The sequence below is a fragment of the Canis aureus genome, chromosome 19, assembly GCF_053574225.1.
Source record: "Canis aureus isolate CA01 chromosome 19, VMU_Caureus_v.1.0, whole genome shotgun sequence".
Lineage (NCBI taxonomy): Eukaryota > Metazoa > Chordata > Mammalia > Carnivora > Canidae > Canis > Canis aureus.
In genome coordinates, this window is record NC_135629.1 from 4872402 (window position 1) to 5013284 (window position 140883).

General features: G+C 53.7%; 2 protein-coding genes and 1 long non-coding RNA gene across 6 annotated transcripts; 2 read left to right on the forward strand and 1 right to left on the reverse strand.

Moving 5' to 3' along the window:
* The first annotated feature begins 1308 nt into the window (after positions 1 to 1308).
* On the forward strand, positions 1309 to 96122 carry FBLN2 (fibulin 2). Of its 3 annotated transcripts, XM_077857683.1 has the most exons (19): positions 1309 to 1560; positions 10739 to 10845; positions 35698 to 37053; positions 65754 to 65865; positions 67310 to 67439; positions 69751 to 69931; positions 72902 to 73111; positions 73729 to 73842; positions 74437 to 74538; positions 76508 to 76648; positions 80747 to 80881; positions 82985 to 83122; positions 85266 to 85409; positions 85537 to 85665; positions 86135 to 86260; positions 88097 to 88213; positions 88707 to 88835; positions 93485 to 93608; positions 95319 to 96122. In XM_077857683.1, the coding sequence occupies exons 3-19, from the start codon at positions 35757 to 35759 to the stop codon at positions 95674 to 95676; spliced, it is 3687 nt and encodes a 1228-aa protein (XP_077713809.1). In that variant the 5' UTR covers positions 1309 to 1560; positions 10739 to 10845; positions 35698 to 35756; the 3' UTR covers positions 95677 to 96122. The 3 variants fall into 3 exon arrangements, with proteins under 3 accessions (XP_077713809.1, XP_077713808.1, XP_077713810.1); XM_077857682.1 differs by lacking the exons at positions 1309 to 1560; positions 10739 to 10845 and adding an exon at positions 12823 to 12925; XM_077857684.1 differs by lacking the exons at positions 1309 to 1560; positions 10739 to 10845; positions 76508 to 76648 and adding an exon at positions 12823 to 12925.
* Positions 96123 to 112831: 16709 nt separating this feature from the next.
* LOC144289495 (uncharacterized) lies at positions 112832 to 119026 on the forward strand. 2 transcript variants are annotated; one of them, XR_013357364.1, is made up of 4 exons: positions 112832 to 113122; positions 115212 to 115345; positions 115773 to 115842; positions 116975 to 119026. It is a non-coding gene; the product is annotated as an uncharacterized LOC144289495 (long non-coding RNA). The 2 variants fall into 2 exon arrangements; XR_013357363.1 differs by having other exon boundaries at positions 115773 to 119026.
* Positions 119027 to 134129: 15103 nt separating this feature from the next.
* On the reverse strand, positions 134130 to 134661 carry LOC144291156 (protein BEX4-like). The gene has a single exon (XM_077860867.1). The coding sequence runs from the start codon at positions 134611 to 134613 to the stop codon at positions 134257 to 134259; it is 357 nt and encodes a 118-aa protein (XP_077716993.1). The 5' UTR covers positions 134614 to 134661; the 3' UTR covers positions 134130 to 134256.
* Positions 134662 to 140883: the final 6222 nt, after the last annotated feature.

A 140883-nucleotide genomic window follows, 5' to 3' on the forward strand; every position in this document is an offset into this window, starting at 1 on the left:
CTGTGGGGAGAGGAGTTTTCTGGCAGTGCCCCAGCATAGCAGGAGCTGGGAGGTGCAGAGGCTGGGCTGGGGCAAGCAAGTGGAAGAGGGGAGGGGGAGAACATGAGAAGAGAGTGTCAGGAAACAGCTCCTATCAAGAATGGAGACGCAGATGGGAGCCAAACCACTGTAGGGCCTCGCCGGCCAGGCTGCTGGGCGTGAGCTTTACTCTGAGGCCCCCGGGAGTCACAGGAGGGCTTAAAGGCGGGGAGTCACATGGTCGGACCGTGCTTTAGAAATCAGTATTTCCAAGAAGAAAACAGTGTTTTCGGGACAAAAGGAAGATGCAGAGATTTCGTAAAACGGGAGAGGCGGGTGGCTGACAGGCAGACGTCAAGATGCTCATCCCTGTTAGCGGCAAGGGGCCTGTGCATTCAACCCTCCCCGAGATGCCATTTCACACCCACTGCCCCGGCAGTTAACAAATGCTCTCGAGGAGGTGCAGCCCTCAGCAGCCGCTGGCAGCCTTGGTACAAGCCTCGCAGCCACAGCCTGGCCTGAGCTGGGGAGCTTGAACGCGTGCACACCCAGTGACTCAGCACTCCCCCTCCTAGACGAAAACAAATGTCATGGGAAGCCGGGTACGGAGAGACAGAGACGTACAGCGACACCCTTTGTAACAGGAAAGAAAACCCAGGAAGCAGCCAAAAGGGCCCGAGACCAGCCGGTCAGCGCGCGCTCGCCGACGGGGTACCACGCGGCCCTGCCCAGAGGTGGAGGCGGCGGCAGGCTCCCCCGCAGACAGGGTGTTGCAGCGCGTCTGCCTACGACAGGTTCAAAAACAGCCCGAACTCAGTAATGATTGGGGATGCGTCAACCGGGGAGGCCTTGCAGCTGGGGAGGGGCGCAGGAGAGCATGTCTAGGTCTGGTAGTCTGTCTTTCAGAGTCCCCGGTTCCGGGGTTTTCACATGAAGCAGAGTCAGACTCTGGGCTCGTATCGCATTCTCTCAGGCTGGTTAGCATTTTTGCAACGGGCGTAACCTGCTTGTTTGATTATTAGTCACCAACCGCAGGCGACGACTTTCCTATCGGACCCACGTTGCTTCCACGGTGGCGCAGTCCCTGGCCTTGGGGACCCAGCCAGGTGTGAGCCCATGACGTGTGTGATTCAGGAATCTCTGGGTTTTCATTGGCTGGATGGCCGGGGGCTCCCTTGGCTGAGAGCCAAACACTGATGAGCTTGACCAAGTCCCCTCGTGACTGTTGGGGATTTTACAGGGAACATGTTTCTAAAATATGTGCTATTATCTGACAGTGTCTGAATCGAATACAGACAAAATCAACTCTAAGTCCAAGGCTGGAAAATCACCCACCCTGTCGGGGCCATTCACAGATTCCTCTCCAGCTTCTGGCAGCAGCCCCGGGTTTCCATGTAGAAGTTCATCCTACCCCTCAGACTTTTAGGAGAGAGCAGGGAACGCGGGCTGACCCAATCGGCACAGCCCATTCCTCTCAGCTGCAGTGACTGGCTTAGGCCTGGGCACCTGACTTAAGCTCCTCCAATCTGAGAGAACTTTAAGGTGAGTGGACTAGCGCTTCATTTTGTCTGGACTTAAAGAATTGTACGCTGGGGGCAGCCGGGTGGCTCAGTGGTTGAACGTCTGGCTTCAGCTCAGGTCGTGATCCTGGGGTCCTGGGATCGAGTTTTGCATTGGGCTCCCTGTAGGGAGTCTGCCTTTCCCTCTGTCTGTGTCTCTGCCTCTCTGTGTGTGTGTCTCATGAATAAATAAACAAAATCTTAAAAAAGAAAAAAGAGTTGTAGGCTGGAGCTCCTGGGAGGTTGGCTCACTAGAAGAGAGTTTTTGGCAGAAAATGGAGGGAGAGGTAGATCCCTACCTCTCGTAGGGAGATCTGAGGGACAAGGGGAAAGAAACCTGGAGACATCTGAGCACCTGGATCCAGCTATGCCTGAAGTCCATCCCTCTACTCTTTTATGGAATTCAGTATCTCTGTTTTTGGGCTTTAGTCTGTTTGAGTCAAGGGTACTGTGACTTGCAGCATAGAGTCCAGACCAGCATCCTCCTCCAGCTAATCAGTGGCACCTCCTGAGCCAGTAGCTTGTGGTGGGAGGTCATCCCTGCCCCTCCCTGTCCTGGCCCCCAACACCACGTCCTTTTCAGGCCCTCCCCAGTTGCAAGGCCTTGTCAAGATTATAAACCTCAGATTGTTATTTGGTCCGGGCTGTTTTTGAACCCGGTGCAAACAAACATACTGTAAATGTTCCTTTTGGCATTGGGGAGACACCCGTGGGAGCACACAGTCTCTCCCCTTGGTATCTCTCCAATCCTACTGCTTCCCTGTGCCTCTACACCCATCTGAACCCCATCATCTCCAACCCAGGTTCTACCACCCGTGTCCTCCGGGTGGGGGGCTCCCTTAAAACCCTCCAGTGGGGGCAGCCTGGGTGGCTCAGTGGTTGAGCATCTGCCTTTGGCTCAGGGTGTGATCCCTGGTCCTGGGATCGAGTCCTGCATTGGGCTCCCTGCAGGCAGCCTGCTTCTCCCTCTGCCTGTGTCTCTGCCTCTCTCTGTGTCTGTCATGAATAAATAAAATTTTAAAAAGAAAAACAACCCTCCAGTGGCTCCCCTTGCTCTCAGAATACACACCAAACTCATCCCGCAGCCCACGGCCTGCCACATCCTGCCCCACAGCCCTTCTTTCGGAGGGCTCCTCAGCTTCCACTCCCCGCCCAGGAGCGTGGTCCTTGAGCACTTACTGTGTGCCTGGCCCTGCAGAAGTCCTGCCCACCTACCTCTGAACTCACGGGACCCCTCGTGGAACCTGATGAGTTAGGCACCATGTCCCCATTTGTAGAGAAGGAAACGAGGCTGAGAGAGGCTGGAGCCTCCCCCAGGCATCGTGCAACTAGGAGCCAGCCCTTGGGGGCCAGGTTCTGTGAACTGACCACCACCCCACACACCCTGCCCTGCACGGCCTCCTCAGGGTGCTTCTTGCTGTTTGTTGGTGAGGACGTTGAACTCCTGTCTCCTGCAAGAGTGCCACTCCTTGAGGGCAAGGGGCTATCTGCCCTCCAGCTGGACCCCCATGCCTGGCACCAAGTGGGTGTGCAGGGAAGATTTGCTGACTGAATAATAATATTAGCCCGTGCTCACTGAGCACTCACCACGTGTAAGCCACTTCTGAAGCACTTTCCATATATTAGCGGACTTAGTCCCCACGATAGCTCGATAGCTCGCGGTGGTTGGAGGTTATTTTATAGCTGGGAACACCTAGACAGGGAGGGAAGGTTCCCAGATCCCACAGCTAGTAAGTGACGGAACTGGGATTCAAACCCAGGGATCATGGCCCCAGAATATGTACTTGTAACCACACTATCCCTGCATGGGGTGGGGATAGGGGGTCAAAGGGTAGACAGAGGACAGAGCCTGATGGGCGGGAGTGGGGGTCAGGCTGAGCAGAGATCAAGGACTTAGAGCCAAGACTGGGCTCATACCCCAAGTGTCACAGGAGGCCAGGCCTGGACAGATGGAGATGCAGGATTAAGACACACCTCACCGGGGACCTTCTCTGCTTCCTGGGGTTGGAGCCAGCTGGCTGGTGTGCTGCGGAGTGTGAGTCCCCTGCCAGCTGCCTTATCTGGGCCTCAGTAAGGAGGATGGAAGGAAGAAGAGGCCTGGTGGGTTCCAGAGAGAACTGCATAGGCTGGAAAGAGACAAGAGGGTGGCTCAGTGTAGATCCCCAGGACAGATGGGCTGGCTTCCTCACAGGTTCCTGAGCCCAGTGGGGTTAGCACGAAGGCCAGGAGCTCTGCATGTTCAGCTGGGAAGTGGACAGACCCTGGAGTCAGTGCATGTTGCCACTTTAATAAGTCACCCCTACCTTGGGTCAAGTCTAAATGTTGGAACGTGGAAGGTGAACCATCTCTCTGAGCTGTGCAGACCACCCCCAGGTCCTGTGCTCAGCTGCTGGCCCAGCTCTAGGAGAGGGGGACAGGCTGAGTTGGCCACAGTATAGCAGAGGAGCTGGGGCAGCTCAGCATGGAGAGTAGCAGCCTTGGGGGGGCTCTGACTGAGGAAAAGCAGACAAGTCTGGAGCTCCAGAGGGCACACCTGGAAGGGAAGAAGGGAGTCATCTCTTGGTGTGCTGGAGACTTTTATGTCAACACCTAAAGTTGCCTGCCCTCCTATCCCATAGCTGAGTTTCCAGCTCCTTCCTCTGGGTTCAGCTGGGGCGAGGTGACCTGGGCTCCTTCCACCTGGGGAAGGGAATTCTGGGTCCTGTCCCCCTGACATTTCTCTGTCCTAGAGGGGCGTGTGGGTCTCAGAGTTGGAGGAGAAAACACAGAGCCTCCCAAGCTGTGGCTCCCAGGGAAATGCTATGGACTGGGATTCCCAGACTGAAGAGCTTGGTACTTCTGGGGGCCACAGGGCTCTCCCCAGCTTCCTGACAGGAAGGAGAGAGCCTGGATTTGGACTGAAGCTCAGCTGTCTTTGAGCCTCACCTTTCTCCTCTGTAAAATGGGAACCGACAGTGTTTAACTCCAGTGTGATGCAAAGGAATGCAAGAGAGATGGGTGTAGGTGAGCTTCATAAATGTGTAGCGTGGTGGTGACTTCCGTTACCACCTTTATCATTGCATGAGTTTAGGTCTGTCAAGAAGCCCACAGGAATTTTGCCAAGACAGGATAGATGTGCAAGGACATTACTGTGAGAGGAAACAGGGGAAGGCAGGAGAAACTCAGGCCAGTATAGCTCAGCCACTTGCTACGAGAAATGGGAAAGTAAGGAGGATGGGGATGAAGAATGTCACAATGTGACACAGCTCCTGAAAGCTTCAGGCAGGATGAGGGGCAGCCCTCACCCAGCTTTCTGCTGCGGGGAGGCCCGAGTCTTGCTGGAATGATCCTGCAAGCCACTGTGGAGGGCAGATCATGGTGGCCTCAGCAGAAACGGAATGGTACATCCAGAAGGACGGGCAGGCACCTGTGCTGCCTGAGGCAGGAGATCTGAGTGGTGCCTCTTCCTGGCAGTGCTAATCACCATTATTCTAAACTTTCTGATACCTGAGCACTGGTTGGGCAAGCCCTGGCAGGTAACCAGAGATTATTCGGAGCCTCAGAGGCCCAGATTTGTTATTTAAGCAGAGATGTTTTCCCTCTGCACATTCCTAGAAGGGGAGGCTTCCAGGAATTACTGGAGATCTCTGCCCCACCACAAGGCCGTGTGCTGGAGGAGCCAGCCACCAGCTGTGTGGATGGGGTGGCCAGGAGTCTTGGGGTTAGAAGCAAGGGCAGTGATGAACCAAAGATGGATGGACAACTGTGAAAAGGAGCTGGAAGAGAATATAGGCAGCCTACTACGTTTACCTTAGAATGGGGAAGCCTCTCGAAGCACAAAGGAAACTACTGGTAGGTCTTGCTACATCATATTTCACAAGTTCCGTATGGAAGAAAACACAGCACCAAAGTTAAAACAGGGGTGTCTGCTGCACGTACTCAAAAGACAAAGGGCCAACACTCCTACTACATGAAGAATTATTAAAAGAGTTGTTGAGGGCAGCCCGGGTGGCTCAGCAGTTTAGCGCCTGCCTTCAGTCCAGGGTGTGATCCTGGAGACCTGGGATCGAGTCCCATGTCAGGCTCTCTGCAGGGAGCCTGATTCTCCCTCTGCCTGTGTCTCTGCCTCTCTCCCTGTATCTCTCATTAATAAATAAATAAAAATCTAAAAAAAAAAAAAAAAAGTCGTTGAGCTAAAGGGGTGCCTGGGTGGCTCAGTCGGTTGAGTGGCCGACTCTTGGTTGCGGCTCTGGTTGCAACCTCAGGGTGGTGAGAGGGAGCCCCTTGTAGGTTAGGGCTCAACACAACTCTGCTTGAGAATTTTTCCCTCCTCCCTTTCCCTCCCCCATCTGCTCCTCCCCCCTTCCCCTGAAATAAATGAATGAATGAATAAATAAATAAAAGTCTTTAAAAAAATTCTGGAGCTTAAGATGAATGCTTCAAGAATCAAAATGAATGAAGAGTACGTACAAGAGTTCTCAGAAGAGACACAAGCAGTTAGTAACCATTTGAAAAGATGGTCTACCTCAAGTAACAGAATACTCTCTTCACCCAACAGACCAAGTAAACATCCCTAAGACTGAGACCCCCCGGTGGTGGTGAGTGTGTGAACAAACCCTCTGACATATTGGGAGGAAACTCTCAAAAAAAAAAAAGAAAAAAAAAGAAAAAAGAAACTCTCTCAGAGTCCTTGAGCGGTTATATATCAAAAGTACTTATTTTTTAAAGGACTTTATTTATTCATGAGAGACACAGAAAGAGGAAAAGACACAGACAGAGGGAGAAGCAGGTACCCTGCAGGGAGCCTGATGCGGGACTCGATCCCAGTACTCTGGGATCACGACCTGGGCCGAAGGCAGAGGCTCAACCGCTGAACCACCCAGGAGCCCCTATTTAAAAATGTACATGCCCTTGGTCCTCACAACTTCTTGGAGGTGGACAAGTGTCCGAATATATAGATTCGGGGATGTTTTTCAAATTCGTGTTTATGATAAAGGAAACTAGGAACGATCAGGTAAATACAGCACAGTGATAGCAGACAGTGGAATACCCTGTGCCTGCTGACAGGGACTGTGTGGATAAGCTACTGATGTAGAAAAATGGCTACAACAGATCACATTAAAATGGAGCAGAATAAAATGCTCCTTAGGATTTGTGTACAGGGATCCCTGGGTGGTGCAGCGGTTTAGCGCCTGCCTTTGGCCCAGGGCGCGATCCTGGAGGCCCAGGATCAAGTCCCACATCGGGCTCCCGGTGCATGGAGCCAGCTTCTCCCTCTGCCTGTGTCTCTGCCTCTCTCTCTCTCTCTATTTATGATAGTGTGTGACTATCATAAATAAAAAAAAAAAAAAGGATTTGTGTACATTTGCACATGCATACGACCACACATGCATCTAATTCACGTATATATACATAAGTATGTAGAGAACAAAAGTGGTTGGAAGAGGCCCTCTTGTGAAGGTAGATTTGCTGGTGTTAAATGTTCTATTGTCTGTTTTCCCTAATTTATGTATTAAGATCAGAGTCAGCCTCTTCCATCTCACAAATGGGAAGACTGAGGCTCAGAGTTGGCGAGAGGCTTGATGGGACCAGGCCTCACATCTCTGGGCTGCTGTTGCTGTCCTAGGCGCCCCTTTCAGCTCCTTAGGGCTTCACTGTGTGGCCTTAGACAAATCCCTTCCCTCTCTGGGCTGCACCAGTAGGGAAGGAGCTTTGAGACCCCCTCGGCCTAGATTTCCAGCCCACGGGGGAGATCCCAGCCGCTGAGCTCAGTGGCCCTGGCCCCTTCGCCCTTGCCCTTTGCCAAGAGAGCTGGCTTGAACGGCAAGGCTGAGCCAAGTCTTGTCTAGGGTGACCAGAACTTTTCAGAAGTGCCAGAGATTTCCTCACACCAGGCAGAGAGATGGGCGGGGGTGAGTCACGAATGAGCAGAGTGAGCAGGGCCTCGGGAGGTAGGGGCTGACCATTCCCAGATGGGAAGCGTCAGGCTGGGCAGCTTTCCTGCAATCAGCAGACAGCTTGGGAAAATGTGGAGAAGCCCCAGAGTGGAAGAAAAATTGTAATGGGTTTCCCACCTCTTTTCTCCACACACCCCATTGCATGTTTCATTCAGCTCCTCCAACTGCTCTGCCCAGGGGTCACTGGGTCCTGGCTCACATACCCAAGGAAGGGGAACCCATGGCCCCATGCAATGTGCTCCACACCTTCCCTTGCAAGGGCGGGGAGGAGCGTACAGACTCTGGAGCCAGACAGCTCTGGGCAGGGGCCCTGGCTATGCCGCTGAGCCTGTGTCTTTGTAAAATGGGGGTAATGATATCCAGCATCTCTAGGCTTGTTTCAAGGATTAAATGAATGAATCAATATGAGGTGCCTATTCAGATGCTTGGTGCACAGTGGACAGTTAACAGATATGACTTTATTTTTCATTCCAATCATTGTCCCCTTTATTTAAGACAAAGTGCCTTTGGGGAGAGTCCAGACATCATAAAATCTGATCCTCAGTGGAGAACTAACCCTAGGATCTGAAGCAAGCCTCGGAAGTGCAGGCGCCAGACTCGGTAGGTAACATTGCCTCAGTGAGACAAATTCTACTGGCCAAGAGTTTTGGGTGCAAGTAACAGAACCCCAATCTAAATCAGCTGAAGCCCCAATGGGAATGTATGGGCCTTTGTAGCTGAAAACTCCAGAGGTGGGTTGGGCAGGCCAAGCGATAATCAGGTGCTTAAACGTTATGTCATCAGAAAGCTGTCTCTCTCAGATCCTCTCTCCCTGCTCTCTGAGCTGGTTTCCTTCTCAGCAGGTTTTCCTAAGAGGTGGTTTCCATGCCACAGGCTTGAACGCACAGCTGAGCGATGCAGCAGGAAGAGCACCTCTGTCCCAGGCTCCGATGCAGACAGCCTGCCTTAAATAGAGAGGCTCCCTCCCTTCAGTTCCTTCCCTGGGTGGGTTACTTTAGAGGAGCTCACCTGGGCCAGTGACCCTCCCTCCCCCCAGGAAGGGAGGATCAACTCCATCCCAACAAAGCACATGGACTCAGAATCAAGAGAGGAGGGTTGCGTGGTACAGGACGCTCAGGAGGCTGGTAGCTGGTAGCTGCCAGATGTAGTTAGCACAGGTGTTCACGGAGGGCTCTGGACCATGAGCTCCCATGGAAGACTGGTGCATACAACGTTGTCTACGACTTGTTCACAGAGCACTGCTAGTTACTAGCTGAGTATAGGTTAGACTGCTATAACCAAGAGATCCTAGAAGACTATGGCTTATGCCTTTGAAAGCTTATTTCTCTTTCATGGGAGGATCCAGGCTGGTATGGTGGCTGCCTTGCACCTGAGCACGGCTTCCTCCTGGTATGCAAGGTGGCTGCTCCAACTCTGTATCCGCCAGTCACCGGCAGGTAGGGGGAAGGGAAGGGGAGGCCACACTGCTTCTGCTCCCGTTCAATGGCCTCGCACTTCCTGCTTGGCTGCCAGGGAGGCTGGGGATGTGCCCTTAGCCAGGCAGCCGTGGGGTCTGTGTAAAACATCTACAGTTATGTTTCCCACACGAAGAGTGGGGCATGGCTATAGTTTGTGCCCCAGATGGAGTAGTTTTCATTGTGGACAGAAAGGCAGGGAGGCGGGGAAGTTCCTGGTATATAATCGACTTTTTGCTGGGTTGAAGAGTAAAGACAGGAGTGTGCGTGGGTCATGCAGCTGGAGAACTAGGTGGGGTCCAGACCAGAGAGGGCCTGCCCTGGGTTCCAAGGACTGATTGTGCACTCCATTCACATCACCTGCCAGCAGCTACCCTTAGGCCACCCCTTGGGCCTGGAATATGTCTGCTGATGATATGGTTGGCCCACTCCTGTGGGGAGAGATGTGTAGAAGGAGCCAGCAGAAACACTGGGGCTTCGGGCCACTGGAGTAGGGAATTCCAAGGACTGGTGTGAAGCATTATGGGCTCCAGAAGGGCACATCTCCTTGGTCTGTCCTTGAGGAAAGGCCCAGCTGGAAGGAGAAAGCCAGAGGGAAGTCCTTGAAGCAGTAGTTTTCAAACTTGGTAGTACCTTACAATTGACTTGGGTTTGAAAATATAGTGATTCCTGGCTGCACCCTCTGTAGACTCAGATTTAATCGTTCTGGAGTAGAATGTAGACACTGGTATTTTGAGAGAGAGAGAGACCGAGAGAGAGAGAGAGAGAGAGAGAGAGAGAATGAGAGCACAAGGAGGGGCAGGCAGAGAGAGAAGCAGGTTCTCCAATGAGCATGAAGCCCGATGCAGGGCTTGATCCCAGAACCCCGAGATTATGACCTGAGCTGAAGGCAGACGCTTCACTGACTGAGCCATCCAGGTGCCCTTATTTTTTGTTTTTAATTTAAGTAATCTCTACCCCCAAAGTGGGGCTCGAACTCATGACCCCAAGATCAATAGTTGCACGTTCCTCCAACTGAGCCAGCCAGGCGCCCCAAGGACTGCCATGTTCTAAAGCTCGGGTGTGGGTGCTGCTGCCCTGGGTCTTCATTGGGCAGCAGGATGGCAGGTAGTGCCTCCTCCAGGTGAGGAGAGCCTCTGTCTGAAAATCACTGCCTCATCATTTTTTAACATCTTTTCTGTAATTGTGCAATTCTCTCTTTTGGCGGTCTGGCTGGGCCCAGACAACCACTTTCCTAGCTTCCTCTGCGGCCAGGGACAGACAGCTGCCTCGCACTGCCCAGTCATTGTGGCTGTAAAGGATGCTGCAGGGGAGGCGCAAGCGATGAGTAAGTGGGCCTGCTGCAGAGGAAGGGGTGTCACATCCACCCTCAGGAGCAGCAGCAGGAGAAGTTCTGGTGGGGAGTCCTGGCCTATCATTCAAGGAGTGGACAGCCCTGTGCTGTCTGCATCCAGGTGAGTGGGAAGATTTGGGGCACCTTGCTGGCTCACGTTGGTTTAGGCTGTGCGTAATTAACAACAACAAACATTTAATTGAGGCCATATCACGTGCCAAACTCTGCCCTAAGAATCTTAATGTCAAAACAATCCTATGAGGCAGGAAAATGTTTTATAGACCAGCCACTGAGGCCAGGGGACTGAAGCCACCTGCTGCACATCACACAGGGGAATGTGGCTTTAAATCAAGGCCATTTGGCTCCAGAGCCACTGCTCCTAGACCATACACTATTGTTGAATGGGGTGTTATCGTTATTGTTATTCCCATTTTTCAGATGCTGGGAGAGGTGCAGTGACCTCCTGGAGGCCACGGAGTGAGGACACAGACTCAGGAAGCCCAGTGAGCCATCTCCTCCAGAGCCTGACCTGCCAGGTGGTACAGGTGTGTTCTGTACCCGTCAGCCCTGGCGCCCTGGTGCCCGGGGAGGGGGGCTGCTGATGAGATTGACACTGATGTGAATAACTGTACTGCCCACTCTGAGCACTGTCTGTGCCTTATCGGCCTGGAACTTCCTCTAGCCATGTCTTGGCCAGGCCCCAGACCCCAAATTCCTGGTGGGTGATGTGCGCTCCATCTGAGATAACAGCCATGGCAGGACTCCGAGGAGTCAGCTGCCTTGGCCATTTCTGCAGCTCAGATAACAGCTGATGGGCGAAGTGTCTCCACTTTATCTTGTGAAAGCTGGCTAGGCCTTGGGTTCCCCCAGGCTGCAAGGTGAGGCCAAATCTTGGCTCACTGCCTCTCCTCCTGGCTGGAGACTTGTGGGGGATGGGGGTGGGCGTAAGCCTCCTGGGGTGGGGGGGGGGGCAGTGAGTTACCTAGATGCAAGGGAGCCAAGGTCCAGTGCCTTCTATGCCCCAGGCCTCCTCCCTTGCTGACAGAAGGAAGGATTCAATCTGTCACCCACTCCTCAGACATTTACTGAGCACTCCCCTCTGCTAAGCTCTGTTCAAAGTACTTTTATTTATTATTATTATTTTTAAAGATCTTATTTATTTATTCATGAGAGACACACAGAGAGAGACCGAGGAAGGTAGAATAATACAGAGAGACAGATGGGCCTCAAAACAGAATTAGGGACACAGAAAGGAGAGACAAAGTGGGAAAAGGGTGAGACGCCCTGAGAGACAGAGACCAGGCCATCTGAATGGGGTACCCAGTAGTACAGATGGAGGTGGGTTCACAGCAACACGGAGAGACAGAGAGACACACAGACACATCCAGACAAAGATGGCACAGCCAAGAGAGCACAGGAGAGAAAGCTGTGAATGTTCTAAATGCCACTGAATTGGACACTTTAGAATGGCGAAAATGGTGAATTTTATGCTATTGTGACTTTTGCCAGAATAAAAAGAGAAGTAGAAGATGGCAAAGAGAGAGGGACAGACAGACAGAAGGACAGAATTCCTGGATTGTGACTCTCTTAGGGGCTGATGGCCTTTAGAACCCTAAGACAGGGGTGGGGAGAGGACTGGGGGCTTGGGGTCCCTGTGCCTGCAGGGCCCCTGCATTTAGGGCCAGTCCCCCTTTCACCTGGGCTTCTCTGGGGCTAAAGGTTTCACTTGTGTGTATTGGGGATGGGGTTTTGAGCCCTTGTCCAGTTGGAAGGCCCAGGGAGGTAGCCTCCTGCCAACAGCCTGCTCCCCACAGGGCCTCTTTCCAGTCTGGCTCCTAGTCAGACTGTGGGATGCCCCACTCTGCCTCAACTGCGGGGATGACACGGTCCTTAACGTTTTAGCTTACATTTGGCAGAGTTCCCCCTCCCTACCCGGCCTGCGCTGTGGGGATGACACGGAGTTCTCCCCGGCTCCCCATCACAGGTCGGACCAGAGTGAACCCATTCAAGAGACAGGAGGCTCAAGGGTCTTGGCTGAGGTCATACAGGGGTCACAGGCAGCTAGCCTGTGCGCTCGCTGAGGAAGAGGATGAACCTAGATGGGCCCAAAGCGGGGAGGCGGGGCTGGGGACCCTCTGCCCAAGGGCCTGGGCGGCAGTCGGGGTGCCAGGGGGCCGGGGTGTGCGTGGGCGCTCCCAGGGTAGGAAGCCCGCGGGATGGAGAGGCCTGACCTCCGGTCCCGTCACACCGCCCGCCCCGGGCACGCTGAGGGCCAGGCTGGCCGAGGCGGCGGGGATGTGGAAGGGAGTTTCGCGTCGGGGCGGGGCACGAGGGGTGCCGGGCGGACAGACGGACGCGGCGCTCGGCTCGCCCGAGGCGGGGGGCGCGGGCGGGCGGCGGTCCCAGGGCGGCGGGGCTCGGCCCCTCCCGGCGGCGCAGACCCCGCCCCGGAGGCGGAGGCAGGGGAGGGGCGCGGGCGGGCTGGGGCCGCCTCCGCCCTCCGCGCCCCGCCCCGCCCCGCCCCGCGCCGCGCACAGCGGGGCTCGCGGCTCTCGACGCGCGACGGCCGGGCGGACGGACGGACGGACGGACGGGCGGACAGCGGCCGGACCCCCGAGCGCCCCGGTGAGTGCGCGCCCACCCTCGCCGCGCGGGCCCCCTCCCCTCCGCTCCCCCCCGGGCCGCCGGCCCCGCGCTCGGCTCGGGGGCCCCGGACGCCCCGACGGTGCGGCGGCCCCGCGATGCGCGCCCCGGGCCGCGAGGTGCCCACACCCGCCCCTCCGCGGGCGCGCCCGGCCGGCCCTGGCCCCATTGCACGGATGTGCGCACTGAGGCGGGCCTGGGGGCGGGGGGCCTCGGGGTCCGCGGGCAGCCCCCCGCCCCCGCCCCGCCCCCGCCCCCCGCAGCCTTGCCGCTCGCCTGCCCCGCGCCCCCCCCGCCCGCCCCCGTCCGGCTGCCCTGGGCTCCTTCGGTCGGTCAGCACCCCCACGTCCAGCTCGCACCCTCAGTTCCCCGCTCCCGTCACACTGCCCCCCCCCAAGCCAAGAAAAGTGCCTGCACCCGCGGCCTGGGCGCACCCACCGTCCTGTCACCACGTCCCCCCAGTCGCAGAGTCCTATGCTCACACCCCCGCCCCCGCCCCCGCTCTCGTACACATGCTGGGGCTTCTCACACTCGTCTCCCACACGCGTCCCTTTGCACACACGTGCCTCACACGGGCGCCTCCTAGACAGGCACGCCTCTCACTCAAGCAGTTATGTCTCACTTACACCCGTGTGTGTCTCTGACACGCGTGCCTGTGCCACACATGTGTCTATCGCACATGCATATCTATCTCACATGTGTCACACACGTGTCTCTTGCATAGCTGGAGTAACAAACAGTGCCTCACACACTGAATCTTGCACATGGAGTCCCATAGACCAGCTTGGTAGTCGCGGGCGGCTGCCCTGACACTCCACCTCTGTGGGCATAGCCGTCCCCGCTAGCCTGAGTGTGCGGGAGCCCCAGTAGGCCTGGGGGGATCTCACTTGGCTTAGGCTCTCTTGCCGCGGGAACTGGGAGGCTGTGGGAGCACGGGGAGGGGCCAGCAGCCTCCCCACTCCTCATCACCCCTGCGTGCCCTCCCCTTCCCCCACCCTGCTATCCCAAGCAGCTCTTTCTTTACTGTTAGGAGATGACTGCACTTGGACTCAGCCAAAGCTGGTATGAGCCAGCAGGTGTCACTATGAGAGGCCAGAAAAAGAAAAAAAAGATCTGGGTGCTGGTCATCAGCAGAGCCCCTTGAATGAGGGGGCTGGTTAGGCCCCTCCCAGAGCCAGCCCCACTGCAAGTATTTGTAGCTGAATGATGGGACTCTGAGCCTCACCTTCCTCACATGCAAATGAGGGTGAAGATTCCCACCAGGAGGAGGGAGGGACCTGTAATTGTTGCTTCCTCAGCTTCCACCCTTCCCTCCTGCACCCAGAGCTGTGAGAAGGAGGATGGGTGAAATCAAAGAATCTTACTCTGTGCAAACCTGCCAGCCCTGGTTTTGACTGGCTCTGTATGTTTTGTTTGGCTCTTACCGTGTTGTTATTATCTTTAAATGTTTAATTAACTGCCAGCATTTACAAATTGTCCGGTTTCACCTAAGAGTTCGGATTTCCATCTTTACCTGCAAAATCACAAGGTCTGGCAGCTTCAGGGTCCCCTGTCCCCCTGTGCTGCCCCTGGGGGTTGGGATGGGAGCATCCTGTGGCCAAAGTCCCCAGCAGGCTTGCTTGTACATTCTCAGCTCCTACCTGGCCTACACAGGCCTCTGTGTTGGCCATGCCTGCTGTATAAACTGGGCTATTTTTACTGCATTGCCCACCCCAAAGGGGCCTATGCTAGTCCCCTCAGCCATGGCTGGGAAAGCCTTGAGTGAGCCTCATACCTCTTTGGAGCACTGAGGGGCACGCCAGGGGCCTGGGCCACAGTGCATCTTTGTGATGATGGTAGGCACTTTCTGCTGGGCTGTGGGGGACAGTGGTCTGGGATCCACCATGAGAAGAAGGCAGTGATTGAAGAGCCAGACCTTGACCATTACATTTCTTCCCAGATCCTGTCGATGATTCTGCAAGGTCACATTCTTACCTTATTTGATGGATGGGGAAACTGAGGCTCAGAAAGAGTTTTCTAGCAAGGGAATGGTAGAGCTAGAATTTCAACCTCGATTTTTCTGACCCTAAAGCCAAGCTCTTTGCCCTTCTCTCAATGAATCCATGGGAAGAGGGACTTGGTCTCATTGATCCTGGGCAAATTCCCTGAGCCAGGTCCCCCACGTGACACAGTAGGTGCTTAATAAATGCTTGTGGAATGACCAGGGAAGCAAAACTGCAGTCTCTGCAGGGGTTAGGGTAGAGCTAGGATTCAGGACCTAAAGGGAAGAAGATTTCTTGCAGCCTAAATGACCACTCAGATTCCAGATTCCTTTTTTTGTTTTTAAAGATTTTAATTTATTTTTAAGTAATCTCAACACTCAATATGAAGCTCAAACTCACAACCCTGAGTTTAAGCGTTGCATGCTCCACCAGCTGAGCCAGCCATTAAAAGGTACCCCCTAGATTCCTTTTCATGAGCCTGAAAGCTCAACACAGTTTTCTGCCGTAGTCTTGACAGTCATATTCACTGTGAGCCTGTGACCACGGGGGGAAAGACCGCTGAGTCTCAAGTCTACATGATCTCAGGTGCATCACAGCACGGCCTATTGGACACCAGATTTCACGTTGGCCTTGCATTTGTGGGCCCTGAGTGTAAGCATTTTCCCCATAAGCCCCTGGTCCACATTGGTGGACAAGATGCCTACCGGGGAGAGACTCAGGTGGAGGACAGGCTCCCAGCTCCCATTCCCTTGGGTGGCCTCTTGATGGATAGCACAGGGTGGGGCTGTTGCTGCGTTATTTTAAGTTCCAGCTTCCATGACCCTGTGCTCTTTCTTGTGAGCACACATATGTGGCTGATATAAGTGGTGAAGTGCCCTCCCACCCCTGTGATGTGCAGCCTCCTGGATGTTTGTTGACTGACTGAATGAGGACCAGGGCTTCCAGAGTGACTGGGGATGGTGGGCAGCAGCCCTGATTGCTTCCTCGTACTTCCTGGAGGTTTTTGTTTCTGTTGGGGAAGAAGGTACAGGGCTGTGCAAGGTGATGCAGAGGGCCGGTCCCTCCCTTCCCTGGGCTTCACTCTTCCCTTCTGTAGAGTGGCTATTGTGATCTTGAGCTTTCCAGCGCTCATGGTCCTGAAGTGGGGAGGAGAGGATGGACTCATGCGGTGTCCAGGAGGCAGTTGAGTAGCCCCGCTCCCAGGCTGCCTGAACTCTGAGGGGCCTCCCCCAGCCAAAGGCCTTGGCCTGGGATGCAGTTCCAGCTTGTGACAGGACTCTGGGTGCTGGGAAACTTTGCTCCCATGTACTTTCTATTCTAGTTAGAGGGGTGAGGTGGGGTGGGGTGATTCGGGTGGTAAAGAGATGAACTGAATTGATTTCAGATGCTATGAAGGCGTTTAAATCAGCAAGGTAACCAAATCCAGGGAGGCAAGGAGGGCCCTCGGCGGGAGAGGATTTCTGAGCTGAGACCAGAGTGCCAAGGGAGAATGCCAAGCAGGAGGCACAGCTAGTGCAAAGGGCCTGAGGTGGGACCCTGCTAGGTGTGCATGCGGGATGGAAAAGGAGGAGGCTGGGTGAGTCACGGAGGGGAGGTAGCAAAGGAGGAGGTACGCAGGGAGTCTGAAAGCTACTGAAAAGTTTTGACGGAATGAGCAATGAGATTGGATTTCTGTTTTAAGACACCCTCTGGAGTAAGATCAGATCAGGAGGCTGTGCTAGGGCACAGTCCTCACCCTTGAGAAGCTACAGGCAGATGGAAGAAGAAGGTCTATGGGCAGACGTTTGAAACTCAGGGTGACAGACGCCGGCACAGCCTCACCATGGAATATTATGCAGCTGTAAAAAACGGAGGCTGCTCTCCGTGGAAAGGTCTTTCAGGATCTGTTAAGAGAAGAAAACAAGGTGCCAGATGCCTTGTAAAACTTATGCCGCCTCTTGGGTCAAGTAAGAAACACAGCTTCACGTTGGCTTGTGCGTGCAGAAAGAAACAAAGCCTGGGAAGAAGCAGGAGGAACAGGGGCCAGTGGTTACCTGTGGTCACCTGGGGGTGGCTTGGGGTGGCAGACAGGGGTCAAGGGTGTAAGGCTGAGATGACATTTCCCACTTTGTGTCTTTTAAAATATTTTCTGCTGCTTGATCCGTGCGACGGTATTGCCTGTTCAAAACATTACATTACCAAGCGTTTGGGCAGTTGGTGGGGGACTGTTCGTTTGTGAGTTTTAAGTGGAAGTGTTTAAGGATAGTTTTTAAATCCCCTGCCGTACTGATCTGGTGGTTGAACAGACGTCTTCCTGGCGTGGGACACAAAAGTTTCCACTGTGATTAAATTAGATGGTAACAAAGTCACTTTTTGCAAAGTCTTGGCAAATGGACAAAAGAAAAGAAAAAACCCACCCTTTCTTTCTCTCCCCATTTCTTACCCCCTTTTCCTGTGGGTGTGTTTCCTTCTGGTGATTTGACTGCTGGCGCTTCCTGGCGTGGGCACCGTAGCACTTACCATCCCATTCCGGGACCATTTCCCCAGTCAGCCCTGCTGGCTGGTGGGGAGACTGGTGACAGGTCCAGAGCCGGGGGCAGCCGGGGCAGCCAAGTCCCCACCTTGGCATCCTACAGGATTCAGATTCCCAGCTCTGCCACTCCCAGGCTGTGCTCCCATCAGGCCAGTAACTTACCCCACTGAGCCTCAGTTTCTTTGTCCGTAAAATGGGTGTCCCAGCTCTGTTAGGGTTAATGGAAGGAGGAAATGAGATCGCTCATTCTTTCATTCAACAGGTATTTATTGAGCATCCGCTGGGTAGTGGACACTGTTCTGAGTGCTGGGCATAAGACAATGACCAAGACAACATCCTCTGCCCCCCACAGAGCCTGCTTTTTGGCGGGAAGCACAGATAGGAAACCTGTGGGTGCTCGCTGCGGTGTCCTGTGCTGGCTGTGTGTGCAGAGAAGAGATGGCAACGCTGGCCTGGGACTGGGAGTTAGGTGGGGATGTTTTAGGTAGAGCATCAGAGGTGTCAGTGGAGCAGACACCCGGGTGGAGTAGGCATGTCCAGCCAGAGATCACAGCACATACAAATGACCTCGAGGAGCTGGAAGTCAGGACCCCTGCGAGCAAGGAGGTCCACTGGAGGGTGAGCCAAGGCCAGGGGCCACGGGAGGGCTTTCATTTTTATTCTGGGTGTGATACAGATTCCATTCAGGGAGGGACCAGCTCTGATTGAGATTTTAAAGTCCCCCCACCCATGAGCTGCTGGGGCCTAGCACTTGGCCTTATGGGGCAGTGGGGAGTAGTGGAGTTGTGGCCTTTCTCTGGGAGGGTTAGGAACCATGGCTAAGCATTGCTGGGAACAGCCAGGGAGAGGCTCGTGGGGTCACAGTTCCTGGCCAGTGGCTCCCTGGACATCCATGCCAGGGATGTGTGCCCATGGTTTTGGGGTGCTCACAGTAGCCTCTGGTGTGGGAATGGCCTGTTGTCCCTCCCGTGCCAACTTGCGGGCCCCAGAGATGCACACAGGCAGTTCTGACATGCTTCAGCCAGGGCTGTCCTGAAGGAGAGCGCAGAGGTCCTGACAGCCAGGTAAGCATCTAGCTGAGTCTGGCGGTGGTCAGGGAGGGCTTCCTGGAGAAGATGATACAGGCACTGTGATGTGAAGGTAAAAAGTGAGGTAGACACCAGAACAGGAGAAAACCCAGTTTCTCTTGGAGAGGTGGGTTGGAGGAGAGGCAGGAAGTAAGGGTTGTGCTGGCAGACTGAACCCTAACAACGGAGCACCTCAAATCCTGGTCCGTGAACTGGAGATGGGCAGTCTTGGGGCATTTCTTAGAAGAGGAGGGACATGACCAGATGCTTAGAGGGTCCCTTGGGCAGTCCAGCCGTGAAGGTGGGACTGGAGGGGACAGGATGGTAGGTGGGAGGCCTGAGAGGGTGACACAGGTCAGGATACTGAGGCCCAGAGAGAGGCGTGCCTGCCTGCAGTCTCATGGCAAGTGAGGAAGAAGAACTGGAACGGGAGCCAGGTCTGTCCACGTCCAGGTCCTGCTCCGGATGGGCTGCCCCTTGATCACGGGCACCACTGGCACACACGCACACACTGCTAATTCACCTCCCCCGGTCTGGTCCCTTCCCGGGGCCCCTCTCAGGTCAAGCCATGCGTCATTTTACACCATTGTCCTCACAGTTATTGGAATTTGGAAGCATTGCAAAAATGCCTCGGTCTTCTCATATATGGAGATTGTTGCAGAGAAAGTACTGGTTTGGGGGAAGGTTATTTCCTTCCTTGAGGGTGGGGAGCCCAGCTTTTCTGGGGGTGGGGGATGCTGTATTGTAGGCCACCCGGGTCACAGCACTGGTGAGGAAGCCGTGCTGCCTGCCCGTCCGGGGCTGGGAGACAGCCTGGCCCAGAATGTGGGGGGCAGGGAGCACCCATGTCCTGGGGAGTGGGATGGCCACCTCTGGCCCCTGGAGGCCTTTTTGCCTTCAGGAGACCCTGACCTGCTAGGGCTTCAATCTTTCAATTTCCTCATTGCAAAGTGGGGACAGCCCTTCTGGCTGTGCTGTTGTTTGATGGCCAGGAGTGGCCTGAAATGTGGGAAGAGGGCCTGACCTGTGGAGTGCCAGTAGGGTGAGGAGCCACCCAGGCCGGGAAGGCATGGGGGTGCTGGCATGCTTGCCTGGCCCGAGCTCGAGTCCTGTGTCCCAGCCTCAGCTTTACTAAGGATGTAAAATGGGCCTGCTGGTAGTGGCCTGCCCGGAAGGGTTGGTGTGCAGACTTGAGGAAAAAGCCCCAACACAGCTTTTGGCAGGTACTTCACTAATACATGCTAGCTAGGTTCTTTGAGCATCAGGACCCCACACTCCTGTCCTCCTTCTCTGTTCTCCTCATCATTGAGAAGATGGCCTTGTGGTCAGGACACACCAGTTTGGGTTTTTTTTTAATTTTATTTTAAAGATTATATTTATTTATTCGTGAGAGATACAGAGAGAGAGGCAGAGACACAGGCAGAGGGAGACACAGGCTCCGTGTGGGGAGCCCAATGTGGGACTCGATCCCAGGACCCTGGGATCACAGCCTGAGCCAAAGGCAGACACTGGACCACTGAGCCACCCAGGTGCCCTGGGTTCTTGATAAGCCTCCCAGGGTTCCTTCCTCAGCCTGGGTCTCCCATCCCAGTCTTGAATTCCCAGCTGTGTCTTTGATCACCAAGTGAGTGTTAGGTGATTCAGAAAATTCTGTTCTTCTCAATGACTCCTCACAATGAAAGCACCACATTAAAAACATTGTGGTAGAGAACTCTCAGGACCCCGGGAGAACACCTCCCCAGCCCCCAATGAGTCTGGGGCCTGTAGGCCGAGTCACAGGGAGCCAGGGAAGGGTTCTGAGCAGGAGAGTGCAGCCTGCTGGGGAATGCGTGGGACAGGCTGACTGGGACAGGACCTCTGGGGGTCAGGGCCAGCTCGGGATCAGAGTATGGGTGGTCTCGACATGCCAATCCCTTGAAGGCACAACCACACTGTACCCTCCTTGCCCCCCCAACACCCACAGGCATGTGTGCACACACAAGCGCACCCTTCCCCCCCAGGGCCACAGCTCTTCCCTGTGGTTTCTGTGTCAGCCCCCTGGGCCTCGGGAGCTGAGAGATTAGCTGTCCTCGTGGTGGTTTGGTGCTGGTTGGGCATCTCAGCGTCCTTTATCTATTCCCCTGGCATGTCCTCAGAGCAGAATAGTTCAAGTGTTGTCCAGCCATGGGCACCTCAGAGTCTCTGACTGCTGTTCTCAGATCATGGGGCTGAGGAAGGCAGGCCCCTTAGGGGCCTCCTGTCCTTTCTTTGGGGAAAAAAGCCAGTGGTATTGGCTTCCTCTCCTGATACATGATGATCAGTGCAACACTATCACATTTTCTGCTGTATCTTCCGACCTCTGGTGGCTTTACATTATACACAGTATATATATATTTTTTAAATCCCTTCCCTGTTTTACTTATATTTATTTCAAAGGAGACCTCTCGTCACAGCTGTAGGCAAAAATCAGACTTGCCCCAAATCAGCAATAGCCAGGAAAATAAAGATTAACAGCAGCCACGCAGGGCTTTGAACCCTTGTACTTCTGTTCCCTGCCTCAGCCTCGAGCCGTGGGACCTGCCCTTTCTTTGTTACAAAAAAAGGGTGGCAAGTGGCAGGCAGATGTGCAGGGCACGCCAGCGGTCCACAGAGAGTTCTCTGTGATCCTGATTGGTGGAAAGAGATTAGGTGGGGGATAATTACTCTCCATGGCCTCTGTCATATACGCTTTGTTCCTGAGATCTGAGCTCGTCCTGCATGGTCCTCTCTAGCCCTTGGACAGACGCCTCTGGCAGGCCATCCCACACCTCCCATCTCCTGGGGACCCCACTGGCATGTTTCCTGCTGGGCAGGGCTGTGATGGGAGGCTGCTGCCCCTCCAGCAGGGATGTCTTCTTGGAGACCCAAGTCCCTGGTTCTCAGGCCAGGGGTTGGGGGCATTCTCTGAGGTGTCCAGTGGCCTGGGGTCCATGCCAAGGGGTTGTGGGTGGGGGGTGTAGGGCCAGGGCTCCAGTGCTGAGGGAAGAGGTTGATGGTAGCTTGCGAGGTGAGGCTGGGCCCAGTCTTTGAATGACGTGGGCAATCTAGGCCTGGCTCGGTGGGCTAGATTCCATCTGTAAGCTATGAAGTGCAGTGAGCAGAGGTCATTAATGATAGGTCTCATGGGTGATACTGATAACACTCATGCTCATGGCTGGTCAGGCCCTTAATTAGCCGCATGCCCCAGCGAGAGGAACAGTTTGCCCTAGTGCTCCTCTGCCCTCACCCCCCGTAACTTGTTTTCTTGAACCGAGTGGCTGACCTTACACCCTGACGAGTGAGAGAGACTCATTTAAGGGAGTGCTGGCCATGGGAAGGAAATGGTGACGTCAGTTGCCTGTCCCTGCAATGCCCCACTGTGATCCCAAGGCAGGATGTGCCTGAGCCAGGTATGCTCCTGAGGCATGGCAGTGGCTTCCTGTGCAGAGGGTAGGAGCATGACCCCTCCTTGGCTCCAGACCTCAGGGGTCTCACTGGGATGGTAGGGCCTCAGCATGCGGCATGGTAGCCCAGACATGCCCTGGACTGTGTCTCACACCATGGTTCCCCCCCGCCCCCCGCACCCTGCTCCTCACTTCAGATGGGGCCTGTGTACCGTGCAGTGGGAGGTTTCACCTTCACGTGGGCTTCACTTGAGGCTGCTCAGGAGAAGCAGAGGCTCCAGTGCATCATCAGGGAAGACCTGGACCCGCTGGCCCCAGAGAAAGCTACAGCTAGGGTCTCTGATGCCGCCAAGCCTGCCTTACACCCCATCTTCTTCTTTTTTTTTTTTTAATGATAGTCACACACACAGAGAGAGAGAGAGAGAGGCAGAGACACAGGCAGAGGGAGAAGCAGGCTCCATGCAGGGAGCCCAACACGGTACTGGATCCCGGGACTCCAGGACCATGCCCTGGGCCCAAGGCAGTGCTAAACTGCTGAGCCACCCAGGGATACCCGAGCATGGTGCTTCTCATTTAACAGATGGGGAAAATGAGGCTCAGAAGGCCAGTCTCTGGCCTGTGGTCAAACAGTGGGAGTCAGCTCAGCTGGGCTGAGAATGTAGGCCACTGTGACTCTAGGGCCATACTTCCAAGCTATTCAACATGGCCAAGAATTGTCTGAGATGCTGGCCTATAGGAGAGCCTTTGGCTTATTCTAGAGTTTTTCACGGGGTCTGGGAAGAGTGCTGATTGAGCATCAGGAGAACTTTCCTAGCTCTATCTGCCCATCTGCTGCTCACCTACCTATGTACCTGCCTACCATTCATGCATCCACTTGTCCACTGATCCATTGCCTGCATAGTCATTGAGCTGCCTCTCAGCCATTCATTCCTACACTGATACACCCACCCATTAACCCACCGTCCCATCCATCCTCCATCTCCTCACCCATCTATCCACCCGTCTGCCCATCCATAAGACATTTATTTATCCACATGCTGGGTTACTCATTCATCCATAGACCCATTTTCCCATCCATCTGCCATCTGCTCATCCACCCATTTATCTATGTTCACCATCTGTCTATTCCCCCATCCATCTCTTCATCAGCTATCCATCTACATACTGGTTTACTTATCCATCCACTGACCCACCTCTTCCTCCATCCATCTGCTTCCTCCTACCTGCTCATCAATCATCCATCCATCCATCCATCCATCCATCCACTTGTCCATCTACCTACCCTTGGGGCTTAGCCTTAGAGCAGGAGCTAGGATTTGGGTCTTCGGAAATTCAGAAGGGAGAACACCATGGTTTGGGATAGCAGTATGAGCAAAGAAGAGGGGTTCAGATCTTCCAGTTTATCAGGAGTTGGGTGGATGGAAGGCAGCAGAGGGAGATGGGTCTGGGAAGATAGATGGGGGCTAGATGGTGATGGACTTCGAATGCCACTCTTAGGAGTTTTCACTATGTCCCTGGGCCAGGGGTCTTCAACTAGGGGTCTGTGAATGAGCTCCAGGGAGTCCATGGGACCCTTAAAATGATCTACAACAGCTTTTGGAGTATGCTCATGTATCTGTAAGACTCTCAGTTGCAAGTGACAGAAAAGCTGGTCCAGGTTAGCTTAACACACTGGGTTCATATCACTGTAAAATTCAGTTTTTCAATTAGGCGCAGCTGGATCCAGGTGCTCAGCAGCTATCACTGTTTCTGTTTTTCCACCTCTTGGGCTTTTCTTGTTTTTGAGTTGGCTCTAGCCTCAGACAGTCTCCACCTGAGAACAGGATGGCTCGAGGGATCCTTGACATGATATCATTTCATGTCTAACATACTGGGAGAGAGAGAGGCCGTTTGCCCAAAACCTTACTTGAATTGGGTTTCTTGAGCTCACATTAGCCTGCTGTCCAAGTCTGAATTTGGCATTGTTGTGACAGGAATAGGAAACAGTGATAGTGAGAGGCAGTGGGGTGGTGTGGACCCCAGAATGAAGCCCGCGTGCTGCTCTTAGAAGGCGGGTAAATATACAATGGAATGGTTTCTGCTACCAGATTTTGCTTGCATTTTCCCTTTTTTTGGTGTGTGTGTGGGTGGGTGGGTGGTTGTTGCCCATAGCTTTTCCTGGATTCTCGAAGGGCCCAGAGGTGACAGGGAACCATTCAGGGTTTTGAGCGGGGGTGAGAGGAGATGAGCCAAAAAGCCTCCTGCGGGTGGGCCCAGGGCAGGCTGGCTGGAAGATGCCTGGATCTGTCACAGAGGGAGGGAGAGGTCAGGGGTATGACGCGGCCGGTCTGTCTGGGGCCGGGCGTGGTAGAGGGCGCTGGACACCAGGTGGGGAGAGCAGTGAGCTCAGCGTGGCCATGGGCAGGCCCGTGTCTCATTGCTCCTCCCTGGGAGCGTTTCTTCCTTCCAGAGTTGTGACTTGTGGGGAAGGAATATAGCAGCTCCCTCCTGGTGCCAAAAGCAATATTTTCTTTTCTTGAAGGTTGATTGTAAGTCATGGACATTCATCTTTGTGATTTTTCACCTGCTTATGCTGGTAATGAGATTAATGATTATGTATACAGGGTCAGCTCTCACCCAGGCTTTGAGGAGCTTTTTATTCATTTCTTTTTTTTTTTCCTTTCTTTTTAGGGAGGAGAGAGCAGGGAGGGGAATATACCCTGGCTGCTCTACTTGAAGGATGATTTTTCAGTGTTTTCATGAGCTCACCCCTTTGGCGATCCCCAGGGGCCAGTGAGCCTTTGAGGACACAAGGCTCTCAGCCCCTCTCTGTGTCCCACCTGGGGTCCCGATGTTCGTCAGTACTTTGCACCAGGGGTTGGCTGAAAGACCCTGTGTCCCCCAGCCCCTCCCCTCTCCTCAGGGGTCTCAGGCCACCCACCTATGCCTTCAGCCCTGCCCCCCCCCCAGCACGAGGACCCACACCCCACCTCTCCAACACGCCCCTGGCCCTGTAACCTGTCTCCTCACGGCCAGCCTTGTCTCCTTGCAAACGATGCCAGCGATTATGAAGACTTTTGCCCACGAGGAAATGAAGGAAAATAAGACTTTAAAGACGGAAGCCAAACATGATTACTTACTTTCGGTGATTTGTGACTATTGTTCACATCCTTCCTGTCCTTCTCATTTCTTCTGCCAACACCCTCTCTAGTTCTTGTTTTCTTTCCTTGGACTACTAAAATTGGCTCTTTTTTTTTTTTTCTGTTCTTTAAAAAATCTCTTTTATTGTATAAAAGCATACATATGGGATCCCTGGGTGGCGCAGCGGTTTAGCGCCTGCCTTTGGCCCAGGGCGCGATCCTGGAGACCCGAGATCGAATCCCACGTCAGGCTCCCAGTGCATGGAGCCTGCTTCTCCCACTGCCTGTGTCTCTGCCTCTCTCTCTCATTCTGTGATGACTCTCATAAATAAATTAAAAAAAATAAAAATAAAAAAATAAAAGCATACATATAAAAAAACTACATGAAAGTCAGCATACCCTCAAGTGACCACTGCCTGGGTACATCAGGAGGACAGCCCCCACACCCAGGAGTTCCCATGGTCCCTCCCTGTCTTCCTCTGCCCACCAGGTGCCCATCACCAGACTTCTGGGGTGGACAGTCCAGCTTGGCTTTTAGTTTGGTCTCCTATGTTTGTATTCCCCATATGATGTTTCAGTTTTCGGACTTTATGAAAACTTCCTTGGACTCCTTGAAAGGATGTCTATAGTTCCTTCTTTTTCTCTTTCTTTTTCTTTTTAGAGAGAGAGAAAGAGAGAGAGAGAGAGAGAGAGCGTGTGCATGGCGGGGGAGGAGCAGACATAGAGGAAGAGAGAGAGTCTCAAGCAGGCAACGCAAGGCCTGAGCCCAGGACCCTGTGATTGTGACCTGGACCGAAATCAAGAAATCAAGAATTGGATGCTTAACTGACTGAGCCACCCAGGCACCCCTGTAGTTGTTTCTTGAATTCCCAGTGTGCTGGACCTGGTGTGGGCCCCCACCCCACTGTTGGAACGGTGTCTGCTAAATGTTCTGGATGCTTTCTCTTGTTCTCTAGGGGCACTGACCATGGGGAACTGATGGAACTCCTCTTTGGAGCTTCTCTCTTTCCTTGATTTTCATACCCCTTCCTCCATCTTTTCTCCTCTTGCTGCTCACTTCACCACATCCTGCTCTCTTCTTTGTTCCCTGCATACCAGCCACAATGTGTCAAGCTGGTTCCTACCCCTGGGCCTTTGCACATGCTTTTACTGCTGCCTGAGATATCAATCCCCAGATCTTTGCATAGCCACTACATTTTTTGCCAGGCAAGTCTCAGCTGAAATGTCATCTCTTGCATGTGGTTGCTGTCCTGACCACTTTTTTTTTTTTAAGATTTATTTATCTGAGGGGAGAGAGAGAGAGAGAGAGAGAGCGCGCACATGCATAGGTGGGAGGGGCAGAGGGAGAAGGAAGAGAGAATCTCAAGCAGACTCTCACTGAGCATGAAGCCTGACGTGGAACTTGATCCCAGGACCCCAAGATCTCATCCTGAGCTGAAACCAAAAGTTGGATGCTTAACCAACTGTGCTACCCAGGCACCCCTGCTGTGACCACTCATGATGCCTATAGTATCTTCTTATTCATTTGTTCCTTGTCTCTTCCCTCCACTAATGTTGGCCCCATTTGGGAGCTTTGTTGGTTTTGCTCAACTGTCACATCCCAGTCCCTGTAATAGGAGGTGGCGGGTAGCAGCCGTGTGATGAATATCTACGAGGTAAAGGACTCTGGCTATATTCCCTTAGCAAGACAGACCTGGGTTCAAATCCCCATGCCACTTTTTACTGGTGATATGACTGTGGGCAGATCATTTACCCTTCCTAGGCCTGAGTTTCCCTACCTGTAGAGTGTGCTAACCCTGAGTTCAGTGTTTGGCACTGAGGAAGTGATAGTTGAGTATGGATAGTATGAACCTAACCAACAGCTAAAACCCCTGCTGACATTCTGTGCCAAGTACAAGTTTATTTTTCCCGATGAACTAGATGACTTCCTCTGATCCGACAAGGAGCACTGGGTCATCCTCTAATTTCCCTTCTGGCTTTGGCTGCCAGGAAGCTTACTAGCAGGGGGAGTGTCTGGAGCAGCCCTGGTTTCCTGTGGGGCCTTCAGTGTGCTTCCTTCTTTCCTCTCCTCTCTGAGCTCTTTCATTATTCACTTTTGGCTCCACAGTGCATGTGTTTCTACTTTTTATTGTAGCAAAATACACATAACAGAAAGTGGACTGGGCAGCCCCGATGGCTCAGCAGTTTAGCGCCGCCTTCAGCCCAGGGCATGATCCCGGAGACCCGGGATCAAGTCCCACGTCAGTCTCCCTGCATAGAGCCTGCTTCTCCCTCTGCCTGTGTCTCTGCCTTTCTCTCTCTCTAATAAATAAATAAAATCTTTAAAAAAATCAGAAAGTGGACCATCTTAGCCATTTTGAAGCATTGTAGTTTGGTGGCATCAAGTCCATTCACACTGTTGTGCCACCACCCCCACCGTCCATCTCTGGGACATTTTCATCTTCTCAAATGGAAACTCTGTCCCCATGAAACACTAACTCCCCATCACCCCAACCCTAGCCCTTGGCCCCCACCGTCCTACATTCTGTCTCGATGAACTTGATGACTCCAGGGACCTCATAAAGGTGGGATCTACAGTATTGGTCCTATGGTGCCTGCCTTATTTCACTTAATACAATGTCTGCAGTGTTCGTCCGTGTTGTAGCCAGTGTCAGAACCTCCTTCCTTCTTAAGGCTGAATAATATTACATTCTAGGTATAGACCATGTTTTATTTAAATACTCATCTGTTGATGGACCCTTGGGTTGCCTCTGCCTTTTGGTTATCGTGAATAGTGCTGCAATGAGCATGGGTATGCAAATACTATTTTTAGTACATACTTTCTTACTTTCTGAGCCTGTGGTGATCTCAGACTAAATTATAAATTAAAGGTAGATAGGGCGGCTGGGTGACTCAGTGGGTTAGACATCTGCCTTCAGCTCAGGTCATGGTCCTGGGGTCCTGGGATCGAGCCCTGCATTGGGCTCCCTGCTCAGCAGGGAGTCTGCTTCTCCCTCTGCCTCTTCCCCCTGGCTTGTGCACTCTCTCTCAAATAAATAAAATATAAAAAAATAAGTTAAAGATATATTTGGGGACACTTACTAGGACTACACTGTTTTATCTGCTCCTGCCCTGTGTGGGGGGGATGTGCACGTGTGTGAGAGACACTGTAGCCACCTGGTCCCCCTCACCTGGAGGTGCACTCATCCCCTGTGCTCCAGGTGTCAGCTGCTAATGGGTCCCACCTGTATCCTTCTGCAGGTGCTTACCCATGGCCAGCAGGCATTGCCTCCCACTACGTGCCTGGGAAGTGATCCTTCCCTCTTCACCCCACTGTGTCCTTCGCCAGTGACTGACTCAGATCCGTGAGTGGGACAAGCCCTGGGGTGCCAGTCACACTGCAGTGCTCCCCAGGAATCAGACTAGTGCCAGACTCTAACCAACACCACATCTTTGCCCAGTTTTGTCTCCTGTGCCCCTTTCCCTTCTTCCAGGAGTTGTCGGCCAATAAGTCATGTGTATGAGAACCCATGCCAGATTCCTCCTCTGGGGTCTAAGACAGCATGTAGCTCCTGCATTCCCTCCTGCACTGTGTATGTTGTATGACTGTGGGATGTGGTTGGAATCTGATAGGATTGACATACTGTGGCCTACTAGGGCCACCTGGGTAGTAGCGGGTACCTTGCAAAGGGGGCAAAATCCCCCTGTCTGCCACTTAGAGAAGAGGTGGGTCCAACCCCAGGAGACCAGGATATTCAGGAGGCGATCCTAGGCAGGATGGAGCAGGAACTCCTCTGGGCCTCCCTCCTTTGGGTATAGATAAGAGAAGCCCAAGGCCCAAGGGAGTCCAGGGGGATAGTGAACTGGGAACCCACTGATGCCAATGGGGAGTGAGTGTGGACTTGCCATGGACCAGAGAAGCCCTGCCAGCAGGTCCTACCTTCTAGTTTTCCTGGAGAAGTTGGGGGGGGGGCATCTAACTTCGGTGCAAAGTATTCAGATTTTAAATGTTATAACACTAAATTAATTATAAATTAATGACATTGAAATGTTATAATATTTGCAACTATTTTCAAATGTGGACCGTGAGGCTGGCTTGTGACCACCCTCTGGTTGGACTTGGGGGGCAGCAGGGAGCTGTTTGGGGCAGGCATCTGAGAGGAGCAGGGCCAGGTGGTCCTGATGACTCACATGGTTGTAACTAGTGTGTCTGCAAGTGTCCTGTATGTTTATTTCTCTTCTGTCATCCCCCGCTGCTTGGAAGTCCCAGTGTTTTGATATAGCTGTCTCTTGTTTAAAAGAGAGATCCCCTGCAAATATTTAGAAAGTGTTGAAGCCATGCCAGCACCAACCTGAGCTTTTCTTCTTGTCTGGGGTTGTCAGGTGAAAATGCAGGATGCCCAGTTAAATTGGGATCTCAGATAAGCAATGAATAAGCACACCCCCAGTATTATACAGGACATACTTAAGCTAAACATTTGCGCATTGCTTATCTGAAGCTCCCCGATAACTGCATGTCTTGTGTTTTTATTTGCTAGCTTTGGCAAGCCTGTTCATGTCAGGATCAGAAGGATCAGAGGCCCAGGGAAGGGAAGCATTTCCTTATCTTGTGATTTGACGCTATGTGAGACCAGACCCCACTTTCGATAACAGCACCTCGATGAATCGGTATCTCCCAGGGCCATGGGGGAGGGGGGCGCCAGCATGGCCTTGGCAGCCCAGAGAGTTCTCATCTGGGCCCGCTGTAGATGGGAGCTGTGCGAGGTGGTGCCAGCTTACTGCAGAGATTTGTGTTTGAGTTTTGGGGCAGCAGTCGCGAGGGTAGCAGAGAGGGGAGCTTGCAGCCAGAGTGAGGGAGGGTGGATGAGGGTGGAGCAGCACCCCAAGGTACCTCTGACTCTGCTATGCCAGAGACCTCCCTCCCCCCATGCCCTGGGGTGGGGGACAGAGGGAGAGTAGGCGTGTCTCCACGCTGTGCTCAGACACCTGTCTCAGGGGATGCTCCCTGGGAAGAGACCCTTTCTAAGTATGCACCCACCCCTACTCGTGAGAACCTGACCCTGGGCTACAGCAGAGTCCTTGCTGCCCCCTCTCCCCGCCCAGCAGGTGTCTAATCCACAGAGACCAAAGCTGTGGCAGCCTGGACCATGACCTCCACCCACCGCTGGTCCTGCCTGGAGCCCTCTCCGGGACCTCCAGCTCTGGGAGTCAAAGACCCACCCCACCGAGCTGGGTGCACTTCCACATGTGAGTGTCGGTGGCTTCCTGGCCTTCAGCCCCACCTACACACTGACCGTAGCCCTTCATTGTGGAGAGTGGCAGACTGAAACCGAGACGACCAGAAGGGACACCAGACACCCATCACCTAGATTTTGCAGTTGTGAACATTTGGCCATTTTGCTTTTGACTGCTCTCCACACTGACATATGTTAGGGCATATTATAGGCATGATGGCTCAAGAAAAGATTAGTAAAGAAGGAGAAAGTATTAATTTTGAAAGCATACCAGCTTTGGCAGCCGTCACACCTCACAGAAAGATCGGCTGGTCCCTGGTCCGTCCTTGGAACCCCACAGATAGCCGAGATGGCTTTCTCATCTGGTTAGTTCACACCCAGGGCTGATCAGGATTCCCACACGAATTGGGCTGTTCTGTCTCAGGTCTGTTTGGATCTAGAGCAGCCTTGTCCTTTGCCTGCTCTTCTCATGTGCTGAAGGGGCAGGGGACATTTGTCCTGCGGAATCTCCCATCTCCAGATCATCTGTGTTTAATTGCTTAGATCCCAGTGGTTCTGGTTACCTGTTGCCTCATGACCAACTACCCTGATCCTTGGCAGCTGAGAGCAACAGCATTCATATAACTTGCTCAGACATTTAGGCAGGTCTTGGCTCCTCCTTTTGGCATCAGCTGGGGATGTCTGTGGTGTTCACCTGGCATCTGGGCTGATGGGGGCCTTCAGAATGGACCCATATACCCAGTGCTGTATGCAGGAGGCATGGATGTTGGGCTCATGTGGTCTCACCAGCAGGGTGGTCACACGTCTTCCCTGGTGGCTCTGTGCTCTCAGAGACCCGGGTGAAAGCCACCCGGCCTCATCCAGGCGCCTCAGTATCCCCACTGCCACTCCCCTATGGGGGCAGTTGAAGTTCTGAGTCTCACTGGTTACCCGTGTCCCCAGGCCCATCCCTCAGCCAATTGCAGTGAAGGAGGGGATGAGCTTTGTGGGTTGGCTAGGTGTGGTCATGTGGCCATGCCCCAGCGTGGAGCTGGGTGCACGGCCCCCCTACCTGAACCCTCCCCGAGGCTGGTGGGGTTCCTGCTTGTAGAGGGGCCCACTTAGGACGTGGGATTCTTCTTGGTTTTCTAGCTAGACCTCAGGCGCTAATAGTTGAGTTAATTACAGTTCTCAACTAATAACACACCATTATCTTGGTCTCTGCAGGGTCCTGCTTTTATTTTATTGGTCGGTTTATTCCCATTATCTTTGCTCCCCACACCATTCCATTTTCCCACTATGGCTACATCCAGTTCTGCTCAGTGCATATCTGTTTGCCTGTGTTTTGCAACTGGTGTATTTTACCTTGGATGTGTGTATTTTTACTCCACATGAACGACCTTGGGCTAGCTTGTTCTGTTTCTTACCTGTTCCACTTGGTGCTCTATTTTTAAGGTCCAACCTTGTTGCTCTCTGCACAGCAAATCACCGACATAGTGTTCGGTGGGGTCCTTACAGGAAAGTGTCTGTCAGGGTCCCAGCAGGAAATGGAGTGTGTATGTGTGGGGGGGGGGCTTCCAGGGTTTCCCAGAGGAGTGGTTAATGGAGAGACCTAGAACAGAGGTGTGGGCAGGGTTGGGGGAACTCTAGTGGGTGGGGAGTCCTTAGTGCCCTGGGCCTGCAGGGGCAGGGGAAAAGGCAGCTCTCCGAACCCAGCAGGGTCACCCAACTGGAGTTGTGGCCTTGGGCAGAGCAGTGGGCAGCCACCACCAGACCCCTGCCCTGAGGGAAGGCGGGGAGGGAGATGGGGAATAGGTACCCCAGCCTCTCTTGCCCACCCTCTGTGCTGTCAGTGGCTGCCATGGAGGAGTGCAGGAGCCTCCTGGACACGGGCTGGAGAGCTCAGCCTCCCAGGTGGAGGCAGGGTGAAGGAGGGAGGGGAGTGACTCCAGGGACAGGTAACAGCACAGTGGTCTGCGCCCTGCTGTGTGTCCCCCACCTACCAGCCGACGAATACCGGGTGTCTACTGTGGGCATGTGGACCTGCTGCAGATTTCTTTGGAGAGCTCACTGGACATACTTGTGGACCTAACTGCATATCCAGGCCTCTCCAGGGTGTCCATCCCACTGGTCACTTAGGCCAGCTGGCCTTGTAATAGTCACAGTCTTGTTATTCTGAATATGCATCCATTAGCTCGGTCTGCCAGGGTGGTGGGTATAGGGCAGGACCTGTGCGGGTTTGACCTTGCATTTCCCCTGTCCCTGAGGAGTTCCCACCTTGGGAGTGCATGGCCCAGTCTGCAGGCATTGGGCAGCCTGGCTGGAGGCCCTTTGTTTGTGACCATGGTCTGGCTGCTGGGGCTCCCCCCTGCAGGGAGGTCAGGCTCCCTTGCTCTGCCCCTCCCCTTGTGGCTCCTCTTTTTAGATTGGAAAGGGGGGTTGTCTGCAGAAGCCAGACATTAAGGGGGCCACTTGCTGTGGGGGCCGTGGGAAACAGCAGCTGGAGTCTCCAGGAGGGATGTGTTTGCATCTGAGAACCAGTGCTGTAGAGATTGTGCCCTCCTGTGTTTCACCTGTGTGTCTCCAGCCCTGCTTGCTTATCTCCAAGGACAGGGAGCTCATCCCTTCCCCCTAGCAGCCTGGTCTAATGCTTGACCTGGAGAAAGCTTTTCCCATGCGGAACTGGGATCCACCCCCATGCCCCCCACCCTTCATACACACCTGAGGGTCCTGACCTTCCCAGAGCAGCTTGTGGAGATGTACCAGGGCTCTCTGAGGCTTCTCTTCTCTAGTTGAGGCACCCTAAGGGGCCCAGGACCCTCCCCATTGGGCCACCTCCTCTGAACACATCTCCGTGGGTCTTAGCTGTCTCGCAGGGGGTCACACAACCTTCAGACAGCGCAGGAGGCTCTGAGCAGCATGCCACAAGCCCCATGCTTCCATTCTTCTAGCTGGAGACCGTAGTGGGAATGAGCATGAGGTCCCCAGTTTTGGGGTGAGCCTGGGGGGGGACCCTGAATTCAAGCACACCCAACATGTGTCAGTCAGTGATGAGGCCACACAGGCTTTGTGGGGAACAGGAACCCATCCCCTGTGTGACATCTCAAAGTGGCTAGGGCTCGGTGGTTTTCAAGAGGAGTCAGAAATTTGAATTTTCTTTTTCAGAAACCTACTGCCAGTTCCTGATTCCTCGTTGTGCTTATAGAGCCCCCCTTCCTGAGGTGGCTTCTCGGCTGGGGGAAAGGGGATGTCCCTTCCTGGCTTTACCAGATTCATCCGGACTTTCCTTGGGCTTCTCAAACTTGGCGTGGCCCCAGCTGGGCTGCACGTCCCCCTGCAGGCCCTCCTTCGGCAGCCTTCCCTGCCTCGGGAAGCCAGAGCTCCATCCTCCCAGGTCCTTGGGCCAAACCTCGGTGGCTCCTCCCAGACTCCTCTCCTGTCACACCCCATCCAGCCTGTCAGCGAATCCTGTCAGTTCTGCCTTTGAAATAACTCCCCTTCCCCTCATCCTCTCCTGCCTCCTATCCTTTGCCACCCTGGCCATCTCGTGCCCTCTCCCTGGTCTCCCTGCCCCTGCTTAGCTCCCTTGTTCTCAACATAGCAGCTGGGTGAATCCCTGTGAGTAGAGAGTCCCGTCTGGTGGTCCCAGACTCCACAGCTCCCAGCAGCCCCTGCCGGAGCCAGAAGCCCTGCTTGATCTGACTGTTGTTACTTCACTCATCCTTGCTCATGTGCTCAGCGATGGTGGCCCTCTGCTGGTCCTGCCTCAGGCCCTTTGCACTTGCTGTTGGGTAGGCTGACATGCAGATATGCCTTAACCTTCAGATATTCACATGGCTGTCTCCTGTGATTCACTCAGGTCTCAGATGAAATGGCACTTCCTTAGAGAAGCCTTGCTTGACCACCCTGGCTAAAATAGGCTTTCCCACAGTCCCAGTCATTTCCTGCTCCACTTCCTTGCTTTCTGTCATTTATTTCTCCATTGTGCTTATTACTGCCGGGCATTCAGTGGGTCTATTACCTGCCTCCCCACATCAGAGCCTCTCTGCTGGCACAATGGCCACAGAGCTGATTCCTTTGCTGAGAACCCCCAGTTCTAGAGGTGCCCAGCACTTAGGGCCTGTTCAGTCGGTGTTGGGTGACTGGCTGGCAGAGGCAAACTTGCAGGTCCCGCTGAACTGAGTGCAGAAGAGTCGGAGGAGTTGCTGTCATTGTCCCCTGGACTCAGGCCCTTACCCTCCAGGGGGAGGGGGGAGGGGGCAGCAGCATGAGGCCGCTTCCTCTAGAAACAGTGGTGGCTCTGCACTCTGTTCCCTCCCTCCTCTTGTCAGAAACTTTTAAGAAGTCATTATCATATTCTTTTTTGTTTGAATGTGTAAAGGTTTGAAATTTTTATAGTTACAGGTTTGAAATGACAAACACTTAAAATATTAGAGATGTCACTTTATTCCCCCCCCCCCCCCCCCCATTTTTTAGGAAGTCAGACAGTTTTAGCAAAGTGACTGCAAACAAACAATAGCTCAGCCTCGCTGCGGTAGGTGGAGAAGGAGCCCTGTCTGGGAGTGAGGGCAGGCTCAGGGCGGTACCCACTGGGATCACAGACTTTTCCCTGCTGCAGGGAAGGCTCCACAGGGCTCGGGGCCACAGCGGCGGTGTGTTGGGGTCAGCTGCTCTCAGGTCACTAGGGGTCTGCTGAGTGGGGTTGCAGAGGGCATGGAGGGCATATCCCAGGGCAGATGGGAGGTGAGGCTGGGGCTGGGGTGGGGGCCAGAGGGTGGAGAGCTGTTCCTGGGGGGAGTGGACAGGACTGACAGGGGGTGTTAAGGACAGAAGGTATCTAGAATAACTCTGGGAAGGGCAGTAGCATTTGCTGAGGCAGCTGAGGACATTGGCAGGAGCCTCCCCTGTGGCTAAACTTGTTGTCCAAGGGCAGGGGCTCTGCTGGGGGCTATTCCTGGGCCCGGCGGTCTGAGGGCTCTGGTGGGAGGCTTGGCTGGCTGTGCCCGGGACGGGGCTTGTTCCTGCGCAGCATCCACCTGACCATATCCTCTGGCTGGCAGCCAGGCTTCTCAGTGGATGGCCGGCTATCAAGTTGGACTTTGACGGGGACAGATGTTACTTGGATGGTCGTGTGTGTGTGTGTGTATGTGCATGCGTGTGTGTGTGTCCACCAGTGGTGTCCTGGCCCATGGAGGAGGCTGTGGGCAGGAGGCTCCTACTCAGAGGGCATGCGTCAGAAGGCAGGCAAGGGTTGGGGGGTGTCAGTGGCCCCGAGCTGGCGACTCTGTGGATGCCCCCGTCTGTGCATCTGAGCAGACGTGCCCGGAAGCATGTGCGTGTGCAGTATTACAGGGGTGCACGCATGCAGGTGAAGCTGGCCAGGGCTCCGTCCTGCCGCGTGCAGGTACTGGCATGTGTGCACCTGCGGGCCCCCCCACCCCGCCCTGCAGTGCTGACAGGTGTTCTTTCCGGTTCCCCCAGGCCCTTGCAGGAGAAGAGGCAGTTCGTCTCGAGGTGGCACCCAGACTGGCCGCGGGACCATGGCATTGCTCCAGGCGCCTGCGGGAGCCTGGCTGGCCTTGACCCTGGCCCTGGCCCTGGGCCCGAGCTCCGGCGGGGCCGCCCCCAGGCAGGACTGCACAGGTGTGGAGTGCCCACCGCTGGAGAACTGCATCGAGGAGGCGCTGGAGCCGGGCGCCTGCTGCGCCACGTGCGTGCAGCAGGGCTGTGCCTGCGAGGGCTACCAGTACTACGACTGCCTGCAGGGCGGCTTTGTGCGTGGCCGCGTGCCCGCCGGCCAGTCCTACTTTGTGGACTTCGGCAGCACCGAGTGCTCCTGCCCCCCCGGCGGCGGCAAGATCAGCTGCCAGTTCATGCTGTGCCCGGAGCTGCCCCCCAACTGCATTGAGGCAGTGGTGGTGGCCGACAGCTGCCCGCAGTGCGGCCAGGTGGGCTGTGTCCACGCCGGGCGCAAGTACGCTGCCGGCCACACCGCGCACCTGCCACCCTGCCGGGCCTGCCACTGTCCTGACGCTGGCGGTGAGCTCATCTGCTACCGGCTACCTGGTTGCCGCGGAGATGCCGAGGCTGTGCCCTCCGCCACTGCTGGGAACTTCTCAGATGCTGAGGAGGGTGACCCTGAGCGACACTACGAAGATCCCTACAGCTATGACCAGGAGGTGGCTGAGGCGGAGGCTGCGGCGGCCCTGGCGGGCGAGCTCCAGGCAGGCGCAGGGGGCCCGGCCGCGCTGGGAGGCGGTGGTCAGCCGTCCTCCGCCATCCAGGACACCCCCTGGCCGGCCGCCCTCCCCAGGCCCACGGCGGCTGCTGCCCTGGGTCCCCCGGCCCCCGTGCAAACCAAAGCCAGGAGAGTGACAGAGGACAGCCAGGGCGAGGGGCAGGCCGGGGCAGAAGAGCTGGCCGTCAGGGAGCAGCCCGCCGCAGGTGGCCCCCGGGGACTGGATGGACTGCCCACTGTGGACCCAGCTGGGCCTCATCTCCCCGCCCAAGAGGGCACGGCAGCGGCGGGAGTGGGGCCTGAAGAGAACTTAATCCCAGACGCCCAGGCCACCCTTCGCAGTGCAGGGCAGGAGGGAGCCGGGCCCATCCCGGAGTCCAGCACGGCCGGCGTCCCCCCATCACAGGCCACACCGCACTCTCCCGGGGGCACGACGAAGCCCAGCACCCACACTGTCCTGACCACATCTCCCGAGGAGGCACCCTGGGTCCCACCCACCCAAGAAGTGCCCAAGCAGCCACCGGTTCTGCCCCGTGTTCAGCCAGCGGAGGACACAGACCCTAACTCTGTTCATTCTGTCCCCAGAGGTGACCCTGAAGGTAAGAGCCTATTCTGGTTTCTCCAGGGATGCTCAGCCCAGGGAAGGGCAGCCTCAGGGCCCCCGTCAGTGCCCCCCAGGTCTCTGCACTGTTGCCTGGGGCAGGGGGAGCTGGGTCTATGGAGCCAGATTGGGGACAGTCAGCCCGGCCCCCACGCTCCAGGCCCGGAGGCTCTGAGATGGTGCTTTCTCCCTGGCTGCACTCCTAGGGGTGGAGTGGGCGGGGAGGGGTGAGGTCCCTGTTGGTGAAGGTGCGGGGCTACCTGGGGGCCTGGTAGATGCACCTGATCAGGGCTGGAGTTCCCGCAGGAGGGCTCAGCTCAGGTGCAGGCTGGGCCCAGTGGGATCTGCAGGTGCCCTGGCAGGAAGCAGGGAGTCTTGCACATGTGGTGCAGCTGCTTGCTCACATCCCGTCTGACAGTAGCACCTGGGCATGGCTGTGTTCTTGGTCTCTGAGGGGACAGCGGAAGAGATGTGGTCTCCCGTGGAGGCTCCTCACGAGAGCCTAGTAGCAGGGCTGCCGCCCCTTGCGGCCAGGGGTCCTGTCAACACACACGTCATTCTCGTCCCTGCTCTGTTCAGCACCCTGCCGTGGCTCCCACCTACTTGAAGTAGAGGCCAAGGCTCTCTTCAAGGCTGCAGGCTCTGCCGCAGTCAGCCCCGTGACCTCCCAGACCACTCTCCGTCACCCTTGTCCTACTCTGTTCTGGCTGATGTCACAACAATGCCATGGACTTAGCAGGCATTTCTCATGGTTCTGGAAGCTGAGAAGTCCAAGATGAGGGTGACGGCAGATGTGGTGTCTGGTGAGGGCCCTCTGCTCCTTGAGTGGCAGGCGAAGGTGCAGCTCATCTGAGACACATAGAGAAGGAGCAGGTTTTTCTTATCTTAAAGATTTTATTTATTCATGAGAGACACACAGAGAGAGAGAGAGAGAGAGAGAGAGGCAAAGACGCAGGCAGAGGGAGAAGCAGGCTCCATGCAGGGAGCCCGACATGGGACTCGATCCCGGGTCTCCAGGATCATGCACTGGGCTGAAGGCGGACGCTCAACCACTGAGCCACCCAGAGATCCCAAGAAGGAGCTGGTTTTCTTGCCTCTTTTCTTAGAAGGGCACTGATCCCATCATGAGGGCTCCACCCCCATGGCCTAATTACATCCCCAAAGGTTCATCTCCACATACCATCCCTGTTAGGGTTTTGTTGTTTTTAAAGATTTTATTTATTTATTTGAGAGAGAGAGAGAGAGAGAGAGAGAGAACACAAGCGAAGGGAGGGCAGGAGGAGAGGGAGAAGCAGATTCCCCACTGAGCAGAGAACTGGACGTGGGGCTCGAACCCAGGACCCTGGGATCATGACCCAAGCCGAAGGCCAATGCTTAACCAATTGACCCATCCAGGCCCCCCACCCCCCAATTAGGCTTTTGACATATGACATTGGGGGTGGAGCATAAACACTCAGCTCTTATTGAGCTTCTCCCTTACCCACTCTGGTTAGCACTGGCCTCCTAGCCCCTTTCAGGTACCTTCCAGCCCTAGGGCCTTTGCACTTGCCGCTTGCTCTTGAAATGCTCTCCCAGGTGTCCATGTGACTCATTCCTTCCTTCAATTAAGCTCTCTTTTCGAGCTTACCTACCCAGGGAGGCCTTCTCTGATCATCTAGTTAAAAGAGCATTCCACCGTCCTCTTACCCTGCTTAATTTTTCCTAGCAATACCTGACATTATAGCACTTAGTTAAGTTGTTTAACATTGTTACCCCCACTGGAATGTTAGTGCCATGAGTGGAGGGACCATACCCGTCATCTTCTCTGCTTATGCCTAACGGCCTCCAGCAGGGCCTGGCAACACAGTTGGCTCTCTGTAAATAACGGAGTAAATAAATGAGCGAATCGCTGGGGGCTTTCTGGCCATCCCCTCTACCATCCTTTCTCATCCTAGCTTCCCTGCCATCCCATAAACACCTTATACTGACATATCCCCTCTCTTCCACCCATTTGCTCACACTGTTCCCTGCCCTCCTCCAGGAAGCCTTCCTTGAATCTTTATGCCTTGTCTGATCCTGTCACCACTCCCACTCCCCGGTTCCCTGCCTCACCTCTTAGGGTACCTTAGGCAGTTGTCTGCTCGTCTAGAGATCCCTCCTTATAGCTGAGAATCTATGTCTTGTTCAATCTCGTATGTAAACCTTCTCTATAAACCTTCATTAGGCATTAACTGTGACCAGGCCCTGGTGGGCCCTGGGGAGGCAGAAATGAACCACTACGGCCCATGTCCACAGGCCTGGGGCAGCGAGAGTGGGATGCCTGGGTGGTATCTGGGAAGGCTTCCTGGAGGAGGGGGCATGAGGGGGCTCTGGAATTTCTGCAGCCCACCCTTCTGCCCACGGCTGTGTGGCCTTGGGCAGGTCTTTTACCTGGCTGGGGCCCCGTTTTCCCGACTGTCAAGTACTATAGCCCTTGCTGGGCATAGACTCTGCATAAAGCCTGTACCTACACAGTGAGGGGGTGAAATTGCAGGCTCCTCCTGACCTAGTGGGAGGATCAGCCCCCCACGACCGCCAGCCAAGATGGCTCTCCTTCCAGCCCAATTATGGTGAGTAGGGCATGGAGCTCGCCCTTGCTCAGCACCTCCTAGGTGCCAGGCCCCATTTCTGTGATTTGATCCTTTCCGCAAGCTGGGGAGGTGGGCTCCTTCTTTAAAACTGAGCTCGTCAAGGTCAGAGAGGTGTGGCTAGTGGCTCCAGGTTGCAGAGTGGGAGTTGGTGGGCTGGAACTAGGGGGCTCCTCTTTACCCAGCCCTGAGCCTGCAGGATGTGGGGAGCATGCGTGGGGTGAGCTGGGGGCTGTAATGAAGTACATGTGTGCCCGGGGAGAGCTTGCGGGCCTGGCTCTGGAGCATGGTGCATGCAGCGAGTTTGGGTTGCAGCCTCCCAGGGTTTCAAAATAGACACAGCCCCCACCCCTCACCCCCGCCTCTAGCTCCAGAGGCCTCTCTGTGGTTCTGGGCCTTTGGAATCTTGGAGACTGATTTTGTTCTCAGGAGCCCTAGTTATTTTTTCCTCTGCCCTGTGCTTTCTCAAATGGATTTTGAGGTGTGGCTTTTGATGAGGGCTGCTTGGGGCAGAGGCCCCCTGATTTGGTGTCCCCCACTCCATTTGAGGGCTGTCCTGGTGGAGGGCCTAGCACATGCAAAGCCCAGAGCTAATTAACAGGGCATGGACAGGCAGCTGTGTTTTTTTGGTGTGCAAGGAAAGGAAGGTGTGGGAAGTTGTGAGCCAGGGGAGCTTGGCTCTGGCCAGATCAACAAGGGCTAGCCTGCCATTGACCACCCCCACCCACCTTTCCTCCTCTCCATACCACGTGTCCAACTGTCACCCACCGGCTCCCATGCTCTGCTCCACTACTGCTCAGCTTGGGCAAGTGGCTTACAGTTCTGTGCCTCCTTTTCTCCATTAGTAAGCCGCAGGTGAGTCCCTGCCTCGTGGGGGCGTCTTGATTAAATGAGCTGATTCATGTCCAGTGCTTGGCACAGAGCATAGCTCTTGCTGAGTAATTAAAAATGTTAGCTACTGGTTGTCACCCTCCACTCTTCATTCTACCTGTTTACTTCTTCTTCTTCTTTTTTTTAAAGATGTTATTTATTTATTCACGAAAGACACACAGAGGCAGAGGCACAGGCAGAGGGAGAAGCAGGCCCCATGCAGGGAGCCCAGTGGGGGACTCGATCCTGGGTCCCCAGGATCACATCCTGGGCCGAAGGCAGAGCTCAACCGCTGAGCCACCCAGGCTGCCCCTTTACCTGTTTGCTTCTTCAAGAGATGTTTGTGGGCCCCTGTCTGTGCTTGGGGCTGCGCCTGTGAGTGGGGCAGCACAGCCTCTCCCCTCCGAGGGTGTTCAGTGGACAAGCACACACAGAGATTTATTCATGGCCATAACTGAGGACGCACAGCTCAGGAAGGGTGGGTGGTGGAAAGCCTGATGGGTGGGGGTCAGGGGCCCGATGGAGCATCCTCCAGGATGTGGGGACCTGTGGGGGGAGGGCTGGGCATCCCTAGTGACCGAGGGGCTCTTAGTGGGGAGTAGCCGGGGAGGTAGCTTTGCCCTGCCCGCCAGGGGAGCTAGCTGAGAGGCGGGCCATGGAGCCGGAAATGACCCTCGCCATGTTGCCATGGCAGCCCTGGGGCCTGGAGAAGGAGGTTTCCAGCCATTGCCCCAGGCCCGGCTGGGGTGGGGGTCCTGTCTTTGAGCCGGAGCTGTGCCAGGGATCCTGGCTGCCTCTGAGCATGTCCAGATGTGGCCTAATGGAAGCCACATGCCCGGCTCCCTGGGCCGGGGAGAGGGGGTCCGATGTCTGTTGTCACTCAGGGGACTTTGTGGGAGGGCCCTCCCTGCCTACTGCTGGGGTGGCGGGACGGAGGCGGGAGCCAGGGACTTCTTCCCGCTGCCCTTCTGGGCCCTAGGGGAGGGCGCCCTGGGGCAGGTGGTCCTCAGGAAGTCCAAGTTTCTCCCTCCTGGGAAGGTCTCCAGCAAAACCTCAGTGGGCCCCCAGACCGCTTGGCAGGAAAGGGGCCCCTTCCTCGGGACCCTCAAGTAACCAGCTTCTGCAGGGCAGGGGTCTTTGGATGCTTTGACATTCTGGTTAACAGAGAAACTTTAAAACTCAAATAACTCTGTTAATTGCAGATGCTTTGTAGTTCTTGTGACTTGAGCCAGCACCGTTATAGGCGCTGTGATAATTAACCCCTTTAATCCTCACTGCCGCCCCATCCCTCGTTGACAGCAGAGGAATCGGGCCCCTTGTCGGAGAACATATGCACAGGGAGTGGAGGTAGATCCAGATTTCCCACATGTTTCTTCATGTCTTCATCCCTGTTGTCTCTGTGTGCCCGGTGTGGGCACGGGCCGTGACAGATGCTGAACGTACAGTGTAGAACAAAACCCCGCACAGTCCCTGCCCTTGGGGAGCTCGCGGTTTAGAGGGAGAGGTAGCCCAATAGTCACATGAGTGTGACGTTCTGAGCCATGACCAGGGGTGAGGACAGAGGTGGATGTGCTCTCTAAGCCTGGCTTGGGGGATCTGACTTCTTCTGGGGATCAGGGAAGGCTTCCTGGGGGAAGTAATGTTTGAGCACTAGGGCTTGTTGACTGAGTGATAGGTGGCAAGCAGAGAGAGGAGGGTGCTCCAGGCAGAGGACACAGCACATGCAAAGGCTCTGTAGTCGGAGGGAGTACATGAGATTGAAAGGAGGCTATGTGAGTGGTATGAACCTGGGGAGGGGTGGGGACCATGATGGTATTGATCCTCAAGGTGAATATTTGAGTCTGTCCAAAAGCAGTGGAGAGCCATTGAAGGTGCAAGGCAGGAGGTGATCTTATTTGGGTAGTGCAGTGCTCCCTCTGGGTGCTAGGACGAGAACACAGGACTGGCAATGGGCCTTCCCAATGTCTGTGGGTTTCCAGCACCCCCTCCCCCCTGCCCAGCACCCCCCAGCCTCGCCCATAACCACCAGGCTGTGACTCCAGGGGCACAGGAGAGAGGGACCTTCCCAGACTCTCCTGTCCCTGGAGGATCCTTGCAGACCCTGCCTTCTCTTCTCTAGTCTTGGCCTGTGGGAGATTTGTGTGGGGCCTGAGGGAAGCAGGCTGCAACCTCGGACACCTGAGCTCATATCCCGTGCAACATAATCACCTCCTGCTAGAGCTCCAGGCCCCCAGAGCAGGCAGAGGATGGAGTTGCCCCGTGAAGGCTGAGGCCCTGCTCCGCAGCAGAGCCCCCGCCAGGAGAGCCAATAGGAGGGCCCAGCCAGCCCTTCCTCTCATCACCCCAAACCACGGGGCCTTGAAATTGGGTATCTGACTATGCTTAGGGCTGTATGGGGCCTGCTGAGAGCAATAGGACAGGCAACCCGGGGGCCTGGGCTCCCCACATCCACAGTTAGGCCTGGTCGGAAGCCCACCACTCACTGTATGATCTGGGGCCTGAGACATCACCCCTCTGAGCCCAGTCTCTTTGTTGACAAAATGGCATGTTTACAAGTGCCTGAGGCTGTCGGGAGGACGAACATGTCAGGAGCCAGGCCTGCGTGGAGCAAGAACACAGGCCAGCGTTGCCTGCACCTCTGCCCACTGTCCTGTTAATGTGGCGCACGGTCCTCTCCTCAGTCCACTGTTAGCTTCTTTCTGCAAAGCATCTTTATAAGCAGTAGAATTTTGTTGTGAATAATTTGAAATCAGAAGATTTCACATATATCTCAGTTCTCTAGCTTTCCCAGAACATTGGCAGTTGCGGGCACACCAGGCCCATGTGCCACAGGCGGGCCATTGGGGTTGCTGAGTGAAGGCTCCCCACCCTTCAGACTGGGTGGGTGCTCTGCAGTTTGCTGGGCAAGCTGTCCTTGGTTTCATCACCAGCCTGGCTCCGGTTGGCAGCTGGGTCGGGTCCTGTACCGGGGGTACCTGTCAGGGCATAGAGTTTCACCTTATGGTCTGTGTGGTTCTCTTTTATGGATTCATTCTCTTTTATGGATGAGAAACTGGGATCCTGAGAGGGGAGGGGGCTTTTCTGGAGGTCACAAGAGAGCTGGACAGGGGCTGCGGGCTCCTAGTGGAGGGATGGGCTCATGGCTCCCATGGGGGACCTGGAGGCACAAGTGGGTCTGCATGGCCTTGGCTGGGCCCTCCTGGTGTCTGTTGGCCCCAGAGCACAGAGCACTGGAAGGAAATGGGGCAGGGGCAGGGCTAGGCCTATGGTGGGTTTCTGTATTTTATTTTTAAAACTGTCCTCTATCTTTCAGAACAGCTTTATTGAGATACATTCACGCACCATCAAGTCTCCCCTTAAAGTGTATAGTCCAGTAGTTTTTATCAGAGTTGTGCAGAGATCACTGGACTCCAGTTTTAGAACATTTTCATCACTCCCAGAAGAAACCCTACACCCAGTAGCAGCCACTTGCCATTTCCTCCTCCCAGCCCCCTGCCCCCAGCAACCAAGCTACAGCTACTTGCTGTCTCCGTGGATTTGCATATTCTGGACATTCCTGGATGTGGAGTCATCCAATATGTGGTCTTCGGGGACTGGCTTCTGTCACTTAGCATAATGCTTTCAGGGTTCATCCATGTTGCGACATGCGTCAGTACTTTGTTCCTTTCTATGGCTGAATAACATTCCATGGTGTGGATGTCCTGTGTTTTCTATCCATGCATCCATCGACAGAATTGTTTCCACCTTCTGGATGTGACTGATACTCCATATGTACTCCGGTCTAGGCAGATGTGTCTGTCTCTCCTGGTCATAAACCCAGTGCGAGGACTGCTTGGTCATATGGTGACTGTACGTTCAGTTGGCAGTTGAGCTACCTGCTGTTTGCCCCAGCAGCCATACCATTTTGCATTCCCACCAGCGGGGCACGAGGGTTCTGACTTTCCACATCCTCGTCAACACTTCTTACTGTCTTTCTTTTCTCTTTTTGGGGGCGTTGGGGGGTGGGGAGACAGAGAATTGTAAGCAGCCTCTCTGCCCAGTGAGGAACCTGTCTTGGGGCTCGGATCTCATAACCCTGAGATCACAACCTGGGCCGTGAAATCCAGAGTCAGGCACTTAACAGACTGAGCCACCCGGGTGCCCCTTACTGCCGTGTCCTTTTGAGTAGAGCCATCCTCGTGGCCGGGAAGTGATACCTGATTGAGGTTTCGATTTGCATTTTTTCTGATGACTCATCAACTTAACTTTAGAAAATTCTAGAAAACACAGAACACATAAGCACATGTCCCATTAGCGATTAAAGTGATGACACCATCCCAATGTCATGTTGTCTCTGGAAGACTCTGCCATATACTCATGGGAGAAAAAGTGTGAAGAAGGCAACTCATGTTGCAGTGTTGTTAGGAAAATAACACTGATCTCATGGATGCCTGGAAAAGCCTCAGAGACCTAAGGGCCTAGGACCCTGCTTGAGAACCACTGGTCAGTCCACAAATACGAGCATATTATGCACACTGTTCTGTCTTGTGCTTTTTTCCTTTGACAGCGTGTCTTGGGATTTTTCCTTGTTTGTATGCGGAGAGTTCCCTGACCAGCCAGCGTGCCACTGTATGCTTGTTTCAGCTTTACTTTCCAGTCCCTACTGATGGATGTTTAAGTTCTTTCTAGCTTTCTACCATTAAAAAGCAGTGCTCTAGTGAATATCTTTTGCTGTGCCCTGGTGTGGAGCACTGTATCCATGTACATGTGCATTTCTTTATATATGTATTTATATTTATATTTATATTTTTTGTGAACTTATTAAAGTATAATCAATAACCTAACAGAAGCATACAGCTCAATAATACGTTTTCACAAATGAACATACCCATGTGACAGGGGCTCAGATCGTGAAACATCACAAGACAAGCCAGGGCGCCCCTGAGTGCCTGTCCTGGGGAACCACTGCCCCGACTTCTCACAGCAGATGTTAGTTCTCTGCTCTCTGACTTCTCTAAAGAGAACCAGAGTCTGTTCTCTTTCATGTCTGGCTTTTATTGCTCAGCACAGCGTTTCTGAGGTTACATGTGTTGTCGTTGGTCCCTTTGGTTGCTGAGAGGTTCTCCATCATATGGATGGACTCCAGTTTGGTTGTTCATTCTCCTGTCAAGAGGTGTTGGGGTTGTGTCAAGTCTGGGACGATTAGGAAGTGTATTTCTGTGCATCTGCTTGAACCAGTCTTCTGTTGATCACTGGCACACCTTTCTTTTGGGAGGCACTGGCTCCTGTGTGCTCAGCGTTAGAAGACAGAGCATGTGTATCTGTCACCTCAGTAGATGTTAATTTGTCCTTCTTTGAAAGGTGTGCCAGATTTTGCTCACACCTGTGATATATGAGAATGCATTTTCCCTGTTATTTATTCGGCAGATATTTATTGAGTACCTATGGCATTGCTCCAGGGGCTGGGGACATAGCACCATAATTAAAATGGGTGGAATTCCCATCTCTCATGGAGCTTCCACTCTAGTAGGCTTGAGGGGTATATGGTATATGGTGCTAGGCACTAAGGGGAAAATGAAGCAAGGTGCTATAGAATGGTCTCCACAGGCCAGCCCGGGAGGAGGGAGGTGGTATCCTGGGGTGGTTTTAGTTAACACATGAGTTTTGCTCTCCCCCACCCACCTTGGCCAAGGAGTCCTCAGCAAGTCTGGCCACACTCCCACCAATGCTATGTGGGGCTGCCGCCTGGCCTTTCTGGCGCTCTTGCCAAACCCGTGCCAGTTCTTCTGCTGCAGACACGCCTTGTTCATGATATGAATGATCTATTGCCATAGTAATGTGAGCAGCAAGTAACCACACAGTAGACATTCATTTTTGCTCCCATCCCATCCATTATTGCTGTTGGGATAGCTGGGCTCCACAGCCCTGGGCCGGGAGCGGCAGATGGTAGCTGGGCTCATGCTCGTCAGCGTCTGTGGTCGGCTGGCAGCTCTGCTGGGGCCGGCAGGTGTGGGACAGCCTCTGCCAGGATGGCTTGTCTCTACTCTGTGTCCTCTGTCCCCTTCAAGTTGGTTAGCCCTGGCTCATTCTTGCCCCAGAAATGAGGCTCCAGATGAAAAAAGAGAAGAAGCACACAGAGTGCCTGGGCCTAGGTTCAGAACTAGTAGAACCATATCTATTGCCACATTCTGTTGCCGGCCAGTTAGGGGCTGGCCCAAGTTCAAAGGCTTCTCTTGCTGGGAACTGCTGTGGAGTCCCGTTGCGAAGGGTGCGCGTAGAGGAGGGGAGGAGAATTGGGGCTGTCCGTGCACTGATGAGCACTGGGTGCTGGGTGCTCCATGGACCTCATTTCAGTTGGTCCCCAAATGACTTCACAATGAGTCCCTTCTCCCCTTCCCAGGAGGGAAACGTTTGTTTGGCCCATGGTCCAGCAGCAAATAAGTGATGAGGCCAGGTCTGACCCAGGTCGGCTGAGCTCAAGGCCTGTCTGGATTTCCTGCTTGCCTCCTTTGGTAGACTTGGTATGGAGCTTCCCAGGCTTGAACAGGCTTTTCCCCTCGCTAGCTATGTAACCTTAGGCAGATCATGTTATTGTCTGGGCCTCAGTTTTCTCATCTGTAAAATGGGCTTTCAGACGCTCCCTCCTATAGCTGTGTTCTCAGTTGGAAGAAGGCTGATGTTGGGCACCAGGTGCTGGGGTCTGTCTCCTAGCAGGGCTCTACTCACAGCTGGTGTCCTGGGTGCTGATTCCAGCCTTGGGGTCTCTGTCGGGAGGGCAGCAGCCCTTGCGCTCGGGGCTCCTTCCCCATCATACACTGAGCCTGCGACAGGAGATGTGGCTGTCCTGAGGCTTAACCAGGTCCTTTGGCCTCCTGTACCCTGAACCTTCCAGAATCCTGGGTGCCTCAGTGAACTAGAGCTGAGAGGTCTGTGCTCAGGGCTCCCCTGAGGGCAGTGTCAGCATCGTCTGCCTGCCAGCAGCTCTTCCAAGCCCAGCCAGGAGTTCGTGTGGCCTCTGCGTCCTTTGTCCTACAGCATCTGTGGCCTTGAGGGGGGTGGTCCTGTAGACTGAGGTCAACATTGTGTGGGCTGGAGTTCTCCTGGGCCCTCCTTGTTCACTCCAGGGTCTCCATGCTGGGAAAATGGGCTTGGGGCCAGTTGCACTGGGGATGAGCCAGCTTGGTCCTCAGAGGATGAATCCTTGGGGATGAATCCTGCCCCTGCCACTGTGGCTATGTGCCCTCCGGCTGAGCCTTAGTTTCTGCATCTGTAAGATGGGAGAGTGGTCTTACCACCCCAGGATTGTTGAGAGGACTAGGAGAAGGAATGTCAGCCCGCACAGAGCAGCTGCTTGGGACTGAGTTCCTGTCTTTCCCGTGTCAGAGGGCCACTGCACTCTAGGGCCTGGGCTATGGACTTGTGTGTTTGCCTAAGTGAACAGATGTGCATCTTTTCTGGTGGCCAGGAGTTTTCCCCGCTGGTGAGAAAGCAGAGGGGCCAGGCCTAGTGGGGTTGGGTGGGGGGTATTCACTTCCTGTTCCCCTCCCCTGTGCTGTCACTCTGGCTGCCTGCAGATGTGCAGTGCAGTGTCCCTCCCTGGCTGTTCCCTCCCCGCTCTATACTTCTGTTCCAGCACCTGCCAGCTGAGTCAGCAAACCCCTGGGCCTGACGTCTTGTCTTCAGGGTCATGGCCTGACTGTGAGGCTGACATCCTAGGAATGGGGAGGGAACACACTTCCTGCTCTGTAAGTGGTCTCCGCCTTTACCATCACAGGACTGGCTTGCATAGGGGAGCGTTCATTACATGCCAGGTGCTGTGCTGGTCACTGGATGTGCATCAGTGTGTTAAACCTTGTGACACCCCTGTCACTAGAGGTAGGGTAACTGAGACATAGGGGAGTTAAGTAAATTGTCCAGGGCCACTGAGGGAGATGAAGCAAGCAGACTTTTGCCAACCACTGATTCTATCCCTTTGCCCTGACTGCCTCCATGGTTTGCCCGATTGCCTGGCAATGGTATATAGTTCCCACTGCCAGTAGACCAGGGCTCTGGGACTGCCCCATGTCACAGAACCACAAGGCACACGTAACATCCAGGGGGAGGTCAGCAGACCCCAAGCTCTGCATGTGCCCTCAGTCTCAGGAACCCTCCCTAGCACAGAGTTTGGAATTCTGGGATTCTCTGGGATCCATGTGGTGGGTGGAGGAGGCTCAAGAGCACAGTCTGGCTGCACGGAGCTGCCTGCCTGGGCACAGAGGGCTCCCAGCCCCTGAGAGAGGGCAGAGGTTGGGCGGGGGAGAGTGAGAGAAGCTGTCTTGTTTCACCTGCAGCCCCCACCCTCTCATCTGCCCCGCTCACTCACGACATGCTTACAGGTCATGTGCTCTGAACCAGGGCGCCAGGGGGAACCAGAAAGGAGACTACCACTCCCCCTCCCCCCCAGCCTGGGGTAGATGTACCTGCTGTAATGAGCAGAACTTTGGAACATACAGGATGGGGAGGCAAAGCCAGATGCCTGAGGTGGGGCAGCTGGAGGATGAGAGCTGCTGGCCAATGGGGAGCCACGAAGGCTATGGGGACCATGGGACCAGGAAGACGCCTGGAATGGAGGGGCAGCTGCTCCCCAGCTCCAATTGTTACCCTGGGGCAGGGGAGGCCAGCGTGGCCTATAACTTTGGGTTTTCCAAAAGAAGCCAGGAATCTGGAATTTTATATGAAAGCTCCCAATTTGTAAATGTTGGCAATTCATTCAGATTATATTAAAGCACTGGTAAAGTATGCAGTGAGTACCAGGTTGCTGCTATGGTTTAGTCTCACAGACCAACAACTTACCCGCCCCTTCCCACCCCTAATGATGCAGCTAGGACACAGAGGCCCAGAGGTGGGTGAGGGTCTGGCCAAAGACTCCGTGAGCTCAGAGGGTGGGCCCCAGAGTCCTGACTCCCAGCCCAGCATGCTTTCCCTGCAGACCTTCTGCCCAGTGGAGTCAGAGCACAGGAAACAGAAGTGGCACATGCGACGGGCAACTGAAGAGAGTTTCATGAAGAGGCCACATGTACAGGTGAGGGTGGGGTTGGGGACCAGCGGGCCATGGTACAGCGCCTGGGCTGGCAGCCATGGAAGCTGTCACTGTCAGGTCTGAAGGGGAACCTGGCAAGAGCTGAGGTTCTGAAGGAGCTGTGGTCTTCAGTAGAGGTGGCTATGCCTGCTCGGGGTACGTGTCAGTAGAGGAACAGGGTGGCAGGCGGATCTGGGACAGATGGGGACAGGCAGCAGGTGCAATGGGTGATGGCCATAGGGATGTGGCTGGGGAGAGAGCAGGATCTCTCCAGGGTGCCACACCTCCCAGGCTTGGCTTGGGGGAGATACACTTCCTCAGATGGGTGATCCCAGGTCTGTGGGCAACAGCTACTCCCAAGTCTCTTTCTGGAGGTGTTGGGGCCAGTTGCTGACACTCAGGTAGAGACACAGCCTTGACAGTGGGAATGCAAGTCTGGAGTGCCGGGCAGAGGTCTGGGCCAGAGGTAGAGACCTGACCAGAGGATGACTGGCTTTCTGTTTATTCTTTATCAAGCTTGCCCCACTTGACAGCTGGGGCAGCAGCTGGTTGGGTAGGCTCTCCTTTTATTTTATTTTTGTAATTTAAGTTCAGTTTGCCAATGTATGGTACATCATTAGTTCCGGATGTAGTTTTCAGTAATTCATCAGTTGCCTCTAACACCCAGTGCTCATCACATCACGTGCCCTCCTTAATGCCCATCACCTAGTTACCCCATACCCCCCACCTCCCCTCCAGCAACCCTCAGTTTGTTTCCTAGAGTTAAGAGTCTCTCATGGTTTGTCTCCCTCTCTGATTTCTTCCCCACTCAGTTTCCCCTGCTTCCCTAATGGCCCCTTGCACTCTTATATTCCGCATAGGAAACAGCTCTCCTTTAGATGAAGGCCTCGGTGAGGGACCATAATGGGCCTCCGCCCTTGGTCACACGCACTGTTTTAGAAAGCTGTTTGCCATCATCTAATTCAGGAGCGCTCTTCCAGTGACTGGTTCATTCTGAGAATGTGAGCCGCCCACTCTTGTGTCCCAGTGTTTGGATCTTTGTCCTGCCCTTATTCTGGGAAGATTATTTTCTCTGGAGATGGGGCTGGTCCCAAGCAGCTTTTCAGGGTTTGCCTCCAGGGTCTCTATGTCTGGCGACTCTTTCTAGCGTGGTTTCCTCTGAAAATAATGCCAGTTCCACATACTCCCTTTGAACAGAATTGAGCTTATTAAGAGTTTTTGCACCGTTCTTGATCAGGGCAGCCAGTTTTGTGCAAACTACTCCTCTCTCTCTCTCTCTCTCTCTCTTTTTTTTTTAAAGATTTCATTTATTTATGCATTAGAGACACACACAGAGAGAGAAAGGCAGAGACACAGGCAGAGGGAGAAGCAGGCCCCATGCAGGGAGCCTGATGTGGGACTCGATCCTGGGTCTCCAGGATCACGCCCTGGGCCGAAGGTGGCGCTAAACCGCTGAGCCACGGGGCTGCCCACTACTCCTCTCTTTCTGCATGAAATCGACTTCTCATCCAATGGAAAATTCTGAACAGAAATGGCCAGTTAAAATGCAGATGAGAGACACACACCCTATCCACCTGCTCCCTGGAAAGCTGTGGAGGGCCCTCCTACTGCACGGATCGTCCTACTACTCACCTCCCACCTCCCAAAGCTTTCCAAAGACCATGCTGCAGCCACATGCCCTGGGACCTCACAGCCCCTCCACGTTGACAAAGCCCACCAAAGAGCCCCCTTCATATCTGTGGCTCCACCAGCCGCAACACCCTGATTCCCAGGATTCTCCTGAGAACCCAGCCCACACCAGGCAGCTGAGGTGGATGCTCAGTGGGGCTGCTGTCAGGGGAGGAGGCCCAGGGAAGAAGTCTTGGCCGGATAGTTGTTCAGGTCTTGCTGTTTCTCATTTGAGATGGAGTGTGTGTGCGCACCACACATGTGTGAATGTGTGATGGAAACATTTCAGTCTTGACACTATGTGATGCGACTGTAAAAAAACTAGACATTCTCTCATGTTACTTTACACCATGATCCTACACTCAACACATTTACTAATTCCCTCAAGCCATCTGATTCTCAGACCATATTCTTATTTCTCCACTTGTCCCCGAAGAACATTGCAGAGCTCGTTTTGTAAAGTCCTATCTAATCAAGGCCGATTAGACATTATTTGGTTTATATGTAGTTGCTATTATCTTCTGAGTTTCTTTCTATAAGTTTGTACTAAAGTATGCCGTAGATACCCTTGAGTATTTTTAAATCTTGATTAATATAACAGCACTCCTTTGACAGCTTTTTACCTTATATTTTTATTTATTGTACTCTTTATAAAGTGTGATTTATGTGAAGCACATGGATCTTAATAGAACAGCTCAGTGGATTTTCACATAGGAATACACCTAGGCAGCTCCACCCAGATCAAGATATAAAACACTTCAAGCATTCCAGAGTTTTCCTGGTGCCCCTTCTCAGCCATTTCTACACTCTCCCCCATGGAAACTATGATGCTGATTTTTATCACCATCTTGCCTATCCTTGAATTTATTTTGTATAATGGAAACCATATGATATTTTGCATTTAACTTCTTTAGCTCAAGGTAATGTGTTTTGAGATGCACCCATGTTGTTGCAGGAGTTCATTTAAAAAGATTGCTCTTTATCTATTCCACTGTGGAGTGATTTATTTATCTATTCTAGTGTAGGTGGACATTTGGGCTGTTTTCAGTTTTTGGCTATGATAAATACAGTTGCCGTGAACGTTCTTGTTGAGGTCTTTTGGATGATGTAGGCATTCATGTTGGATATATACCTAGGAGTGGACTAGCTGACTTCTTTTTCCAAAGTTTATTACCAGTTTGCATCCTCACTAGCAGTGAGAGAGTTCCAGTCACTTCATATCTTTGCCAACACTGGACGTCTTCATTCCTTTTCATTTTAGCCGACCTGGTGGATGTGTAGTTGCATCTTGTTCTGGCTTGAATTTGCAGTTTCTCATAACTTATGATGTTGTGCATGTTTTCGTATTACTGTTGGGCCATTTTGTTGTCATTTGCTCATTTTAAAATTGGCTTTCTTTGTCTAACTGATTTGTAGGAGTTCTTTATGTATTCTGTGTGTCTTTTGTTGGATCACATATTACCTTATTTTATTGCATGATTTTTCTTTCCACTTTCTCTTTTTTTTTTTTAATTTTTTTGTTTATTTATTTTGGAGAGAGGGCACGTGGCAGTGGGGGAAGGAGCAGGGGCATAGGTAGAAGGAGGGGAAAATAATCTTAAGCAGACTCTGTGCTGAGCATGGAGCCCAATGTGGGGCTTGATCCCACTTGCCCTGAGATCGTGACCTGAGATGAAAGCAAGAGTCAGATGCTTAACCAACTGAGCCACCCAGGCGCCCCATCTTTCCACTTTCTTAATGATGGTATGTGATGAGTACATTGCAAATGCTGTCTTCTGAGGAACACAGATGCCCAATTCTAATGAAATGCAGTTTATTGATCTTTATTTTTTTGTTAGTGTATTTTGTGTTCTTTTACAGAAATCTTTGTCTACCCCAAAGTCACGAAGTTATTTTCTTATGTGATGTTCTAGACATTTTAACTTGTTTCACCTTTCACATTTGATTCTATTTAGATTTGTTTCTTTAGGTAGTGCAAGTAGGAATAAAAATTCATTCTTTTTTTCCAATGCATATTCAGCTCACCCAGCACCAGGTGTTGGAAAGGCCATCTTTCCCCCACTGCCTTGTTGACTTTGTCAGTAATCAAGGGACAGTATATAAGTAGGTCTCTTCTGCCCATGTTGAGATTGGGCAAGGAGCCTGAGGAGTGGGGGCTCCTGCTTCCCTTGGAGTAGCTGCTGCAGAGGAATTTTAATTTCCCCCACCTGCCTCCTTCCTCACCCTTTCCTCTGCCTGCTTCCATGCTCTGCTCAGGAGCCTGCTGTCTGGAGCATGCAGCTGCCACAGGATCCTGCGGCTGCCCCTGGCTGGGCATGTGGTCTGGGGCAAGTGGTGCCTCCTCTCGGGGCTGCTGCCTGCCCATCTGTAGAATGGGGGTGTGCATAGGAGCCTCTTCCTGGAGCTGGAGGGGAGATGCAGTGGGTGCAAGCTGGGAACCCATAGACGGCTCTCCAGCCTGTCAGCAAGAGCGATCCAGCACCTCTGGCAGGGCTGGGCAGGCAGTAAGCACCCCACACAAGGAAGTCGGGTGATGGGACGTGCTGGACAGGGCAACGGAGGCTGGGGGCCGCCCTTCCCAGGTGGTGGAGGAAGGCATCTCTAAGGGGCTGAATTGAGTGGGCCCTGGTGGGTTGGCTCAGCCCAGCAGCTCCTGTTGTTACCATTGTGTCTGTGATCCTAGCACAGTAAGATAAAGTTCAGGAGGCCTTGTTTATCTACTTTACAGTCACTGTAGGAGGACTCCAGGCACTCCCAGGGTCTGCAGGTACCCACTCCCCCCACCCCTGAGAATACCAGGCTGCCTGGAGCATAAAGCCCCGGTGCTGGGCTGTTTGCTGAGGCCCCTTCAACATCCTGTCCAAACAGCGCTGGCGGAGATGGCCCGCTCATCACCCTCCTGCCAGGTGCACTGTTTTTCTGCAGCATTAAAGTCCTAAAGAATTGTGGTCAGAGGGGTCGTGACCTCTGGGCCGGATTGTTCATTGTTCTGTGATCAAAGGAGGTTACAATCTCCAGAATCTCAGAATCCTTTTATAACAGAATGTCTCTTGAATGGGCAATACCTGCACAAGATAAGAAACACAGAAAAAAATACAAAAGGGGACATAGTGAAATGTCAGGGTGCTTCCTCCCTCCCACAGTCTGGTCCTTCCCTGAACCAACCAACCACTGTTACCAGTGTCTTGACTGTCCTTCCAGAAGTAATCGCGTATGTCCGTGTAGCCCACTAAAATGATAAGGGGTGGTTTGTTGTACATACTTTTCACCACTGCCTCTTTTGTTCTTAATTCTTTTTTTTTTTTTATTTAAGTAGGCTCCATGCCCAGTGTGGGGCATGAACTCACAACCCTGAGATCCAGAGTTGCGTGCTCTACCGACTGAGCCGGCCAGGTGCCTCTGTTCTTAATCCTTTATAGTAATCCAGATTTCATATGGTAGAAGTGTGGGAAGATCTACCTAATTCTTTTTAACATCTGCATAAGAGTGGGCAGTTATTTAATCACTGCCCTCTTGATGAGATTTTGGTAGTCTCTGAGCTTGCTCTCACAAATTCAGCTGTAGCAAGCATCCAGGGCATGCATGTTTGTGCCCACGGGGAAAGGAATCTGTCAGCAGGTTAGATTTTTGGTTGGGGAAGTGCTGGGTCACATTATTTTTTTATATTGCAATGCATTGTTTTCTTTTTATTGCAGTAAGATGCTCATAACATAACATCGGCCGCTTCGACTAGTTTGGGGTGTACACATCAATAACATGTAGTACATTCACATGGTACATCATCCATCTTCCAGAACTTTTCCGTCTTCCTAAACTGAAATCTTGTGCCTGTCCAACACTGACCCCCCATCACCTCTCCCCCAGCCTCTGGTACCCTAGATAAGGTACCTATTCTAGGTACCCTAGATAAGGAGAGTCCTGTAATATTTGTCCATTTGTGTCTGGCATAAGTCACTCTTTGGGTCACAATGTAAAATACTCGTAGTCTTCAGTCTGAGTCTTAGAATTTCCTAATCACAGTACGTTTTGCGGTAATGTTATTGTGAAGAGAAGCACCGATGGGGCTTATGCGACAAAGGAATGTTTAAAGCGGATGGACACCCGTCGGACACACCCATGGGTGGGGATGGAAGCCGTGGCCCACCGGCCCTGACCCCCACCCACTCCACATTTCCCACCAGCCCGACTTCTGTGAGCATGTGTTCCTTCCCCCTTTGGAGCTGCACAGCTTTTCTCCCTGGCTTTGAACTCCTTGTACGAGGCCGTCTGTAGTATTCTTCGGTGACTTGCCTCTTCCCCCCACAAGACCCCATCTGTGATTCATACATATTGTTGTGTGTGGTTGTAACAAATTTGTTCTTATCGTGTAGTCTCGTCTCGGCTATGTGGGGTGCTAGTGTTGTTTGCAGTTGGGGGAGCTTCTGTTTGTGGGTGTCCAGGTGGAGACCACGGGCACCTGGGTGTGTACCTGAAAAGGAGGTCGCTGTATCATTGGCTCTGGGCATCTTCTGATCTTCTGCTTTATTAGACAAAGGTGATCATTCCCCAGAGTGGGTTCGTTCTCCCTCTGCTGCTCAGGGATGCCGGAGGCAGGCTTCCTGCCGGAGCCTATGAGGCAGATGGTTGGCAGAGTGTTCGGAAGCCAGGATGGTGTGATGCTGGCCCGTGGCCCTGGAGGCCAGAAAGAGGGCCGAGGCTGCAGCTGTCACAGCAGGAGATGCCCTTTCCCTTCTGTCCACTGTGCTTGCAAATAGCCAGCAGGAAAGGGACGCCGCACACCCTCTCGGCCAGAGCTCAGGCAAGGTGGCAAAGTGACCAGAAATGGAGGAGTTCGCCAAAGTCCAGAGGAAAGCAGAAAAGGCAGAGGAGGGATTTCTGAAAGCCCCTCCAGCTTCCTCTGCTAAAGGGGCTATTGTCCTACCCATCCATTTATTGATCTGTTCCTTTGTTTCTTAATTAATTATTTGGAGAGTAGTTCCAACACCTTCTGTGTGCCAAGACCGGGGAGATACTGGTTACTGAGCGCCTGTTGTTTGCCAGTCACTGAATCTTCTCACACACACTCCCCTCTTTGTGGAGTGTGGCAGGGAGAGGTTATTTGCCCGTTTTACAGGCAAGGAGATGGAGGTTCACAGCATGAGTGACTTGCCCGTGTCCCCTAGCCCACGCTCACAGCGATCGTACAGATGTGCCTGTGCTCACCTCTGACCCCCAGCTGGAAACCACAGCATGGAGGTGGTACTGGTGAGGTGGACAGGCCCTGGCTTGCGTTCTTCTCCCTTATTTTCCTAAGCCTGTGCTCTGGCCTGTGCATCTTAAACTCTATTTACACATCTGGAAAATCCAGAGAATCATCCAACTTCTTGTTGATGTAACCTTTCCTGAGATGGTATACACCAAGGGCCAGGGACACTTCGTCCCACCCCAGGCCCTGGGAGCCCTGAGAAGACTCAGACCTATTCTTGGCTCCTGAGACCCTCTCAGTCTGGTGGTTGAGACAAGCTTGTCACCTGACAGTGACATCACAGTGAAAGTATGCACCACGTGCTAATGTGAATGAAGTCAGAGGAGGGGGCCATTGGTTCCCCCCCGGGGTTGGAGGTGGGTGCCAGTGGGAGCTCAGGAGATGGAGGGGCCAGGAGTTACATGTGGATTGGCTGGTCAGGGATGGTTAGGTGGACCATGCAGGGAAGGACATTCCCAACATGGACCAGCGTGTGCAAAGACAGAATGGCACGGAGAGGCGTGCATGGCTAGGGCAGAAGGTGAGAGCTGGATGCGACTCTGGGCTGTGATTCCCACACCAGGGAGGGGTGCTTCATTGTCTAGGAGAGTGACCTTCCATTAGAGTCTGTGGACCATGGGTTCCCTGAGCTGACTTGGGACTGGGGAAGGCCAGGGCGTTATGAGCAAGACTAAGGAGGGTGGTGTGACAAGGGTTGGCATAGAGCTTAGTTTAGATATAGAAGTCAGGGAGCCCCTCTCCAAGGAGGTAAGAGCCCTGAAGGGAAAGGGACAACGCTGCAGAGTTTAGGGGCAGGGCAGGGCATAGGAAAGGGGCAGAGGATTCCAGGTGGGAAGTAGAGTACACGCAAAGGGCCTAGGGCAGAAATGAGCCCAAGGAGTTGAAGGAGTGGAGAGAATGAGTGAGAAAGACAGTCAAAGAAAGGAGGTGAGGTGAGGCAGTCAGCAGGTCTTTGTAAAGAAAGGAGGACTACTGGGGGCCCATAGGCCGAGGAGAGACACAGTCTGATTTGTATCTATGAACTCATTCTGACATCCTCTGGAGGATGGCCTGGAGGAGGACATCCGGAAGAACAGGGACTGTGTTGGACCAAGAGGCGGTGGCAGAGTGAGGGGCCAGGTCAGTGGACTGAGATGCACTTTGGAGGCACCCCCTGAGTGATGGAGGGAGGTGAGGGATGAGGAGATGGTGCAGGAGGGTCCTGAGGTTGCCGGGGGCCCTTCACTGGCCCGGGGGAGACCTGAGGAGAGGTGGTTTGGGGGCAACCAGCTGCTGAGCAGGTTCTGGCGGTGGGAGCACCAGGGAGCACCTGGTGGTGGTTCCTTAGCCAGCTGAGTGTGTGCACACGAAACTACGGCTGGAGACAGATGTGTGGGAGGGGTTGAGGTGGACAAGGCACTTGAAGCTCGGGGGCTGGATGAGATCAGCCAGGGCCAGGCTGGAGACAGAGAAGGGAGGAAGCCCTAGGACTGGAACTCTGAATGGTTGGGGCCTGGGAACCTAAAAAGAACCAGAGAGAAAGACAGAAGCTGGGGACCTCAGTTGGGGTGGTTGAGGAAGGAGACTGGGAGCAGAGGGCCTCTGGGCTGAGCCCTGAAGCCCTGGGCTGGGGCAGGAGGGTGTGTCTCCTGGACGAGGAGACGAGGGGTACACATCTTGTTGGGCCTTGCCTGGCCCTGCCTCCCACATCTTGGACAGTGCCACGCAGCACCAGGCTTGACCCCTGGACTAGTTCCCCCTCCTGCTCCAAGTGGGTGGCCCTCCCAGCACATGGGTTCATGGCCTCTTAGTTCCTTTGTCTGAAACAGAGGGAAGCCAGGGTGGGAAAGGCCAGGGAGAATGGTGGGAAGCCTGCCAAACACAGACTGAAGCCTGGCTTCTGATCAAGGAGGGGGCAGAAGGAGAGCACCATACAATCCATGGGGAAGCAGAACCCCCTCTCAGGCTGGTGCTGGTTAGAGTCTCAGACAGGGCCTTCAGGATCAACTGGATCAAGTCGCCCATCCCACAGACGTAGGGGAGCAGAGGCCTGGAGAGGGGAAGAGAAGAGGGGGAAACTGAGGTTTGGGGCTTCTGACTCACTCCCTGATCTGTAACATAGGGAGATAAGAGGACTCATTCACTGTAACTGTAAGGATGAAAGTGCTTGGACTCGATCCTGGCTCCTTACGAGCCCACACTTCATTTCAGCTGTTATAGTCATTTTTTGTTGTTGTTGTTATAGTCATTTCAATAGAGAACCCACCTCAAGTCCCCTGGCTAAGACTCAGGGGTCGATTACAATCCCCTGATCTCAGGAAGGCAATCTCAGAGAAGGCTTAGAAGGAGTAAGAGTTGAGACCAGTAAAAAGAAAGATGTTGAGCTATTAGTGAAGGGACAAGCTGCCTAGGTGTACCAGAAGTATTAAATGAGGTGTGACGTCCGCTTGCCCAGAATGTAATGAGAAAAGATTAAGCATGGGATGGTGGTATCACTTTCAGTGGCCACAAAGACTCATGTGCCTTTGTAGAGAAAGAGACAAGGGAAGAAGTAGGCTCATAAATAAATAAGATTTCACATAGTGATAAATGCTATGAGGAACCTTAAAAAATGAATGATGTGATGAGAGTAACTGGGGCTGGTTGGATATGCTGCCTCTTGCTATACAGGGATTTTGTATTTCTATTGTATTAAGGTTTTCCTTTTTACTTGTGGATTTTTAAAAAAAGATTTCATTTATTTATTCATGAGAGACACACAGAGAGAGAGAGAGAGGCAGAGACACAGGCAGAGGGAGAAGCAGGCTCCCTGCAGGGAGCCCGATGTGGGACTCGATCCCGGGACTCCAGGATCAGGCCCTGGGCCGAAGGCAGGCATTAAACCGCTGAGCCAGCTGGGTATCCCCTTACTTGTGGATTTTATTTCTCCCCCCAACCCAGCTTTATTGAGATATAATTGACCTATAATATTGAGAAAATTTAAGTATACAATGTGGTGATTTGATTTACATGTGTATTGTGAGGTGATTACTACAGTAACACGTCCACCACTGGCACATAGTTGCCATTTTTTGTTGTTTGTGGTGAGAACATGTTAAGATCTACTCTCTTAGCAACTTTCAAGTACATGATACAGTATGTATCATGTAGGTGCTGTCCTGTGTGTTAGGTCACCAGAACTTAGGTGGACGCAAGCTTGTACATTTGCCTACCGTCTCCCTGGAGACCCCCCCACCCAAGAGTCTCTGGCAACCCCCAAACTGCTCTGTTTCTTGAATTTGGCTTTTTTTTTTAATTCCACATATAAGTGAGGTCACACAGTATTTTTCTTTCTCTGTCTTAGTTTGCTTAGCATAAGACCCACAAGGTCCATCCATGTTCCTGAAAATGGCAGGATTTCCTTTTTTATGGCTGAACAATATTCCATTATATATTTATGTATATATGCGTATGTGATATACCATTCATCCATCAGTGCATGCTTAGGTTGTTTGCATGTCTTGGCTATTGCAAATAATGCGGTAAACTTAGGGGTACAGATATCTTTTTGAGACTGTGCTTTAATTTCTTTCAGATATATATCCCAGAAGTGGAATTGCTGGACCATATGGTAGTTCTGTTTTTAATTTTGGAGGATCTTCCATACTTTTATCCACAGTGGGCTGCACCAATTTACATTTCCATCAACAGTGTACAGGGTTCCCTTTTCTCCACATCCTCGCCAACACTTGTTATCTCTTATCTTTTGAATATTAGCCTCCCTTGCAGATGTGAGGTCACATCTCACTGCAGTTTTGCTTTGCATTTCTCTGGTGATGAGTGATGCTGAGCATCTTTCCACATACCTGTTGACCATTTATATGTCCTTGGAAAAATGTCTATTTTAGTCCTTTGCCCATTTTTAAACAAAATTAATTTTTTTGCTGTTGAATTGTATGAGTTCCTTATATATTTTGTATATTAATCCCTTATCAGTATGTGGTTTGCTGATATTCTCCCATTTTGTAGGTTGCCTCTTCATTTTGTTGATGGTTTCTTTTGCTGTACAGAGGCTTTTTAGTTTGGTGTAATCCCCCGCTTGTTGATTTTTGCTTTTGTTGCTTGTATTTTGGTGTCTCCCCAAAACTCATTGTCAAGACTAATGTTGAGGAGCTTTTCCCCTGTGTTTTCTTCTAGGAGTTGTGCAGTTTCAGGTCTTACATCTAAGTTTTTAACCCACTTTGAGTTGATTTTTGTATATGGTGTAAGGGTCCAATTTCATTCTTCTGTGGATTTTACTTTTTTTTTAAATTTTTTTAAATTATTTATTTACGATAGTCACACAGAGAGAGAGAGAGAGAGAGAGAGAGGCAGAGACACAGGCAGAGGGAGAAGCAGGCTCCATGCACCGGGAGCCCGACGTGGGATTCGATCCCGGGTCTCCAGGATCGCGCCCTGAGCCAAAGACAGGCGCCAAACCGCTGCGCCACCCAGGGATCCCGGATTTTACTTTTGAAAACAGTTCTCTTTATCCTAAAATCATTTTCCTTGGTTTTCCTCTAATACTGCCTTTAGATTTGGAATTTATTTTTGTATGTGGTGTCCCAACCTCATATATTCAGTCCTTCTCACACTGAGATTGAATGCCATCTTTATCGTATACTAAGTTCCCATGTGTACATAGTTCTGTTTCTAAATTCTGTTGTTCAGTGAAGGGACAAGCTGCCTAGGTGATCTCCTTGTCTCTTTAATTATTAGACTTTAAAATATGCTCTTTTTCTTTTCAGAATTTTTCTTGGGTATTCTCAGACAATTTTGGATGAATTTTAGAATCAGCTTGTTAAGTTTCATGATAAAGTATGTTGGGACTTTGTATTGCCTTGAAGTTGTAGATTAAATGGAAGAGAATAGATGTCTTCAAGGTACTGAATCTTTGTGTCCAGACACAAGGGGTATATTTCTAATAAAATATACTGTTAGATCTATTAGACAATTTTTTTTCTTCATGTGGATTTAGCATGTTTATGATGGATTTATTTCTAGGTTTGTTTCTGTTTTGAATGAGATTTTAATTATCTTTTCTATTTAATTGTTACTCTGATATAGGAAAGCCACTTAATTGAATATCTTGATTTTGTTTTTGGCCATGTTATCATCATCATCATCAGCATCATATCTATTATTAGTTAATGGTTATTAGTGAATAATAGTTATCATTATTATTATAACTATTATACCTTAGTATTCACTTAAATATTGTGTTAGTTTTTATTCCTTTGGATTTTCTAAAAAAGATGAAACCATAACATCTGCAAAGAATGCCTATCATCTCTTTGTTTCTAATATTTCTACTGCCTTTTTTTATTGCTTTATTACATCTGCTAGTATCTCTAGGACAATACTAAACAGTGTCAGGCATTTTTGTCACATTTCTGACTTCATGGGACATGTGTCTAGTGTTTCACCATTGAGTGTGATATTTGCTACTTGTGTCTGGTAGATTATTGTTGTCAAGAACAGTTTTTGTTCCTCCTGGTACAGCCTTCAGGTTGTTACTGAAACTTATTTTCCCTCTTTTACACAGGGGGACTTAAAACTTAGAAAAGTTCAATAACTTGAAATGCCCACTCAGCAAATGAAGCCGATGATTCTTAGTGAGCTGTCACTCTTTTCCTGGAACCTTGCAGGCTGCTGACATCCATTGGTGGATTTGCTGCTCCTCAGCTCTTCTAGGTCATGTAAACTGCTCAAGGACATTTAGAGGTCTTTGTAGGTTTCAGCAGTTATACAGCTACAGATCCTCATAGCAGAGAAGGACACTGAGTCTTTAGAGAGAAGAAATGTCTATACATGGTAGCACTAAGATGTGGTCCCAGCCTCAAAGTTATTCCATTATACCTTGCTGTCTCCTTAGCATAGGTGTAGGTACTCCAGGTGAGCTTTACCTTTGTTTTGGTTTTTAAGATTTTTTATTAAAGGATACTAGTTACAATGTTATATTAGGTGTACAAGATATCAATTCAACAATACTATACGTTGTTCAGTTCTCACCACAGTAAATGTAGTCACCATATACTGTTATTACAGCATTATTGACTATATTCCCTACGCTGTATTTTTCATCTTCATTTATTTCATAACCGGAAGTTTGTATCTCGTAATCCTCTTTATTATTTCACTCATCCCTCTACCACCTCCCCTCTGGCAACCAGCAGCTTGTTGTCTGTATTTAAGTCTGTTTTCTTTTTTTTTGTTCTTTTTTTGTTTTGTTTTGTTTTGTTACATTCCACACTTAAATCATATAGTATTTGTTTTCCTTTGTCTGACTTATTCCAATAGCATCGGACATCCTTTCTAGCTGAGATTTTTATTTTTTAGATCTGTAGTGTCATGAAGTGATTCCGTCTCTGATTTCCAGCGGTAGACCCAGGTTATTGGGAACTCACGCACACCTCCAGCTGGACAGGCTGGAGGCGTGGGGCAGCGCCTGGCACAGGCTGGGGCACAGGGGGACCAGACTGACCACGGAGCAGTCTGAGTTGGTTTCTAACTGCCGTCACCCGGTTCTGTTGTGACAGCTCTGCCCTCCTGTAGAGACTGTACAACTCGGACCAGGTAACCAGGTCAGAGGGGGGTCACCTGGGAGCCTTTCTTTCTCTTTTCCTACCGGCCCCTCGTACCCCGCCCAAAGCTACTGTCAGTCCAAGCCATTAGAGTTGTAGTTTATTCTTTTGTCAATTAAAACCAACATACCAGCAATAGTCTGCTCTCCCCAGAAATCTCTTAACATGCTCTGTTTACATCGATAAATGCACTTAAGGAAAACAAATTAAAGCTCATTTTAAAGTTAACAGAAAAAAAAAAAAAGCTCCATCCATGTTGTTGCAGGTGGCAAGATCTCATTCTATTCTTAGGGCTAAGTAATATTTCATTGTATATATGTGCCACATCTTCTTTATCCATTCATTTATAGATGCACACATGGTGCCTTCATACCTTGGCTGTTATAAATAATGCTGCATCAACAGAGGAGTGCAGGTATCTTTTCAAATTAGCATCTTGTTTTCTTTAGGTAAATACTAGTGAAATTACTGGATCATAGGGTATTTTGGTTTTTTTGTGGAATCTCTCCATACTTTTTTCCACAGTGGCTGCCCCAGTTTGCATTCCCACCAACATGCATGAGGGTTCCCTTTTTTCCACATCTTCACTAACACTTGCTGTTTCTTGTGTTTTTCTTTTTATATATTAGCTATTCTGACATGTGTAAGGCGATGTCTCATTGTGATTTGGACTTGCCTTTGCCAAGATAGTAATTAGATAATTACTAATACTGAGCACCTTTTTATGTGTCTCTTGGCCTAGAGGTGCTTTATCTTTGCATGTCATTTGTTTTTTAGACCTCAGAAACAAATGGTTGCATTAATTATACTTATTTTCTGGCACCTTGCATGTTATTATCTCTGTAAGACTCTCTCTTGTTTTATTTCTGTATTTATTCCCTTTAATTTCTTTTCCCCATTGCCAACCTCTGCCCCAGCAGAGGCAACTGCTCTCTTCTGTTTAATTTGCATGTGTGTGTTTTTCACTTATGTGCAAAATGTGTGTTGTAATTTTGTGCACCGTGTTTTTAATTTGTTTAACCGATCTCACGTGGTTTCTTCCCCTCCACCCCAGTGTTTTTGTTCCATGTTGCTGTGTGTATATGTGTCCAGCTTCACATTGTTGTGTGTACATCTAGTCTGTTATTTCTGACAGTTGTGGAATCCTCCATGGAGGACATCCCAAATTCTATTCAGTCACTTCTCCACTGATGAACACCCACTTCCACAAATGATGCCAAAGTATTAGATCCTTGTAGTGGTTGCATTATGGGCCTGGGTGGAGACTTCCCTGGAATGCACAGCTAGGAGCAGAGCCACTGGGTCCAGGATGATGTGTAAGCTTAATTTGTCAGCAATGTGTGTCAGCAATGCCTTATCTCCTTCCAGACTGGCTGTCCAGTGACCACTTCCATCCCCAGGGCATGAGGGTTCCCACCTGTGCCTGGCATGTATCATTCTTTCTGATTTTTCCTAAACAGGTATTTTACTTTGGGTTTGTTTTTTTATGTTAATTTTCAGGAGATCATTATGTTTTCTCAATGGCAGTTCTTTGCCAGTTTTAGGCATTCCAGAAATGTTTCCTAACCTGTCAGCAATCTTCTATATGTCCATGGGGTTCTTTGTTATACAGAGAATTTTAATTTCAAGGTGGGCAAATCCATCTGTTTTTTTAAGCTGTGGTCTATGCCTTTCAGTTTTAAGACGTTCCACTACCCTGCCTTTTCCTGCTCTCCCAGCCACAAATATTTTCTCCACTAACTTTCCTAGGTGAAGGTTTTTTCTGTATTTTTTTTTTAAAGAGAGAGAGAGTACTAGTGAATGTGGTAGGAGTGGGGGGCAAAAGGAGAGGAAAAGAGAGAATCTCAAGTAGACTTTCTGCTGAGCATGATCTCATGACCCTGAGATCATAACCTGAGCTGAAATCAAGAGTCAGATGCTCAACCCACTGAGCCACCCAAGTGCCCCTCCTAGATGAGTGTTAAACTTCTCTCCCTGCTGTTGCTTATGCCTTGTCCTGTCTTGGTGTCTTAGGTCAGGTTCCTTAGAAGCAGAGCCTGAGGGGAGCCTGGGTGGCTCAGTCAGTTAAATATCTGCCTTTGTTTGGTTTAGGTCATGATTCTGGGGTCCTGGGATCAAGCCCCCACATCGCATCGGACTCCCTGCTCAGTGGGGAGTCTGCTTCTCCCTCTTCCACTGTCCCTCCCCCCACTCATGTACTCCCACGTGCATGTGCTTTATCTCAAAAATAAATAAATAGAATCTTAAAAAAAAAAAAAAAGCAGAGCCAGGTTTTGTGCCTGTGGTGGTTCATTTGGAGAACCTGCCCGGGGAGGGGGCAGGGAAGGAGCTTGCCAATGCCCCAATCCCACAGGGAACTCTGGAGCGTGAGTGGCCCCACACACTGTCCCCTTTGAGGGAGCGCTTTTCTACGCTTCCCACCCCCCCCCCCACGCCCCCACCCCCCGCCAGTCATTGATTGGCCATTCTTCTCCCAGCCTCCTCCCCCATGGGGTAGACTTAACCTCATTGGCAGCTCTCTGAAGTGAACAGCTAGCTGCCACCCTGCATAGCAGTGGGGGTGAGTGAGTCACCTTTCCGGTAATGGGGGTCTGGACAGCACCAGCATCCCCTACATTTGCCGACTCTGGAAACCTGGGAACAAAGTGCCTCCTCTAAGGGTGGTGACTCTGTCTGTGTTGCCACCCACAGTCTCCACGAAGGATCTGATTGAGACGTGCTGTGCAGCCGGACAGCAGTGGGCCATCGACAATGACGAGTGCCTGGAAATCCCTGAGAGCGGTGCTGAGGGTGACGCCTGCAGGTAGGGTGAGCACCCTGGAGCAAGCAGAGCTGTCCCTTTGCCTTTTTCCAGATCCCTGCTTGCTTTAGCCCATGGGCCCCGACAGTGCAAGGTGAGCACATGCTTCACCTGCCTGCCTCCAGGTGCCCGTGGGCACTTGGTGATGGCTGCTGTGAGCCCTCTGGCCAGGCTTTCCCCTGTGGAGAGCCCAGGACTGGCTGTAGGAATGAAGTAGCCATGCACATCTGTAGCTGGACAGAAGAGCATACTTAAAAGAGTGCACAATTTGGAACAAGTATTAAGGGACGTGGTCACCTGCGAACAATTAGGTGCTTCGCCCACTGTATATTGCGGTTGCTGCTTGGCAGTGCTCAGCTCACATCAGATTTTCCTCTTTAACTTTGAACTAGGAGCCTTCAGCCCTCTTTCTTTCCCCACTCTGCTGCCCTGGGGTCTCCAAAAGGCTGGCCCCTAACTGTCCTCGGCTGTCTCTGTTGATTGATTATCTGACTTTCATGTCCTCAGCAAAGGTGTGGTTTGTACCCTTGCCCCTTCTGTGCCAGGCCCCTGAAGATGTCTTGGTCAGCCATTTACAAATCTCTCCTTTTTCCCAGGGATGCCTTCTTTTCCAACCTACTTATTTTTCTAGATAAGGAGGACAAGGTTCAGAGAGGTGATATGGTTCACCCAAAGCCACACAGCTCCCTGGGAGCATGGCCAGAATTAGAACCCATGGTTCCTAATGTCTAGTGCAGCATGCTTCCCTTAGAGACATTTAAATTCTAAACTTCTCCCTTTCCCTTCCCTTTTATCATATCACCAATTTGGGTGCTCCTTAGGAGTTGGAGCATACATTGATCAGGAGTTTTGAACTTGGTGGCCCTGAGGGGTGCTTGGATCCCTCTTATGATGGGAAACTCACTACTTCATAGATAGGCAGTTCCAACACTGAAGAGCTCCCACTGAGACATGCCCTTTCTCAAGTGAGGCTGAGCTCCACCTCCCTGTGACGCCCCTCTTTGTGTGCTGGCTCATCAGCTACTTCTGCCCAGGGCAGCCCTATAGATACTGGGTGGCATGGCCAGGGAGCCTGGAGGCTGCTCTCCTGCAGGCTGAGCCGCCCTGTGCATCCTGGGTTTGAGTCTCCCTGTCTGTCTCAGCCCTCTGGGGGCCTCAGAATGCTGACCCCCTCCCACACTGGTCAGGGATGGACGGTGTGGAGTCCAGAGGGCCCCAGACCTGAGGGTTCCTGGTTTAACTCAGAAACAGAACCCACATTCTTTGGCGGGAGATGTGCTGGGTTTGCCGATGCTCCTATCAGCAGCACAAGCCTGGCTTGCAGCAGACCTCCAGCAGGGGCTTCCTTCTCTGAGTCTCAGTTTCCTCTTCTGTGAAATGGGACAAGTTATCCCTCCTGGAGGAGTCCCAGGCACTCGGGTGGGGCTGAGGCACACCTCTGTTGCAGGACAGCCCAGAAGCACTGCTGTGTGTCCTACTTGAAGGAGAAGAGCTGCATGGCTGGCGTCATGGGGGCCAAGGAGGGCGAGTCCTGTGGGGCTGAGGACAATGACACCTGCGGCGTCTCCTTGTACAAGGCAAGCCTGATGTGGCATCTGTAGCCTGGGGGTGAGGCCCTCGAGGGCTGAGGGGATGGGGAGGGGGGTGGTTAGGCTCCTTGTGGGACTCCTCTGTGGGGAGTGACACTCTTGCCTGGTCTGGGGGGTTCTTCATCTGCATAGAAACACCATCAGCTATTATAGTGACCCGTTAATTCAGGAAATGTTTGTTGCACACCAGCATGTCCTGGGCTGCTTTATGTACTAAGGAGGCAGGAATGAATAACGTGAAAAGTCCTGCCCTCATGGGGCTTTCTGTTTCTGGTTTTTGGTGGTGTTGGGTTTTTTTTTTTTTTTTTTAGTTTGTTTTTGTTTTTATTTTGTATCCAGTTTATTTCACTTAGCATCCTATCCTCAGGTCATCCATGTTGTAGCATGTGTTAGACAGTCTTCCCTTTTCAAGGCTCAATACCAATCCATCGTATAGCTGTAACACATTTCGTTTATGGCACTTGGGCTGCTTCTGGGTCTTGCCCGGTGTGAATAAGGCTGCTGTGAATGGGGAGCGAAGAAGAGCCTCTCTCTTGAGGACAGACAGTATTTCCACTTCTGCTGCGCTGGCTAGAACCTAGTCCGGTGGCCACACCCAGCTTCCAGGGAGGCTGGGGAATGCTGTCTTTATTCTGGAGAGGTCACACACCTGCTGAAAATCAGGAGGAAGGGAAAACAGACCTCGCGGATGGACAGCTGGCTGTCAGCAGCAGGGAACCAGCGCACACGAAGACAGTCCAACAGTTTCAGGAGAAACCATGAAAGGAGATGTTTGGAGTAGGCTGGGGGGGGCGGGTAGATGAAGAACCAGTGTCTCAAGCCTGGGTGCCTGGGACACGGACCTCTGGAGGAGGGTGCCATTTGGGAGATTTGGACTTGGGTTTTTGTCATGTCGGGATCTGTTTCTCTTGGACACTGATATTGGGAAAAGGACTTTGGGGACAAGCAGGTTTAGCATTCCACTTGTGTGTCTGTTTGACCCTGGACCAGCCCTCTTTTCTGAGCCTCATCTTCTCCATCTGTATAAAAAGGGGATGATAATACACATCTTATGGGGTGCTTGTGAGAATCAGAGATAATGGAAACTCCCTATGTGTTAAGTGCATAGTGGGTCTTGACTAAGTGGCAGTGCCCAGCATTGGGAAGTGCAGGTCTGGAGTGTCTGTGAGCTGTTGCTCTGTGACCCACCAGCTCAAAGCCTGCTGGCTTATGACTCGTTTAACTCATGAGTCAGGGTGGGTTTGCTGACCTCGGCTGCTCTGGCAGGGTTTGCTCACCTGTTTCCCACAAGCTGATGGCTCTCCTGACACTGGATAGTCTAGAAAACGGACTTCTCTCTGTTCCATGTGGTCTCTCCACCTCCAACAGCCTACCCTGAGGCTGTTATTCAGCGTGTGGCTGGGTTCCAACACAAGGGGTAGAAGAGTGCAAGGCCTTTTGAGGTCTCAGCTCAAAACTAGCACACTGGCACTTCTCTCTCATCCTCCTGGCCAAAGCAAGGCATGAGGCCCCATCCAGAGGTTGGGAAAGAGATGCTTTCTTTTGAAAGGAGGAACTGAACTATTACATCACAAAGATGGTAGAACAGTGAACAGTGAAAAATTGGGGCTGTTGTTACAATCAGTCTACTATAGTTGTTTAAACAAATTAAATATTTTATTCTTGGAGGTAGACAGTCTGGGACAGGGGGTACCCAGGCTTCTGTTTCTCTGCTCAGTCATCTTTAGCTGCAGCTTCCATCTTCACAGTTACCTCATGATCCCAGATAGTTGCTAGGGTTCCAGCCATCACATTGGTTCCAAAAAGGAGGAAGGAGAAGAGCTAAAGAGATATATTTCCAAGTTGAGTCACCCCAGTTTAAAGTTCCCTGAAAGCATCACCCAGTGATGTCACTCCTATCTCTAACTTCAAAGGAAATTCTTTTTAGGTGGCCTGAGTAGAATTGGGTTCTGCTAGTAAATTTTGGTAGGGGGCTGGTTAATGGATGTGTCTGGGAGTTAGTGTGTAGTTCTTTTCACAGTGGCCATTTATTAATCACTGCAAAAAACCTTGCATTAGCCCTCCTTTGAGCCACGCATGGGAAGTGGAAACCGATGACCCCTCTGCCCTGGGATGGCACACACAGGGTGGAAGAAACGAGACAAGAATGGATTCATTCCCAATTGCCAGCTCCTCCCGAGCCTGGCCCTGGGCTGTGTCCTGGGGGCCCTGAGTGCATCCCACGGGCTCACAGGCCGCAGGAAGGCACACGGGCTCTGAGGGGCCAGGGTGCGGGCAGTGATGACGCGTGTCTCTCCAGCAATGCTGTGACTGCTGTGGCCTGGGACTCCGTGTGCGGGCTGAGGGCCACTCATGCGAGTCTAACCCCAACCTGGGCTACCCCTGCAATCACGTCATGCTCTCCTGCTGTGAAGGTGAAGACCCCCTCATTGTGCCCGAGGTCCGCCGGCCTCCGGAGCCCGAAGCTGCACCTCGGAGAGGTGAGTGCTGCTCCCCAGGGCCAGAGCATATGGGCCGGTTGAGTGAGGGGCAGAGAGAGCTTTTGGGGCTTCTAGCCAAGGCTGGGTGCCCTCTTGCCTTCAGTGGGGACCCTGGGTCCACTGTCACCTGTGGTGAGGCACAAGCCTACTCTAGACAGAGTTCTGTGGCCTCCAATGGTGGCCTCTGGCCTATTACTTCTGAGATGGCGATCCCAGCCAGCCATGTGGGTGCCATCCATTCCACCCACTGAACCACCAACTCCCTACTGCCCTGCCACTCTCCACTCTGCCTCCCTCCCATGTCTTTGTTCACCTGCGCATCCACACATCTTCTTCCCCATTCACTCTTCTATCCAACCATCCACTTCACCATCCCCTGCACACCCTCCTGGCCCATTTCTCTATGCATTTATCCTATTATGCCATCCATTCCCGTCTCCTCATCTGTCCACTCACGCATCCGTCCTTCCATCCATGTGTCTACCCACTGACCCACTCACCAACCCACCCGCTTACCCATCCGTCCATCCATCCATCCATCCTTTATCTGTCCATCTGCTCATGTATTCACCCACCCACCCAGCAGGAAGCCCTTTACTCATCCACTTATTCATTTACCTTCCTTCATCCATCTGCCCTCCATCTCTGTCACCTGTGTCTTGAGGGATAAACCAAGATAGAGAATGCGTTCGGAAATGGTGCCTTGCCTGCCTGACCAACCCCTTCAGGCCAGCACTGCCGTTCTCCCTGTGTTCTCAGTGCTTGGCCCCTAAGAGTCCCTAGGAAATAACTGAATAAATGGTGGGTTTGTTTGGTGGCCTCCCCTTCACCACCATGAGCCCTGTAAGGGCTGATGAGGCCTGGGTCCTCTTCCCATGTGCCTCTGCCCAGAGCCTGCCCCCGGGCAGCCTTTGGCTATATGTGTGCCAGTGCGGAGCCTGGAGCCCGTGTTTGCTCCTGTGTGAGCAATCTTAAAGCTTCCAGCCCTCAGTGGAAGGGCTCCCCAGTCCTCCATATGCTCTGGTCACTGTTCCAGCTGCCATGTCCAGCTCCTGTCATCCTAGCCAGGGATGTCTCCTGGACTCATGATCGTTAGCCTCCTTTGTGCCTGTGGGCCAAGAGGAGCCTGGTGAGGGTGTCCCAGTGAGTGCACAGAGACTCCACTAAGAGGGACCAGCCAGCCTTACCAGGCTAGTGCGGAGACAGTTCTGTGTCCAGTCCAAAGGAAGTACCACCTGTTGGAGCTGGCTGGAGGGGCCTGGTTGAGCAGTGCTGGGAAGGTCTGGTTAGTACCCAGAAGGGTTTGGTTCACGGTATAGTCCGTGAGGAGGTTTGGCTCTAGGAGTCAGAGGTGGGGATGCGGCCCGGTAGGGTCCAGGGCCAAAAGTGTGTGTTCCTCTCCTCCAATGGGGAACTGGTGGGTAACCTGGGCCTCAAGAGACATAGATGGTAAGGCCAAACTGACCTGGATTCCAGTGCTACTCAGGTGACTGACCTTGGGCAAATCACTTTGCTCCTCTGAGCCTCCATTTTCCTTCTGCCAGTAGCATTGTATGAAGAGCATGCTGGGGGGAGGGTAGGCTGAGCATGAACCCTAGAAATGCTCCCCAGCCTGCAGCCCACTCAGCAGAGCCCTGGTCCATCTGTTGCCCACCTGCAGTGCCAGGTCTTCAGGCTGGACCACCAGCTGTCACGGCCCCATCTGCATGAACCAGGCCAGGGCTGATTGGGCTGAGCACAGTGTAAACACCCTTGATGTGAAACATGTTTCTCAGATGTAACCTCATGTAGTTGGTCTCTTGGGGGGCCTGGCTCCTGGGGCCAGTGAGCAAAGCTGAAGTCCCATGCTGAGTGGGAACATGAAAGGCTGCAGCACCCCCTTCCCCATTCCATTACTGATATATGAAGAGCCTCCAAGGCACCTCAGCCCCAGAAGCCTTCTCTGCCACTCCCACCTGCTCCCCACTGCAGCCCCAGCAGGCTGGAGAGACCTAGTGCTGCCCAGGGTAATGTGGCTGTAGAAGGCCCAAGTGAGAGCTCAGATCCCCATCTGACAGAGCACATGTCTGGGGTCCTTTTTGTTGCTAGGGATGGTCCTCCCAGATGTCACTGAGATCAGGGGTCTAGATCCAGTTCAACACTTTAGCCAAAGCTTCCTGAGGAGTGTTATGGGCCTGGCCCTGGCATATTGCAGGGTATAAAGACTTGGACCTGGCTCTCATGGGTTCATTCTTTTTTTCTTTTTTTTTTTTTTTTTGGTTTTTTTGTTTGTTTGTTTGTTTGTTTGTTTGTTTTCATGGGTTCATTCTTATTGCTGAGGTCTGTTTGTTCGTCTCTCCATTCATCCATGCATCCATCCATCTACCCACCTACCTATCCTTCCATTCATCCATCCCTGCATTCATCATCTGTCATCCATCTATCCATCTATCCTTTCACCATTCAAGCATCCCTTCATTCATCATCTATCATCCCTATCTCCCTTCCTCCCTCCACCCATCCATCTGTATCTATCCATCCATCCATCCATCCATCCATCCATCCATCCATCCATATTCATCTACCTCATTCATCATCTATCATCCATTCATCAATCCATCCATTCATCTATCCATCCATCCCATTCATCTATTTATCTATCCATCCATCATCTGTCCATTCATCCACCATTCATTCATCCCTTCATTCATCATCTGTGATCCATCCCTCCCTCCCAACTCCATGCATCCATCTATCCATCCATCCATCCATCCATCCATCCATCCATCATCCATTCCCTTATCCCTCCATTCATCACCTATCACCCATCTAACCATCCATCCATCCATCTATCCTTTGTCCATCTGTGCTCTTAGGTGGGCACACAGAAGGTTCTCATGAGGACCTTCACTGATTTCCTGGAGGCCTATAGTGTCAGCCACCTGCTGGGGCCAACCTGTGTCCCATCATGAGCACTGAACCCCACTCTAGTTTCAGAGACAGAGTTGGCGAACCGGGAGGCCCTATCCCTGGGCACAGAGACTGAGCTGCCCAACAGTCTGCCTGGGGATGATCAGGATGAGTGCCTGCTCCTCCCAGGGGAGCTGTGCCAGCATCTCTGCATCAACACCGTGGGTTCCTACCACTGTGCCTGCTTTCCTGGCTTCTCACTGCAGGACGATGGTCGTACCTGCCGCCCAGGTAAGGGCCCAGATGGCTGGGCAGGGGCTGATCTTGCCCGTGGAGCATGGTGTTCCTGTGATGGACACAATGGTCTGCTTGCCCTCCTGTTACCCAACACTCTGGAGCTTGTGAGAACTGGAGGCCCCTAACAGTGGGATTTGTAAGGCCAGGCAGACAGGTTGAAATCATTTGCTCCATCTGAAGCTCCATCTGTGTGGGCAGCCTCAGCATCCCACCCTAGAGCCCAGTGCAGGGCCAGGACCTAGGCTACAGAGGCCCCCATCGACCCAACTCAGTCTGTATCCCCAGCAGTAGGCCCGAGGTGGTCAACCTTCAATAGGCAACCTAGGAAGCTGCCTCGTTCCCTGGTCTGGGAGGCTCTCTGCCTGCCACCTGTCCAGGGATAAATACATTTTTAGTCTAGAAACTCACTCCTCTCCTTCCACTTCTCCTCCGCTTCAATAGCTGCAAGAGAGATCTTGCCTGGGGTATGTTGCTTTCTGAGCCTCAGTTTCCTCTCGTGTGAAATGGGTAGGAGGGAATTAGACAAGGCATGGTGCCCAGGGTGTAGGAAGAGCCTGAAGCCAGGCTGAAGGCATGAGCTGTCCCCCTTCTATCTACTCTGTCCATGACAGAAAGTGACCCCCCACAGCCGGAGGCTGCAGAGGAATCTGCAGTGAAACCAGAGTCCTCCCAGGTGGCCTCCAACACCATCATGCTACCAGTGCCACAACCCAACACCTGCAAAGGTAACCTGGGCCCTGGGGTGGCTCTGGACTGCCTGGTGGGGGGCTCCTCAGTGCTGGGCATGTGCAAGATGGCCTCCTCCTGCTTCGGGGATTTGGTTGGTCGCGCCTGTCTGCGGTCAGGAATTGAGAATGTAGCTGAGGAGGTGAGGTTGTGGGTGAGGGGAGCCCAGGGCTAGGGTATGATCTCAAGCAAGTCAGTTAGCAGCTTTTCTTCTTAGTTCCTATAACACTGAGCGAATAGAATCCTTGCTTGAGAAACTGTCTTGGAGCCTGCATGGAAAGCACAGCCACTACTGTGCGTGGAAAGTCCTCTTTCTTGGTCCTTCTGTCTCTCCATCCTTTCTCTCCCCCCTGCTCTGTCTTCTGTCCCCTCCTCTCCATCAGCACTGTCACTCCAGGGAGGGGTTTGGTGTCTGAGTGGTGATGGTGATGGGAGGCCCTGAGCATTGCCCCTGACACCAGCCGATTTACCAAGGGTCCTTGTGGAAAGGATCTGTGGCCGGGTTCCTTTGCTCCCAGGCCCTCTGCCTATAGGCTGGAGCAGGGCTGACAAGCCTGCTGGTCTCTGATCTCTGTGTGGTTTTTTTCCCCCAGACAATGGGCCCTGCAAGCAGGTGTGCAGTGTCATTGGGGACACAGCTATGTGCTCCTGTTTCCCTGGCTATGCCATCATGGCGGATGGTGTGTCCTGTGAAGGTGAGTACCACAGGGGCCGCTCTCATACCTGTGCAAATCTGAGCTGGCCTGTGTTGGGGGCCCCAGAGCAGAGACGGGACAAATAGAATGAGGTGGATGTGTTCTGAGTGTGAAACTTAACTGAGTTAGTAAGGGAGTGTTTTTGGCTGCTGTGACACAGAGCATCAAATAGAGAAGCTGAAACAGCTCTTTCCTCTCATGTTACCATGTACAGGTGTGCACATGCCATCCAGGTGTGCACACAGGCTGGCCAGGGCTTTTCAGGCCACTTCTATCTTGTTTTTCTACCATTCTCGAGAGCAGAGATTCTCACACTTCAGTGTCCCACAGAGTCACCTGGAGGCCTGGTGACAGCATGGATCCTGAGAATCCCCAGAGATCTTGACCCAGCAGGGCTGGGGTAGGGTCCGAGAATTTGTGTTTCTGACAAGTCCCTGGACCGTGCTCTGGCTAGCCCTGTCTGTGTGGCTGAAATTGGTTTGTGGCCACCTTGTCCTTGTTCGAACAGAAGGGAAAGAGAGAGGTGCACACCCTGTTGTTGTAAGGCAGGACCCAGGAGTGACGTTCATCCCTCCCACTTTTCTCTGATGGGGAGCAAGGCTGGGTAGTAGGTGCCCCAGTTGGATGGCACGTGCTTGGTTCTATTACTGAAACCACAGAAGGGGCAGTAGATGTTGGTAATTCAGGGTCATAGAGGGACCAAGAGCATGTCCCTTTCATATCTGCAGTCCTGCTAGGACCAGGTCTTGTCCTGGTGGGACTTCAGTGTAGCACGGCCTGCCACTATGAAGTGAGGGCATTGGATCTGGCACCTACTGGGGTGCTTCCCAAGTGAATGACACCTTGAGAACAATGCAAGAGATCTCAAGACTATACCTTCTCATGTCTGGAGGCAGGACAAGCACGGAGCATGGAGATGGTCTAGGAAATGCTTTAGTTCAGGTTCAAGTTGAGAAGATACGACCTCAGTGGGTGTCCAGGGGTAAAACAGTTAAGTCTATCTGAGAAAATATGCATATCCCTATCAGAAACTGAAACCCACATCCAGCCCCTTGGCTGGGACTGTGTTGTGATGTGGACAAAAACCATCCACATGCCCAGAGAGGGCGGGATACTGACCCAGAGTACACAGCATGGCGGTGACTGGCCCACCTTTCTCCCAGGTGGGGGGAGCAGATCTCAGGTGCCCTCTGGATTTCCCTTCGCTTCCATCAAGGCCCTGAAAATGTGAGGAATGCATCTCTCCTGGTCGGGCCTCCTTTGGTCCCGGTCAGGGTGTCCGTGTCTCTCCAGGCCTCTGCAGGACCCCTGGCAGTAATGGCTATGGGGTCCAGACCAGACGTTGCAGATAGTGTTCTAAGAGGGCAGCCTGCCCTGCAGGGAAATCCTGCTGGACTCTACCCTGTTAAATAATTGAAGAAGTTACGCAACCATGAAAACTCAAGAACTTTTTAAAAAATGACCAGATTTCAGATTTTTCTTCGAACTTCTGCCCACAAGGGGTTCACAGTCCTGGTCCCCCCCCTCCCCCAATAGACCACAGGCCCCACAGTGCCCCAATGACCGCTTTCCCTGTGGATGTTGCCAGCCTGGTCCCCTACACACTTAAATTTCAAATCCCTGCTGTTGCGTGCCTCCCTTGGCTGCCTGGGGAGGTGGGAACGCCTCCAGAGCTGGGTGGGAGATGGCCCCTGGTCCCACCCTGCTGTGTGACCCTGGCCAGGCTTCCTGTCCTCTCTGAGACTCACCTCACACCTGTCCTTCCTGGGGTTCTGGCTCTTGACATCTTTGGACTGTATAAACTCCAACTTGGGCCTGAAGCCCAGAGGTACGGCTGGTGCCCTAGGAGGCCCCGGGCAGGTCCCTGCCCTTCTCTGGGTCTCAGTTTCCCTCTCTGTCCCTGAATGCTCCAAGACAGGCCATGCCCTTCTAATGGCACTTCTGTTTTTCCTCCTGCGGCTGTCACTAGACCAAGACGAGTGCCTCATGGGCACTCATGATTGTAGCCTGCGACAGTTCTGTGTGAACACCTTGGGATCCTTCTACTGTGTCAGCCACACGGTGCTCTGTGCCAAGGGCTTTATTCTCAACAGGCACCGGAAGTGCGTGGGTAAGCGAGAGCCCCTGCCTGCCTCCACCGTCACGGCTCTCTGCTCTGCTCCACGCCAAGCCGCCACACTGTGGCCACATGCTAAAGGGCCTGCCCTTTGCATATGAGCTCTCAGCACCGCCAGCACCCACTCCTGCTCTGTGTCATGCCCTACATGTCCTGGTGTCCTGTTCCGCTTTTTCACCGATACCACCGGGAGGCTGCTTTCCCCAGGGACGTATGTGCCTGAGAGTCAGAAAACTAATTGATGTATGACTTGGCTGGGTCGCTGAAGTGAGGAGGTCATGTGTGCAGGCAGCAGATAGAGTCCATGGGGTCTGGAGACAGGGAGGCCTGGGTTTGAAGCAGGACCCCCTAGTAACCCTGTGGCCTTGGACAAAGGCCTCCCCTTCTCCACGCCTCAGTTTCATTATCTGTAAAAAAGGAGGCGTTGATCCTCCTTTGGAGATGATGTGACCTGTATATGGGATAGCACAGAACCTGGGGCACAGTAAGCATGTGATGTCAGCTGCTGAGATTATCCTTAGGTGCACCTGAAATCCCCTCCAGAGGTGAATGGATGGAGCTGGGGTCAGGCTGACCCAGCATTGCACCCCGACTCGGTGTTCATTTGCTGTGTGACCCTGAACAGTGGCGCTCCATCCCTGAGCCTGCTTCCTCGCCTCTAACGTTGGGGTCAGTGGGGCCCAGCTCCTGGCCTGAGCATGGATGGGGCCGGTGCTCGGTACCAGCCCTTCCCTCCTGCCTCCTGGTGCACAGTGGCCTGGGGGCTGGGGCTTTAGGTGTGCCCCCCGGGCAGTGAGGAGGGCACACTTGATGCTCTCCCATGGCTCAGTGGTCTGATGTTTTCATGGAGGAAACGGGATGGTCCTCAACAGAGAGATAGACCCAAAGTAGCAGGGACTCAGGGCAGACTGTTAGAAATGCTCCAGCAGAGACACAAGCAAAGGGAGGCGTCATTCCAGCCTGGGACATCTGGACACACTCCCCGTAGAAGGTGGCATTTGCATTGGTCTCCAAGGACGGATGGGACTTGGAAATCGGGAAGGGCATGCAGGGTGGAAGGAACTGCTCGAACAAAAGTGTGGAGGGAGGAACAGCGCAGAGTGTATCCAGGGCAAGTGATCAGAGCCCCATCTGTCTTCTGTGTGCTTGGGGACCATGTCCAGCCTGGACATGTTCTCTTCCTCACCCTCCGCTGCCACTGGGCAGATGAGCCCACGGTGCTGGGCTAAGGGGCGGCTGCAGACATGTTTGCCCCTGGCCTCCAGCTGTCGGCACAACATGCGCCCTCCTGAACGTGCTTGTCAGTGGCTGGGCAGCTCTTCCTGTCTGGGTCGTGTCTGTATGTGTACGTCTGGGAAGGCAGATCCTGCCTGGGCCTGCGAGCACCCCTCCCGGGACGCCCTCGCCATGCCCGGGTGTGCAGGCTCCCCCGGTGGCCCGGATAGAAGCCCTCACACTAAAAGGGGTCACCAGGCAGACAGAAAACAGGTTCTGGGATTCAAAGAGCAATGGTGTATTTCATTCAGCAAAATTTATGAGCTCACATTCTCGTTCTTTCATGTCTCCCTCCTTGTTCTTTCTGTACAGACGCACCAGTGTCTCCTCTCCTCCCTCCTGCTCCACTGACATGCTCATTTTATCATCTGTTAGCGCTTGTTCTCCACCCCACTTCTTCATGCACAGATGAGTACCCATGTCATCTGCGGTTCATCTGTTAGCTCCAGACATGGTTATGAACCCCGGCTGGTGAGTTGGGGCACTCGCACCTGCATGAAGAGTGTGCCCCCCTGCAGCCAGACTGTCTGGGTTCACATCCTAGCTCTGCAACTTTCTAGTTGCAGGACTTTAGATGAGTAAGTTAGCCTCTCAGCCTGTTTCCCCATCTGTGAAATGACACAGGAGTAACACTCGTCTTTGTCATTGCGGAGATGGAGTTAGAATTCCCCAGTATTTGATGTCACTGTTACAATTCAACAAATTTCACACTGAGGCAGCCTGCATAGGTAGTGAGCTCCCTGTCATTAGAGGTATGTAAGCCAAAGTGGGATAGGGTGGAGCCAAGTCCTGAAGACTTCTAACGGATGTGTGACTTCTGCTATTTGTCTTTTGTGTCCTGCCCCTTGGGGACCATATAGGCCATGGGAAAAATGTTCCAAGTGGGGTGTTCTGCTAGATGATGGGAAGGAAGTAGCTCCGGGTTCTGCGGCCCATCCTGCAGCAGCGTGGAAAGGGCACAGCTCTGGGCTACGTGCTCTGCGTTCCCCTCTGGCTGCTGCCTGTGCAGTTATCACTTCATTTGTGAAATAGCATCATCCACCGCTGACCCCTGGTGACCCTCAGGTAGTGTCCGCTGCTGTTATTTATTCCGGTGACTCCTCCCAGGCTATTGGGGTTGTGGAGCTGTGGCCTCTCTGGGGTCGTGGGTATGCCTCTCCCTGTCACACCATCCTGTGAATCTTTATCTTGCACAGCCAAGCCTTCCAAGCCAACCTGCTGGCCCGAAACTCTCCCTTTCCACTGCCCCACTCCCCACCCAAGTCAGGGTCAGGCTGGCCTGTATGCCGTTCGGTCACCTGTGATTTGGGGGGCCTCTTTCCCCAGCCATGTGCTCCCCCTGCACCTGGTCCCCGTCATCCTCCTAGACGTAGCTACATGTCCCTGCCCCTGAGAAGCGACTCTGATAGTGCGGGGCGCAGAGACTCAGCTTTTCTCCCCCACATCTCCACCTTCCCTGTCCCGTCCCTGTTCCAGGGGGGCAGCTCCCTGAGGGCGGGCGCTGTGGCCGACACCCCGCGTGGCCAGCTGGGCCTGGCACAGAACAGGTGCTAGTTACCGTGTGTCTAGGGCTGACTGCACCGGTGGAGGATTGCGGTGCCTCCCGCCAGGTGGAGCGTGGCGGCGGCCGGCACTGGGCTGGTCATCCTTAGCACCCGGCCCGGGGCGGGTACTGGTGAACTCTCCGGTTCTCCTGCCCCCCGCTTCTCTCACCTTTGCAGGCCTCTCCCCTTCCCAGTTGCTCATCTCAGTCAGCTCTTGGCCTCTTCTGTCTGTCACTTATCCCCTAGGGGACCTCCGCCGCTGACCACTCCCCAGTTAGCATGCTCCCCCCACCCCCGTGAACTCACACGCGTGCCTGGCTGCCTCTTGACAAACACTCGGTGTGTCCACAGGGTTCCCAGCCTTTCCCGCCAGCCTCACTCCCATCCCAGGTGCTGGCGCCCTGCCTGTTCGACTGCTCAGCCAGGAAGCTCTGCACACCTCTTGGTTCCTCTTTACCGCTCACGTCTGGCTCATCCATCACTGGATCCTGTGGGTTCCACCTTCACAACATTTCCAGAGCTGGACTGCTTCTTCTCGCCTCCATGGGGGTGGTCCGAGCCCTGTCATACATCTCCTGTCCTAACAGCCTCCATGTTCACCGCTAGGGTGTTCACACTCAGCCAGGGAACCCTGTCACAAATGAGTCAGACCATTTCTGTCCTCTGCTGGAACCGTCTATGGCTCCCCCCTCCCTCAGCATCCACACTCTCTTCTCTTCTCTCCCCTGCAGCCACACCCCCTCCCGGGCAGTTCTTGAGTCTGCCGGGCAGGCTCAGTCCTCAGAGTCCTAGTATCCGTTGTGTCCTCTGCCCGGAGTATCTGCTTGACTCATCCTGTCACCCCCTCAAATGCTTGCTCAAATGTCCTCCTGTCTGAGCCTGACCTCCCTGCTGCTCCTGTCTTAGCCTCCCTCCCTGACCTCCCTGCTGCGCCTCTGTATTCCTCATTCCCTTCACACTGCTCTGTTTTTTCCCACAGCACTCATGACCACCACCCTCCCGACTTTATGTTTATTTTTCTGACGGGCCTCTGGCAGGGATCTGTCTGTCTTGTTCACCGATGGATGTATCCCAGTGCCAAGAACAATGCTTGTTGGCACAGCAGACGCTCGATAAATCTTTGTTGAATGAATGGATGCATAGACAGGTGGACATCAACCACGTGTGGCTCTCTGGGTGGTGAGCACCTTGAGACCCTGAGGGCAAGGATGGCTGTGCCAGGCCCAGGTCCTGGCACCACCCTGCAGCCCCTGATGCCCCGCTCTCCCTGCAGACATCAACGAGTGTGTGACGGACCTGCACTCGTGCAGCCGGGGCGAGCACTGCGTCAACACCGTGGGTTCCTTCCGCTGCTACCAGGCCCTCACCTGTGAGCCTGGCTATGCCCTCAAGGATGGCGAGTGCACAGGTGAGGTGGGAAGCTGGAGGTCCCGCCCCTGATGTGCCAGGCCTCTTGCCCTGCCCCTCGCCCCACCCTGACCCCGCCTCCTATCCCACCCTGACCTAGCCTGTCCCTGCCTCCTGCCCCACCCTCACCCCGCCTCCCATCCCACCCTGACCTAGCCAGTCCCATCTGCACCCTGCCCCTTGACCTGCCCCTGGCCTGACCAGAGCTTTCTGCCTCCGGCAAGCTCCAAGCCCTTGGGTTTCTTGCCTGTGGGAAGACCCCACAGATGATGGTGTTTGGGGCAGAGTGGGGTGTCTGAGGCTGGTGGGACTTAGTGTGCTTCTGGCTTTGCTACCTTTGCTGGCATCTGGGTGCCAAGTTACTCCCTCGCCTTACCTCAGTTCCCATTGTACACTGGGGTGGAGCCCCACAGAAGGATCACTGGAAAATTCTAGCCTCCTAAGAAGAGGGAGAATTTTCATCAAACCATTTCAACAGATACTTCCTGAGCTGCTTTTATGTTCCTGGCAGGGTTCTGGATGGCAGGATATGGGCTGGGGTGCAGTGTCCTTGTCCCCGACCTCCTGATGAGGGAGACGGAGGGGGGGGCACACAAGCAAACGGAGGGCAGGAGTGGCTGGGCTGTGACTGGACTTAAGGCGGGGCCTCCAGAGAGGCTCTCCGTGGAGGTGATGTCATCCGGACCCGCATGATGGGAATCTCTGGGGAAGGGGGCTCCAGGCAGAGGGAACAGCAAGTGTGAGGCCTTTCAGGAGAGCAGAGATCTTGGCGTGGTCAAAGAACAGAGAGTCTCAGGGGTACAAGCAGGCTGGGAGTGTGGAAGGAGGGCCCAAGGTGGCAGTCCCATTAAGGAGGAGAGTTGGAGTCTTTCACCTGTGAAGGTGAGCATTTCTGGGTTTTTTTTTACTAAAAATGTCCAAAAGAATGTCACCCAAGAGGTAAGATCTGGGGTGCTGGATTGTGGTAAACTTCGGAAACCAAGGATGAGAATTGGCCAGGAGGCTGGGCATGAGCTCAGGGAGGTGGATTAGCAAGCTCCACACTGGACCCTGAGCTGGGGGAGGAGAGGTGAACCCAGTCCCCTCAGCACACACATGTGTGCACACAGATCCGGGGCCAGCTCCCATCTGAGAACCCTGACACCCGGGGAGGGGAGGGGCACCCACGCCCTGGACATGTCCCATGACCCCTGCCGCTGTCATCTCGGGGAGCTGCCTGCCTCCTTCTTAGACCAGAGCAGCTGCAGACGGGCTTCCATCTCAGGCATCAGGTGGTCTCTGGACGGAGGCCATACCGGTCCCAGTTTGGCTGCTTAGAACCCAGCACAGGGCCCCCTGGACACTGGGCTGCCCTGGAAAAGTGGTGGAAGCCTTGGCAAACAGACAGGGTGGACAGAGGGAAGAAGGCCAGGTGGGAGGACTGCAGGCAAACAGACACACAGGCCTTGGTCCGACAGCACAACTGAGTGATCTCCCCATGCCGCTAATGCTGAGTGTTACCTTTCTGCATCCTGTCTCTGTTTCCCCATTGGTAAGAAAGACCTGGTGTGCCTGCTGCAGGAAGCCTGAGGGAAGGTGTGATGCTAGTACTTTGTAGACACAGAGGTCAGGGGCCCTCCGTGACTTGCTCAGTGCCACACAGCTGCTGGGGGACAGCGGTGCCATCAAGGCCCAGCAGCTCCAGCCTCAGCACACCTCCCGAGAAGCCTGGACACATGCCCTTGGGGATTTGGGCACGCATCCTCCGTCCTACCTGCCCCGGGAGCACAGACCCTGAAGCAGGCCACCTGGGTGCTGGTCCCAACCCAGTGCCCCCTGAGCCATCGGCTGTGTTTGTGCCTCAGTGTCCTTGCACCTGCTTCCTGGGGTTGTTGGGAGCATTGTCCATAAATCCATGTCTGAGAACTTGGGACGGTGCCTGGTACCACGGAGGAGCTCCGGCGCTGTGCTGATGGCATTGCTGCTACTGACACAGTCACCACAGTGACGTTGCTCTGCCGGCCTCCCGTGATGGAGAAGACCTACCCAGCCCTCAAGGTCATGGTGGGGCCGTGTGGGCAGGGGCCTGCCCAGTGGCCCCTGACACCCTGCCTCTGTGTGGCAGATGTGGACGAGTGTGAGCTGGGCACGCACAACTGCCAGGTGGGCTTCACGTGCCAGAACACCAAGGGCTCCTTCTACTGCCAGGCACGGCAGCGCTGCATGGAGGGCTTCCTGCAAGACCCCGAGGGCAACTGCGTGGGTGAGCGGGGTCCGAGGGGCTGTGGCCGCCGGCCTGGGGTGGGGGCTCGGGGAGGGCTCGATGGGGCCTGGCTTGGTGGTCTTGCCCTGGCCGCCTTAGCATCCCTACTTGTGAATGGACACGTCAGTGCCTGGCCCCTGGAGGCACTGGTGAACCAAAACTCTTGCTATCCTGAGCCACCTGACCTTGGCTGAGCTCCTCCTCTTGTGGCCTCAGTTTACCCGTCTGTGGGATCAGGCTGTGTGTGTGAATGTGTATCAGAGTTTTTTAACCTAGCTAGCAGTAAGGAATGTGTTTATACCTTGATCTGTGACACACGGACACAGCTGGAACACACAGTCCACAAAATGTGACCCTACCACACATAATACTAACATTTCTCTTTGCAAAGAACGTTAGTGAGACGAGTGGGGTTGATTTTGTGCCTTGTTCATGGCCCAAGAGGTGGCAGGTGGTGGCCTAATTGTCCTTGCCTGGATCTGAGATCTTACACTCTCCCCACCTCTCTTCACTCCTTCCGCAGAGCTGCTGGCCTGAGGCCCCAGCTTCCCCGGGGCTGCCGGGTGCGTCTGGCCCAGGGGCAGGGAGCCAGAGCCCCTGCGGGACTGACAGTGACCAAAGCAGGCGTGGTCAAGGCTGCACTCAACCTTGTGTGGGGTGGGGGCGGGGGTGAAAGACGCAGGAGACGTGGGAAGGCAGGCAGGTGTGCAAGGCCAGCCGCTGGGCGTGGGCAGAAACAAGGTATGTCAGAGTGTAGGTGTTGCCACACACCCTTCCCGCAGGAGGGCACTTGTGGGACGGGTGTCTCCGTCTGGCAGGGGAGATGCTTTGGGACGAGAGGGGCAATGGCTTTACCTGAAGCCCTTCTCAAGACTCTCTGGGGGTCCCTCTAGCCATTCTGGGAGCTGGAGCTGTTTCCAGGGCGTCCCCTTTAACAGCTCCTCACTGTGTGATCTTGGCAGTGTCACAGGGACACCTCAGGGCTGCGGGCACAAGAAGGGCCCTCGATCAGCCCCGGGATACCCGGCCAGGGTCAGGGAAATGTGAGGAGGGGCCTGCCTGACTGCCAGCAGTTCCTCCGTGATTCATTTATCGACAGCTTTTCAGAGCACCTACTGTATGCATGGTTCCAGAGGTCAGGGAGTCATAGCACTTTTATTTTATTTTATTTTATTTTATTTTATTTTATTTTATTTTATTTTATTTTATTTTATTTATTTTGTTTTATTATTTTATTTTATTTTATTTTATTTTATTTTATTTTATTTTATTTTATTTTATTTATCCTTGAGCGACAGAGAGAGAGAGAGAGAGAGGCAGAGACATAGGCAGAGGGTGAAGCAGGCTCTCCTTGGGGAACCTGATGCAGGATTCGATCCCAGGACCCCGGCCCCGGGGTCACGACATGAGCCAAAGGCAGACGTTCAACCACTGAGCTACCCAGGGACCCCAGTTATAGTACTTTAATGAGACATTTTGGAGGAGGGGGGACTAAGAAAATACATTTATAGAAGTAGCAGTTATTCAAATGTACTTTGATAAATAATAAGTAGGGGACAAAGTCTTAAAGTGGGGGGGGGCACTCATATATCTGGAATGGTTGGGGCCTCCCTGAGGAGGTGACATTGGGGCAGGGATCTGAGGAAGAGAGGGAGCCAGCCATGCACATATCAGAGGGCAGGGTGTGCCGGAGAAAGGGCGACAGCATGTGCCAAGGCCCTGGGGTGGGCTGGGGCATTATGGGATGATGAGGGGGCCAGTGAGGCTGTGGCAAAGTGTGAGGGAGAGATGGAGGATGAGCTTGACAGATTGGTGGGAGGAGCCAGAGCAGGGGCATGATTTACAGTAATTAACCTAGAACTCGCTCTAAGTTCTAGGGGAGCCACTGCCTTCAGCCACTTCATCAGAGCAGCTGTGAGAAGAATTGTAGGAAGAGCTTGGCAGGTGCTTAGGTTCTTGGAGGAGATGGTGCTGGTAGAACACAGGAGTGGGACAGTCTGATCACGCGGGCCTGCCCAAGGCTGGTCTGGATGCCCAAACCGGGCACCCCCACCCACCCCCCACCCCCCTGGTACGGAGCTCCAAAGCCAGGAGCTGGGGAGGGACCGTGCCGGGCTCCCCTTCACCTACATTGCTTCTGCAGACGTCAACGAGTGCACGTCGCTGTCCGAGCCGTGTCGGTCAGGCTTCAGCTGCATCAACACTGTGGGCTCCTACACATGCCAGAGGAACCCCCTGCTCTGTGGGCGCGGCTATCACGCCAACCAGGACGGGACCAAGTGTGTGGGTGAGGCCAGCCACCTCCCTGCCTGCCTTTTATCCAGCCTTGGGCTTCACGGGTTCCTCTGCCTGTGGGAGGCCCTTGTGGAGGGAGAGCCTAGGCCTCATGGTGCCCTGCTCGCCTCCCCTGGCAGACGTGAACGAGTGTGAGACGGGTGTGCACCAGTGCGGCGAGGGGCAGGTATGCCACAACCTCCCCGGCTCCTACCGCTGTGACTGCAAAGCTGGCTTCCAGAGGGACGCCTTCGGCCGGGCCTGTATCGGTAGGTGGGCGCTGGTGGCCGGGACTCCTCTTGGGGTCCACCTGCCCCCGGCCAGCCCTCAGGCCTCCTCCTCTTTCCTGCTGGCCCTGTCCTCCGCTTGCCCTGCCGGCATTCGGCCTGACTGCCCGCCGGTGTCCCGTCTAGCCGTGCCTCTTTGCTCTGCTCTCCCCTTGCTTCTCTCGGCCACCATCCCGTCACCCTTCTTTCTTCCCTCTTGCCGTGTCTGCCCAAGCATCTGTCTCTGCCTCTGGCCTCCTTCTGACACTCTGGCCACCATTCCCTCTGCCTCTGGTGTCTTGGCCTCTCCCGTTCCCTGTCCAGGCTCCTCCCTGCTGTTCCTTCTGGGTTTCTGTGTCCCTGTCCTCGCCCAGCCCCCTCTTCTCCCTGGGGCGGGGTGGGGGAGCTGGCTCTCAGGCCACTTGTGCCCTCCATGCGGGCCACCCACCCTCTGCCTGCCGCCCACCCACAGACGTGAACGAGTGCTGGACCTCACCAGGCCGTCTGTGCCAGCACACGTGTGAAAACACACTGGGCTCCTACCGCTGCTCCTGTGCCTCGGGCTTCCTCCTGGCTGCGGATGGCAAGCACTGTGAAGGTACTGCGCACCCTGACCCCTGACCCCGCACAGACGGACGCACCACGTAAAGCCCAGAGCCTTGCCCAGCTCCTAGCTTCGTGCCCGGTGCTGCCAGTCTAGGGTGACCCAATGTTCTTGGTCTTCCAGATCCTAGAAACTTAGATATCTATGTAAAATCTGCTGGGTTTGCATGTTACCATAGATTTAAACTCTTAGAAAAACCCACTGTGAGTTAAACCAAGCCTGTGAAAGGGCTGGACCCTGCCTACAGGTCAGGGGGTAGGTGGGGGAAGGGGATGTGGGTCTCCAGCCCTGCCCGGCCTGGAGGCACTCTCCTTACGTCCCTCCTGGGGAGGAGAGGCCTCTGAGACCCCTGAGCTGGCCCTCCCGGGGACAGTACCAGCCCAGGGGCAGGGCAGTGTGACCGGGTCCAGCTGCATCAGAGGGCGTTTGGTGGCCTCCCGGAACAGACCACGGTACGTTCACTTGCTCGTCTGTGTTCTGATCCCCTGGGAGCCCCTCCTCCAGGCCAGGCTGGGTGCATCGGGCTGTGGGCAGGGCCCTTGCATCCCAGGCTCTACTGCCTTCACTGCCACCTCCCTGCTTCAGGAGGCTTCTCCTTTCCCACCTGTGGCTGGATGTCAGAGACCCAGAGATGGAACCAGTATTGCCTCCAAGCTCAGAGCCTCGTAGAGGACATAATGGCTTGTTTCGTGTGAATGCCGTGTGTGTTGGGAGGTTCTGAGGATCTGGACGTGGGCCAGATGGCGGCCCACCAGGCCCTGCGTGACTGACTTCCCCTGCTCCTCTGGCCAGGCCCACTCTGCTCTGACCACACTGGCCTCCTTGCTGCCCCCACCCCCCCACCCCAGGCACCAGGCGCACTCTCACCACAGGACCTTTGCCCTTGTTCTGCTCCTTCCCCAACAGCACTTGCACCTTCTGACACATGGTTATTTGAACCATGTAATTAGCCCCTCCTCCTTGTTTCCCAGCACACAGGTACATCAGCTTCAGGAGGTGGAAATTCTGTCTGTCTTGTTGAGGGCTAAGTCCCCAAATTGAGCACAGGCCCGGCATACTGTAACAGCTGGGCACTTCTTGGTTCATGAGGGAAAGCCAAGTCCCTGCCCTCAAAGAGCCCAGAGTCCAGTGGATGTTCCACCTGAGCCATGAGCTGCCCTTTCACTCGTTCTCTCCCACGCGTTTGGCCTACATGCCCATGCATGCAGCTCTTACCCCTCCCCCGGCCCCATGGGGTGCCAGGCCTGGGAAGCAGGGGCAGGGGAGGCCCCAGCCCTCGAGAGGGTCCTTATTAGCCCCTAGATGGTGCCTCCCAGAGCCATCTCTACCAGGTCATATGGACTGTCAGTAAAGCAGCTCCTAGCCCCCCACTGGGGAGACCGGAGCCTGATCTGTGGCTCCCTCCTCCAGGTGGCGGGCCGAAACCCCACCAGCAAGTGCCAGCCCTGCCCCTGCCCCTGCCCCAGCTGGGCTCCTTGCCCTTTCCCAGGCCTCTAATTCCCCACTGGCCCTTAAGAGAGGCTGAACTGGGGATCCCTGGGTGGCGCAGCGGTTTGGCACCTGCCTTTGGCCCAGGGCGTGATCCTGGAGACCCGGGATCGAATCCCACGTCAGGTTCCCGGTGCGTGGAGCCTGCTTCTCCCTCTGCCTGTGTCTCTGCCTCTCTCTCTCTCTCTCCCTCTCTGTGACTATCATAAATAACAAAGAAAAAAAAAAAAAGAGAGGCTGAACTAATGGTTTCCCAAGGTAAGGCTCTAGACAAGCGGGGACCTCGGCCCTCACCACTGGGCCCGGAGGACTCTGCGTGACCACAGGCCAGTTTCCCCGTAGATGTGAACGAATGTGAAACCCAGCGCTGCAGCCAGGAGTGCACCAACATCTATGGCTCCTACCAGTGCTACTGTCGCCAAGGCTACCAGCTGGCCGAGGACGGGCACACCTGCACAGGTACCTCTTCTCTGCCCAGGGGTCCCCTTCCTGAGAGGCACCCTTTCCCCATGTGCTAGGCCCCCAGAGACTTCCTGCTGGGCTGGGGACACACAGGACACACACAGGCTTCAGCATCACATTAGAGCTGGATTCCCAGCCCTGCCATCTCCCTGGCTACGTGACCTCTGGGTCCTCTATAAAGTGGAGATGATGGTCCTGGCCTCACCAGGATGAAGGACAAGGTTACACACCTTGTCTACACCCATGTCTGGTACCTTATTGGCCCTGCACTGATAGTAGTAATTATGGAGCAACCCCAGGGAGTGAGAACTGGAATGGGAGTCCTGTTTTGCTGTGTGGCCTTTAGCAACTCTTTTCCCCTCTCTGAGCACTATTCTCATTGGTAAAATGGGCCCCTAGAGCCCAGAGCTGTGGTGGGGCCAGGATGATGTCAGTGTTTGGGCTCTGCGGGTGCGAGGGGTTCATGAGGGACTGAAACTCTCTCCGACAGACATTGACGAGTGTGCTCAGGGCGCTGGCATCCTCTGTACCTTCCGCTGTGTCAACGTGCCGGGGAGCTACCAGTGTGCATGCCCGGAGCGGGGTTACACCATGACGGCCAATGGGAGGTCCTGCAAGGGTAAGTAAGGGGTCCCTGCCCTACCAGAGTCTCAGGCAAGCTCTAAGTAGGCACAGAAAACCTTATGCAGCTTGCTGTGTGATTGGAGCTCTGGCACTTAGTACATCAACACGGAATGGCCAGTGCCACTGGTGGCCATATTAACCAAGGTCTATGTGGGATTGAAGGGGGAGACAATCTTTCTGCAGTTGGACTCAGCTTAGGCTAATCTTTCAGGCTTAGGCTCAGCTGTAGGCCCTCTCCTGGGAGAGACACAGGGATTCTGAGGGGAGGTCCTAAAAGACAAGTGACCTTTCCAGTGGGGAACCTGAAGAGCAACTCTGGGGTCCCCATGTCTGCCCCCAAGCATCTGCATCTGCTAACCTTGCATGCAGAAAGACATTGTCCCAGCCAGAGCTGTGCAGAGCTGGGCAGGGCTGGGCAGTCACCTGTTTTTGCAGTTTGCAGCTACTTCCCTGGATAGGGACCAGGTTCTGTGACATCTGATATTCTTTCTAAGTTGGGGAGTCACAATGCTAAAGTTCAGTTTCATTGGGACTTACTGAGGCCACCAAATTCTAGGCCTGGCAAGCTGCCTGGGCAAAGTGGAGAGGCCTGGAATCCACTTGGGGGGGACACAGGAGCATCCCTTTCCCCTTTACCTCCTCCCCCCGCCCAAAAAGTGACCCCTGAGGGCTTCACAGCCCAGCTCACCTACCCTCCTCCTGGCCTGCATGGCTGGCTCTTCCCAGGTTGGTGGGGCTGAGAGCCCAGAGTCCCCCGGGGTTGCAGCTTTAGCCCAAGGCAGGCCCTGGTGCTCCTGTAGGCCCAGAGGTTCAGAGTTGGTGCTGGGCAGGGTAGTGTTAGATCAGTGTTGTTCAGCCTGGGTGTTCCTACCTGTAAATGGGTCCTGAGATCATTTTGGTAGATCTCAGCTGGCTATTTTGGGGTTTGTTTTTGTTTTAAGTAATGAAAAGCAAAATACAGGATCAAGTGGGCATAGTGGACGTGGACTAGATCAGTGTGCACCACGCCTACACAGATTGTTCCAGTCCATATGTGCATACTTAGTCCAGAGCAAAAGGACTCCCTACCATAGGTAGACGTAAAGAAAAAATAAATGGAAAGACTCCGAGTGAGCGTGGGTAAATCACGGCTTTGGAAGCCTGGTAGGCTCACAGAAGCTGACCCAGGCTTCCCTGGCGGCAAAGCTGGCTGCTTTTTAGTTTAAAAAACAAGAAGTATTGGGCTCCATTAAAGGTGAGCATTTCACTCGCCATAAACTGTGCTGTGCGGGACACATGGCTTTATGTTCCTGGACTAGGATTTCATCTTGGACAACAAGGCTCTGTTTTAATAGCAGAACAGGTGTGGTCCCTTCTCTGATGTCCAGTGAGACACTGCAATGACTTTGCTCTTGCAGATGCTTCAGGTTGAAAACCTACTCCAGTCCAGGATAGTCTCTCCCTGACCCCTCCTCCCTGGCCCACGTCTGCTGGGTCTCTGGGTGCCCCACTGGGTGGGAATGCATCTACCGCTGCCAGAAAGGGCTTCCGGGGCCTAGATGCACACCTGGCCTGCTGGCCATTGGCACATCTGACCCCCGGCACCCATCTCTGGTTCCGGGACTCTGCAGCTGCTCACACTCACCCCCATCCCTGGCCACTGCATCGTCCTCCCAGGGCTGGCTACCCTTCTGCCCCCTGACAGCACCCTGCCCCCACCCCCGGTGAGGCACAGGTCCCCCTCTTTGCAGTCCCTGCTGCAGACCCACCAGGAGGTCAGGCGCGAGGGAGGCCCCAGTGCCCGTGTGATACCTTTGCTTCCCCTCCACACTTTCTTGCTGGAAAGGTCTCTGTACTGCCACTGGGTGAACAAGGGCAGAGCGCATGATGATGGTTTCGCCTGACTTCCTGAGTCACCAGTGGGAGCCATGCCCACGGCCCTTCAGAGCTAAGTGGTGACTCTCTTGTGCTCCCTGATTCTGTTCTGACCCAGGCCAACCCCTGAGGTCTCACGGCTCCAACGGAAAGATGGGAGGCCAGCCGTGGGAGAACTGAATGTGCTGGTTAATATCTCATAGTAAATCCTGACCCTCTCAATGGTGGAAAAAAAAAAAAAACAAACCAGGACAGAAAAATGTGAGGGAATTAAGACTGGGCAGTGTCTCCTAGAATACACACTCTGTGAAGGAAGGGCCAGGACCCCCATGCACCAACCTGCGGGGCAGCGCCCAGCACATAGTAGGTGCTTATTAAACATTCAGCCACTCGACTAAACTGAACAGCAAGTTCTGCTGATACCTGGATGCGTTTTTTTCCCAGTCTCTGGTTATGCCAATATAGACACATGTGTGTATGGATACAATATAATGTTGGTTACGATCATGCTGAAAATAAGCGTAAATTCAGCGTTTGTTTGGTTTGGGATGCACGTAAAGCCCTTATCAGCAGTCCCCCCCACTACAGGCTAGCTTTTAGCAGTGCTGTTAGTATTAGCACTGACTTTCTTCCCCACTCCAGCCCCTCTGAGTCATGGCTGGTGCTCAGCTACGGTGAAGGCTGCAATGACACCCCTGAGCATATGGTCTTGTCCCATCCTCCCTCCAGCCTGACCTCTCCAAGAGAGGCTCCAGGGTTGAGGGCCACGCAGACACGAGGGGTCTAGCCACCCTGCAGGGCAAGGACCCCAAGGTCATAAGGAAGGCCTGTGACGGCTTCCTGCGAGCCTGGTGAGGCCAGGCTATAGGGGTGCTAACCCCCGGCGCTCCTCCCTCCCACTTCTGGGCATCTCCCCTCTCAGCACTGGGCCCGCAGACAGCAAGAAGCAGCTCCTTCCCTGTTCCCCTGCTGCACCCTTGCGCACCCCTGCAGAGGCAGGACTTCCTGCTCCCCACTGTGGGCAGCTAGAGGGAAGCTGGGGCTCTGGGGGGTGGGGTGAAGAGCAGGAGGCCCTTCCCTTCATGTGGATTCAGTTAATGAGCCATCAGGACAACCACCGCCCATCCTGGCCCCTCCAGCTCCTGCCCTACTTTCTCCCACTCGCCTTTGCGCCACCCTGGGAAATTGGGATCGTGACCCAGTTTGCAGAGGAGGAAAGGGAGGGAGGCTTGAAGAGGTGAATGAATGTCAGCTGGCCTGTCGCCACAGAGGGTGGTGGCCAACGGCTGGGAGTCTGCATGTGAGGATGGGAAGTGACACCGTTCCTGCCTCGGGGGCGGGTTGTGAGGACAAATGAGTTAATGAGTGCAGAGAGCCCTGAACATGGGATGGACACCAGGTGTAGACATAGAATGCAGGTGGCTGCTGTTATAACTGTCCTGTCATTACTGTCATGCTGCTATCGTGAGGAGTCTGTGTGGCATCATGATTGGATCCCTGGCTTCCAGCCCCAGCTGCCTGCTGACTGCTGTGTGACCTTGAGCGAGTCCCTACCCCTCTCTGAGCCTCATTTCCTCCTGTGTCTGGGGAGGCCCGTGACCCTAACCTTACAGGCCTGGCATGAGGACTGAGTGAGGAGAACCCCTAAACTGGATCAGTGAGGAGGACTGGAGAAAGAAACCAGGAGCCTTCCAGGGAAGGTCCTGCAGACCCTCTGTCCCCCTTGCCCCAGCGACAGCCCCCTGGGGCCTCTGGACTCCATCATCTCTGAGCTGAGCAGCTGATCTTCACAGAAAGGGTCTTTGGAACCCATTTATCTGATCTTACTTGTCTTACAGGTTGCCTGTGCGCACACACACACACACACATGCACACACGTTTGCTTCTCTGAGCTTTGGTCAGATATTTGTCTATGTCTCTGTGTGTGTGAGCATCCTGAGACGGTCCCCCTTGTGTGCTTGTGTCTGTGATCCTGTGTATCATTGTGAGTGTGCTTGAGCAGATGGGTAACCGTGTGTGTTGGTGTGAGTGTGCACAGGAAGCGTGAGCATGTCTGTGCGGTTTGTGGGGGGCATCTTAGAGTCTGTATTTACAAGTGATGGGTCTGACACTTCCATCTAGCAATATGTGTAGAGCACCTGCTCCGTGCCAGGTGCTCTGCTAGGTGCTGGGGACATGTGGGACCAAGGAAGACACACACCCATGCCATTCTGGAGCTCCTGGGGGGGTGAGGGGACACAGAACAAGCATGTGAAGTAACGTGTGTTTCAGAGCAGGACAGGCAGTAGAAGGAGAATAAAATGGGAGGGGGACTACTATAGGGCAGTCAGGGAGGGCATCCTGCAGAGGTGACCCTGAGCTGAGACCTAAAAGATGGGAAGGAGCCAGGCATGTGAAGATGTGTTCCAGGGGCAGAAACAGCATGTGCAAAGCCCCTGAGCTGGGGTGGGGTCAGGGTGTTGGAGCAGCCCAGAGATGTCCACTAGGGCTGCAGCCCACGTGGAAGGAGAGGCTCAGAGAAGGCCAGAGGGGCCCTATGGTGCCCATGAAGAAGCTGAGTTTTTATTCTGGGAGCATGGAAAGCCCTCAGGGGACACGGATAGTTTGTTGTAAAGCAAGGCGCTCAGCCGCTGGGTGTGGTAGGGACAAGGTGGGGTGTGTGGTGTGCGGCTGTACGGTGTGCTTGCAGCCAGGACAAGCTGCCCTGAGACAATGTGGGCTGGGCTGGGCTAGACCAATGCCCCCAGCTGGTGGGGGGGCTCTGTCCTCACCCTCCTCTTCTCTCCCCAGACCTAGACGAGTGTGCACTGGGCACCCACAACTGCTCCGAGGCTGAGACCTGCCATAACATCCGGGGCGGCTTCCGCTGCCTGCGCTTTGAGTGTCCTCCAAACTATGTCCGGGTCTCCGAAACGTGAGTGCCCCTACCTGGCCTTGGGCCCCAAGACCCCTGCACCCCACCCATGCTGCCTAGGGGAGAGGTGGCCGCATCCTCCACCACTCCTGCTCTTCACAGGTCCTGACTGCTAGGTGTGGTCTGGCCCCCACACAAGCACCTTGCAAAAAGCTCAGAGTATAGAGACCAGAGCGAAGACAGCTCACAGAAAATCCCCCTGAGTGGGGCTGTGGGACCCTGTCACCCAGTGACACGAGTGGCACAAAGTGCCTGTGACTGTGCTGTCACATGAGCTCGGCTGGGCCCCCTTGCTGCCCTACCTCACAGCTGTCTTCCATGTCTGTGTGTGCAGCCTCCCACCAACCATATTTCCTAGTGTGGACGTGTCCCTCATCAACCACTGCCCTGTGGCACCTGGCCATTTTTCACCATCACATACACGCTAACATCCGTGTGCATGCGTGACATTTAGGGGAGTGTGTCTGGGTGACTTTCCAGATCATCTCCATTCTCTGGGTCTTAGCTGCCCCCCCTGGAACATGGGGGCAAGAGCAGTGCCAGCCTGGGGTGGGTGCGAGCATGAGATGGGTACAGGGGCGCCATGGGTTTGGCATGGTGCATGGCATGGCCAGAGTGCTGCATCAGTGCCACCTGTTGCTGGTGACAAGGTTGTCATTGTGGCTGTGTGCTGTGGTACACCACGTGGGGAGCCCTGCTCAGAGGGCCCCCTAGAGCTGCTGAGCCCTCGTGCCTGAGCAGCATCCATTTTAGAAGCAATGAGCCTGTAGAGTGATTGGTTTATTTATTTATTTATTTTTAAAAAGATTTTATTTAGTTATTTGAGAAAGACAGTGAGAGAAAGCACAAGCTGGGCGAGGGGCAGAGGTAGAGGGAGGAGCAGACTTCCCGCTGAGCAGGGAGCCCGATGTGGGGCTCCATCCCAGGACCCTGGGATCATGACCTGAGCCGAAGGCAGATGCTTAACCATCTGAGCCGCCCAGGTGCCCCATAGAGAGTGATTTAATGCTGGAGGGGTGGCAGTGGCTCCCAGAGCCAGGAAGGGACAGATTGGTGCTATGCTTAGAATTCAAGCCCTGAGGCCCCCTGTGGGGTTTGCTGGAGCTTCTGTCCTCATCGTCATCGTCATTGTCATGTAGCATGGAGTCGCGAGGCCCCTAAGGAGTGGGTGTCTTGGAGCTCCAGGTGGGCCAATGGCCCTGGTGGTCGGAGAGGCTTCTCCTGGGAATGGGCAGGCCGTCCTGAGTCAGAAGAGGAGATGGCTGCCAAGGAGGGTCATTCACAGAAGAAAAGGAATTTGGAAAATGATTAAAACAATCAAAACATCATGCCCAGGGCATCTGTGCCAACAGAAAGTGTGCAAGTAAAAACAAACTGGAGGAAGGTGGGTGAGAACGAAGGGAGGAAGGAAGGAGGCGGGGAAGCACCCGTGGATGCCATGCCAGGCCCCGTGCGCAGCCCCGCGTGTTTATTCACTCACCCCGTGCAAGCAGCGAGACCACGGGCTATTGTCCCAGCTTAGATGAGGAGACCGAGACCCAGAGAGGTAAGGTGCCTTAGCAGAAGCTGTGAAGGGTCGAGCTGGCCACCGAGCCGGGCCCAGGTGGTCCCCGAGCCTGCACTGAGGCCTGTGCCTTGCCCGGCTCGGGTGGGCGTCAGGGGCGGGAGCCCCCAGGCCTGCTGCCTGAGCCCTGCCCCCTGCACCCACAGGAAATGTGAGCGCACGACGTGCCACGACTTCATGGAGTGCCAGAACTCGCCAGCGCGCATCACCTACTACCAGCTCAACTTCCAGACGGGCCTCCTGGTGCCCGCGCACATCTTCCGCATCAGCCCGGTGCCCGTCTTCGCAGGCGACACCATCTCCCTGGCCATCACCAAGGGCAACGAGGAGGGCTACTTCGGCACGCGTCCACTCAATGCCTACACGGGCGTCGTCTACCTGCAACGGTTGGTGCGCGAGCCCCGGGACTTCGCCCTGGACGTGGAGATGAAGCTCTGGCGACAGGGCTCCGTCACCACCTTCCTGGCCAAGATGCACATCTTCTTTACCACCTTCGCCCTGTGAGGCAGCCGCCTGCCCAGCACCCCACGGGGGCCATGGAACCCCGATCCTCCCGCTGTGTCCCCACACCAGCCTCTGCACCACCTGCCAGTGCACACCTTTCTGAGGTTGCTGAACACTGCGTGTGTGCGTGGGGCCGGGTTATGGTGGTAGCTTTTACTCTAACTCTGTAAATTAACTTAATTTTGCTGACTCGATTCCTCCTGGATTCCTGGGCCTCTCCTGTGCCCTGCCCTGCGGGAGGGAGCTGGGCAAAACTTTGAGGGCAGCTCAAGGTCACCAAGGCAGGTGCTCGGTGGGTGGAGTCAGAAGGCCGAAGACTGAAACACAGCTACCTACCGCGCTGGGGTGTTTGGACTTAACCAAGTGACCTGTCCCCAAGGCTGATACTCAACATTTCATATTCCACTGTGATTATTAGTTCTTTACTTTAAAAAAAATCATTTTAAGTGTTTTTGTTTAATTATAAAAGTAGTATGCACACATCGCAAAAAAATATATTCAAATAGTACCAAAGGATTATAATGTAAAAAAAAAAAAAAAGAAAGAAAGAAAAAAGAAAAAAAAAAACTCTTACTTTGTAAAGTGTTTGTGTTTGGTGATGGTTATCTGCGTGCCTTGGGCAGGGTCCTGGCAGGGTCCCCCGGCCTGACCAATGCCTCTGTTTGTTAATCTTGTTGAAGGAATCAGCCCCGAACCTGGGGTTTTCCCTTGGGGCGAAAGGATACATCGCAGTGTAATTTTCGATTTTACTACTACTGCTTTTCCTCCTCCTCCTTCCCCAAATGGGGACCTCCACTGGCTTGAGCCTCTGGAAGTCGTCCAGAGACTCCAGTACTGGTCCTGGTCACAGGGGGACCTGAAAGCACTGGGTCAGATAGAGGATCAGATAGGAACCCAGAGAATAAGAGAATTTATCTTGTCTTCTCCAGGGTGGGTTTCCAGGGTTTTGAGGCTGGGGTTGGCGGCTGAGGGCTGAGAAGGGAAGGGATGGGCCCCTGGTCACGGGTGTCTTGGACCCAATCTGAGTCCCCCACCCATGCACGTAGGCCACTCTGCTTGGCTCTTTCCCTAAGCCGGTGGGTTTCAGATGCAGGCAGGGTGTGACTCCAGGGGGTTTTGACCTCAGCGTGGTGGGTGGCACCTCCCATTTCAAAGCCAAACTAGAACAGTCTCACAGCGCTCACACCTGGGAGGGAGAGAGGACCCAGTCCCGACACAGCAGTGCGCGCATGTCTGCGTGTCTCTGCATGTGTGTGCACATAGGATGCATATGCCACCAGCCGGGGCGTGTGGTGTACTGTGTATGGTGGTCGGAAATGGGGAGCAGCAGGCGCTGGGGACAGTGGGTTGCTGGGAGCCCGTGCCTGCGTGGAAGGATGTTCTCATTTTTCAAGACAAACTCCCAGACGATGTTCTGATGTGAAACTTCCCAATTTAAGATGTGGCAATTATTTAAAACTTCCTTAAAAAAAAAAAGATTTTATTTATTTATTCATGAGAGACACAGGCAGAGGGAGAAGCAGGCTCCCTGTGGGAAGCCGGATGTAGGACTCGATCCTGGGACCCCAGGATCACATCCTGGACTGAAGGCAGATGCTCAACCGCTGAGCCACCCGGGTGCCCCTATTTAAAACTCTCTAACAGCAGGAATGAGCCAGCCTCGGAGCTTGGGGCTGTAAGCCTGCCGTGGAGGCCTCACTGCCTCGCTGCCTCTTCTCCCCTCCCTGCCTGCCCCTCACTGGCTCCGTTCCCAAGGACGTATAACCGGAGCCAGGATTTCCTTCTTGCTGGCTTGACTATCTCTGTCCCTCCTGTTTCTCTGGTTGTCAGGAAAACCAGAGCTACTGTGTCAGGCATGGGCACTTACCCAGCAGGGGCCAGTGGGGACTGGGCTTCCATTCAAGGCAGGTTAGGGACCCCAGCAGGGGACAGGGTGGTACCTGGCTGGTGGCAGCTGGCCCCGGCCTACATGGTCACACAGGTCCTTCCTCCCACTCGAGGGCTGCTCCCTGTGGGACCTCGAGTGAGGGACATCACCTCCCTGGGTTTCATTCACCTTGTCAGTGGATGGGGGTACCCACAATTTTTCCATCACGGGGCTGCTATACCACTAGGATGAGCGACACACACACAGCATCCAGCTGGGTGCCTGGCTCACATGGAGGCTCTTGGAAAACCAGTGTTCCCTCTGGCGTCGGAGGTTCTCAGGTTCGGTGATTCTTCAGTTCCATGTCTACAAGGAGTTTGACATGCCACAATTTGAGGGAACAGTCCCCACAAGACCGCCCTCACTTCGGACACCGGACACAAAGTTGGGGGTCCCCGCGACTACCCTCAGGTTAGTTCACCTGAACCCCTCAGGGAGCGCCACATTTAGGATGACCGTTTTGTGATGACAAAGGCATACAAACTAAAACCATCCAAGGGGAATGGTGCATAGGGCAGAATTTAGGAGGGGTTAGTGTCCCCAGAACGTGTCCCTTTCCTGGCCTGGTGGGTGACAGTTGACACAGAGTGTGGCCAGCCAGGAATCCTTTGGTATCCAGCACTTGTAGTAGAGCTTGGTCATAACCGCCAGCACGGCTGACCTCTGCTTGTCCAGTCCCTCCCGGAGGTCAGAGTTGATGCGCCACGTCCCAACGCCCCGCCTCCAGTCACGTTATTAGACCGCCCAGTGCCCCACGTCCCCAGGCAGAGCCAGTCCTATCAGGATATTCTGGGGCCCTAGAGCTCACCTCCCAGGAGCTGAGGGCAGAGGCAGCGGCTCTGCTTTTAGGGACGGTGAATTCTGGCCCCCTGGCCCCTGGCCTCGGCTTTCTGACAGTAGAGGGACCATAGTTGAGCATCTAGGTTTAGCATTACTGCTTCAGCTCCTGATCTGCTGCTGTGAGCAGCTTACGATAACCGTGTGCAGAACCGTTTAGCATAGAGACGTGCCGGAGGTTAGCCAACTCTGGTGCTTTCTTGGGCTGGCTGTCTCCCCGCAGTATCTGGGAAATACCGTATCCTGAGCGGCCACTTACTGGGCCATTGGTGTCAGCAGTGGAACCCACCAGCCATGCGGTGCGTGCTACGGCATGTCGCAGCAGGTGGGCGTCACCTGGAGAATAAGACTAGGTCCCACGCCATCATTAGCACCTCTTCCAGCCCATTGTCTGTCGTATGACTGAATGTGTCCCAGGACAGCCCACCTGAGTGGGTTTGCAGCTTCCATCCAACCCGGGGAGGGCCTAGCTTCACCCATCTGGTATCATCCAGCTAAGAGACCATATCATTTCTTCCTCCGGGCCTCTCGCGAGATATTAATGTAATGCTGGACAAGTAGAATATTGGGTTCCTCCCTCTGCATAACCCATTCGTTTCTTTACCCTCAGCTACAAACTCCCTTTCTGTCTTGCACTCTAGTTCTTCCACACTTGGAAGGGACATCACATTTGGCCGCTGTGGCAGTCTGCACTGCAGGCACACTTCAGATCAGCTGGCTGCAAACTCAGAGGTCCCCTGACCCCCCTCAGGCTCAGTAATGCTCTAGAATGACTCACAGAACTGGAGAAAGTGTCTTACTTATTTTTACAGTTTTATTACAGTAAGAGAGACTCTACAGCCAAGAATGACAATCAGCCAAGGGAAGAGAGACACGTAGGGCAGAACCCAGGAGGGTGCAAATGTGGAGTTTCCGCTTATACTCTTGCTATGGAGTCCCGGATGGTGTTGCCTCCTCCCAGGCTTGACCTGTGAGAATCCCCACAGAGGATCTCCCAGCGGGGAGGCGCTCCTGAGCCTTTGGGGTCCAGGGTTTGTATTGGAGCTGGTTGGTGGTTGGGGCGCCCCCGTTCCCTGGCACAAGGGGGCAACACAGCCACTAACGACTTCACCAGGGGCAGGTTGTCCCAATGGACAGGATGCTACGGCAGGTGCAGCGATGCACACATTTGAAAAATACAAGGGAGCGAGGCAACAGAACTCCATGGTTACTGCTAAGTTGTGCCAGCTTGCAGAGGGACAAGGAGAAATCTGGGGCTGGTAACAGGTAGTAGCTGAGGCTGAGGCAGGCCCTTCAGCGGCAGCGCACAGAGGTACCTGTCTCCTGCAGGGGAAGGGCGGACACGCCTGAGCTGCAGCAAAGACCTGCCCAATTGTGGGCGTCATGGAGCTCCAGGGACATTTGCTGCTCAGCCAGAATCAGTCATGGGAAGTTAAGGGCCCTGGGGTGAGAAAGCTAACACCATGAAAATGTAGGGGAATGTCTGGGCGTTTGACCGTCCGGAGATGCAGAGGAAGCTTGCCACTACCCTGCAAGGCTCCAGGCACCCCCGCGGGAACTGCCCACACCCCCTCTCCTGGCTGCCAGGCCTGTAACTGGGCTTGAATCCTGGTGTATCCTGGCAAGAGATGTTCTGGGCTTGATAAAGAAGGAAAGAGACTTACACCCAAGAACTGCGGAAGCGATCTGGCAAGTGTTGATGAGAGCCAAGGGAGCTCCCCTGAGACGGATTCTCAGGGTGCTGGACCAGCAGAGCCAGAATGAAAGGCTGGATCAATGTGACTTCACCGACTTGGGGGCACTTTTTAGGGACACAGGGTTTAACACCTAGGCAATGAACTCAGGGGACAGGACCTACTTAGTGCCCTGGACACAAATGATGGCTGATTCTGAGCTGCCACAGAAGCTGCCAGCTTTGAGTGGGGCTGGAGCCGGAAAGGGATCGGCAGCAGGTCCAGGTAGCGATGCGAGCAGCCTTGGGTCAGACACACACCTGAAGGGGAGCTCATGGCAAACCCCGGGGAGGGGGTATTCACAGTACAGGTCCCTGGGATTCTAGAGCAAGGCCATGCCATCCACCATTTGAGAAACAGCGTGTGGCATGCTACCGGGCCCTAGTGGAGACCACACTCTTGACCACGGGCACCAGGTGGTTGTGCGTCTGGAACCACCTGCTACAAGCTGCGTCTGTCAGACCCAACAAGTCATAAAGTCGGGTGAGCCCATCACAGTCTATCCTAAGATGGAAACATGTCCAGGATCAAGCCTAAGCAGGACCAGAGGCATGAGGGGGTTCATGAGCAGGTGGTAGACATTCCCATGGTACCCAGAGCTGTTGTACCAAGCCAATGCCCTTTTTCCAGGTGGAGGTTTCTCCACAACCATCTGGAAGAGGAAAACGATGCCAAAGCTTGGTTAATGAATGGTCAGCCCAGTAGAGGTGCATGTTAGAAATGGATGGCACCGCATAACAGCCACAGCCAGAAGTGACCTTGCAAGACAGTGGGGAGGGAACATCTTCCCGGTGGTTGGTATTATGGGCAGTGACCCCATCATCCACTTTGTGGAGAAGTGGCTTGAGGTGGGACCACGTGGGTAGTGGCCATTGACGGGCCATCTGGCCAGAGGCCTGGAAAGAAAAGAATGGATGCCTAGAGACGAGGGTTCTGGTAAAAGCCTGTGGGTAGAGACGTGGAGGAAGTAGGCACGAGCGTGAAGATTTTTGTGTGATGCCTTAAGGCCAATGAGTGAGCATCTACCCAGGAAGGGAAGCCAGAATGATGGACCGAAGGATAAAAGGGTTTAACTGGGTGATGTTAGCCAGTCTTCATGACCGGCCACCCCAGGTGAGCACACGGATAGAGGTCATGGTGCCTTTGAAGGTAACAGGGATGAACACTGAACCCCAGTATGTCTCTCTTCCTTGGGGAGACCAATAGACCACTTGGTAGCAAGGTGACCCCATTGACCCCCTTCCATTCTGGGATACATGCCTACTCAGCAAGAAGCACCATCTGGGGATTTACAGAGTGTCTGGCCCTCCAGCACAGCATGGGATCTGCCTGAGGTCACATTGCACAGGGGAGGAGCCGAGACACTGGCCCATGACCAAGGAACCTCTGGTCGTGCACGTACCACATGACCCAGAGGCAGCCAGCCTCACGGAGCACAGAAACAGCTTTCTAAAGGTACAACTGGAGGGAAACATGCTGAAACAATGGGGAGCCACCCACTAGGATGCAGGATGCTAAATCCAAGACCCCATGTGAAGCTATGTCCTAAAGGAAGGACAAGCTGCCTGGGATCCCAGGGGTGGCAGCAGAAGTGGCCTTGCTATCCCTCCAGTGGCCACTGAGTGACTTTGTCTTCCTGTCCTTGCAACGCTGGACTCCTCAGGGGAGGAGGCACACTTCTCCCAGGGGCTATAGCAAAGGTCCCATTGACCTGTGCGTGGCAGCCGCTGCCTAGGCTCTTTGGTCTCCGCCTGCCTAGGACTAGTAGGTAAGGAGCAGAGTCCCCATATTGAGGGGGTCATTGACCCTGACCAGCAGAGGGGGCAGGGCTGCTCTGACACAGTGGGACAGGGAGGAGTATGTGAGGAAGCCTGACAACCTCAGGAGTTCTTGTGGCACCGTGCCTGCCACAGGCGGCAACCCAGACTGTGACAGGCATGACGATCAAGGTGTCAAGTATCAAGCTACCAAAGATCCCTGAGGATGAAGGGTTGGGTCTAACCATCAGACGAGCCCCAATCACCAGGTTGCCACGTTATGAGAGCACATGCTTCCCATGGGATGCTCCCAGCTAGGGATGGGCTTGACAGGGATACTGAGGCAGGCTCCTTGGCAGACGCAGTACTCCCGTGATGGCTGGCGACGGTGGACAGAGGACTTCCAACAGTCCTGCTGAGCTCCTTAGACCGGTGGCAGCAGGGATGCTTCTTCCACTCAGCGTGCCCTCCCGCTCTCCTTCCCTCGGGCTCTTGCCTAAACATCTTCCCGTTTTCTTTCCCAGACATTTTACCTAACAAAGTCTTGGCATGTTTAACCCCATCTCGGCATCTTTGTGTACATGTGTGTTTTGTTTTGTTTTTTTTTTTTAAGGCCTGATTAATACACACACACACACACACACAGAGATGGATAATGCTGCAGAGGTGATATTTACTCTGTGACCTCACCTCGTTGCAAACTGATTCAAGCAAAAAAGATTCAGGAAACCAGGAGAGAGAAGACTAGACTTATGCTGGGGTTTTTGGGTTATGTGACTCTGCAAACCCCCTGTCTGTGTAAGCAGGCTTAGGTTGGTGTTTCTCTCACTTGCCATCGACGGCCTGTATGGACTGGGACCGGGAGTGGCGTTAGAAAGGGAAAACCCTAAACGTGGAGCGGCTCACTGGTGGAGAGAAACGGTGCCCCCTGTTCTGGCCCAGGAGCTGGTACATCCTGGCACCTGGTAGGGACGAGGGTGCTGATCAGTCCGCTTGCCTCATTCCATCAAGGTCTCGGGAGGAAAAATAAAGAGGTGGGACAGCACTGGCCACCTCTCTGCTGTCCCTGTGATCCCATAACAAAGGAGACAAGCTGAACTCAACCTGACCCAAGGGTACAAACACAGTAGGGTTTATCGAGGCTCTTCTCTGCCCTCTTTCTACTGCAGACACTGGTGGGGGCGGGGGTCTCACCCATGAGGAGCTACCCCCACATTTCACAGCCCCCGGGGAGCCAAGGCTTGCGCAGGTTGGGTGATGCCTGGTTTTGCATGCTTTTGATTGACCTGTGAGCATGCCTAGGCATTCACAGTGGGAGGAAGGGGCATAGAGGCTGGGGGGCCAACGCGGTGGACTTTGCAGGACATTTGCATCTGCCTGTGCAGCCCTGAAGCTCCCGTTTTGAGCACCGCACCTCCCTTTTTGTTAGGGATGCCCCCCCGCCCGCCACCTGCACCTTGGGGCCCATCTGTGCTGGCCTCTGCCTGTTGGTGCCCGTGTTCCTGCTACTGCGCTGGGTTCCAGGGTGGGTCCCAGACACGGGCCAAGGCAATGAGGTGCTGTGTGAGCTTTGCTGGGAATACCAGGCTGACCTTGAGTCTGAGAGGCCATCAGGCCTGGGCCCCTTGTCCCCTGTCGCTGCAGGTGCAAGCTGAGGGGAAAGCCAGCACTGCTAGAGGTGACCAACGTCATCACTGCTTGGGTCCCGAGCCCTGCCGGGCTTGCGGTCACAGCGGCCTTCGATTTTTCTGTCATTCTTTTCTTTTTTGTGTGAGCTAGTTTGGCTGAGTTTTCTGGCAGATGCAACAGAACAACCCAACAGGATGGAGTCAAAAGTGGGGAAGGGTGTGCCAGGGGAAGGGAACAGCCTGAGCAAAGCTCTGGAGATGGGGAGGAAGGCTGACGTGCCTGGAGACTTGATGAGGGGTGCAGGGTGTGACCTGATTGGATGGGACTCCCACGTAATCCTTATCTAATCCTTGTGGCAGTCAGTAGAGGGGCTGCTGAAGCATGGTGGGGCAGGGACAGGGGCCGTGTTGCATTTTCCAAACGTCCCTCTGGCTGCAGTCTGGAGAACGCATGACGGGGGTGAAGGCAGGTCCTTACAGGGGTTGATCCCTCTGGGGACACCAGCAACTTATTGGGTTGGGGCCCTTGGACCTGGGTCTTATCACTCCAGCCCTATCTCATGTCCAGGAAGATATCTCTTCCTTATCTCGGGAACAAGCTCACTCACCAGACTGGAACAAGCCTTCTGGAACTATCTTAGCCAAAACCGTGGTGACATTCATGCTAATACTCATGCGTTCTGACCTTCTGCAAGCACTCTGCTCTCCAGACCCTGGGGATAGGCTGCAGTTCATGGCTGAGTGTCAGGCTGAGTCCAGTCTGCCCACTGGTCTTCCTGCCAAGGCTTTCTGGTGGTGATTAGAGACAGGGCCACCGGCAGTGGCAGGGTTGAGGGGACGTCTGCACCAGCGCACACTGTCATAGAACTCAGGCCTCACTCGTGGGACCGGCGAGGGGTGGCCAGTAAGTCCATGCACAGAGGGCCGTGCAAGGAGCAACTGGGGCCGCTGGCCTCTCTGTTGCATTGGTTTTCAGACCTTGGGGGCAGAGGGCTGACACTCACCCACACCACTGTCCCGGGGGCGGGGGGCAGCATCCCCGTCCATCCCCCCCAGCCCTCCCTCTGGACACCTTGCTGTGTATCTCTGTGTTAGGAACAGCTTCAGAAAATGAGTACTGTGACTGGGTGTGCAAGTAGTTTTTAAATAAACATTCTATTTTAGAATAGTTTTGGATCTCTTGAAAAAGAGCAAAGATAGTGCAGAGCGCTCCCGCATGCCCCCCATCCACCCGATTTTCTTTGTTAGTAGTACCTTACACTCTTCTATGCACTCATCACAATGACTGAACTGGCACTAATACACTAGTATGAACTAAAGCCCACCGCGTATTCAGATATCCTTGGTTTCTCACCTGTGTCCTCCTTTGCCCGCAGATGCCACCCTGGATACCATGTTGCCGTCATTGTGGCTCCTCTTGGCTTTGCTAGCTTGGCAGACTTTTCTCAGCTGTGACGACGTCGACAGTTTGAGGAGAGTTGGTCAGGTGCATGGTTAGATACGCCTCCTGGAGCTGGTCTGGCATTTTCCTCTGGATTCGACTAGAAGGGATGGTGGTCTGGGTGGGGGCGGGGGTGGGGGCGGTGGCAGGGGAGAAGCTCCCAGAGATGTCACACCGTATCGAGGTCACATGCTGTTGATATGACATATCACTGTTGGTGTTGACCTTGACCACCTGGTTGAGGTCGTGTCCATCAGGTTTCTCTGTGAAGTTACTCTTTTTCCCTCTTCCCCTACTGCCTTCTTTTGTGCTCATATTTCAAATTCTTTAACAGCCCCGTGTTAGAGTTGCCATTCAGTATCTTTACTGCCTGCACTTGGCACCCTTTTAAACTGGTCTGTCCCTGCAGAGTCCTCCAGGGACGCCCCCACTGTCTACTCCCTGACGATGCCCGAGCTGCCCCTGTGCAGGTGGGGGTGTCTGAGCACCCCACTGGGCCCCCAAGACTTGCTTTATCCAAGTCACTGAGCTACACCACAAACCAGGGCCCACCCAGTTAGCCGAGGACTAACCAATGGACCATGGGCTCCATTGCTTGGCCGGTACAATATTTGGAAAAGTTTTGAGCCAACACTTCACATCAACTTATGGTTTCCCGAGGTAAAGCTGTTCTCTTAAACTATGTTGATTTGGTAGCTCCTCTGGTCCCTTCAGACCTCCTGGCACCTGTAAAATAGACCCTGCAGAGTGCTTTTCTCACAGAAAGAGCTGTTGTGGAGTGGGCCCGGCAGCCTGGCTCGAGGTGGTAAGTGGCCTGTCACAGGAGGTATGCACGGTGGGCCCGGAAGGCCAGGACACGGGTGGAGCCCTTGAAGTCCTATCTTGTCCAGAGCCCATGGTTTTGTTAGGCCCCGGTTTTCTTGGGCTACTCTGCAGCCAGTGGGCTGGAAGCCAGCGGCTCCTTCCTTCCTTTTCAGCGGAGTTCTGGTGGATCTGTGGGGCAGTGGTGCCCCCTCGTGGCCGCAGCCCCAGCCTGCGTTCTGCCCATGGCCAGTGGGGAGGGATGGATTTGGACAGGTGGGCATGAGGGAAAGTGTTGTCTTATTTTTTATTTATTTATGTTTGACTTTATATTTTAATTTAAAAGCACTTTATTTAAATTCAATTTGTCAACATATAGCATAACACCCAGTGCTCATCCCATCTGGTGCCCTCCTCAGTGCCAGTCACCCAGTCACCCCATCCCCTCACCTGCCTCCTTTCTGGAAAGTGTTGTTTTAACTTCAAGTTCTTATTTACTTCTAGTTAGTTAACATATAGTATAATATTAGTTTCAGGAGGAGAATTAAGTGATTTATCACTTATACACGATACCCAGTGCACATCACAAGTGCCCTCCTTAACTCCCATTCCCCACCAACCTCCTTCCATCTGCCTTCTGTTTCCTATCATCAAGAGTCTCTTATGGCTTGCTTCTCTCTCTCTCTCTCTCTCTCTCTCTCTCTCTTTTCCCCCTTCCCCTGTGTTCATCTGTTTTGTTTTTTAAATTCCACATATGAGTGAAATCATACGGTATTTGTCTTTCTCTGACTTATTTCACTTAGCATAATGCTCTCTAGCTCCATCTGTGTCATTGCAAATGGCAAGATTTCATTCTTTTTGATGGCTGAGTAATATTCCATACACACACACACACACACACTCACACACACACATATACCCAACTTCTTTGTCTGTTCATCAGTCGATGGACATCTGGGCTCTTCCCATAATTTGGTTATTGTTGATAGTGCTGCTATAAACATCAGGGTGCATGTGCCCCTTTGAATCAGTATTTTTGCATCCTCTGGGTAAATACCGAATAGTGCAATTGCTGGGTCATAGGGTTGTTCTATTTTTAACTTTTTGAGGAGTTTCCATACTGTTTTCCACAGTGGCTGTACCAGTTTGCATTCCCACCAACAGTGCAACAGGGATCTCCTTTCTCCTTGCTAACATCCATTAGCAACAACATCCATTGTTAATTTTAGCCATTCTGACAGGTGTGAGGTGGTATCTCATCATGGTTTTGATTTCTATTTGAGGGAAAGGTGTTTTTGATGGCAAGGGGGTCCATGGTACCTTGTGGGCACACCGGAGGCCCCGCCTGTGGCCCGTTGTGGCTGGAGGGAAAGGGGTACCAGGAGCAGAAGCTGGAGGTCTGGGAGAAGTCAGATGGAAAGAGCATTGGGTGCTGAGTGAGGAATGGTCCTCAAGGACATGTGGCCCGGGTAGTGCCCCAACTTTGGCAGAGTGGCCAGCCCTCCCTTGAACAGCAGGTGTGTCCCGAACCCCAAGGCTGTGGTCTTCCTGAGGTCTGCTCCGTTGCCCCACCTGTGGGACCAAGGATCCCCACCCATAAGAATCTTCCTGGCAAATAGACTTATTGACCTAGTCTGACCTGTGCTGCCACGTGACCACCATTGATGGCAGGTGCTTTAACGGTGGTGGAACTGCAGGCAGAGTGCACCACCCAGAGAACCGCCGTGCCTTGGTTCCACTAGCATCTATTGGGCAGCGACCGCCAGGTTCCAGCTTCTGTTCTTGGGGGCTCTGCATTGCTAAGATTTCGCTCCACCCCTCTGCAACCAGAAGGGCAGGCTTCTGTTCCTATTTTACAGAAGTGGAAACTGAGGTTTAGAGCATGGCCCTTGCCTGAGGTCACATAGAGATTCACACCCAGGTGTGCCTGACTGCAAAAGCTCAGTGCTCAGGAGAATGAGACAAGTGACAGGCTGGGAGACAATATTGCTAAAGACATGGCTGGTAGAGGACTGTCATCCAGAAAAATACAAAGAATTCTTAAAACCCAATAAAAAATGAATAATCTGATTTAAAAATGGGCAAAAGACCTCAAGAGACACCTCACCAAAAAAAGATATATAGGTAGAAGTATATGACAAATAAGTATATGAAGACATATGCAACATCATATGTTATTAGGGGATTGTACGTTAAAATGAGATACCACTACACACACAGCAGGATGGCCAAAATCTAGAACACTGGCGATGCCAAATGCCGGTGAGGATGCAGAATAATGGGAACTCCCACTCATTGCTGGAGGGAATGCAAAATGGTATAGCAACTTTGGAAGACAGCTTGGCAATTTCTTACAATACTAAACACACTCTTACCGCACAACGCAGCAGTCACACTCCTTGGTATTTATCTGAAGCAATCGAAAAAATATATATCCACACAAGAACCTGCACATGGATGTGTATAGCAGCTTTATTCACAATTGCCCAAACACAGAAGCAACTACAATGTCTTTCTGTAGGTGAATGAATACGTAAACCACGGTCCGTCCCAACAATGGAATTATTCGGCGCTAACAGAGAATGAGCAACCAAGTCATAATGGACATGGAGGAGCCTAAAATGCATATTATTAAGTGAAAGAAGCCAGTCTGAAAAGGCTACAGAGTGGATAATTCCAGCTATATGACATTCTGGAAAAGGCAAAACTATGAAGACGTCAAAGATCGGTGGTTGCCAGGGGGTTGGAGGAGGGAGGGATAAGTAGGTGGAGCCCAGAGGATTTCAGGGCAGTGAAATGACTGTACCATACATATAATGGTGACACATGCTGTTATACATTTTTCAAGACCCATAGCATGTACACCATCAAGAGTGGATCGCCATGTGAACTGTGGATTTTGGGAGATGATGATGTGTCCACGTAGGTTCATGGGCAGGTGTGGATATTAGGGGACACTATGCATGTGTGGGGGTAGGAGACATTTGGGAATACGGCTGTGAGCCCAAAACTGGTCTGAGGGTGCCTGGGTGGCTCATTGGTTAAGCATCAGACTCTCGATTTCAGTTCAGGTCATGACCTCTGGTTTGTGAGATAGAGCCCACCCAGTGTGGAGCCTGCTTAAGACCCTCACTCTCCCTCTTCCTTTGCCCCAACGCCCTATGCTTTCTCTCTCTCAAAGAAAAAAAAAAAAAACCTCCCTGAAAAACAACCTATTAAAAACAAGCAAAGCAAAAGCAAAAACACCTCATTGCATTGCCCTACCCAGACTCCAGAAGCTCCGTCTGGCGGGGAGTTGGACATAGAAACAGGTACAACCGTTTGGACAGTCCCTGCAATGAGGAGGAAGCGCAGGGAGCTGCGGACTCAGCATCAGAGAAGGCTTCCCGGAGGACGGGTTGCCTCCAGTGGGTTTTGCCCCTCCAGCAAGCTGTCACCCCAGCGGAGAAGCAGGGCGGGCATTCCAGGGAGGGGAACCCGCTTGCACGAGGTGCAGGGCTGGGGAGCAGCGGAAGTTCTCAGCTGCAGAGTGGGGGTGCGCGTGCAGAGATCAGTCGCAGGAGGAGGGGCAGTGGACCCTGGGGGCCGCTCCCTGGAGCCCTGGGAGGTTCAGGCGAGGTCGGCTAAGGGTGTGTGCGGCGACCCCTGGCGGTGGTGAGCGGCATTGCAGGCGGCCGCGCAGGCGCAGGCGCAGGCCATGCCGAGTCCGCGCGGGCGGGGCCAGGTGGGGCTGGGGCAGGTGGAGGCTCCGCGTCCCGGGGCTGTGGACGCCCGGAACGACATCCTCCGTGTGTCACTAGCCTCTAGTGGAACTGTGGGGTTTCCTTTCATTATTCACACAGACAACAAACTGCGGGAGCATCAGCGGTGCTCACACTACCTTTCGGATATCTCAAAATGTCATTTATGCTCATCGGTACTTTGAAATTACTGTGGGCCTCACACCTGCCGCGTTACTCACTGTGTGAAGAACGGAGCCGGCAAGGTGCCATCGCACAGATTTCTTTTCAGTATTTCGAGAACTATGGTTTCAGAGTAATTGGCATTTTAAAAACACCCCCCAGACTGCCAGAGACGTTCCTGGCACACGCGCGCACACGTGTACATGCACGTACCTGAACATGCGTATAGGCACACACAAAGGCACACACACACACACAAATATATACATGTGTGCACACACACTTGGTTGAGAAGCCCTCAAGAAGAAAGGCGACAGCGGTGAGTGCCCTGTAGGAAGTGGCTGTCCATACACTTAACCATCTAGATCTGTACACTTGAGTGAGAAAGAGGCACTACTGGTAGTTAGGTTTGAACAGCAGGTGCACATGGACTCTCGCAAGTGCCTCAGCTCAAGGGCTACCCTGCATCTGGGGCCTGTGTCTGTGCTTGTGTTTCTGGAGGCCAGTGAACATGGATGTGGGGAAATCTAGGGGGTGCATCTGATGTGGGGGGGGCACCAATCTGGTGGCAGGGGTGCGGGGGTGTGAGTGCAGGATTCTGATCTGTGGCACCTGTCAGACTGATAGCCTGGCATGCAGCCCCTTGTCCTGCCTGGCCATCCTGGCCCCCAGAGGAGACCCTGCCCAGGTGTTCCCAGGGGTAGCCAGTGGTCTGGGGGAGCGCGCCTGCCCTGCCTTTTCTGAGAGAGATAGGGTGGGCTACAAGTATAGCCTTCTTGCCTCACCAAACTCATCCTCCTTTCTATGACCACTCCCATTTTCCAGATGCAGAAACAGGCCCAGAGAGGTTGCCTATTTCGCCCAGGGCCACATAGGCTGTCCAGCCAGGGATAATGGAGGGGTAGGTGCCTGGTCTTTCTGAGCCTCAGGGTCTTCACCTGGCATGGCAGGAGGTCACAGGAAGATGTCTGAGGCCGACCTAGCAGAGGAAGTCCTCATCTTGGGTCTCTCCCGGGTAACTCCCACCATGACTCCCCATTCCCCACGGCATCGGGTCCAAGTTCCACAGTCCTGCATTGTGGGTCTTGGCCTCTGCAGCCTCCTCACCCATCACTCCTGATCCTGCCCTGTCCCCTGTGCTACCCCAGCTGCTAGCCCTTCCCAACCCTCTCCAGGCATGTTCACAACCCCGTGCCTCTGCTATTCTGTTTCCTCTGCAGGGAGTGCCTGGAGAACTCCTACTCATCCTGTAGGAGTACTCCGACCTGCCCCACTCTGATTGCCCACAGAGAGCTGGCCCCTCCTGCTCTGGCCCCCACTGCTTTCACACATCCTTGTAGGGTAGCCCATAAATCTCAGGATTTATGCAGATAAACATCATCTCTGCATCTCCAACGCTCAGCACCAGGTGCAGCATTAAGTAGGCGCTAATAAATGTTTGTTGAGTGAATAAACAAACGTGTTTGTGCACTGCTCTGCCTTCTCCACGAGTGGCTTGAGAAAAAGTCTGAGGCCTTTCCAGCTACTCGGGTGGTCATCTGAATTTGTCCAGCTGTCCAGGCTGAAGGGAGAATCAGGACTGTGTGGTGGTGACAGAGCAGTCTGGGTGGGGAGTCCTAAGCTGGGGCTTGTCTGTGAGCTGCACCGCCCCCCAGCACCCGAAGCATCTGCCCTAGGTTCCTCTCTGCATGCACCTTGGGAAAGGGGTGCTTTGCTGTTGCTCCCACATAGGCCCCTGAGGGTCCCCAGGGGGGCTCAGCCCTTGGTGGCTCTCTCTCTCTCTCTGCCCTCAAAGGTCAGTGCTGGGCTAGGCCTCATCCTCTCCTCTGTCGATGTATCAGGTCGGAAGCTCAAGGCTGGTCCAGCCTGGCCGGGGCCAAGGTTTACGAGCTCGTCCTCCCCACCCCAGCCACTCTGACCCTGTGAAACACGCCAGGAAGGGTGGGGACGGGAAGGGGACAGCGGGTCTCCGAGCCTGCCCCGGGGCGCCGTCAGCGGGTCGGGATTTATGCCTTGATGTTCCCACCCCAAGAGCCGGTCACTGGGCTGACGCCCTTGGCTGGTGCTGAGCCATCCCTGCAGGGGACCTAGTGGGGCCCGAGGACCAACAGCTGGCCAGGAGGTGGGCAGGAGGCATCCCGAGACAGACTGGTCCCAAAGTGAGCACAAGTCACCCGGTTGCTGCTGTGGGATGAGAACTCGCCTGGCAAGCCCACCCGCCAGCCGTGGGGAAGGGCAAGTACCCAACTGGCGGGGCCTGAGGCCAGCCCAGCCTTGGCCCAGCTGAGAGACACTGGCTAGGACAGCCTGCCTCCCTGGGCCTCAGTTTGCTCAAGTGCGAATGGCACAGTGGAGTAGCCACGCACAGGGCCGTGGGGCTGTGTATGCTCCCTGACGTCAGCTGATGTGCACACTTGCAGGGGCTCCACTCGTGTGTGTCTGTCTGGTGGGCTCTTCCCTTCTTGGTTTTTGTTTTTTTTTTTAAGATTTATTTATTTATGTATTTATTTATTCACAAAACACACAGGGAGGGAGGCAGAGACACAGGCAGAGGGAGAAGCAGACTCCTCGCAGGGAGCCCGACGCGGGACTTGATTTCAGGACCCCGGGATCATGCCCTGAGCCAAAAATAGATGCTCATCCGCTGAGCCACCCAGGCGTCCCCTTCCCTTGTTGTACCAGCCACCCCCACACTCCGTTTACTTTGGGGGAGCTCCCCTCCCCCCTGCACATGGTCTTAGCTGAGCCGTCTCCCTGCACACCTTCCTACCTGTCCCTCCAGCACTGGGAGTCAAATATGAAGTTCCCTCAGCAGGACTCCTCAGGGGTGAGTGGCAGCTCAGAAGGGCAAGAAGTAAGGGGAGAGGTGGTTTGGGGGGTTTTGCTGGCCTCAGACTGAGTTCCAGAAGCCACAGTGGGAAGGATGGGGCCAGGGGAGCGGCAGGCAAACCTGAGCTGGGTCTGGGATGCGGGGGCAGGGGTGGTGGCACCATGGGTCACCCAGCTGCTCATGTAGAAGCCTGGGGTAGCTGGACTCCTCCCTCTCACCCCCCACATCCAAACCATCAGTGCATCTGGCTTGCTGGGCCCTCAGAACATTCTAGAACCCAGCCTCCTCCTAGCCTCTACTTCTCACTAACCCCCCACATCCAACCATAGGCAATTCCTTCATAATGAGCCCTCAGAACACTTCAGAACTCAACCACCTCCACCTGCCTCTGCTGCCACCAGCCTGGCTCCAGCCGCCACGTCTCACCTGGAACATCGTGATTGCCTCCTCCCTTATCTCCTGTCCTCACAACCCTTTCTCCTCAAAGCTGCCTGGACATTGGTTGCAAACAGCTCACCTGTTCTCAAGTCCTCCCACCCCCCGTGGAAACCAGCACACCCAGGATCAAGCGAAGTTCCTTACCGTGGTCTGTAAGACCTCTGAGTTCTGGTCCCTGCTCCCCTCTCTGACCTCCTCTCCTCCACTCTCTTTCCGCATCCACTGCAGTGCCCCTCGCTGCTCCTGAGCTTCCTTAGTACGTTCCCACCTCAGGGCCTTTGCACTTACTGTTCTCTCTGCCTGGAACTTTGTTTCCCAAGTATTCATAAGACCCCTTCCCTCTCTATCAGGTCTTTTCTCAACTGTCACCTCCACATGGGGGTCTTCCTTGATTTCATATCTACAATAAGCCCTTGCTCCCCCATCACCTATCATTCCCCCATCTTCTTACCCTTTTGTATTTTCTTTCAAGCAGGTTCACTGATGTTATTTTATAGATTTAGTTGTATAATTATTGTGGGGGTCGCTGCTAGACAGACCCTGTGGTGTGACGAGTGTGGGGATGGGGAAGACACAGCGGGGTCTGCGGGGTGCTCAGAGCAGGTCCCTGCCTCAGTGTCCCCCTGAGGCCTGGACTCCCCACCCCCCTCAGCAGCCTGCTAATGCGATGCGGTAATTCTGAGTCCCTGCTTTGTCCGGGAAGAGAGGTTGCCATGGAAACAGAGGCGCGAGGCTCCAGCAAAGGGAGCATTACCCTCCCTTTGTTAGACCCAGAGGCCTGCCTTCTGGGGGCCACCCCACCTGCTGCCTGCCTTTGGGAAAGAAGACGGTCTGTGCTTGTTGAGGGGCCAGTAGCCAAGACTGGGGACCCCCAGTCTGCCCATCTTTCTTGCCCTTGAGCCTCCCTTTTGTCTCGTTGGTGAGGAGGAGGATGGAAGGGCCCAGCTCCCTGGAGCGGTGGAGGATCCGGCTGGGGAGCCCAGGGCATCTGGACCACCCGCATGTCCGCACCCCACGGCCTTCAGGCGTCCCTGGCCCTGGCCTTCTGTGCACCCCTAGCCCTGGCATTTCCATCCGCACACAACTCTGCTTTCAGAAAATCCGTGCTGAGCCCACTGGGGCGCGCGTGGGCTGGGCTGGGGTGGGCCACGGGCCACAGTGACGGCGGCCAGCGCGGTTGCAACTGAAGACCTCCCTGGGCTCAGTGGCCCCTCGGGCGCCGCAGGAAGGGAGGGCCCGCCTGTGGGCACACGGGGGGGGGGGGGGGCGGCTGAACCCCTGCCCTGCCTCCCCGGGCCAGGGCCGCAGCCAGCCGGAAGGTCCGTGACCTCTGGGCTCCGGGTGTGGTCGCTTCGCTTCTTCCGTCCGCCTGGCTGCGGCCCAGGCCGGGAAGGGGGGCTGGGGCTGGGGGAGGGGGCGGGGCAGGAAGCCCAGGCCTCCCGCGGGCCAGGCCCCCTCCAGCAGGTGGCGAGGCCCGCCCTCCGGGGAGCCGCACCGGCCCTGAGCGCCCCCCGCCGGGCCTTGGGCGCCTCTTCCCTTCCGTGCCCCTGCGCCTGCGCCTGCCCCTGCCCCTGCGCCTGCCCCTGCGCCTGCCCCTGCCCCAGCCCCTGCGCCTGCCCCTGCCCCTGCGCCTGCCCCTGCCCCGCCCAGGGCATCCCGCTCCCCGCTCGCGCCGCAGGAAGGGCCTGGGCGCCCAAGGCCGGAGCCGGGCGCCGGGGAGCCGGGTGCCGCCAGGGGGCGCTGCGGCGCCGCGGACGCGAGCCGGGAGCCCGGGCCAGTCGGGGCGCGGGGAGCCGGCCCCAGGGTCTCCCGGCGGCGGCCGCGGCCTGGGTCACGCGGGGCCCCTGCCCTCGCACCACGGCCCCGGGCAGGCGGCGGGGCCCGGCCTCCAGGCTCCGAACCTCCGCGCGGCGCAGAGCCGGCAAGATGCCCGGGTTCAGGGCTCAGACCCGGGCACTGCCCGTTACCAGCGCTCGGGGCCGTTCCTCAAGCCCTCGGAGCTTGGGGTGAAGTGAGGGGTGGCCCGTGAGGTGGGGTTACGTGAGGACGGAAGGTGCCAGTGCCCGTTCCGCGGCTCGGGAGGGGTCATTATTATCACTCGTTTCGCATCCTGTTTGCTCACAGCCCCAGAGACCCAGACGCGCGCGGAGGTGCAAGCGTCAGGAAGTGGACAATCGCGGGGGAGTGAACCCCGCGCCTGGAGCATCCAGGACACATTCGGCCCAAACTGTCCCTTTCCAGGGAGACGAGGAAAACGAGAGGCTGCAGCAGGTTGAGCTCCAGAAGGTCTGTGCCAGGCCCTGACCGGGACAAGCTGCTGAGCACCGCGAGCCCCAGTCCCCCCACCTGTAAAATGGGATGCCGGCGTCTCTCAGGTAAGGCTAGGGGTGCACATCTAGGACCGGGTGTGGCACGCAGTAGGTGTTCAACAAACCTGGGTGGCCGCCTCCCCAGCTTCGTCACACAATGAGACAGGCTTGTAGAGGGAGGCCTGAGACCGGCCATCCCCCACCATCCAGGAGGGGACAAATGACAGCACCATGAGGCCATCCTGGAAGGGTGTTGGGTGGGAGGACAGTAGCTTTCAGTGCCACTGGCTGACCCTCTGGGCCTGGGCACAGCCCCTCTCCCGGCCATGGAGCCCTCTTCCCTGCTGAGGCTGCCATCCCCTGAGCAGCAGGAGGAGGGTGGACAGTGGCCGCAGCAGCAGGAAAGCCACTAGAGGTGGTGCTTGGGAAAGGCACAGGTGCAGAGGGGTGACGGACTCAGCAGAATGACCGGGGGGGGGGGGGTGTCTCCCAGGGTGCCAGGGAACTTCGTGGCCATTCTCACTGACCCCTCACTGTATGTAAGAGCAACCAAAGTCAAAGAGGTAAGGGGCTTGCCCCAGGTCACATGGCTAGGCAGAGGTGGGTGGGGCAAAGGTGGCTGAGCCTGTATGTCTCCTCCACGATCAATATCCAGGCCACATTCATTTCTGCAGCCCTCTCCATACCAGCATGGAAGAGCGTGAAGATGTGTTTGTTGAGTGAATGACTGTGTCTGCCAGGCAGCATTACCAAAGATCTATGGTTGTGGTGAGGGAGGGGATGTTCTGCTCAACTTTGTTCTTCTCTGAGCTCCCTTGCTCCTGAGCTCAGGTCCAGACCCTTCAGTGGACTCTGAGATGTGCAGTGACCCCTGGAGACTCCGTTCTGTGAGGAGTGGCTCAGCCAGGACAAATGGACCCCCAGCCTCTGGGGTCCAGCTACTATTCCTAACTCTCTTCATGATTGTCCTGGGGCAGGAGGGACAGGAGGCTGGGAGGTCTGCGGGCAGGGCTGGGAGCCTTAGGAAGACAGGACCTAAGCTTGTGAATAAGAGCCCCCATGTTAGGCACAGCTGCCCCATGCTGAGGGTGAGCACGTTGGGATGGCCATTGGTTGGGGATGTTCATGCAGCCATCTGTTCGTTATTGAGCACCTGTTGTGTACCAGACGCTGGAGCATCAGACCTTTGGCTGGAGAAATGGACAGTCAACAAATAAACTTAGGATGTGAGGGCAGGGGGTGACAAGGGGGAAGACAGACAGCAGGGCAGACTTGGAGCAGAGCAACCCTGGGCCTGGGTCAGAGGAGCATCGTAGGGACAGGAGCCGGGATGACGGGGAGGGAGGGGGCTGCCGGGTGGAAGGCAGGGGAGAGGGTCCCCGCAGAGGGGCCTGCTGGCGAGGCCAGGAGGCAAGAATGTGCCGGGGTGGCTGACATGGGGTGACAGAGACTCAAGAGGGGGACCGTCGCCCATGCCCTAGGCCCCCTTGCCCTCCTCCCCCGCTGGCTCCCGGACCCCAAAACGGCACAGCCCGGAGAGGCTGCAGCAGCTCTATGGCCACAAGGGGGCAGCAGAGGACACACCTGGGAAGGACTGGGAAGGCTGGGGGCTGACCCAGAGCCCTGGGGGACTCCAGCAGCTGGGCCTGGGGACCAGACCCTCCCAACTCTGCTCCTCTGTCCCCATCCTTGCAGCCCTCTTCTGAGCCTCCCCCAGCTCCTCGGCAGTCGGAACAGTGCCTGCTAAAATCCTGACGCTTGCCTCTGTGACATGGGGACCATCCCAGTTCCATCTCTGGGGCCCATTGTCGCTCTCAGTAACGTTGTTGGCAATCGCGCACACCTCCACTGATTGACCTGCCTTGAGCAACCTGCTTTCACTCTGAGACTCAGTTTCCCCATATGTAAGCTGGGGGTGATGCCAGAGCTTAGGTGTGGGAATCCTGTGCAAAGAAATTGATATAGTACTGATAAGGCATGCCAGGTACTCAGCACAGTGCCTGGCACATAGTAGCTGCTCAGTGAAGATAATTTATAATGACAAGGATTAATGACTTGGGGTGTTGAGCCGAGAGAGAGAGAGAGAGAGAGAGAGAGAGAGAGAGAGAGACTGTTCAGATGGGAACACTGAAGAGGAGGGATTTGCTAACGCATACCCACCAGGAACGAGACTGGGAGCACCCCCCACCCCAAGACTCCCTGTCCATTTGCAGATGGGGACCCTGAAAGGGTTGTCAGCCTGGCCAAGGCCGCTGAATCTGGGATGCCAGCTTCCTGGCCACAGCTTATCCTGCCCCACTGGAACACCTGCCCGTCAAGACCCCCTTTGCCCAGCCTCTCACCTGCCACTGGTAGTTCCTGGACCATCTAGGCTCTGCTTGCACAGCACCTCCCACCCCAGGAGGCGACCCTCCCTCCCTGACAAGCCAACTCTGACGGAGGGAGGAAGGAGCTTGCTGGGGTGGGAGCTTCTCAGGCTGTGACTCCCAATGTCCGCCTGTGCCAACCGTGTGAGAGCAGAGAGCTGCAAACCCCGGAATGCCTCATGCCTGGAAACCTGGTCCTTTAGTCTTTGAGTTCTCAGATTATCCTAGTGGACGGGGCCCCCTCATTTCTAACAGAGTACGGAAGGGAACCCCTAGATTTTGATGCCCTTCAGGGTGCATGAGGTGTTTCCGGAGGGTGGGTGGGCACCCAAGGGGAGGCAGCTGGAGGTGGCAGTTTAGGAGGAGCTGGGGTGGATGAGGGAGCATTGGGGAGCCTCGTGTGAACCCCCCTCCCCATGGGGAAGAACCTCCCCTGGATGGGTGTGCTCGTTCCCTTGGTGTGGAGGGGAAGCCCCTCTTTTGCGCCCCTCTCTCCCCATGTCCTTGTGAAATACCCACAGCCCTCTTGGAATAATTCCTCTGAAACCTCGAATACCTCCAGCGTCTCCCAGGGTATTTTTCTTGTGGTTAAGGTGGTATTTACAGTGAAAACAGCTATTGAAGCAAATCGCAAAAATAATGTCAGTGTTTCCACTTTTGACAAAAATGGGAAGGCAGGTGGTTTCTTGTCTGCGATAAGCGCATCTGCTCCTGCAATAATTACTATTTGAGATAATTATGAAAAAGAATTTAAATACTTAAGGCACGCACAGGGGCCAGGACAACTTTCTTTCGCCTTATTCATAATTTCTCCTGCAAGTTGGAGCCTTGTCCTGTCGTGGGCCGAGGGAGGGCCCCAGGAGAGGCACTGGAGGCGGTAGGCCAGTGCTCAGACCCCGGGGCTGGGGCCAGGGCCGGCTCCGGGCCCCCGGAAGGACCGTGGCTCCTGGAGGCGGGCACACCTGGGTTGAATCTGGACTTGTCTGGGGTGCCACTGTGCACAATGAGCTCTGCACCTCAGTTTTCTTATCTGGGCAATGGGGCTAATGAGTGGGTACACCTTAGAGGATTGTTAGGAAAATCACGCAGGTGAGGAAGGTCCGGGAAGCACCCAGTGCTCCGCAGGGGGAGCAGCCTGGGTTGGCATCTGAGGCTTCTGCAGCCTGGTGTCTGTGGAAATAAGACCCAGTGCTTGCTCAAGGAGAACCCGGTGAGTTTGCACTCCCTCCTCTCCACTCTCCCATCTGAACCTCTCTGGGGGATGCAGGATTCTGAGGGCAGCAGGGCAGCAGCGACTGCCCTAGAGCCAGAGAGGAGCAGGGCCCCAGGTAAGCTCAGGGGGCAGGGCCAGGGTTTAGGGCTGGGGCCCAGGTGTCCCAGTCAGAGCTCTGTGCGGGGGGGGGGGGGGTGGACTGTCAGGGAGAGAGTGTTCTCTCTGCAACCTGAGGTGTCCAAGCAGTGATCACCTACCAGGGATATTGGGGAAGGGCCAGGGCTGGGCTGGGGACCCCTGAAGACCTCTGTCTGGTCTTAGGATTTAAGGGCACATCAAGGGGATCCCTGGGTGGCGCAGCGGTTTGGCGCCTGCCTTTGGCCCAGGGCACGATCTTGGAGACCCAGGATCGAATCCCACATCGGGCTCCCGGTGCATGGAGCCTGCTTCTCCCTCTGCCTGTGTCTCTGCCCCTCTCTCTCTCTCTCTGTGACTATCATAAATAAATAAAAAAAAATTAAAAAAAAATAAGGGTACATCAAGACCCAAGGAACCTAGGTCCTAGGGGAAGCTAGGGAAGGGAGACATGGAGAGAAGGTGGCTGGGGCGGATGAAGCACACACAGGGGCCTCTGATCGAGCCCAGCTCTCAAGCTGCCTCCACCCAGGGCTGCCTCTGGGTGCCTGGGGACCTGCTTGAGTGGAAATGAGGCAGGGGGCTGGCCTGCATGACCTTGGAAGAAGAGGGTCCTGTGACCCATTCAAGCAGAAACCAAGAATCCACCCAGGGGGTCACAAGAAGACAAGGCAGGGGCCTCAGCTGGTCCTGCTCTGACTCATTGTCTGGTGTTGCATAGGTCTGTCTGTGCCTGACTCGGGCCTCACTTGCCTCATCTTTGCAACAATAGGGTTCGACTGTAAATGAAAACCCTGAAGAGCGATGGCTTAAATGAGGGAGAAATTTCTAGATCTTTTATATTGAAGCCTAGAGGTAGTTGGTACAGTTCTGGCATGGAGACCAGCCTTCTTCTAGCTTCTGGCTTCACGAAACTGAGGAGATCTGGTTCTCATGGTCCAAGATGGCTGCTGGAGTTCCAGCCATCACGTCTGAGTTCTAAGCAGAAAGACGGAGTGTGGAAGAAGAGAAAGGGACAAAGTGTGGGTATCGGATTTCTTTTAAGACAGACTCCTGGAGGTTGATGCTGGGCACTATTTCAAACGTCCCAATGTTACAGGGTCAGCCACACAATCACTTCGCAATGCCAGAGGCTTGGGAATGAGGGCCTTATTCTGGGAGCCCAGCTGCAAATCAGAGAAAGAAGGGGGAGGATGGGGCTTGGATCTACCCCCAAACTGCCCCAGGAGGGCCCCCGAGGGGACACCGTGCTGTGTCCCAGCTCTAAAGGATAGAACGCAGGCTACGTTGGAATAAACAAGTTTTCCAAACCCCAAGATTGTGATTGTGAGGGTGCACAATTTTCTAAATGTAGTGTGCGTGCATGCGCGTGTGCGCCTGCGTGCCACAGAGCGCGCCCCTCCCCCGCGCAGGGAGCAGGTTTGGGGCTCTGGGGCGCAGGGGCGGCCGCGGTGGACAGCGTCCGCGGCGGGGGGGCTCCCGGGCTCCTGGAATCCACTGGCGGCCTGTCGGCACACGTGCCCGCGCGCAGGAGGCCGGGGCGGGGGCGGGGGGGGGGTCGGGGGCAGGGGCGGGGGCGCCCGGGAACGCCGGCTCTTCCTAAGCGGGGCGGCCGGCGGGGGGCGCCCGAGAGCAAGCTCCTCGCCTGCCCTGCGGTTGTGTCCGCAGCCGCGCGTGTGAGCTCGAGCTCCAGGCACCCGCAGTCCCGCAACGTCGCTGCCCGGGGAGCTAGTCAGTTAACAAGACAAATTAGTGACGACGGGGTCCCGGGGAGCAGAGGATGCAGGGGCTGCAGTTCTAGGTGCCCGGTGGGCAAGGAAGGACTCGCTGGGAGGCTGACGCTTGGGCAGAGGCCTGAGACGGAGGAGGGAGCCCCGTGAGCACCCGAGAGACGGCGAGCCGGGCAGAGGGCACAGTCTGGGCAAAGGCCCTGAGGCCGGCCTGGGCTGGTGTGGCCGAGCTCCAGAGCAGCGCCAGGGTGGAAGCAGCTGCCTGAAGGGGAAGGAGGCAGGGGGCGGTGAGGTCAGGGAGGTCATGGAGCTGGATGGGTGCACCCTGGTAGCTGTGGGCAGGGCCTGGCCCTGCTCAGGGTGGGGTGGGAGCCCAGGCAGGTCTGGACAGAGGAGGGTCGTGATCTGATCTAGGTTTTCAGGGGACACCTCTGGCTGCTGCAGAGAGAAGATGGGTAAGGTGCAGGCGGCTCAGTGTCCCCACAGGCCGTCCTCCCTTCCTCAGCGGCATGGAGCTTCAGTCCTCCCGGTTCTGGCCCTCCCCCTTCACCGCGGCCGTCACCTGGCTCAGGCCTCAGCCCTCACCGGTCCCTCTTTACTTCCTGTCCCTCCAAGCATTCAGTCCCTCCAGATGGCAAAGGGGCTCCATGGTTCGAGACCTCATCAGGTGGGGGCAGGTTCTGGCCTTGGCAGGGGTTAGGCCACTTCTGAGACAGCTGCGGGGGGAGGAGGGCACCAAGCTCTGACTGGCCCTGCCCTGGGCTATCAGAATCAGCAGTTAACACAGGGCGGGTGGGATGCCACAGACCGACCAGCTTAGCCTGGGTGAGGTGAGGCTGCCCCTCTCTGCACAGCTGCACCTGAGAGGCATGTGGCCTTCAGGGGGATAGGGTGCCGTCCCGGGGGACACAAGGCTGGGGCTCAGGCTGTAAGCGCTGTCCCAATTCCCCCTCTAGGGGACGTGACGTCTGTATTACTTACTGCATTATCTGGCTGCGACAGATGACCACACAGATGACACACTGTGACTTAACATACGTCTCCCTTAACAGCTCTGCAGGTCAGAAATCCAGAATGCGTCTTACAGGGATGGACTCGCAGCGTCAGCAGGGTTGTGTGCCTTCTGGACACACTGGGAGAGAAGCATCTCCTTGTCTTTCCTGACCTCGGCAGGCCGCCTGCCTTCCTTGGCTCGTGGCCTCATCCTTCATCTTCAAAGCCAGCAGCCTCCGGTTTTTCTGTGACTTAGACCTTCTGCCTCCCATCTTCCACCTCTAGGGTGATGTTGGGCCCACCCAGAGAAGCAGAACAGCCTCCCACCTAACACCCTTCATTTCCGCATCTGCAAAGTGTCTTGCCGTGGGAGGGAACACATTCAGAGGCCCCAGGGATTAGGATGTGGACATTTGGGGGCACATTATTTGTCTGCCAGGTGGCCCACAATGCAGCCATGCCCCCGCACTCCTGGGGGCGTCTGGAGCAGTGTGAGCTGCGTGGGGAGGGATGTGCCCCAAATAAGAGGAGTGGGAGGGTTTGCTTTCACTGTCCCCACTGCGGCAGAGAACATTCCAGACTATCCGGGCCCTTACCACTCAGCAGACCCTCTCGCTGCTTCCTGGGTTGGGAGAAGAAGGGGACGTGCCAGCAAAGACACCAGGAATCATCCCAAACCTGCAGCCACAGCCACCGCACATCCAGGGCTGCTCACGGTGGGGGTTCATTGATCTCAGGGTGCCGGGGAGGGGGAGTCCCCGTCCCACAGCGCTGCCTCCTGGCCCGAGCACCATGCTGCGGAGAGCAGGGCGGGCCACTGGGGAACAGCCTCCCCCCAGCCAGCAGCTGGAGGAAGGCAATGGTGAATCAGGCCTTGGGGAGCTCTGGAGAGCCCGGGGGCATGCACCCATGGGGAGACCCAAACAGCCCCGGCCCCGGCTTCCCCGCTGACCTCCCCGGCGGGCTGTCCGCTTGGCTGCTCCCTGGGTGTCTTGTCTGCAGTCCCTTCACCCCCGGCCCCCTCTGGGGCGGCCTCCTTAGGCTGCACCTGCGTTTTGTCTGAGCCTGTGTTTTCAGTGACTGAGTGGGGAAATTTTAAATTAAAATCTGTATTTGTTGCTTTTCTTGACAACGGTATAGCAGCAACCCCACAGCCCACACTTCCAGTTGGCAATGACCGGCTGGCCCTGAGTCCACCCCCCCTTTGACGGCGCCCATGCTGTCCTGCTCCCCGCAGTCTCCACGCTTCCTACAGTCTGCCTGGCATTCCTCGGCTGTTGGCCTTCATTTTGCGTCCATGCCTTGTCAGGTCCTCACTATTCTCACCCCTCCCACCCTGTCCTGATGCCCCCAAGCTGGGGGTGAGGGGTGGGGGGCGCCTGGGCAGCAGGGACGCGGGGACCTGGAGAAGCCATAGTTTCCTGGTAAAGCCTGACCCAGGGAGATGCTGTCCGCGGGGGCCCCGTCAGTGCAGAGCACTGGCCGAAGCGTACATTGACCATGGTGGAGGTCCCGTCCTGTCGTGGCACACTCCAGTGCTGGGCCCTGAAGACTGCCCACCCCCACGGGCCCAGAAGTGTGGACACCGAGCCCGTCTGCCTGCACTGGGAACTTCAGCACTGCCTTCACCTTTCTGGGCCCTCGTTGGTTTTGCCACCTGCGTACAGAGAATGCGCTGGGTGACAAGTGCTCTATGAGGCCCTCCAGCCCAGGTCCTAAGCCACGGCCTCGACTGCTCTGTGACGTCATCTGGTGCTGGATTCTGCTTCTGCGTCACCCCCCACCCTACCCCACCCCACCTCCACCCCCGGGGACCTGCACTTCACAGAGGGGAAGACCTCACCTCACCCCTTAATCCCTACTCAGCCTCCCGCCCGTGGTCACCCACATGCATGATAACACCCTGGACGGGTGTTCACAAGCATCCAGACTAAAGGGAGGAGTGACTTAACACTTATTTTATTTTTTTAAAGATGAATTTATCTATTTTAGAGAAAGAATGTGCAAGTGCACAAGTAGGGGGAGGAGCACAAGGAGAGGGAGGGAAAGAATCTCAAGGAGTCTCTGTGCAGAGCATAAAGCTTGACAAAGGGCTCGAACTCACAACCCAGAGATCATGACCTGAGCAGAAACCAAGAAAGCAAGAGTCATATGCTCAACCCACTGCCCCACCTGGGTGCCCCGGGACTTAGTATTTATTAAGCACCTACTGTTTGCCGGGCACCGTTTGACGAAGGATCCCCAGGGTCACTCTGGGAACTGGGTTCATCATCCTCTCATCACGATAAGAAACTGAGGCCAGGGAGGCCGTGCGAGCTGTCTCCATGGGGTGGGGGGGACTGTGGGGAGGTGTTGGATTTGGATGCAGGTGGCTTTCCCCACCTGTGGTGACAGCCCCGGTGAGCCAGGAGGAGACCGAGTGTGAGCTCCTCAAAGGCTCCGGGGCTCACCCCCAGCCCGCGGTGAGTGGTGGCAGGCAGCTCCACCGGGACTTTGCCTGGGAGTGGGAGGCACGCAGTGGGTCGATGTGCTGCTGGGCAGGGCCGCCGGGGAGGGGCGGGCAGGAAGACGAGGGGGCCTTGGGCCCTGCCAAGAGGTATTGATTCCAGGCACCAGGCGCTGCGCTGGGGCCCAGCCAAGAGATGAGGTCATGAAGGACGGGGACGGTGACTCCGGGGGCCGCGGCGTCCCGGCCGATGACGTGATCGCCAGACGTGAGGAATCTCTCTCTGCCTGGAAGATGCAGGCTCTCTCCTTCCTTCTCCTTGACAGCCCCCTCATGCCAGCCCATGGTACCAGGGCAGGGGAAGTCTGTGGGCCCTGCCTTGCTGTGGTGCTGTGTGACCTTGGGCAAGTCACTGCCCCTCTCTGGGCTTCCTTGTGGAGTTCCATGGCTCTGGGGGCACCTCCAGTGGATACTTTGATCAGTCCCCACCAGAAATCCTCCGTTTCCGGAGAGTCGGGCAGGAAGGCAGGGGTGTCTGGGGAGGGAGTCGTCAGCAGCTCCCAACTGCCTCAGTTTCCCCACCTAGTCCTTCAGGACAGGAGGTGGCTTTCTTTCTAGCTCTCTCTGGAATTACATCTTGGGGAAGCTGGAGTGTGTAGTGGGGGCTGGAGCCCCAGGCTCTGCCACCTGCAGGCTGTGCAGCCTTAGGTGAGCTGCTTACCCTCGCTGTGCCTAGTTGCCCATCACGAGGCTGTGGTGTGGGCATGTGCTGAGCCGCCCTGTGCAGGGCCTGGTGAAATGCTGAGTGTGCAGGTGGACTCCTGGCAGTAACACATCCCTGGAGTCCTCCTGGCCTGAGTTTGGGTCCTGCCTTTAGTACTGCTTAGCTATAAGACCTTGAGTGGGTCGGCCCCCTCTCTGAGCCTCAGTTGCTCCATCTGTAAAATGGGGACAGCAGTATCTCCCAGAGTGGGCCGCTGGTGACATGTGAGAAGGCTGTGTGCGGTGAGCACCCGACGGTCCGGCCCTGTGGAGACTGGCAGCTGATGTCCTGGCTGCCTGGCTGGCCCTGCCCTGCCCTGCCCTGCCCTGCCCTCCCCTCGGCTCAGCCCCGGGCCCTGGAGTGCAGCCTGTTGGAGTCCTCGGCTCAGTGCATCACCGCAGGGCTGCGGATGGCAGTGGTGACCACCGTATCTTTCAAATCCCCCAGAGTTACAGCCCAGCACCCACCGGCCCTGGAAGCCACCTTAGCTGCAGGATCACAGGTCCCTGAGCCTCTTGAAAGTTTCCATTTCAGGGATCCCTGGGTGGCTCAGCGGTTGAGCATCTGCTGTCAGCCCAGGGTGTGATCCCAGGTCCTGGGATCGAGTCCCACATCGGGCTCCCTACATGGAGCCTGCTTCTCCCTCTGCCTGTGTCTCTGCCTCTCTCTCTCTGTTGCTCATGAATAAATAAATAAAATCTTAAAAAAAATAAAGTTTCCAATTTAATTCAGGGGTTGTGAAGTAACATTAGGGGGAAGAAACCCAGATAAACAACAGGAGGACAAGAGAACTTGCCTGCAATTTCTTCCCGCAAAGCTGGCCCCTCAGCATCTAGATGATCCACAGGGATGCTTGTTTGCATCTCGAGCCTCCTTCGCTGTGGGTGCGCATGCAGATTTATATTTAGAGAGAAGGGACCACACCATTTTTCATTTTAATGGCACAGAGTGCACATCTTTCCATGTTGGGGAACGTTTCTCTACAGCATCATTTCACAACTACATCATACCTCGTGGCCTCGACGTGGCATAACAACACACACAACCCAGCCCTCCGCTGACAATTAGACGTGGTCTAGATTTTCCTGGCTGGAATTAATGTGCCCTATCATTCTTGCGGCTGAAACTGCCTGGCCAAAGCATGTGCATCTTTAACGTTTGATTCTTGATATTGGTTCATATTCCCAGCAGCTGTGTGTTCATTTGTGTGTAAAATGTTCTAGGCTTGCAAGTGATCTGTGCTGTGTTTGCTTCCTTTTTCAAGCACAATTTCCCAGGCTTCTGGAGAGGTGATACCACCCAGAGAGGCCGACTGCTTTCTTGGGGATCCTTGATATCAGCCGCATCTCCTCCCACTCTGGGCCTCTCGTAGTACTTTCTAGCCATGCTGGCCATTTCACTGTTCCTCCAGCGTGTCAAACATCTCTGCCTCAGGGTCTTTGCACCTGCTGTTTCCTCTCCCTTGGAATCTCTTCCTTAGATAGCCATGATCCATCTATTTCTCAAGAACTCACATTCTATTTCCTGAGAAGTCTCCCCGGGCCATTCTAGCTCATATATGCCTGCCCGCCCCATCTCCTTATAATCCTGTTTGTACCATAGAACCATCGTGTTTGCAATTTGTCTTTTCTGTATCTCTGTTCACTTGCTTCAGGTCCAGCTCTTTCAGGGGGACAGTGTGGCACCAAGTGAAAGTAGCAGTGGCACTGGCTGAAGGTCAGTCTGTCTCTCTTGACGGAAAAAACGAGCCTTCACTGTGCCACTCTCCGTCGTCTCCTTCAAGGCCAGGCTGGTTCCTGGAAGTGAGAATTAGAAGAACTGTGAACTTGGAAGCAAGTGTGCAGAGACCCAAGAGCAGATGCTCTTGGCCTCTTATTCAACAGAACATGCACTGGGCACTCTGAGGGGCAGCAGAGCAGCAGACTTGGCTTTGTTCTCCAAGTCTCGGTTCTCCCAGCTGTAAAACGGGAACAGTGCTTTCTAGCCTGTGAAGAAAAAGGCAACGATGTTTGTAAAGTGCCCAGCACTGCATCCAGCTCATGATGGTGAAAACGCACAGAGTCCTTGCCCATATCTGTGCCTGGGGCACTGTGCGTGCACTTGACGCAGACTATCTCATTTACCGCACATAACCCCGGTGTAGTGTGGGGTAAGTCCTGCGCTATCCCCATTTTACAACCAGGCAAATTGGGCCCAGGGAGGTCATTGCCTAAGGTTGCCTGGCTCGTGAAGGATGGAGTTGGGATTCCACCCGGACCCTTGGCCCCCTGTCTCCCCACTGCACAGCCCTGCCTGTTACGTGGTGGCTGTAAGTTAAAAGAGGTGGCATCCACTAGGACTCTGATGCCCTGGGAGACTTGAGCAGGGTGCATCTTCCCTAAAGGCCTCAGTTTCCCCATATGTTAAGTAAAAAATAAACCACACTTGTGTTTCATGTATTTGTCAGGGATTTTTGGGGGGAAAGTAGGATTGAGTCTTTGGGAAGCTTCTGACAGGAAGGGGACTGCAGGACCGAGCACAGGATAAGGGGCGAAGCAAAGGATGGAAAAGAAAATGCTTGGAGGAGAGCCAAGGGTCGGAGTCTAACTCATTCTGGGTCAGGTACTCATTTTGAGGACATTCCACTGCTCTCCTCTCTCTACCCCATGTCCTCCCTCTCACCCGCTCCTCCTCTGCTACAGCTTCTCCAGAGGAAATGCCACCATGTCCTACCCTTGGCTGCTCACAGAATGGAGCCTGGGTCAAGGTGGAGGTGGCCACAAATGGACTCAGGAATCAGAACGACCTTGTCACACTGTAGGACTCCTGCAAATGTGAATCCCAGGACTTGGGTCCAAAAAGCAAGCTATGCATGGCCAGGATCAGAAGATACGGCTTGGCACTGTCCATGGTGTCCAGGAGCTCAGTCCCTATGGTACAGACAAGAAAACGTGACCCAGGTCATATTACTTAAGGCATAGAGCCTAAAACGAGGAAACTGATTGCTGCTTGCATCCATTAGCATCCCCTAAGTGCTACAGCTGAGATCCTTGAGAAAAAGACAGGTATAGGTGGAGGTGTGTCTTGAGGGGGCAGCCTGACAGTAGAGAATTCACTTCATGGGGAACAATTAGAGAAGCTAGGCCAGGGATCCCAGTCACTATCTCCCCTAGTGCCTGCAGGGCTATCCTGAAGTGACAAGGGTGGGGGGTTTAGGCAAGTCCGTGGGTCAGAGGGTAGGGGACAGGACCCTTTACATATATATGTGTGCATCGCTGCAAGAAGCTGGTAGCTCTGTTGGAATAAATCCTAGTTTCTGGGAAAGAAATGGGTTATTTTGGGATTATATGTATTCTAACCATCTATCCATCCATCCATCCATCTATCCATCCATCCATCCATCCATCCATGTATCCATCCATCTACCCACTGATCCATCGAGCTACCCATGCACACCCTCATCCATCCAACCACCCACACACTCACCCAACCACTGACTGATCCACCCCACACCCACCCATCCATCCACTTACCCAACCACCTGCTCATCCATTCACCCATCCACCCACCATCCACTTACTCATTACCCACTCATTCATCCATCCATCCATCTGTCCATCCATGCATCCAGCAGCCTATTCATCTATCCATCCATCCACATATCCATCCATCCATCCATCCATCCATCCATCCATCCATCTACCTACATACTCGCCTATCCAGGCAACCCCCCACTCATCCATCCATCCGTCTGTCTGCCCATCTATCCATTCACCCATCCATCAATTCATTTACCCACCTATCTATCTATTCAAGATTTACTAAGCCTTTTTGCACTAGGCTGGGACCACGACAATGAAACAGACACAATTTCTGCCCTCGCAAAGCTCATAGGCTGGGGTAAAGGCTAAACAGACAATAGCCCCTACTGGGGTAAGTGCCAGGTGAGTGAGTGTCCTGACCAGGGAAGTGTGAAGGAGGGTGGAGAGACTGCTTTTTGAAGAGGGATTTAGGTGTCAGAAGGAAGGTTAGGCAAGATGACCTCAGGGTCTGTCAACAGGAAGGGGCAGCTTGGCACAGTGTCCCTGATCTCAGGCTGTCTTTGGCAGTACAGACCACGATTTTTAGCCTCCAGAGGCCCTCAGAACGTTTCTTCTAAGGAACTGCATGGGTCCTCCAACATTCAAGCTGGGATCCACAGAGTAAAGAAAAAAGTGTGTGAGTGGGGTTCTGGATTACCCACTTCCTTCAACAAAAGCAACGTGAACTTTCCTCTGCACCAGGTATTGGGTGCTGCATGAGCTCTGGTTTGAGCTAGACACCCTTGTTCTCTCTAATGGTCCTCTGTGGATTCAGCCTTCCCAGTGCTTGGTTGGCCTTCTTAGGGGAGATTTATTATCTTTTGGGGATAATAGGGATTGGAAGGGGAGTAGATTATCACTCTGGGCTTCACACAGGAGCATATGTGCCAGGCATGGCCAATCAATAGAGAGTATGCTCCCATCACAGTGACAGGGCGAGGGTTTGCGTATGTGTCAGGGGGTCACATGACCTAAGACAGGCCAACTAGCCTGAGTCTTGAGATTCTTCTTGGTGCCATCCGGGGGGATGCCTTCTTGCTTTCCAGAAGCTTGGAGCCATATGGCTGTGATCCGGGAGCTCCAGGCATTTTTAATTTAATTTTTAAGCACTTTTAATTATTTATTCTTTCCAGCATTATTGAGGTATAATTGACACATTTGCAATGTGTGTGATGTGTTGATTGGATATGTCTAGACATTGTGAAAGGGTTCCTCCCATCTAGCTAATTAACATATTCACACCCCACGTATTTCTTTACTGTGAGCGGTAAGAACATATAAATTCTATGCTCTTAGCGAATTTCGCTCATAGGATACGGTGTTATCACCAATATCACCATGTTGTACATTAGCTCCTCAGATCTTATTCACCTTGTACGCCCTTACTAACCTCTCCCTATTTCCCACACTCCGAATCCCTGGCAACCACTTTTCTACTCTCTGTTTCTAGGAGTTTGACTTTTTTTTTTTTTTTTTTTTTAAGATTCTACGTACAAGCAATACCATGAAGTATTTGTCCTTCTCTGTCTGGCTTATCTCACTTAGCATCATGCCCTCACGATCCAACCATGTTGTTGCAAACGGCAGGTTTTCCTTCTTTTTTATGGCTGAGTAGTATTCCATTGTGTATAGGCACCACATCTTTATCCAGTCATCCGTCGATGGACACTTAGATTGTTTCCCTATCTTGGCTACTGTGAATAATGCTGCTGTGAACATGGGAGTGCAGGTATCTCCTCAATATCTTGTCTTCATTTCCTTTGAATACGTCCCCAGAAGTGGGTTGGATGGATCCTATGCTAGTTGTAGTTTTAATTTTTTCAGTAATCTCCAAACTGTTTTCCATAGGGACTGCACCAATTTACACTCCCACCAACAGTGCACATGCGTTCCCATTTTTCCAGTTTTGGAAGCCAGTTTGAGTTGGCTGTCCTTTACGCCTAAAATAATCCTGACCAATATATTCTCTGGCATTGCACCTGTAGGGAAAACTGAGACCTTAGAGAGGGAAATGATTTACCCATAGTCACCTAGCAAGCTTGTAACAGACATAGGATCTAGCTTAAGGCCCTCTGGCCACCAGCCAGCATTCTGCTTCTCACAGCTTCCCATGCTATACCCTGGTTAGAATGGCCCCTGGGGAGAGCTGCCAGGGGGCTCAGAGCCCTCAGCATCAGGCAAGGCAGGGTCAGTTCTTTCTCCTGCCAGTGGGGTCCCTTCAGCCAGCAAGAGCCCATCTCTGTACTGGGGAGCCCTGTGTGCCGTGGATGGAGCCGGAGTGAGGGGAGGGGGCCAACACAGTCAGAATTCCATTTGGAAAGAATAGCTTCTCTCATTTGTAGAGCCCGGGATTCCACACTGGAAATGTCTCAATGCTCAGCTCATGCCTGAATTTCAAACAATCTTTCATGGAACCACAGACTTCCTGGGGTCCTTTGGTATCTATGTTTTCCAGGAGGAAAACAACAGCATTTTTCATTTTTAAAATATGTTTTGGGGATTCGTTGAATGGTTTAGCTTGAAAAATAAATACAGATTCAACCACTAAAAAAAAAAAAAAAAAAGTTTGAAAAACACTGGGCTCACGTCCACAGCCATTTTACAGAGAGGGAAACTGAGGCCACAAGCAGAGTCGGGACTTTGCCAAGGACCTGCTGGAGGGCGATCTTGCTGGGTGACAGCAGCCAGGCCTGGTGCCCTGTCCGAGCCTCCATGGGACAAGGGGGTGGCTGAGAGCTCTCCAGCTACATACTCTGCATCCCAGGCCACCCACTGTGTTCTCCCGTCCTCACAGCCACCTTCAGTTAAGTTAGAAGTCATTTCTGTCTTTACAGAAAGGACAGATGAATCAGAGGTTTGATCAGCGAAGGGGCTCAGGCAGTTCCCCAACCAGCTTCGTCATTCCTTTGTGCCTTGAATGAAATTCCTCTTCAGTACGTGCCTTTCAGGAAAAAGAAAGGAGGGGGGGGGAGAAGAAGAAGAAGAACATAGGTAAAGAATCCAGAGAGATGGATTGACCCTGATAATATCAAAGAGTTAATTTCTGAGCTCATTCCTGAGCTGTCAGGGGTCTGGAAGGCTTTCTGTAAGCCATAAATAACGCATTTTAATAATGGGGACTTTGATTCCTCTCTGGGGGCTGAAACCGTATTGTGATTCGGGTGGCAGCTTGTCAGGGCGCCAACATAGGGTTTCTCCGGCACTTATTAAGGGATTACATATTTTGGGCATGTTCAGGTCTTCATGGTCTACTGGAAAACCATCCTGCCGAAAACGCTTTTGACCCAAGGAAATGGACTTTTAGCTGAAAACAATTTTTTTCCCACCACTCAAGTTCATTGTTTACCAGTTTCACCCTGAATTTGGTTGAAAGTTATTAATTATGTTCTTCATGCCCCTGGTGCTCCAGCAGCTGCATGACTCACAGGGTCCCAGTTTGCCGGGACCCACGTCTAACCCAACTGTACCTAATGGAACTTCAGTATCTCTGGGGAATGCAGCGACATTACCTTCGACAACCTTCAGGGCTGAGCTCTGTCCAGACCGGGTTCAAGCTGAACTGTATCTCCAAAGACCCAGCCTGTAGGCTTTGCCGTGACGTTGCTGTAGGATCTTGGGCAAGTCACTTAACATCTCTGGACCGCATCTCCTCCTCTGCAGAGTAATAAGCCCGATGACTGTGTGGTTTGATGTTTGTTGAGGTCTGAAGAAGCGCTGTTTCCTCTCCTACAAAATGGGAATGATGATACCACCATGCGAGAGATGTCTTGGTCACCTGGTTCTTTTTCAAGGAACTGAAGACAAAACCACAGATGAGGTAGACACAGCATTTGTGGCTCCCTGGAGAAACAGTAGGGCTTTTATGCTCCACTGCAACATTCATATGTTTCTTTATTCTATAAAGGATGAAAGAGAAAAATATATGCTAACCATGGCAGATACTGCCATCTACCTAACCAATATCCATCACCCCTTTTTCTCAGTAATAGAACTCCGGTTTTGTTCAGAGCTGCACAATGCCTGGGGAAAAGAGCTACATTTCCTAGCTTCCCTTGAGGTACGAAGGGCATGGGAAATGGTCCTAGCCCATGAGTCCTAAGCAGAACTTGCCAGGAGGGGTTTTTAGGAAACGTATTTTACTGTTTTTTTTTTTTTTTTTTAAATTTTATTTATTTATGATAGGCACACAGTGAGAGAGAGAGAGGCAGAGACACAGGCAGAGGGAGAAACAGGCTCCATGCACCGGGAGCCCGACGTGGGACTCGATCCCGGGTCTCCAGGATCGCGCCCTGGGACAAAGGCAGGCGCTAAACAGCTGCACCACCCAGGGATCCCCTATTTTACTGTTTATCCTCTGGCAGTTCTTTTCTTTTCTTTGGATTTGGATTTGGTGCTGGAACTCTGCAGCCACTTTGTAAGCATGAGGACAAGGAGCGCACTACTCCATTGTGGAGTAGAGTGAGATGGAGTCCAGGTCCTGAGGATAGAGTGGAGTGTGGGCCTAAACCTGAGCCATGGACTTCCTGGCTTCTAGTTATGAGAGAGGAAAACAAACCACTGTCATGTTTTTAATCCACCATTAGTTAGATTTTCTATGAACTGCAGCCCCACAGACACATGTGACGAGTGAAAACTTCCAGGCAAGACGAGGTAAAAATTGAACTAGTGAGCAAGCCAGGGAAGGAAGTAAGAAGGCAGCTAGACAGGCCACAGAATTCTCTACCCGGTTTTAAAAACTGCCCTTCAAGTCTGGCTTTGAGCTTCCTAGTAGCCAAGTAGAGGAGGAAATACCAACATTGACAAGATTCTCATTATCCCTAAAGCATGATTGTTGCAAAGAGAGACTCAGTTTCTCCTGGTATTTAGTTGTAGCCCCATGGCAGAGCTTCCCCAGGGCCTGGGCACCAGTAGGTGCCTAATAAATGCCACGTGTTTTTATGAACTCTCCTGCTTACTCCCCATTACAGGGACCACTGTCAGAGGGACGGTAACAAAACAGACCTCCTGTACCCACCCCAGTTCCTCCTCCTGCTGGCACAGCCCTCCGAGGCTCTGGGGCCCTCTCCTTCCCACATCCTCTGGCCAGGCTCTACCAGTGTCCTCTCCTCATCTATATCTTGAACTTTACTGGCTCCTTCCATCTCATTTAATCCTGCGTCACCTACCTCTATCTGGAAAAGAAAGGCCCCCGCACTACCTTCTTCACACTCCCCCAGTCCTGTTTCTTTTCTTCCTTCACAGTCAAACTTCCTAAATGATTTGTCTCTACCTGCTGCCTCCCCTTCCTCCCCTTCCACTTTCTGGATTCAGTGTCAAACTCAGGACTATTTGGAGTCTTTATTGCGCTGAATCCTCATGCATTCATAGGCTCTACAAATTTTCCTCCACTGTTCCTACAGGCCAGGCCTTCTTCTGAGCACTGAGGATATATATGGCTGCGAACAGAACAGGTACAGATTCGAGCTGATCAATATGAAAACGTTGATAGTACAGTCAAGCCCTGAACAACACCATGATTTTTGTTTTTGTTTTTGTTTTTTTGTTTTTTGCTTTTTCAACTGCTTTATTAATTTCACATTATGAAAAGAATAGTTTTTCCTAAGAAGGGGTGAAATTTCCCTGCTGGACAGAAAGTTTTACAGAGACAAAACAATATTTAATTACAAACTGGTAAGTGGAAACACCAAAAGGTTTACAGAAAAAGTAAATCACAAAACTACAAGTTTGTGGAGCAGAGGCCACATTATTAACCTCAGGGAAAACCTTAAGATTCAAGGTATAAGGCAAAAGTCATAATGATTATCAGGTTCAGGAGTTTGAAAGCGCTTATGATGCCTCATTTGCTGCTCCTTAGTCTTTCTCTGGATCTCCATCATTTGCCCTACGAACTTTTCCACATCATCTCCCATTTCATTGTGATCAATATGCTTGTTAGGTATGGCCCATCGAAAATTAGGGACAAGTCCTCTCATTCGCCCCAGCTTAACATTTCTTCCATTCTTCTGGCCTTCACTCCCTCTCGAATTGCGTGATTCCTCTTCATTCTGCACAGGACCCTGTTCTTCGTTTTCCTGCTGGGCATTTTCCATGTTGACATTTTTCACCACTTGTTTCTCTTTGGACGCCATTGCTCCTGGGCCTATCCTTGCAGTCTCCTGCTCTTCCTCCTCCGGATTCTCACCTGCGACTGCACCACGCCGGCAACACTTGGACCAGCACACCTGCTCCCTTTCCACCTCCCTACTGGGAGAATCCACTTCTACATGGATTGTTTTCTTTCTTTCTTTTATTTTTTTTAAGATTTTATTTATTTATTCATGAGAGACACAGAGAGACAGAGAGAGGCAGAGACACAGGCAGAGGGAGAAGCAGGCTCCCTGCAGAGAACCCGACGTGGGACTCGATCCAGGGACCCAGGGGGGAATCACACCCTGGACCAAAGGCAGGCGGCTCAACCACTGAGCCACCCATGTGCCCCTATACAGATTCTTTTCGATAAATACAGGACAGTTCTATAAATGTCTTTTCTCTTCTCTATTTTTTTAGTACCATTTTCTTCTATTTTCTCTAGCTGACTTTATTGTGAAGATACAGCATATGATACACACAACAAACAGAAAATGTGTTAATTGACTGTTTATATCATCAATAAGGCTTCTGGCCAACAGCTGCCTCTTAGTAGTTACGTTTCTGGGGCAGTCAGAAGTTATACACGGATTTTTGACTGCATGGGGGGTCGGCGCCCATAATCGCCGTGTCAGTCAAAGGTCAACTATGTCTGCACACCAAGTACCACACTTATGGGCCCTGGAGAGGGATGCCTCGGGGTAAGGGGGTGGGGAGAGCACTGTGGGAGGGGGCTGTATTAGATAAGTAGCCAGGGAGGACTTCCCAAAGGAGGTGACGGGATGAGCCTTGCAAAGATCCAGAGGAAGTGGGTTCTCGGCAAGCGCTGAGTCCCGGAGATGGAAACATGCTTGGCTTGTTCCCTGAACAGCAAGGAGGCCAGTGTGGCTGAAACGGTGAGGAGAGAGTGGTGGAGGATGAGGTTGGGGAGGTGGGGTGGGGAGTGGGGGTCTTAGGGCATCCAAGGTGGCTGTGACGATGTCGGCTCTTTCTTACCTTGGGGAGATGGGAGCCATGGGAGGGTGTGGAGTGGAGGAGGAGTATGGCCCAGCTCAGAGTTGTCCTGCTGTGGCACGAGGGAGCCTGCCTGTGCCCACCCCTCCTCCTCCTGCTGGAAACCCTTTCTGCATTTCTCTCTGGTCTTTTCTCAGACCTCTCTGTCAGCTTCCTCCCTCTCTTAGGTGTCCTTGTCTCCAGGGCCCTGTCCTCAGTTCTCTCCCCGCTGAGACATCCTCAGCTCCTCCTCTGCTCCTCCTCTGCACCTTACCTCATTCCTTCAGCCACTAACACCTGCTCACTGCCCGACCCCAAGCCTCTCACCTCCCCCCCATTACCCCCCCTACCTCCTGCCTGGCCTCCTCCCCAAGGCTCCCTTTATCCCCTCCCACAGCTCACCCTGTAACTCAGGAGCTGGTCCTTAAAAGTCTCCACTGTCCCCTTGCCCCACCGACTTGCAACCACGTGGACTTGCCCAGCTCCAGAGGCAGCTACAGCCCTCACCCACAGCCAGTTCTCCCACTCTGGACGATGGGGCACCCCGTCACACCTCTGCATCCTCGCACATACTGTTGTCTCTGCTGGGAATGGACCTGTATGTCTTGCCAAGCTCACTCACCCCTGCACAAGAATTGTGCAGGATGCCTTTGGCTGCAAGAAGTCCATCCATCGAGGACATTTATTTTTGCCTTACTTGAAGTCTGGAGGTGAGAGGAGGTAGTGTGGGTCCAGGAGCTCAATATACACATTGGGGACCCAGCCCTCCCATGTGACCCCCTGAGCGTGGTCACTTTTCTATAATATTGTGTTTCATGGTTCCAGAGTGGCTGCCAAAGCACCGGGTACCATGGAGTCACACCCGAAAGTGAACGCCAGGCACTATGGGACTTTCTTCTCATGGGCATGTCTATTATCAGACAGGAGACATTTTCCCAGAAGCCTCCAGCAGACTTCCCCTGACATCACATGGTCATCCCTTGACCATTCACAGGCAAATGATCATGAGGGTGGCAAGATGAGCTGGACCAATCATCCTTCATTCTCCCACACTATGCATTTTAGCCCTAGTGAAAGATGAGGGTCCCATAAATAAGCAGAAAGAATGGATCATTACTTTGTGAACAGCCTACCAAATCTACTGGGCGATGTCTGCTCAAATGACCCCTTCCCTGTCACATTTACTTCATCATGCACCTGGAGCAGCAAGAGCCTGAGCTCCAGACTACATTCCAGTAACTACTGGTCCTCGGCTCAGCATTCCCCAGCTCTTATCCCTCTAAGTCTAACCTTATCACCCTTATTTGACAGAGGAGGAAGCTGAGGCTTAGTGCTGGAAAGAACATGTAGACACTGAGAGTCAGAGGGGAGAAAGAACTGGCCTGAGGTCCGCCCCTGAATTTCTACTGGAGGTGGGCTGGCCAATAGAACTTTCTACAGTGATGGAAAGCTTCTATGTTGGCACTGTCCAACGGCACCTACTAGCCATACGGCCACTGAGTGCTGGAAGTGTGGCTAGTGTGACTGAGGACTGATTTTAATTTAAACGGCTACATGGGGCTAGCAACTGTGTGATAGGAGGGGATGGAGTGCTAGGTGCAGGTTTGGCACTTCCGGCTCTTCTGCTGCAGACAGCAGGTGGCGGAGCAGCAGATAGACGACCTCAAAAATGTTTGAACTGGAGTTTGCTACAACCTGGCCCTTGCTGGGGGGCTCCAGTCAAGAATTTGTCACTAGAAACCCAATTACAGTCTTGGAGAGGGCTTGGCAGGCCAAGGAAATCATTCACCCGCCCCAATAAGCTCCTGGAAATCATTCACCTGGTGACAGAGAAACAATGCTCTAGCAATTTGTTCTGCTCAGAAGCATTTGCCTGTGGAGTCCACTCCACCCCATGAATGGCAGGTGGTGGGCTCTAGCCTCCTGCCTGAGACTCAGACTAGTCCATCAAAGCCTGGGCTCTGTGAGTTGGTGGGAGGCAGTGGAGGACTATAGACACCATCCAGGTAGTCCCTTACATTACTATGAGGGAAACTAAGGCCCAGACAGGGACATGCTAGTGACCATTGAGGTAGCATCTCTTATGCAATGTGTCTGTCATAGGACTTCGCACTTGCCAGGGTCCTTGTTATAGCAACCCTGACATTCATTCTTCCCTCTTCTTCACTAAGCAGTGGTCATGAGATTTTGGAGGTGACTGTCTCCACTTTAGCTCTTGCATGGACACAGATTGGTCCAGCCAGTTGGCACAATCCCAACCCTTTTATCATAGTGATGGATCCATGAGTGCCTAAGCCAACCAGGGCATGGGGACAGATCACCCTGAGGGCAAAACCGACATCCAAAGGACTGTAGAGAAGAAGAATCACAGAGAAACAAAGCTGGAGCCTTGATCAAACATGCCTCAAGTCATCTACCCTTGGGATTCTGTTATGTGAGTTAGTAATTCTAATAAATCACCCTTTTAGTTTAGACTAGTTAAAATTCAGTTTTCTGTCACTTGCCACCAAAAGCATCCTTCCTGATGCAGATCTGACGCCCATTCTGTCATTTACTCTACAGATCTGGAGTAGTCATTACTCACAAACCACAGATGAAAAGATGTCTGTCCCTCAATCCCAGGGACAGTGTTGCTGACATCCAACTGTTGCCGGATCGCATTATTTCACTTACTGTTCACAGTATGCCTGTGAATTAGGGGTTGGTACTCTATTTTATGGACAGGAATACTGAGACTCAGAAATGGAAAGGGACCTGCCCTACGTCTCATGATAACCCAGTAGAGGGGGCTGGGCCCACATGCCAGTTATCCTGAGCCCCCATTTAGTGATGTTATTTTGAAGGGCTCTGACAGCCACATTTTTTGCATGAGAATGATCTAACTAACCTGCCCAGGTGCCGTTCTTTTGTTATTCCATGTTCCCTCTGTCATCTTTAAGGACTAGTATCTGAAGAGCTAGATGGATGCTTTCAGCTGGTGGCTACGTTGAGACCGCTGTCTGTGTCACTGGTTGCCATGTAACAAACCAGCCCCAGAGTGACTCAAAACCACACCCATTTATTACTGCTTACAAGTCTATGGTCAGCGGGATGGTTCTCATGTAGGCCAGGCTCAACTCTGTGTGACTTGAGTAAAAGGGAATTTACTGAAGAGACCGTGGGAATTCATAGAGCCATTGGAGTCAGGAAGACTTAGTCTGGAAGGTGAGCCAGGACATCCAGGCAAGCTGGTGACGTGTAAACTGTGATCCACAGTCATGCCACCTCTGAGGGAAGTTCTCATAATTGCTTATAGTCATGGCACCAAGAGACACACAAGATGAGTTTCTGCTGTGCCATCTGTACTAGTGAAATCCTGAAGACACCTACACCTGTGTCAGCTAGCTATTGCTGCATAACAAAACCACCCAAAACTCAGTCACTTAAAGCATGTGCTTGTGCTATTGCTCTCAAGTCTGTGGCTCAACTGGGCAGTTGTGAGGTCTTCACCTTTTGGAATGATCATACAGCTGTGGAAATGAATGAACTTGAACTACAAATGTTAACTTGGACAAGTCTCAAAAAACAATGTTGAGCCAGAGAGACAAGGTACAAAAAAGATACTTATAGTTGATACACATGTATAAAATTAAAAAATGGTCAAGACAATACTGTTAACAGTCCACAGATATATGTCTACAGAGTGAAGGACAAAAAAATGAGTGGGCTTGACAAGCACCAAATCTTGCATTATGTTTGTTAAAAAGAAGGAGGGGCAATCTGGAGGGTTCTCTGGAGACTCATGAGAGACCATGTTCTCACCTGCCTGGTCACTTGCCTCCCAGCTACTCCTTCCTGTACCCTTCCTCAGCCCGTGGATGCCTCTCAAGACCTTGAATCCTGGGCTGGAGCATCTGATTAGCCCAGCTCAGATCTGTGCCCCATCTGGGGTTACCTTAGTGCAGAGAAAAGGGGAGCCGGTGCCTTAGACTCTCGTGGTTGGAGATGGAAACCCCTTTCTGCCGAGAGGGTCCCAGGAGTGGGAAAGGAGAGGTTCTAAAAGACATGTGGGGACATTAGGAGAGAGCCTGGATGCTGCCAGCCCCTCACCCACACCCAGATCTCCCTCCTCCGGGGGCCCTCCTCCCTCAGGACACAGCTCTGAGGTCCTGTCCCCAAAGCCTTCTCAGACTTGCAGTCTGATTCAGTACCTCCCTCTCCGGGCTCCTCCAGAGCTCTTTGCCTTCTATTCCTCTCTTAGAGGCCCAAGAACATCTAGTAGTTCTGTTAAATCTACTGTACACAGGATCTGGAAGGATATGGAGGCTGAGGGTGATCTGGAAAGAATGGACAGACAGAAGGAAGGAGAGAAGGAAGGGAAACAAGGCAGGCAGGTGGTGCTGAAGGAGCTGGGCCTTCTCCAGTCCATGTGTGTCCCTTCAAGTGCCCCACACCAGGAGGAGGGCCTGGCATACAGTGGGCATATGATTAGTTTTGTTGACTGGCTGGCTCTGCACTTTCTTCAGGAGAGATGGTGATGATGACTGCTCCCTGATTTTTCTCCAGGTTGACATTGAATGTCATTTGATGCCTTCTGACATTTACCATGGGGAGGGAAGGGTATAACTCCATTGGGGAGCCCTTTTCCCAGAAGCTCCCTTCTCTGCACACCCCGGTCTCCCTCCTCTTGCCTTCAGATGTGCTCAGACCCCTGTTATCCTTTGAGTCCTTTTGCCTTGTCTCCACCTAGCCTTCCTGCTCCTACCCTCACTGCTTAGGCTGCTTCCTAGTGGAAGGACCCAGAGCCTGGGGCAGGGATTCAGTGCCTGTGATTTACAGAGGGAACTTCCAGGGAAATCTGGAAGGGAGGGAAGGAAGCAGGATCAAACAGAGGAAGAAACCAAGCAAAGGTGTCTGGTTTTAGGAGAAATCTGGTCTCAGCTTGAATCCCACAGGGCTCACTGGAGAGTAAAGGGCATTACAGAGTGGCCCTCCTTGAAATAAGGAGACTGGACCTTGTAATGGTCAATCATTGGTCAATGACTACCCCTGGGGGGTGCATTTGGGATGGAGCATAAACCTTCCTGACATTTATTTCCAGATGCTGAGGGCACTTCTCCAGTAAAGGCATGGCTGTGAGCTATTAGCAGGTGCCCTCACAGCAGCTGTGGGGATGGGTGCCCCACCCGTTAGGGCAGGGGGGAGGGCATTGAGCTTAGTGCCAACAGTATCACCACCCTCACCAACCAGGGCACACCTGTGCTCCCTGGGGCCTGGGCTATGCGGGCAGGTGAAGAGCT

Bases quoted from the DNA above. Each gene is read 5' to 3' on its own strand.
- FBLN2 (XM_077857683.1), top strand. From the start codon at position 35,757: ATGGCATTGCTCCAGGCGCCTGCGGGAGCCTGGCTGGCCTTGACCCTG. The intron at 37,054-65,753 runs GTAAGAGCCTAT...TGCCACCCACAG, and splicing joins CCCCAGAGGTGACCCTGAAG to TCTCCACGAAGGATCTGATT. The intron at 83,123-85,265 runs GTGAGCGGGGTC...TTGCTTCTGCAG, and splicing joins CCCCGAGGGCAACTGCGTGG to ACGTCAACGAGTGCACGTCG.
- LOC144291156 (XM_077860867.1), bottom strand. From the start codon at position 134,613: ATGGCGTCCAAAGAGAAACAAGTGGTGAAAAATGTCAACATGGAAAAT.